Below are 142,065 nucleotides of genomic sequence, written 5' to 3'. Positions count from 1 at the left end.
GGAGGCCAATCAGGGACATGGAGATGGCAGTTATCTCCAGAACCCCACCTCCCCAAGTCAGGGGTGAGGTCTTTGAGAGAGATGCTGTTGTGAGAGATGCTGCAGGTGCTTCTAGGCTTCCTGAGACCACTGATCTGGGTACCTCTCAGGGGCTTTAAAGGCCTTTAAACTAGTGACCTCGGACCTCTTCTTTCTTTGGTTCCTCTCTCCCTATTTCTCAGTCTCCCTCAATCTTCATCATTCTCTTTTTCAGATTTAGGCTGAGGATACCATCTGCCTGAGAGACCCCTCCTCTTGGAATCTTGCTCCTCAAAATGTGACTTAAGAGCCAGCAGCATCGGCATCCCTGGAAGTGTGTTACCAATGCATTCTTGGGCCTCAACTCAGACCTATCCAATCCAACTCTCCAGTTTAGCAAGATCCCCAGGTGATTTTTATCCACATTAAAGTTTGAAAGCGGCCGGGCGCGGTGGCTCATGCTTGTAATCCCAGCACTTTGGGAGGCCGAGGCGGGCGGATCACAAGGTCAGGAGATCGAGACCACGGTGAAACCCCGTCTCTACTAAAAATACAAAAAAATTAGCCGGGCGTGGTGGCGGGCACCTGTAGTCCCAGCTACTCGGAGAGGCTGAGGCAGGAGAATAGCGTGAACCCGGGAGGCGGAGCTTGCAGTGAGCTGAGATTGTGCCACTGCACTCCAGCCTGGGCGACAGAGCGAGACTCTGTCTCAAAAAAAATAAAAATAAAAAATAAAAATAAAGTTTGAAAGCAATAAAGAACCAGAAATGCCAGACCAGGGGTCCAACAGGGAAACTGAATGCCTAAGACATTCATTCATTCATTTACCCATTCAATAAATACTTAATAAGCATCTACTGGGTGCACAGAGTTGTGCTAGGCATTGGGGATAAAATGGTGAATGACTCAGATTAGGTGTGCAGACTGCAGAGGATGAGATGAATGTTTCCCACCTGGCCTGTTTCAGCCCACCTCCCAGAGTTGGGGGGAGGCTTGAGTTGGGAACAGGGGTACATTTGACTGAAGAATCTCTCAAGACCCCAAAGCTGATGAGGGATGCTTTCCTCTCCCCAACCCAAAGACAGAGAATCAGTCAGTGAGAGACAGAAGGGAAGGAACAGTGAGAGCAAGGAAGAATGCTGAACAGAAGGAACCAGGGATGATGGAAATGAGAAAAAGTGAGTTTAAGACAGTCCCCAAAAATACTTCCTGCCATTTCAGAAGTATACTCAACCATGCTCAGCTCACTGACTTCCTCTAGGCTAGCACAATGGCCCCCACCCCAACTCCCAGTCAGATTGCCTCCCATGAGAGGGGAGCACCCCCCACCCCAGGGTCTGAGAAGGGAGAAGACAGGTCACATCTGGGGGATATGCCCAAAAGGCAGAGAGATTGGTTTGAAGGACACAGGAATAGCAAGAAACACACAGGCCCAAGAGACAGTGCTGGGGGCTTCAGAGGAACATGACTGCTGTGTGGAGAATGGACTGTAGGGGGACACGCAGGGGAGACCAGTTAGGGGGCTGTCATGGTCAGCAGCAGAGGCAAGATAAACAGTGCATGGCTAGGACGGTACCAGTGGAGATTGTGAGATGATGTGTCAGTTGGGATATATTTGGGTGATAAGGCCAATAGAACTTGCATATGAATCAGGGATGGGGAAGAGAGAAAAAGAGGATACTGACTCTCAGGTTTGGGGCCTGAGCTACTTGGTAGGTTAGGGCAATAAAAGGTGATCTGTCTGTCAGCAGTGGGTCAGGCTTAAAAAAAAAAAAAAAGTGATCTGGGGAGGGGTTCTGGAAGAATGAGGCAGGGTAAGGAAAAACCTAGGGCAGAGAATGGGAAAGAGAAGAGTCCATATTGGGAAGTCATAAGAAAGGAAAGCAGAGATAGAGGAAAATGATGAGAAAATCATTCAAGAATCCTTAGTTCAAGTTTTTTGAGGGCAAAAATTGCATCTTCTGTTTCCACTGGGCACCTTAGAGTCCTCCACTGCTATTCTGCATGATTGAGTAAAATCAGGTACTCAGTAAAATCAGGTAATAGTACATCTGTGGCTTGTTGAGAAGTGATTCAAAAGGCAGGGTGGGCTGGTATAAACAGCACTCAGCTATGTTTAGGAGCCCTGGCCACCTAATGGCAGGGTGACATTAGAGAAGCTCACTGTTGGGCTGGGCACAATGGCTCATGCCTGTAATCCCAGCACTCTGGGAGGCCAAGGCAGGCAGATAACCTGGGGTCGGGAGTTCGAGACCAGCCTGACCAACATGGAGAAACCCCGTCTCTACTAAAAATACAAAATTAGCCGAGCATGGTGGTGCATGCCTGTAATCCCAGCTACTTGGGAGGCTGGGGCAGGAGAATCCCTTGAACCCGGGAGGCGGAGGTTGCGGTCCGGCGAGATCGCGCCATTGCACTTCAGCCTGGGCAACAAGAGTGAAACTCTGTCTCAAAAAAAAAAAAAAAAAAAGAAGCTCACTGTTTCTCAGTTTCCCTAGTGGCAAAGCAGTAAAGGTGAACTAACAGTTTCAGGTCCCATCTAGCTGCAGCTCTCTTTCCTTGGCTCTGGGACCACAATGCTGAGCTTCAGGAGTCCCTGTAGGTTCTTGAGCAAGCGTGGCATGAGGTGGTCAGTGTGGCTGTTGTGTGGTGTTGGGAGGGGGAATGAAGCAGTGGCCCAGAGAGTGGACTGGGACCATCTAGATATGGGCCAATCAGGGCCTGGCCACCAGGGCAGCTGGGAATGAAAAAGAATGATTAAGCCAAGAGCCCCGCACCTCTTCCCTAAATCCTCCTCCCTGAGATGTCTCAGCATTTTTTTTTTTTTTGTACCTCCACAGCTTTTTTTGTTTTTTGTGTGAGACAATCTCACTCTGTCACTCAGGCTGGTGTGCAGTGACACAATCATGGTTCACTGCAGCCTCAACCTCTCAGGCACAAGCAATCCTCCCACCTCAGCCTCCTGAGTAGCTGGGACTACAGGTGCGTGCCATTACACTCAGCTTTTTATTTTTTGTAGAGACAGGGGTCTCACTATGTTGCACAGACTGGTCTCAAAGTCCTGGGCTCAAGTGATCCTCCCACTTCAGCCTCCCAAAGTGCTGGGATTACAGGCATGAGCCACCGCGCCTGGCCACCTTCACTTTCTATCAGCTTTCACTCCTTAGGGGATCTCATCCAGTGTCACTGATTACTCCCAAATTTCTATCTCCAGTCTGGACTTCACCATTAAACTATAGACTTGTGGTCGGGCACAGTGGCTCACACCTGTAATCCCAGCACTTTGGGAGGCCAAGGTGGGCAGATCACGAGGTCAGGAGAATGAAACTATCCTGGCCAACATGGTGAAACCCCGTCTCTACTAAAAATACAAAAATTATCTGGATGTGGCAGTGCATGCCTGTAATCCCAGCTAGTCCGGAGGCTGAGGCAGGAGAATTGCTTGAACCTGGGAGGCGGAGTTTGCAGTGAGCCGAGATCGTGCCACTGCACTCCAGCCTGGCAACAGAGCTAGACTCTGTCTCAAAAAAACACACATATAATATATATATATACACATATATATTTTTAATGTGTATATATATACATGTTTATATATTATATGTGAAATTATGTTATTTACATATATACATATATATTGTGTATTATATACATATATGTATATATGTATACATATAATATATGGTAATATACAATATACACACATGTGTATTACATGTATACAAAAATAAACATATATGTGTATACATATGTATACACATATATATGTATATATGTATATATCTATACATATATTGTGTGTGTTTATCGATTTACCTGCTAGCCTCCTCTACTTGGATGCTTAACAGGCATCTCAAAGCTAACATGTCCACAACTAATACTACTCCCAAAACCAGCTCCTCCTGTGGTATCTCCCCATATCAGTTAACGGCAAATCCATTGCCCTGGTCACTCGGGCCAAAAAATCTTGGTCTTATCATCTACTCCTATTTCTTTCATACCCTCTCTCTAATCCCTTGGCTCTCCCTGCAAAATGTATCAAAAATTTGACCACTCCTCATCACCTCTGCTGCCATCTCCCTGGTCCTGGCCCTCATCCCCTCTTACCTGATACTGCAATCAGCTCCTGACTGGTCTCCCTGCTTCTGCCCTTGTTTTCTCAATCTATTCTCAACACAGCAGCAAGAATTTTCTGTAAAAAGACAAGGCAGATCATGTCACTCCCTTGCTTGAAACCCTGCAGTGACTTCCCATGTTACTCAGAGTGTGAGTTTTACTGTAACTTATTAGTTTCTACGTGATGTGGCTCCCCATCACCTCTTCGATCTCATCACTTATTCTCTTCCCTGATTTTCTCTGCTCCAGCCTTATCAGCCTCATTGCTGTTCTTCCAGCACACCAGACATGCTCACATGAGGGCTTTTGCCCTTGCCATTCTCTTAGCCGGGAAACTCTCTTCCCCGGAAATCTGCATGCCATGTAGCATCTGCTAAACGGCAGCTCCATATGTTGGGGCGCCTGAGCAGGGATAAGAAAGGGAGTGAACTGAAGAGCAAACAATGGAGTCAGGTCCCGCACAAGAAACAAAATGCCCGCCTTGCTTCCTCTGTCTTCCTCAGGTACCTGGCTTCAAAAGCTCGGGGGGTGGGGGGGGTCTCCTGCGGGGCAGGGGGTACTTGCCCCACTCTAGTGCTTCAGAAAATACCCGTCTCCATCCTAACCTCAAAAGGGCCTGAAGCCCTGAAGGAATCACATCTCTCTGGTGCTCCTGCAGATCTCCCAAAAAGGAACCACTCTCCTGACCCCGAATGTGGCGGTCCTCCCTGCTCTGCTCCTAAAGGATGTAGGGAAGAATGGGTCTCTTCCAGTCACCCACTCACCACATATGTATTCCTCCCGTCTCCCGCTGGGCCCGCCACCCGCTCCCACTCTTCTTAACCTAGCTTCCCTTCTTTTCCTCCTCGGCCCTTTCTAGCTGTTCCGAGTCTGCAGGCCTTCCCCACAGGCACACAGGTGGAGAAAGGCTGAGGACTCAGCGGAGAGCCTGGTGTAGTGGGGTGTCTGAGTCATGGGGAGACGGCAAGGTGGCTTGAAGGGAAGGGTTTGAAGGTGGAAGGATGCAGAAGGCCAGAGACAAGAACACCGGAGCAAAGACAGCCAGAAGCTGTGATGATACGGTGATACAGAGAGAAGTGGAGGCAGCATCCGCCAGAACAAGGGGTCAAAGTCAGAGGCAGAAACAGCAGTGAGAAAAGCAAAAGCTGACAGATGGCAGAAGCCACAGACAGGCAGCGCAAGGGAGAGGCAGAGACCCAGCGAGAGAGCAAACGGGAGAGGCATCGGGAGACGCGGGAGCAGCTGGAGAGGGAGGTTAGGGCGAGATGCACGCACCCCAAGAGATGGAGAGCCAGAGACCAGAGCGAGAGACAGGCACGCGGACAGACCAGAAGGCTGCAGAGAGGGCGATGGAGAAAAAAAGTGTCGAGGCGGGGAGTGGCGGGAAGCGGCCGGGAGCGGGGCGGGCTCAGCAGAGCGGGCGCGGCGCCAGGAGCGGGCTCGTAAAAGACGCGTCGAGCGGGGAAATTGCCGCCAGAATCGCTGAGCTCCACAAAACGTCGCCCGCGCGGCCCGCCGCCGAGCCCGCTCCAATCTCCAGCCTCATCGCCGCGCGGGCTGGTTATGCATTTAAATGTTATTTAATTGGATTGCGGAGGAGCTGGGGGCCAGAGCGGCCCCCGCCCCCGCCCCGCACGCTCTGCACGCCCGGGCTGCTCGCCTCTTCTGCAAATCTGTTTTCCAAGTCACAGATTGCAGCACGCCCCCTCCCAACACGCTCCCCCCACCCAGACAGCTCCCCTTCGAGTCTGGGCTTCTTCTTCTGTTCCCCCGCCCAAACAGAGCCAGAGGACACTCAGAAAGACACGACAAGCCCCCCGAAGATGCCCCAAACACAGAGGTTACACAAAAATACCAGACACACAAAGACACAACAGCAGCAAAAATGGGTCACACTCAGTTACACTAGTGTCCATCTGGAAGACTGAAAACTGCAGAGACAAAAAGGATCCCATGATCACAGGAGGACATAAATGCATGTAATACAGTGGACTCCCACTCTAAGGGAACACACTACCCTACCCCTTAAAGCAGTACTTGCAAAGCGGCGCTACCAAACACAGGAACAAAATGATGCTAACTCAGTGATTCACAGGGGACACACAGACCTTCCTTACAGCCAGGTAAGGAGCAAAACACATCCACACTCAGGCTCAGAGCAAAGCCATCACACCCCAATCACTCAGCTGTGTGGCCTTCCAGGGTTGAACGCAAACCCCTTCCTCCAAAGACATTTTGTTCTTCTCCCAAGCCACAGAAGTATCACATGAGGTTCTGAGAGGGAGCTATCAGTCAGCAGGTTTCTAAAAACTGAACAAAAAAACAACCAAAATTACAGCAGATAGGCTGGAGGGTAGATACCAGAAAGAGCTTCTGAAGAAGACAAAGTGTGAGATCCCAAGAGGAGAGGCTGGGCATTTGTGTGAGTTTGGGATTCTCTCAGTCAACTGTTGACAGGAGACCCTTTTTTGCTGCCTGAATGAGGTGTGTTAGCACCATCCAGGTAGATGGAAGGACAGAATGACCTGCAAAAACATGTCCTCCACATACTCCTAACCAGCAGACAGGAAATTGCTGGCCTGAAAAGATCAGGGTCAAGCTGCTTCAATTAATGAAAATGGAAATGGCAACCTGGCTTGGCACAGGCCACCATGAAGGACGGTTCTGGGCTCTCAGCCATCCCTCCTGCAAGCCAGGACTAGAGACAGACATCAGGCTGAGGGTCCTTGAATGAGATGTAGGGGCAGAAGAATGGACAAGAAGATGTACAGGAAAATTCTTTTGCAGGTGTTTTGTTTGTTCTGTTTTGTACTTGAGAGAGTGAGGGCCAAAATAAGGAGGGAGAGAAAAAAAGAAAGTTTCCCCAAACACATTATAATTCAACCTTGACTGGTAAGCATGGGATCGAGCCAGGCTGGCATTAAGGTCTCTGAAGAAGAAAGCAATTCATCTTCCCCCAAAGTAATTTATTTCTGTATCACCTGATGGTCATAGCTGGGAAGTTTATCCATGTGTCTAACCTCAATGTCTCATGCTCCAGTTGAAGTTCTTTATTTCTTTGGGGCACTAGGGAAGAAGAGGAAACAGCTGCCCTATATCCGCCTGAACAAGAATATTCAGAGTCAAGACTTAGTCTGGGATAGGCGGCAATCTCTATTCCCTTCTTCCATTCCATCACTAGCTTCTCTACCCCAGCTGTGGCCAGGCTGCATTTCCAGTCTTTTTTGATCTGCTACCTGGACATTGCCTACCACCATCTGCTGCAGTTTTCCATCCCCAAAGTTAACAGATGTGTTCTGAAAGGAAGCTCCACTTCTCATCTTCCATAGGGCCACACCCAACCCTTGGCTCTTGCCTAATTCCTGGCCTCTGAGCCCCTCCCCTCATCCTGTTTCCTAGCCCCTTGCAGTTAGGGCTGAGAAATTCCTGGATATATCTGACACAATGGTCCCATTTTGCAAATATGCACTCCATGGAGGTGGTAAGGTTTAGCAAGTGATGAGATAAGAAATCTCCAGTTACCGCCCTCTCTCACAGGCACACACACCTCCTCCCCAGACTCTGAGGGCTAATCACTTCCTCATTCAGTGTGCCCAGAGCACTGTGTTTATAACTTGTTCACAACATGCTTTCAGCTTGATTTATACTATAATTATATGCCTGTATCTCCCAGCACTAGACAGTGAACAACGTGAGGGCAAAGAATCATCTAATTCACCTCTGTCACTCCCTACAGTGCCTAGCACAAGGAATGACACACACACAGCAGACATCAATAAATGATTATTGAATTGAAAAAAGGAAAGTGAGACCACACAGTGGCCAAATTCAAGACCCAATTTTCCTTTAAGCTATCCTGTATCAGTAAGGGAGAAAAAAAAAAGAGAAAGATAAAAGGCCGGGGCCAGGCACAGTGGCTCACGCCTGTAATCCCAGCACTTTGGGAGGCCAAGGCAGGCAGATCACTTGAGGTCGGGAGTTCAAGACTGGCCTGACCAACATGAAAAAACCCCATCTCTACTAAAAATACAAAATTAGCCAGGCATGTTGGCACATGCCTGTAATCCCAGCTACTCAGGAGGCTGAGGCAGGAGAATCGCTTGAACCCGGGAGGCAGAAGTTGTGGGGAGCCAAGATCACAGCATTGCACTCCAACCTGGGCAACAAGAGCGAAACTCCGTCTAAAACAAAAAGGCTGGGCATGGTGCCTCATGCCTGTAATCCCAGCACTTTAGGAGGCTAAGGTGGGAGGATTGCTTGAGTTCAGGAGATAGAGACCAGCCTGGGCAACATAGTGAAACCCCGTCTCTACAAAAAATTAGCCAGGTGTGGTGATGCATGCCTATAGTCTCCCAGCTACTCGGGAGGCTAAGGTGGGAGGACACCTGAGCCCAGGAAGTCAAGGCTGCAGTGAGCCATGATCATGCCACTGCACTCCAGCCTGGGAAAGAGAAGAAGATTCTGTCCCCACCCCCCCCCCCCGGGCGCGGTGGCTCATGTCTGTAATCCCAGCACTTTGGGAGGCCGAGATGGGCGGATCACAAGGTCAGGAGATCAAGACCATCCTGGCTAACACGGTGAAACCCCGTCTCTACTAAAAATACAAAAAAATTAGCTGGGCGTGGTGGCACAGGCCTGTAGTCCCAGCTACTCAGGAGGCTGAGGCAGGAGAATGGCGTGAACCCGGGAGGCGGAGCTTGCAGTGAGCAGAGATCGTGCCACTGCACTCCAGCCTGGGCGACAGAGCAAGACTCCGTGTCAAAAAAATAAAAACTAAAAAAAAAAACAAAAAACAGGTAAGAAAATTCTCTTTCTTCACCAACACAATCTACCCCCCAGAAGCTCAGAAGCATCCCCACCCCAAGCACACCCTTGGTCTCTACCAAGTTGAGTTTGTGTGTTTTGGGGTGGGACCTCCATCATTCCTCTGAATCAGAACTTGAAACACTATCACTAGGCAAAAAGAACAAACTAGAGAAACTAGTGTTTCTGGATGGCACATGGGTAGCTTTCCCAGACCAGATTCATGCATTACTTCCATGTCTGCTCTGAATACCTACTTTGTGCCAGGTGTGGGATTATATACTGGGGAAAGAAAAAGGAGACCCTGGCCTTTGCCTTCAAGACACTCGGGACACTCCTGCCTGAACCTTGGCTGCATATTGGTAGCATGGAGAGATTCTGTTGAAGACAGATAGCAGGATGCCCCTCGCACCTCACAAATCAAAAAATATTGAAGTGGAGCTGAGACACTTGTTTTTTTAAACCTCCACCGGTTAATTTGGATTCATTGGCAGGGTTGTAAGCCACTGATCTCTAGATCAGTGCTGCCCAACACAAATTTCTGTGATAATGGAAATGTTCAATTTCTGTGTCATCCAATCAGTAGTCACTAGCCATGTGTGTCTATTGAGCACTTGAAATACGAACTGAAGAACTGAGTTTTTTTCCTTAATCACTTTGAACTAAAACAGCCACACATGGCTAGTGGCTACTGTATTGGTCTACAAAAGTCTAGGTGACACCAAATTATTTCAGTTTGGCTTTAGAATAATTCTCACAATGCTGTTTTGTAGCAGCTAAAGAAAGGCTCCATTCTCTTCCACTCAGGAAAAAAAAAAAAAAAAAAACAATGAACTTCCTTTCCCTAAGGACACTCTCGTTTGCACTGAAGAAACTGCTCTAGAATGAATTGAAGGGTAAAAGCCAGTCTGGTGAGACTAAGTCTGATCAGCTACCTAAGCCCCTAGACCAGCTTCCAATCCTCCAGACTGGAAAAAACGCACTCCTAAGTACCCTATTTTGTTTACGGTTGACATTGGTTGGGGACAAAAAAAGCAGTGACATGACTTTGTGTGCCTGTTATAGTCTGAATTATGCCCCCCCCCCCCACCGATTTGTATGTTGAAGCCCCAATATGACTATATTTGGATATAGGGCCTTTAAAGAGGCACCTAAGGTTAAATTGGGTAATAAGGGGGGACCTAATCCAGTACGACTGGTGTCCTTCTAAGAAGAGAAACACCAGGGAGGTACATGCTCAGAAAAGGCTATGGGAGGACACAGCAAGAAGGCAGCTATCTGCAAGCTAAGGAGAGGCCTCAGGAAAGATCAAACCATCTTGATCCTGGACTTAACGGGCTCCAGAACTGTGAGAAAAGAAATTTCTGTTGTTTCAAGCCACCCAGTCTGTGGTAGTTTTGTTATGGCAGCCCTAGCAGCGTAATACAGTGTCCTCAGGAAAAGGCAGGCCCAGGACCTTAATCAACCTCTCCGACAAGATGCACCCCAGGAATTGAAAGCAACAGCCCCACTAGGACCCAGACCCAGCAGCGACTCTGCCATACCCAGGCCTTCAAGTCATTCTGGTCACTACTGTTCAAGTGCCTCTGTGTACTACCCAATCCTATCCCACTATCTCATCACCTAGAGACCCCAACTCTAGGCTTTCAACCAGACCTGCTATGCCCCTAGATGTCCTCCCTATAGACTCATCCCCTCCCTTCCCATCCCTTTCCCCACTGCACCCACACTGCCTCCTACATGGTTTACCCCTTCATCTCCTTCTATGGGTTTCTACCTACTGTTGGGTATTTTCAGTGTGTGTGTTCTGTGCATCTCACTTCCCCCACTACACTTTAAATTCTCAAAGATTATTCTAGCATTCAAGGCCCTTCACAAGCTAGCTTCAATCTACTTCTTCATCTTTTTCTCCAAACTGGGCCAAGCCAACAGGAATCTACTTGTGTGTTGGTAAATATTAAGTGTCAACTTGATTAATGGATGCAAAGTACTGTTTCTGGGTGTTTCTGGGTATTGGCAGAAGAGATTAACATTTGAGTTAGTAGACTGGGAGTGGAAGACCCACCCACAGGAAAACCCACCCAGAATGTGGGTGGGTACCATCCAATTGGCTGCTGGGGCGGCTAGAAAAAGCAGGCAGAAAAAGGTGAAAGAAGCTGACTTGCTGAGTCTTTCAGCCCTCATCTTTCTCCCATGCTGGATGCTTCCTGCCCTCACACATTAGACTCTTAAGTTCTTTAGCTTTTGGACTCCTGGACTTACACCAGTAGTTTGCCAGGGGCTCTTGGGCCTTAGGCCACAGACAGAAGGCTGCCCTGTCAGCTTCCCTACTTTTGAGGATTTGGGACTTGGACTGAGCCACTACTGGCTTCCTTGCTCCTCAGCTTGCAGACGGCCTATTGTGGGACTTCACCCTGTGATCATGTGAGTCAATTATCCTTAATAAACTCCTTTTCATATATACATGTATCATTAGTTCTATCTCTCTAGACCCTAATACAACTTGCCACCCCTTGAACATAACAATGCTGTTCTCTAAGTTATCCACAACTTTCCCAGTCTTAAGACCACCTGAAATGCCACCTCCTCCAGAGAGCTTTCCTTGACTGTCTCAGCTAAATATATAATGAAATGATGGCTTCTATCTCTGTGCAGTTATTCCACAGTACCTAATCCAGTGCTCTGCAACATGGCGCACTCACTACGTAGCACTGACAGCAAAAAGAGAAGGAAAGGAGTCTATGGCATGTGGAGGTTCAATACTGTAATGCAATTCTGATGCTAACTACAGGGAGTTAGTGCATACCCTATGGGTTTAAGGGCATACTCCCCAAAAAGACTGCTCTCACTTCAGATGTCAGTTGCAAGCTCGAGGATCCCCAGACCACCTGCACTTCTGACCAACTGGCTATAAATTCAGGAGTCTCCACAACCCCCCGCCGCCCACCCTGAGGTTGGAGAATTTCCTAGAATGACTCACGGAACTCAGGAAAACTCTATACTTATGATTATAGTTCTATTACAAAAGATACAAATCAGAACCAGCCAAATGAAGACAAATATATGGTAGGGTCCAGGAGTGTCCCAGGCACAGATGTGTGCCCTCTGCTCATAGAAACAGGTTACCATTGCACATCCCTCAGCACATCCATGTGTTCACCAGCCAGGAAGCTGACAAAAACCTCAGTGTCTGAAGTTTTTATATATAGAGTTTTACCATAGATATAATTGGTTAAAATCATGGGCATGTGGCTGAACTCAATCTCTAGCCCCTCTCCCTTCCCTGGGGATCAAGCTGGTATCATCCAGCTCAAAGTCCCAGCCCTGTAACTATATGGTTGGTCATTCTGGCATGGTCACCCTCCATCCTCAGTCGAATCTTACCACAGACTCAGGTGTGGTCTGAGATCAAATTCAATATAAAATTAGGTGCAGCCTAAGGTCAAATCTCAACATAAATTCAGGTGTAGTGTCAGGGACCCACCACGAAAAACAAAGATACTCCTATTACTTGGGAAATTCCAAGGATTTAGAGTCTCCTTCTCAGGAACTGAAGACAAAGGCCAAATTCTTTATTATACAATGAAGTAGGGGAGGATTTATACGAAAAATCTTACTAATTTTGGAAGCTGGAAATGACCTGTGTCCCAGCAGATAGGAAGTAGATCATGTGTTCCTCATTAAGGTGTTCTCAAGACCTGCTCTGCTCCCAACTTGGTTCACTTTCCCAGCCCTTACCAAAGGGGCACCCAGTCAACCATTCAGCAGACACAAAAAATGAGTTGGATACCAGGTTCCTATCTGCCCATCACCTGTTTCTCAGTGTCCAGAGTATCATATAAGACCCCTAACAGACACTTAACAGAGACCCTGCAGGTTTGGTAAGGTAATTAGAGATCTGCTACATCCTGCCAGGCAGCAGCACTTTGGGAGGCCAAGGCAGGTGGATTACTTGAAGTCAGGAGTTTGAGACCAGCCTGGCCAACACGGCGAAACCCTGTCTTTACTAAAAATACAAAAATTAGCCAGGCGTGGTGGCACATGCCTGTAATTCCAGCTACTCAGAAGGCTGAGGCAGGAGAATCACTTGAACCCGGAAGGCAGATGTTGCAGTGAGCTGAGATCACGCCACTGCACTCCAGCCTGGGCAACAGAATGAGACTCCATCTCAAAAAAAAAAAGAGAGATCTACTATATCCTTCCCCCAGCTACCCAAGAGAACCCCTGGCCAACAATGAAGAGGGAAGGGGGGGAATCTAAGTGACTACCTTCCACCTCTAGCATGCAAGAGGGGGAAAAAAGTAACAAGACAAAAGGCTTTAGGAGCTTTTAATGCTTAGAGTGAAAAAAATCACAGGCTAGGTTTTTCATAGTCATTGATCCATCTCTGAGAAGGCAAGAATTTTCCCTTCACCCTGGCCGCAGGTGGAAGGCCAGACTCTCCCCTAGCAAGGTATCCAGAATGGAGAGGGGCTACCCTTGTAGTGCAGGGCTGTGAATCCTCAACCCAGAGGCAAGAAAACAAGAAGACTATGTGATGAGCACCCACATGCCAAGGCCATGCAAGGCACTTTCGAGTATTATCTCAGTTAATCCTCACACCAACCCCATAAGGTAGGCATCCCCATTTTACAGATGAGGAGCCTGAGGCTTAGAGAGGTTTATTAATATGCCAATCAAAAAGTTCCAAGTCTCAAAGCTGGGATGAAAAGCCAGGTCTTCTGACTTTCACTCTGCCATACTGGATTTTTCCTCTGATCCAGCTGCAGCCTCCCATAAGTTCACTCTTAATTTCATGTCCCATGCTTTGTCTTGGTCCCTGTGAGGAAAGGGGTCGGCTAAAGGCAGCTGTTCTATAAGGATGGGTAGGTATCCTGGCAAGATATTTCCTCTGAAATAGTAAACGTGACCTTAGAAGTTACTGTCTAGGGCACTCTCAGCTGAATAAAGTCTCCCAAGGAAACACTGGGGTAGAGCAGTCTGCAACTGCAAAAGCACACCTTCTGTGGATTCCCTACAAAGTGAGATCCCCTGAAAGGGGCAATGTTCAAAGGTAAAGAAAGCAGGAATCAGGAGGGCAAACAGGAGTAGTGTCAAAACTGCCATGGCAGGTTGGAAGACAGTTCAACAGATCAAAGAATACGTTTCCCAGCGACCAGGGAGCACAGAAGGACCTTTTGCTCCAGTCCAGGAGATGTGTTGTCATCTGCTTGGCCAAGAATGACTTCGAGGTCTTGAATGTGTCCCATGCAAGGCCCCAAGGGCACTCATTTCAACAGCAGTGGCAGCAGCCCCAGCTCATTCAATCTTTCCTTGGCCACTGCCTCCCAGCCCTTGTTGGCCTGTGGGTTACGGGGAGAGGGATGCAGGAGCCCTTCCACCTGGACCTCTGGCATCAGGCCTGCCAGAGCCCGTCGTGCCCGCTGCTCTGCCAGTCGCCCAACTCCTACCACCAGCCGCACCCCCAGCAGCTGCACCTGCCGGCAGAGGGCTGCATCACAGATCCCAAGAAGCTGTTCTCGCTGCTTGGCAGGCAGCTCAGCAGGGGTGAGGTTGCGCCCGCTGGGAGCCAGGAAAAGCAGAGGGCATAGATTGTGGACAAAACAGTGATGGAAGAAGACCTCAGGCTGTCCACAGAGGTTCCGGAAAAAGCCCCAGAATCGGGCACCACTCACTTCTGACTGTGGGCACTCCAGTCCTAGCACTGGTCGTTTAGGATGCTCTTGGGGAGGGGTCAGCACAGGCCCCACAATGCCCAACCAGTCCCGGACCATGCTTACTTCCCCAAAGGGCACCTGTGAGGAAGGAGAGAGACATGAAAGGCTTCAAACTGGACACCTGAGGCCCGGGCTCTGGACCAAATGACTTCTTTATACCTTCCATGAGGATCCAGCCTGCACCCCCCACCCCCACCTTCACCCAAAGGCCTGAGACAAGGATTCTTGGCCCTATGGTTTGAGCCTGTCCATCTTTTTCCAGTTCTTCATTGTGAACTGTGGTCCAGAAGAATCTGTTTGTCTCTAGCCCAACTAGCCTTTGGGACCAAGTACAGGGACTACATTGAGATATCTAGCCCTATACAGGTTAGTACTGGGGACAGACAGATGGTCTGAGACAGAAAGGCAGCCAGGGTTAAAGGAGGCACAAGGACGGGCTGACCACTGCTCTCTGGGTGCCCTCTCAGCCCCAAGCCTCAGGCTGTCATTTCCATCGATCATCATTGATCACCTTTCATCACCCAGTTGGGGTCAATAAAAGCGATTGAGCCTTCTGCCCTGAAGCCTCTTCCCCTCCCCCACCTGCCAAGCACCCCCACTGAGGGGCAGTCACTCATCCAGAGCCCTGAAAGAAAAGCGGGCAGGCACTGGAGCCAGGCTCCGTTGTGAACCTCGCCTTAGCTAGGAAACAGAACCCAGGTTCCCAGAACGCCCTGCATCTCTTACATACCCACCCCTGTCAACCAGTCTCTTCTTTTTTTTTTTTTTTTTTGAGATGGAGTCTCGCTCTGTCGCCCAGGCTGGAGTGCAGTGGCGCAATCTCGGCTCACTGCAAGCTCCGCCTCCCGGGTTCATGCCATTCTCCTGCCTCAGCCTCTCCGAGTAGCTGGGACTACAGGCGCCTGCCACCACGCCCGGCTAATTTTTTGTATTTTTAGTAGAGACGGGGTTTCACCATAGTCTCAATCTCCTGAACTCGTGATCCTCGGCCTCCCAAAGTGCTGGGATTACAAGCGTGAGCCACCGCGCCCGGCCAACCAGTCTCTTCTGAAGACCCAGCAGTCCTAGTCCCTCTTCTGACCCCAACCACACTCCAGGGACAGGGGAGATCCAGTAAAGTAAGGATGGGGCTGGCGGAAGGAAGGGCTCTCAGAGGCAATTAGTGGCCAGCTCACAGGGAAAACGAAACTACCATTAATGTGCTTGGTTAATTACAGGCAGAGACGCTGGGAGAGGGCCCCAGACCACAGCAGCCAGTATGTGTGTTGAGAGAGAATGGGGCGGGGGGACCTACACATGTCTACAGCCATGCACATGCTCCTTCTCCACAGCACACCCAGCCAAGCATCCACCTAGAACCCCCCACTCCACCCACTGGGGAAGCCGAACCCTTTACCCCAGTCTGGGCCATGCCAAAAGGTCCAGGATTCATGCCCAGGAAGAGCACTTCCTTGGGGCCCTGGCAGTAGCGAGTCACGTAGTTGCGATGTGGCTCCCATGCATACTCCACGGGATTGTAGATGATGCCCACAGGCTCTGAAAACTGCAGCTGGCTCAGCTCAGCATTGAGCCGAAGCTCCTCCTCCAGGAAGCTCTCAGCCAAGCTTCCAGGGCAGGGCTGGGGCTCCATCAGGGCACCTACAGGTTCATGGATGGACCCCAGCAGGAAAGCCTGGGGCATATGGCCATGCCGCTGTCACCTAGGAAAAGAGATGGAGAGAAGCCCCATCATCCCTCAGCCACAGAGTAGGAGGGATCCATGCTTGCCAGGGCCCCCACTACCATTTCCTGGGCTCAGAAGGGATCCTAAGAGACCATGTCAGTCATCTACCAACCACCAAGTAGGACTGAACTCATCTCAATTCTTGGTAATGAAGGGCCCTTTCCCTCCCCACTTCCAGTATCTGTCCTCTTCACAAGGCACCTGGTGAGGATAAGCCATAGCCACCAAACATCTCCCACTCCAAATCTCCTTTCCATCAGGCATAGGTCACTAGTTCCTGGGCTATGCTGAGCACATAGTAGGTTTTCAATAAACATTTACTGGTGGCATCCTTTCAGAACCTTTAAGGTCATCCTAAAAAAGAAAAGCCCAGCCAGAAGGGACTGTGTTCTGGAAAGCGCAGTGCTGAAGAATGAAATGCAAGTGCACAGCCACAGCTCAGAGACCTGGGAAGGCTAATTACAATAGCTTCCAGGTGGTGAGCGACTACTCTGCACCAGGTACACCTCATTGATCCTCACAACAATCCCATGAGGTGGGTATTACTGCTCCCCTGTTATAAGTGAGGACACTGAGGCTTAGCAAGATTAAGCAACTTGCCCAAGGTCTTACAGTTAGTAAGTAATAAAGCTGGATTTGATTGAGCCCAATCTCTCTGGCTCAAGACTATGCTTTAACCACCCACGCCATCTTGCCTTAGATGGTTTGATCAGCCACCCTGCTAATTCTACAACCCCCTAACCCCAGCCTAGCTTCTTTCCCATACTCAGGAATACCGAGTAGGATGATTACAGACTCCTCATAGAATCTTACAAGCTACACAATCATGGCCAGAGCCTCAGGTTTCCGCCTTCAAATACAAAGAATAATAATATCCACTTAATAATGTTGACATAAGGAAGGCCAGGCACGGTGGCTCATGCCTGTAATCCCAGCACTTTGGGAGGCCAAGGCCGGTGAGTCACCTTAGGTCAGGAGTTCAAAACCAGCCTGGCCAACATGGCGAAACCCCGTCTCTACTAAAAATTACAAAAATTAGCTGGGCATGCTGGGCGCGGTGGCTCAAGCCTGTAATCCCAGCACTTTAGGAGGCTGAGGTGGGCAGATCACCTGAGGTCGGGAGTTCGAAACAGCCTGACTAAAATGGAGAAACCCCACCTCTACTAAAAATACAATTAGTCAGGCATGGTGGTGCGCGCCTGTAATCCCAGCTACTCTGGAGGCTAAGGCAGAATCATTTGAACCCAAAAGGTGGAGGTTGCGATGAGCCGAGATCGTGCCATTGCACTCCAGCCTGGGCAACAACAGTGAAACTGTCTCAAAAAAAAAAAAAAAAAAATTAGCTGGGCGTTGTGGTGGGCGCCTGTAATCCCAGCTACTCGGGAGGCTGCGGCAGAGAGAACTGCTTGAACCCGGGAGGCTGAGGTTGCAGTGAGCCAAGATCACGCCACTGCACTCAAGCCTGGGCAAAAGAGCAAGACTCCGTCTCAAAAAAAAAAAAAAAAAAAAAAATTGCCAGGCGCAGCAGCTCATGCCTGTAATCCCAGTACTTTGGGAGGCTGAGGCAGGTGGATCACAAGGTCAGGAGTTCAAGATCAACCTGGCCAACATGGTGAAACCCCGTCTCAACTAAAAATACAAAAATTAGCTGGGCATGGTGGCACGTGCCTGTAATTCCAGCTAGTCGGGAGGCTGAGGCAGGAGAATTGCTTGAACCAGGACCTGGGAGGCAGAGGTTGCAGTGAGCCGAGATCGTGCCACTGCACTCCAGCCCGGGCTACAGAGGGAGACTCTGTCTCAAAACAAACAAACAGACGTAAGGATGGAATGAGATGTTATGTTTAGGTGAAGGGAGAAAAGGAAGACATGGGAGAGGAAGAAGAAAGGGAAGAGAGAAGGGAGGTGGGAGGAAGGAGAAGGGAGGGGGCAGGGGTGGAAGGAGAGGAACATGACAGCAAGCTTTGTAAACTGCAAAGGCCATTGCTTCACTCCACTCCCATTCAAACCCAGTGTTCCAACCTGACCATTCTACTCACATTTTCAAAATGCCTTTCCTACCTCAACTCCCAAAACCTTGCACAAACCATTTCTGCAGTCCAACCAAATACACTCCTGAAGTCAACCAGGACATCATCCAGCAGTCATCCAGTCAACTAGGACTGTGATTCCCCAAACTGTCCACATATCCAAATCACTCCCATCCCTCAAAATGCAGCTCAAACCATCCCTTTAATAAAGTCTTCCCTCCTCAGAACACTGCAGTATTTGCCATAGTGTCCCAACCCCACCCCCAACACAAGTAGGTCCCGTGTGAGGCCTGGGAATCTGTGCTTTTGGTTGTTTTTTTTTTTGTTTTTTTGAGACAGAGTCTCGCTCTGTTGTCCAGACTGAAGTGCAGTGGTGCGATCTCAGCTCACCACAACCTCTGCCTCCCGGGTTCAAGTGATTCTCCCACCTCAGCCTCCTGGGTACTGAGATTACAGGTGCGCACCACCATGCCCAGCTAATTTTCGTATTTTTAGTAGAGACAGGGTTTCACCATGTTGGTCAGGCTGGTCTCGAACTCCTGACCTCATGATCTGCCCGCCTCAGCCTCCCAAAGTGCTGGAATTACAAACGTGAGCTACCGTGCTCAGCCTGAGAATCTGTATTTTAAACAAGCTTCCCAGGGTGATTCTGATGGTTGGTGAAGGCTGAGAACCACTGTGTGTCACCATGGTTACCGTCGTCTTAATGAATTCCTTTTGCCTCCCCAGCTAAACTTGCGCAGATCAAGAGCCAGGCCTTGTTCAATCTCCCTCCATAAGCCCAAGGTCCTGGCCCTTATTAGGTACTCAACAAACACCTGCTCAGCAATGTCCATCTTCTTTTTCACTTTTGTTTAAAACTACCTCCTGTGCTGGGCGCAGTGGCTCATGCCTGTAATCCCAGCACTTTGGGAGGCCAAGGCAGAAGAATTGCTTGAGGCCAGGAGTTCAAGACCAGCCTGGCTGACATAATGAGACCCCATCTCTAAAAAATAAAAATAAAATTAACACCTTTTACCAAGGAGGCACTCCTGATAGATCCTTCTCCACTTCTATATCCTGAGTTCACTCAAGGCTCAGCTGCCCACTTTGCACTCTGCTTGTTTTCCAGGCTCCGGGTCTGTGGCCATCATATGTGCACCTCCCATGTGACAAGGACCATTGTCATTCCTTCCTCTCAACTTTCTGCCTGGGTCAGGAGTGACCTTTTCTCCAAGATGAGAACTCAAGGTTGACACAACAGCTTGATAAACCTATTTTCTCACCCTAGCCTAGGGGAAGTGGGAGAGAAAAAAAATCAGAGGCCCAACTTACAGGGTCCTTCCCTGACTAATCTCAGTAGTCTTTAACTGATCTGTTGTCCAGGTGGCTACCCAGGACAAACTGGGCTCATACAAAAGCTGAGAAGGGTGCTGTGGAGAACGCCAGTGTTTCAGGGGACCTTGCTTTGCATCTCCCCATGCAACACCAACATTAGCAGATTGGCTGCTCCAGCTCTAGAATCTCGAGAAGTCTTGAGCCTACCTTTGACATTTAGACACCTGTGTTGCAAACAGCAAGGCTGGGAAAAAGAGTGGCAAGACACTACTTGCATTGTTCCATAACTTCAAAGCCTGATCTCATAGCAAGAGCCACAGGCTGGAAGTCAATTGATTTGAATTCTACTCCTGTTTCATCTCTAAGAAGGTTCTCTTGAGCAACTCATTTAACTCTCTTCTCTATGAAAATCAAATACTCCATCCAACCTACCACCTGTTAACTCATTTATTTTTTTCAATACTTATAAGTCTCTTACATGACAGGCACTGCAGCAGTCTCTTGGTGAGGAAGAAATCCAGAAAGAGTAAAATGTAGGCCAGGCTTTCCGTAAGGTCATAATCTGCTGTGAGGGCAAATAAACAACTAACTGTAATACAGTGTGATGTGAGCTTTAATACCCGGAACAAAACACTAAGAGAACCCAAAGGAGGAACTTATAAGTTCTACCGAAATTCGCCCCAAGAGCCAGAGGCTTAAGAAATGTAGATATTTTATAAAATACGGTGTCATACCACATTAAGCACAAAGGCAGCGGAGTTGGACCCAGCGATAAGGCTGACCATCAAGAGCCGACTTCAGACTGATGTCAGACTTCTCTGACATCAAATCCAGGAAGTGAGGAAGGAATCGAAGACACATATGCACTCCCCTGTCCCTTGGAGGCACTCTGGGAGTCCAAGGGACAATAATAAATATCCTTAAGTTAAATAATAATAATAATGCATAGGCCGGGCGCGGTGGCTCATGCCCATAATCCGAGCACTTTGGGAGGCCGAGGTAGGCAGATCACGAGGTCAGGAGTTCGAGACTAGCCTGACCAACATGGTGAAACCCAGTCTCTACTAAAAATACAAAAATTAGCCGGGCATGGTGGCGCGCGCCTGTAATCCCACCTACTCGGGAGGCTGAGGCAGGAGAATCGCTTGAACCCGGGAGGCGGAGGTTGCAGTGAGCTGAGATCGCGCCATTGCACTCCAGCCTGAAGACAGAGCAAAATTCCGTCTCGGAAAAATAAATAAATAAACAATAATAATAATAATGCATAAACTCAAAAAGACCATTTCATCTGGTTCCAAAGGGGCCGACTACTAAGGCACCATACAAAACCTCCGGGGGCGCCCGCTGGCTCCGGCCGACTGGAAAGCCTTGATCCTGCAGACCTCCCAGGCGGTTTCACAGGCTGGGCTCTCCCTGCACTGAGTCTAACCCCACACGGAGGGAGGGACCCCAAAACACAGAAATTCTAACTACTCTCTGGGCTCAGCCCCGACGACCCTGGGAGCCCTCAACTTGCCCCCACAGTCCCGGGTTCCCAGCCTCCTACTTCCTCACCTGGTCCAGCTCCCCATCCCGTTTCCGGTTCCTTTCCCCCGCCCAAACCCAACCCCCGGCGCTAAGGACAGTGGGAGTCGTAGTCTACATTGTTTAGGGAAGGAGATTGGCGTACCCGCAGCCACATCCGCCGGAAATGCTCCAATCCCGGAAGGCGCGCTACATTAGCCCTAAATATCGCTGGGAATTGTAGTTTAATCTTTCCATCAGCGTTAAATCAGGAAGTCTTGAGAAGTGAAAGGCCAGAGCCTGTAAGTACCTAGAAAATCCTGGGTTCTATCCCTAAAGGGCATCGCCCTTCCAAAAGTTCATTCACTGTTTTCGCAAAGGGATTGCAAATCAGGAAGCTTCAACCATCCCCAATCCCTCACCCACCTGAGGGTATTAACAATAGCTAAAGACCATTTCTAGGCCCCCTGCCACCCTGGGTATAAGAGACCTCTCCTTTGCAGCCTGCCATTACTATATAGAACATCCACGAAGACATTTCTGGTAGCTCCTAACAACTCTTTAGCAAGGAGCATCCCCCATTACTGTCCAAGCCCATCTCCAGAGTGTCACCATTTTGACTTCTTTCTCTGCCTTGCTATCTGCCCAACCCTATAACCTCAGTATTAGTCAAGAGTTTTCCAGAGAAACAGAACTAACAGGATATCTATCTATATGACGAGATTTATCCCAAGAATTGGCTCAGAGGATTGTGGAGGCCAAGAAGTCCCACAGTCTCCTGCTCTGCTGTCTATACACTGGAGAACCAGGAAAACAGGTGGTATAATTCAGGAAAGTCCAAAGCAGGGGAGGGGGCTCACTGCTAAGTCCCAGAGCCTGAAGGATGAAGAACCAGGAACTCCAATGATGTCCAAAGGCAGGTAAAATAGATGTCCCAGCTCATGAAGAAAGAGAATTTGCCTCCTCCACCCTTTTGTTCTACTAGCCCCCAAGGGATTGGATGGTTCCCACCCATATTAATGAGGGTGATCTTCTTAACTCAGTTTACCAGTGCAAATGCGAATCTCTTCCAGAAACACTCCACAGACATATCCAGAAATAATGTTTTACCGGCTATCTGGGTGTCCCTTAGACCACTCAAGTAGACACATAAAGTTAGCTATCACTCTTCCATCCAAATCTTCTCCCTCAAATACTTTGTCCAAGAAGGCTTCCCTGATCAATCCTCATCCCATGGCTGCACCTAACAGTCCATTCCCCCACCATTCCCTCATCCCAATATCTATGTCCAAATCTGTCCTATTCCTAGTTTTGTTCTTGTGCTCTATCTGGGTCTGGTTCTGTGTCCTGACTCTAAAGCTTTCATTAGACTGGGAACCCCCTAAGGTTAGTTATCTTCTATATTCCTCCCACCCCACAATCTCTACACACCTTAGCACAGCCAAGGCTCTAATCACAGAAGCAAGGTATCCCTGTGAGTGGTAGAGAAGGAGACCTATAAACCCCAGAACAGGAAGAAGTGAGAGAAAAATGATGCTACTCCCTTCCCAGGACTTGTCTGATCTCCTATCAACAAAAACTTAATGGATGCAGTAGGAGCTTCAGGGAGCTGTGAGCAGTGACCTGCTGACATCAAGGATGAGAAACTACCCTGACCCTTGCAAGACTTTGGAAATGGAATTAATCGTCCACCTCATGAAGCCCATAATTTCCTGAGCTTTAATTTTTACCAGATCCTCTCCCTCTCTGTGTCTCTCTCTGCCTATCTTATTTTCCCCTCTCTACTTATGTAAATTTATCTCTATTTCTAGTCTCTTGTGTAGCTTTCTCTCTGTATCTGCATGTCTCTGTCTCCCTCTGTGAACATCTCCCTGTTTCTGCTTCTTACCCTAGAATGACTGGAATAAGAGAATCTGAGCTTCTAGAACAAGTTCCCCCATCTCTGTGTATCTATGTATTTCTGTGTTTCTGACCAAAATTAAGGTGAGGGGACCTCATTGTGGTGTCATCTCTTTGCTTAAAAATTCCAGGATTTCCACCATCCCTTGGACAACCCTCCTGCCCACCCCTGACCCCTCTGTCACTTGCTTGCCCAGCACTTCTGTTCTAGTTTGTCATCTTGGCAGCCCCTCCACATTCAAAGTCAGCTTCTGGCAGAACAGCAATGAGTGAAATGAGTAACAGGCAAGCAGAGATCCCCCAGGACTTCCACCTCCCCACCCCTGATTTCAATTTCCTAGAAGACTTGAATAACTGTTTCTGTCCCTATAAGCCCATCCACCCCAGGGAACCCAGAGACAGGAAGTCCAGATATAAGGATAAACTGAGGCTTAGGCAGCCCACAGTGAGTCCCTACAGCTAATGCCAGAGGGACCTGGGGCCTTCTCTGTCTCTAGTCCATGCTGTTCCTCCCCACCCAGTGAGTCACTCCCAGGAAAGATGGAGGTGAGGCGCTCTCCTGAAGTAGGGGTGCTTAGAAACAGAGACCCTGAGGCTTTCAAGAGATAGAGCCCAAGAGATGAAACATGGGCTTAGGTGCAGCCCTCCCAACCAGTCTCTTCCATTTATTAGTCTTCATGTCTTCTGGGAAGTCTTCAGGAGGCTGCTGACTGATTTACGGGTAGAGCCTTGTAGGGCAGGAACAGAAGATGACCCAGGTTATCGCCTGGGTAAAAGCCTAGAGAGTTGAGTCACCGGGCCTGGGGCAGGGCTCCAGGCATACCCACCAGCCAGCTCCTCTGTCCTGAGCCCGGGAGGGAAGGGGTTAACCGGCTCACTTGTTTTCCTTTGGTTTCCTCGAGCTGCTGGAGCTGTGTTGGGCCATGAGCGCCATCTATCGGCCTCTTCGGGTCCTAGCTCCGACTCTGCTCACTTGGGCTTCTAGGAGGATCTTTCAGCCTTTCCCTTGCCTCGCCGCTTCTCACGGGGAAGGGCCTCCCACTGCAGAAAACAAAGATCGGGAATTGGAGAAGGTGAAGGCCATGTTTCCCCCTTCCTAGATACCAAGTGTCACCCTGCTCAGTTCCCACTCACTGTTTCTGACCTGGGGAGCCCCAAAGGGGGTTCTGGTGTTTAACTTTCAGTGTAGCCACCTTCCCCACTTCCACTACACTGGGCCCTGTCTCGATTAGCCCAACAAACATCAAAAGAGCATAGGACAGTGAAGGCAGCATAGCAGAGGCCTCAGGACTGTGGGCTCTGGAATCAGACTGCTGCATTTGAATCCAAGCTCTGCCACTTACTCATGGTGACCTTGGGCATGCTACTTAATTTCTCTGTGCCTCAGTTATCTTAGTTGTAAAATGGGATAATCATTGTAAGCTCTATCTTCTTTTGTGATGTTTAAATGACTTAATTACATTAAGTGCTTATTAGAGAATTTGGGCTCCACAAAGGGTAGTTATTGCTGTTGCTCTGCCAGGGTCTCAGGCAGATGCTAGTCTGAGTACCCAAGACCCAGTCCATGAAGCCCTATCAGACACACAAGCATGGAAGACAAGACTGGGGAGCTCATCCTGTAGATTTCCCAAAGACGGTGACCTGCATGCAGGGTTAGGTTTGGAGTTGGAGGTTCAGGATTGCAAGGAAAGTAACTCTTCAGGTCTCCAAGGTCAGCAGGAGTTGAGATAAGGAAGTCACAGCAAGAAAGAACCTGAAGTAAAGATGTAGGAAGGAAATGCATTAAGGAAGAAGCATTAACAGGCCCTTTAAAGGGCCCTGATTTGGGGAAGGGAAAAGGGCTCCTTGATGTGTGAGTTAAGCAAGGGCCACTGCATCCCAAGGACATGTCCTTGGCACAGGTGCAAAAGTCTCCAGACTTGATCAGATTCCCCATGCTTCCCCATTTCATCTGTGGGGACTTAACACTCCATGTCTTTTCCTCAGCCTAGTGAGGAGGGGCACTTACAAGGAGAGAAAGCTATCTGCAGGGCCCACAACCAGAGGAGCTAGGCTGTGAGTTCATCCATTTGTGTCTTTTTTTTTTTTTTTTTTTGAGACAGGGTCTCACTCTGGAATGCAGTGGCGTGATCATGGCTCACTGCACTCCTAGGCTCAAGCAATCCTCCCGCCTCAGCCTCTCCAGTAGCTGGGACTACAGGTGCACACCACCACACCCAGCTAATTTAAAAATTTTATTTGTAGAGACAGGGTCTTGAACTGCTGGGCTCAAGTGATCTTCCCACCTCGGCCTCCCAAAATGTTGGGATTACAGGTGTAAGCCACCGCACCTGCCTGATTTGTTTCTCAACAGGTTCAGCCATCTTGCTGTCTCTGTATCTTCTATATCTCCGCCTTCATCTACCTTACAAGGAAATGGGATTATTTTCCAAGGGGTGAGAATAAGGTGACAAAGTGACACCCTCTCAGTTAAGACAGAAATGCAGAGACAGTGGGGTCCCTGGCTCAGCCTCGCTACCCTGTTACGCACACCTCAGCCCCAAGGCAGCACAACCTAGCTTTATGGATTGTGCCCACTTAACTGGAGGCAGATGACAGCGTCTAGGTCTCCTCAACTCTGGTGTCCTTCATCTCCTGGGGCCTGGACGCCTGGATCCTCAAGAGAGGAGCAGGAATAGGCTGGATGGGCTGATTTGCATCACTTACTTGGGAAGCAATTATCGGAGGAGCTGTCAGCTCAGTGCAGCTCTCTCCTCACTAATCGGATTTCACCAGAGCCCGGGGCTTGGGGGGGCTGAGTAATTTGGCTTGATGCAGTGGTGGGAGATGTCGGGGCCAGGAGCCCGGACAATCTGTCTGAGTGGTGTTGGAGTTGTCCAGAGCAATTATCCTGAGGGACCACACAAACATCAGACAGACAGACAGCCGAGGGAATGGGACTGATCCCCAAGTCCTTTAGCAGGAAGGATGGAAGTGAGACTTGGAGAATAGGAGGAGCATCTCCCACAGGTTGAGCCAAATTAAGCAACTAGAAGAGGAGTCAAGATGAGTCTGAGAGAGTGGCCATGGCACCAAGAGGGAGGATGACCCAAGAATCCTAGCTTCCAGCCTACTCAACACCAAGGCCCAGCCCTACCTTGCCCTGCACTCCCAGGGAACCAGTCACAGAGCAGGAACTTGAACCTAGGGTGATTCTTCTGAGCCCTGCTCCTTCCCCCGCAATGTTCCCAAAAGACAATTTCCTTGCCTCTGGCCCTGGCTCTGTCATTTGCCTTCTCTTGCTCCTGCAGCCCTCTTGAACCTGTCCTTTCTTTCCCACCCATACTGCCCCTCTCATCTCTCTGATGATCCTTCTCTGTCTCTGTCCTCCATTCCACATCTTTCAGAATAGTGGTAAGGGTGATAACAACAATAACTAACTGTTACTGAGTGCTTTGTCTACGCCAGACACCACCCTGAGTGCTTTATGTGGATTGTTTCTTTTACTCCTCTCAGCAACACTTTGAGGGACATACTCTTTTTTTTTTCTTTTCTTTTCTGAGACAGAGTTTTGCTCTGTTGCCCAGGCTGGAGTGCAGTGGCGCAATGTCGGCTCACTGCAACCTCTGCCTCCCAGGTTCAAGGGATGCTCCTGCCTCAGCCTCCTGAGTAGCTGGGATTACAGGCACCTGCCACCACGCCCGGCTAATTTTTCTATTTTTAGAAGAGACAGGGTTTCACTGTTTTGGCCAGGCTGGTCTTGAACTCCTGACCTCAGGTGATCCACCTGCCTCAGCCTCCCAAAGTGCTGGGATTACAGGCGTAAGTAAGCCACCGTGCCCAGCCTTTTTTTTTTTTTTTTTTTTTTTTGAGACAAAGTCTCACTGTGTTGCCCAGGCTGGAGGGAAGTGGCACAATCTTAGCTCAATGCAACCTTCACCTCCCAGACTCAAGCAATCCTCCCACCTCAGCCGCCCAAGTAGCTGGGACTACAGATGTGCACCACCACACCCTGCTAATTTTTAAACTTTTCTGTAGAGACGGGGGTCTCACTATATTGCCCAGGCTGGTCCCGAACTCCTGAGCTCAAGTGATCCTCCCACCTCAGCTTCCCAAAGTGCTGAAATTACAGGCATGAGCCACCATGTCCAGCTCAAGGATGCTCTGATAGTAGGTTGAAAAGGGCACTGAACTTTCAAGGAAATTTGGAGCTGGGAGTCTGCCACTTGCCAGCAGTGTGACCTTAGGAAGCTCATGACCTCTGTGAACCCTGGGCTAATCATTTTGTTCTTCACCTGGAAGAGAGGATGACAATGCCTACTTCACAGGACACATGATGCATCCTCGTCTTATCTGCTCTGAGTCTATCAGATAAGCTGTGGGGATATGTCTGTTCTCTCCATCTTTCTACCTTACTGTTGAGCCTCTGCCTCTTTGACCCCCATTAGTTCAGGCATGTAGCCCAGGAGTCCTACCACTCAGCTCCCTCATTGTCACTCACTGTCACTCAAGCATGTTGATTTTCCTGATGTTTCACCCTTTTCCAAGAAGTCCAGAGGACCAGCCCACGTTGGCCCCACCACTCCCTTAACAAGCGAGATTTGAATTCTCCCTCTGAAAATATGAATAATAAAGAAACAAGGCACTGGGCCTAGAACTGAATGCAAATTGGCCCCAGTGCTCAATCCAAGAAAAAGAATGCTTGAGCTGTGGACCCAGAGAAATCCTATGCTCGTTTGCATGTCATTTGCATTATATTTACATGTGATCAATTTCATGTTCAAATGCACAATCCTCCCTCCCCAGTTTTCCTCCCCTAGAATCCTCTCAGCCTCTGCCCCCATCATTCCCCACAGCCCCTGACCCTCCTCTCCTAGCCCCTGCCACAACCTTCCTCATCCTTCTTTTTCTTCCTGCCAGAGTCCCCAGCCCCTGGCTCCCCCCTTCTACAGGCAAGGACCCACTTGCTCAACATCCAGAATAGCATCCTGGGGTCTCATCCCTTAGTTCAGGAGGGACATCCCTGCCTGCCCCCTCCCACCCTGAGCTGAGCAGGCGCAGCAGACAGCAAGCGCGCCTCTCAGCAAATCCCAGCCCCATTCAGCCTGGTGATTAATGGTGCTGCCCTCCCCATGAACCTGCCTTTAATACTGAGGAAGTTATGAAACCGCTATACATCAGCAGCTCCGGCCCCACTGCCCCCGCCCGCCTCCTCCTCCTCTCTACCCCCCACCCTCCAGCTCCCTCTTCAAAATCTCATTTGGGCTCCTGCCTCCTGGGCCCACCTCTCCTCTGGCCTTTGCTGGGGGGAGGAGGGTGTCTGTCCCTGCTGCCATCCCTGGTAAGGACCACATCTCATTTTCCCTTCCTCTCCCCCCCTGCTCCGCACTCTCTCCCTCCCCCCCACCCACGGCTGCATCTCCGGACCCATTTAGAATTGCTGACATTTTATCTGCATTACATACATCACTCCGTCCCCAGCAGCCATCTCTCATGGATTGTCGGGGGGCGAGGGCGGGGTGGTCCTCAGCTTGGGGAGGTGACAGGGAAACAGGGTGGAGGTGCGGAGATAGACAGCACTTCCTCCACACCCTGTTTCCCTCAGTGCCCAATCCCCAGCCACCTGAGAGGCTGTGCAGGTGGGAGCCTAGGATAGCTGATGGCAAGTGTTGTACCCTAGCCTCCTCCTGCCAGTCACTGCATCTCATAACATCAAAAGCCTTTTTCTCAGACCACACAGACTAAGGAAGGTCATGTTGCGTATCTTCCTGCCATGGGACTCCTCCTCAGGAGATTATGAAAGGGGTTGTTTAACCTCTTAGCAGGCCTTCTCTAATATTTTCCACACTGCCCTTTTAGGAAGCCACTCTGAATGTCTAACCACTGTGCTCTATGCTGCAGCCACTATTGCCTTCTTGCTTTGTCCTTAGAAGGTTGAAGAGCAATATTGTTCCTCAAATGCATTAAACCCTTTGTTAGGATGCCTGAGCAACCATAAATACAGTCACTTTTCCACACTCCTGAGGCTCATAAACATGATAGGGGGCAGAAAGTAGGGCCACCTTAGAGAGGAGGAAATTGAGACCCAAAATCAGGAGAAGGAAAAGCAAGAACCTGTCCAAGATCAGGAGGCAAGGACACAGGGGCCCCATGATCCCAGTGGGCAGTTTGCTCTCCATAGAGAGTGGACAGGCAGAGGGCAATGACAGACGGAGAAGTCTGGACCAACAGATAGACAGCAGAGGGGAAAGAAAGGGGGAACCAGGAGGGAGACAGGCAAACAAAGAGACAAACAAAGAACTAGACAGACAAAGGGACCGTCAGCCAGGGACAGGCAGACAGGCAAGAGAAAGCCGACAGAGGTGCTGGTACAGCATGTCCCAGGCTGGACACATGAGAAGGGCTCTCTCCGTCTGTCTCTGTCACTCAGGGTCTCTGCTGGAATGTGTCTCTCAGGGTCTCGGGCGCTTTTTGCTCACTGGGTTTGCATCTATCCACTTCCCTGGAAATCTCTGTTTTTCTCGGGCCTCTCAACAGACTGTCCCTTACCTTCTGGTCTCCCCTGTCTGAGACCCCATCCCAGTCACTCCCTCTGTCTCAGGTCATCTTTCTGACCTGCTCTTCACTCTCCCTGTTACAGAAATTCAGACACTTCCTGCGGGCTTTGGGAAGCTTCCACAGGAACCGAGCCAGTCCTCCCGGAATGAACGGGAGGGGCGAGGGCTCTAGCAGGGGAGGGGTGGGGGAGGAATAGTTCTTGGGCCTGGAGAAGGGAAAGAGCTGATAGGCCTGTGTCCCCCAAATCAAACAGGCTTAGCCAGTAAGGCAAGAAAAGCCCAGGCAGGGAAGGTAAAGGGTACAGGACCCTCTGTCATGTGGCTCAAACCCACACAAAACAGGCCTCAGGCAGTGGGTGCACCTGCTGTTTGCATCTCATTTGCATGTTTCTGGCTCCCAGTTCAGTCTGGTCCCAAAAGGCTTGGGGGCAGGGAGGGGATCATGCACCAGAGTCCATGACTCTCATGTATCTCCTGACAGCACAAGGCGTGTTCCTGTCCTCTCCTACCTTAGAGCCAGCCTCAACCCCAAAAGCCAGCTGGACACACCATCCTCCAGACATGCCCTGTACTGTCCTGTCTCCAACTTTTGTCACGGTCCCCACAGTCTTCCCCACTCCTCTCAATTTCGCTCAATATTAGCCATCTTTTTTTTTTTTTTTTTGAGACTGAGTTCTACTCTTGTCACCCAGGGTGGAGTGCAATGGTACGATCTCGGCTCACTGCAACCTCTGCCTCCTGGTTTCAAGCAATTCTCTGCCTCAACCTCCCGAGTAGCTAGGATTACAGGCACCCACCACCACGCCCCGCTAATTTTTTGTATTTTTAGTAGAGACGGGGTTTCACCATCTTGGCCAGGCTGATCTTGAACTCCTGACCTCGTGATCTGCTTGTCTCGGCCTCCCAAAGTGCTGGGATTACAGGCGTGAGCCACCGTGCCTGGCCTAGCCATCTTTTTCTTTTTTCTTTTTTTTTTTTTTGTTTTTTTTTGTTGTTGTTGTTTGAGATGTAATCTTGCTCTGTCGCCCAGGCTGGAGTGCAGTGACGCGATCTCGGCTCACTGCAAGCTCCGCCTCCCGAGTTCACGCCATTCTCCTGTCTCAGCCTCCCAAGTAGCTGGGACTACAGGCGCCCGCCACCACACCTGGCTAATTTTTTTTTTTTTTTTTGTATTTTTAGTACAGACGAGTTTTCACTGTGTTAGCCAGGATGGTCTGGATCTCCTGACCTCGTGATCTGCCCACCTCGGCCTCCCAAAGTGCTGGGATTTCAGGCATGAGCCACTGCACCCGGCCGCAGCCTAGCCATCTTTTAAAGCCAGATACCAAGTCCTCCACTTCCGTGAAGGCTTCTCTGATCACACAAACCCCAAGTGATCATAATCCTACAGCTCTCAATGCTGAAAGGCACCTAAAGAAACCAGGTCTGTCTTACCCATCTTCAGGAGATAAGGCTTCACCATCTCCATTTTATAGATGAGGCAACCGAGGCCCAGGATCAGTTAATGTAGGTTTCCCAGAGCAGAATAGCCAGCAAGTAGGGAAGAGATGAGGGCCCAGGGAACACCTCTCCACACCCCCAGCTCCCACTGCCCCTTGTCATTCATTTAGCAGGGAGCAATGCCCTGTTCTGCACCACTCTGCATGGCTAGTGAGCTGACCATTGGGCATCGTTGCTCCCCTTCTGGGTTGGGATTTCAGTCTCCCATGACTCCCTAGGCTTCAGCCATACAGAACTACTGCCGGTTCCCTAAATTCTCCTTGCCCTTTCTTAGTAACATGTCTTTGCCTGTGGTAATCCCTCTGACAGGACTGCCTTTTTCTCCACCCACTGCTGAACCTGGCAAACTCCAGATCATCCCTCAAAACCCATCTCAACTATCACCTCCTCTGTGAAGCTTTTTCTGATGTTCTTCTTCAGATCCCAGCAACATATTCAAATGTCTGAGGCAGCACTTGTCACACTGCTGCTGACAGCGCAGCCTCCCTCCCTAGCCACAAGTCCTTCAAGGGCAGGGACCACCATGTGCTATTCAGCTCTCTCCCCAGGATACACACAAATACAGGCACACATTTAATTGAACCGGATTCTATTACCAACTTCCTTCCCATCCCAGGCCCACAGAACAGAAGCATCAGCCTAGTGGGGAGGTCAGAAAGAAAGACTAAGAAGAAAACACCTCAGGAGATGATCAGGGGTACAGCACATGCATTACTTAGTGCTCTTGATCATCTCTTTCACCTAACTTAATGCTTAGTAAAGGAAGGAAGGGGCTGGGTGCGGTGGCTCACGCCTATAATCCCAGCACTTTGGGAGGCCAAGGCGGGCGGATCATGAGGTCAGGATATCGAGACCATCCTGGCTAACATGGTGAAACCCCGTCTCTACTAAAAATACAAAAAGTTAGCTGGGCGTGGTGGCAGGCTCCTGTAGTCCCAGCTACTCAGGAGGCTGAGGCAGGAGAATGGCGTGAACCCGGGAGGTGGAGCTTGCAGTAAGCGGAGACCGCGTCACTGTACTCCAGCCTGGGCGACAGAGTGAGACTCCGTCTCATAAAAAAAAAAAGAAGGAAGGAAGAAGGAAGAGAGGAAAGTAAAGGAACAGAGGAAATAGGAAATAGAACTGAAGGGGAAAGGGGAAGAAAGAAGGAAGGGAGAATTAAAAAAAAAAAGTAAGAAAAGAGGTGGATGCAGGGTAGAAAGAAGAGCCAGAGAAGGGCCTTGTGGGAAGAGGGAGTGGAGGAAACAGGAGGAGCCAGGGGAGCGGGAGGCCAAACTTTTGACTCTGGAGCATGTCCAGCAGAGATCCTGGCCTTGAGCCTTAGTATCATTCCTGCCACCATGTTCCAGTCTGGGAAATGGACACATCTCCCCTTCTCCAGGAACAAAGGAGTCTGGGGCAGGGAGCACCTGCTGTGCTGTGCTCCGCCTCCAGAGGCCCTTTCACATCCGCCATCTCCATCTCCCGAAGCTCACCACAGCCCTGGGAAGTAGGAGTTCTTATTCCACCCTTCCCTTCTGATGCAGGGACTGAGACAGAGCGGTCCGCCATGGGGCTCCAGCAGGTAGAGTCTGACTCCAAAGGCCTGCTCTTCCCTTGACCCCAGGGTCCCCTCAGCATTGAAGTCAGATGGGAAAAAGAGGCAGATGACATTTCATGTCCCACTTGGAAAGTCAAGGTGCAGGCCGGGCGCGGTGGCTCACGCCTGTAATCCCAGCACTTTGGGAGGCCGAGGCGGGCGGATCACGAGGTCAGAAGATCGAGACCATCCTGGCTAACACGGTGAAACCCCGTCTCTACTAAAAATACAAAAAATTAGCCGGGCGAGGTGGCGGGCGCCTGTAGTCCCAGCTACGGGGCTACGGGGGAGGCTGAGGCAGGAGAATGGCGTGAACCCCGGGGGGCGGAGCCTACAGTGAGCCGCGATCACGCCACGGTACTCCAGCCTGGGCGACAGCGAGATTCTGTCTCAAAAAAAAAAAAAAAAAAAAAGAAAGTCAAGGTGCAGAAAACAGAGGGGACCAGACTCCTTCATATCCTGCGCAGCGTCATCTCCTGCCGCAAGAAGCACCCCACCTGCCGTAAGAAGCACCCCACCCGCATGACTCAGTCTTTGCCCTGTAGGTTGATGATAACCTAAGAATCTGAAGACCACACAGGGGCTTCCCTCTGCCTTGGGTCACCAGCCAAGGGAGGGAGTGGCTCAGGTGTTTTCCTTTCCACCCCTTTGTAAGCCCCCACGCTGATCTCCTCCCCATCCCAGAAGCCCAAGGAGCCAGCAATATCTGTGGTTCCCTGAGATTCGGAGAGACACACTAGCAAATAACTGTACCTAGGCCCCACTCCCCACCTCCAGGGATGTATAGCTTCGGGGTGTGGAGCACAGAGGACTTTTCCCAGAGCCTCACCCCAGATGAACAGCCAACTTCCCTTTGTTCAGCCTTCCTCAGATACTCAAACCCAGCAGCCCATGGCCTTCTCTGTCAGGAAGTCCTTCCTGATGTCTAACTTACGTCTTTCCTGCTGCTGTCTATCCAGCCCTTAGTAGTGACAGGAGAGCAGTCTGAACTCTAATGGTCAGGGAATGGGGACAAGAACAAGTACTTCCCTTCAAGCCTTGGGTAGGGGAGTAGTAATGCAAAGAAAGAAGAGTAGCTCACTCAGCCTCATCTCTTCCTGTCTGTAGCAGTAGAAATGGAGGGTAGACAACTGGAAGGACTTCCTAGCCGAGCGAAGGGAGGTACTTCTGGAATAGGATTATAAAGTGCAAAGGCTGCGCCCTTTCTGGTGGCCTCCCAGCCTGGCAGAGACCCTTCAGTGGCAGCTTCAGAAGGATAACCGGCACTTCCAGAAAAGCTCAGGGTGCTGGGATTGCTGGGAACCCTTGCAGCTCCAGCAAAAAGAAAAACCTGGTCCTGGAGCCCCCTTGTGGCCACGCAGAGGCAGGACAGGCAGTTCCACCTTCCACCACCACACCCGTGCTTAGAGCTGGGGCCAAGGGTTACTGATGCAGAGGACAGGGAACCCAGGGCCCCACCTTCTGTGAGAGGCCAAATCGGCAGCCCCAGCCCCGAGGGCAACTGATCAGGAAGGAGTAGGGCCCAGAAGGAGCACTGGAAGAGGACACAGGCTAACCCCATTCTGTTCCGATTCTGCCACTCTCCAGCTAGTGACCCTGGGCACACCTCCCCGCAGAGCCTCAGTGACCTCATTCATTAAAAGGAAGAAAAAGCCGGGCACGGTGGCTCACACCTGTAATCCCAGCACTTTGGGAGGCCGAGGCAGGCTGATCACGAGGTCAGGAGATCGAGACCATCCTGGCTAACATGGTGAAACCCCGTCTCTACTAAAAATACAAAAATTAGCTGGGCGTGGTGGCACGTGCCTGTCCCAGCTACTCAGGAGGCTGAGGCAGGAGAATTGCTTGAACCAGGGAGGCGGAGGTTGCAGTGAGCCGAGATCGTGCCACCGCACTCCAGCCTAGGCAACAGAGCGAGACTCCATCTCAAAAAAAAAAAAAAAAAAAAAAAAAAGGAAGTAAAACTCCCCCTGGCCCACCATTTTACCTTAAAGAAGTGTGGAAAGAACCAAATGCAATGATAATGTTCTATACGTGAACTTGAATCATTTTTAAAACTCCTCTTCAGGCCAGGCGCCATCATGCCTGTAATCCCAGCACTTTAGGAGGCCAAGGCGGGCAGATCACTTGAGGTCAGGAATTTGAGACCAGCCTGGCAAACATGGTGAAACCTTGTCTACTAAAAATACAAAAATTAGCCATGTGTACTGGTGCACACCTGTAATCCCAGCTACTTAGGAGGTTGAGGCAGGAGAATTGCCTGAACCCAGGAGGCGGAGGTTGCAGTGAGCCAAGACCACGCCACTACACTCCAGCCTGGGCAATAGAGCGAGACCCTGTCTCAAAAAACAAACAAACAAACAAACACCCTTCTTGAAATATATGGGAAGAGTTGGGCACAGTGGCTCGCACCTATAATCTCAGCATTTTGGGAGACTGAAGCTGGAAGATCACTTGAGGCCGGGAGTTCGATAAAGGCTAAGCGCAGTGGCTAACTTCTGTAATCCCAACACTTTGGGAGGCCAGGGTGGGAGGATCGCTTGAGCCCAAGAGTTCAAGACCAGCTTGGGCAACAACATGAGACCTCATCTCTACAAAAAAAAAAAAAAAAAAGCTAGGCATGGCGGGTGCACTTGTGGTCCCAGCTACGTGGGAGGCCAAGGCAGAAGGATCACTTGAGTCTAGGAGGTCGAGGCTGCAGTGAATCATAATCAAGCCACTACACTCCAGTCTGATTGACAGAGCAAGACCCTGTCTCAAAAAATAAAATTAAAATAAAAACAAAGGTGTGGGCCGGGCGCGGTGGCCCACGCCTGTAATCTCAGCACTTTGGGAGGCCGAGACGGGCAGATCATGAGGTCAGGAGATCAAACCATCCTGGCCAACACGGTGAAACCCTGTCTCTACTAAAAATACAAAAAATTAGCAGGCGTGGTGGTGGGTGCCTGTAGTCCCAGCTACTCGGGAGGCTGAGGCAGGAGAATGGTGTGAACCCGGGAGGTGGAGCTTGCAGTGTGAGCCAAGATCGCACCACCGCACTCCAGCCTGGGCGACAGAGCGAGACGCCGTCTCAGAAAAAGAAAACAAAAAACAAAGGTGTGGAGAGAGGGGTCAGGAAATGACCCACTACAGAATAATTCTGGACCTGCAATGGAGGGTGCAGATGGGACTGATGGGTTCTGCCCATCTTGAAACCCAGAGCTCCTGGAGGGAGGCAGACTAGGAGCCCTTAGAAGGAAGAGCCAAAGGGTCCCCAACACAGCCCTTCAACCCTCCACCAGTGCCTACTTTCAGAAGGGTAGGCCTGGTTGGTAAGGGCCCATTTAGCCAGATAGTGGACAGCAGAGCTGGCCTGGGGCCTGAGGGCATTCAGTGCAACATCGGGGAAGCCTCAGGTGTCGGCGTGCCTACCTCATAGTGTCAGTGGCTCTCCCAAGCTTGTGCACTCACCAACTCATCCCACCTACCAGCTGATCCCAGGGCCAGAGGCAGGATAAAGACCAGAGGGGCCTTCTGGAGCTCTGGGGCAAGGGCTGAGGCAAAAGCACACTGAGACCCCCAGGCATGCCTTCACCCCATGCACAGCCACACACACGGCTGGCTCCACAGATGGACCTGGCACACCCTCATATCTCCCACACACAGACCCTCCAAGCATCCCATCCTGAGAAGATGAGGGACGGTTGGAGTGGATGGTGAGGCCACAGGGCCCAGAGCAGGGACAATGGGCAAGGCCAGGATAGGAGGGTGCCCCAACCCATCCTTCAGCATCAGTGTGGCCCTGAGGGGCCCATGACCTCTGACCCCCTGGCAGCATTCATGAAGAGGTCAGGGGTTGGGCACAAAGTCACCCTAGCAGGGGTTTGTGGGCATGAGAAAAGGGGGACTAGGAAGGAGAAGAGGATTATAAGCCTGGAGAGAGACCAGTCTTTCCCCTTGGATCCACACCCTTATTCAGAACTACTCACTTTGGCTTTTGGAGGTTTTTCCAGGCATCTAGCCTCAATCCTTCCTGCTGGAATTGGAGAGGATTTCTCTCTGGGAATTCATTACTCTGGCTTTTTACCTCTGTTATAAACCAAACAAAGAATTCTGAAGAGGAAGGAAGGGCAAAAACTGGTGATAGATTAGAAGAAGGGAGCAGGAGGCCAGGGTAACCAGGAACAGCAGTGACATTCAGAGGCAATGTCTGCAGCGCTCTCTCCTCCCCACCTACGAGGGGAGACCAGGGAATATGGACTCTCCTTGGAGAAGAAACTTGGGACAGATGACAGGGAGGACTTCTCAGAAAATAGTTGATAAGCACCTTATCTGGAGATTAGAGGGAGAGAGAAGAGAGGAAGAGGTAGGTAAGAGAGCAGGAGATGGAAAAAGAAAGTGTCTTATCCATCAAGAGAAGAGAAACCAATGCAGAGAAAGTGGAGAAAAAGGCTATAGACCTGCAGTGGTGGGGATCTAAGATTTTAAAAGCTTAGCATTGGCTGGGCGCGGTCGGTGGCTCACACCTGTAATCCCAGCACTTTGGGAGGCCGAGGTGGGTGGATCACCTGAAGTCAGGAGTTCGAGACCAGCCTGGCCAACATGGGGAATCCCTGTCTCTACTAAAAATACAAAAATTGCAGGCACCTGCAATCCCAGCTACTCAGCAGGCTGAGGCAGGAGAATTGCTTGAACCCAGGAGGCAGAGGTTGCAGTGAGCGGAGATCACACCATTGTACTCCAGGCTAGGTGACAAGTGCAAAACTCCGTCTCAAAAAATAAAAATAAATAAATAAATGAAAATAAAAAATAAATAAATAAAAAGCTCAGGTTGTTCCACTTACCTTTCTGGGCTTCAGTTTCCTTCCCACGATGGGGATAGTAAGTGCCTGTCTGGGGTCTAAATGAACGCCACTTAGTGCCTAGCACTATAAAAACTCAAGCACAGTGGCTTCCCCCGAACTGCAGCCTGACAGAGCAGGAAGGGCCCTGGGTTTCCCCTTAGCCTTCAGGAGGGGTTGTAGGAGGTCCTCCAGCCTTCTGCCTCCACTACCCATCACCTGGCTGCCCACTAGAATCAGGCAGGGCTTAGGGGAACAAATGCTAGGTCCTGACCTCAGAGCACTTAGATCAGAGGGGTCGAGGAATCAGAATTGTAATGCTCCCAGGTGCTTCTAAGTCATCTCCTGAGAATTCCTGGCTTAGCCTCATGCTGTCATATTTCAAAGTAGAGAAACGAGACCAGGAGAGGCAGAGAGAGCAACCTGCCCAGCTCACCATATACAGACCGGACCCCCCATGTGCAGGCGGGTGTTAGTTAGAGAGGGCAGGGAGGCATCTCACTCCTCCTCCATGCCTCCTCAGCTCCTGACTCCAGAAAAGGTCTGTCTGGCCTTTCCTGTCTGTCTGGTGCTGCTGGGACCTCCTCCCACTCTCTGGCCCATGGACAGAGCCCTCCTCTTTCAGTCACTGAGACCTGAGGTGGGCTCAAGCTCTGATGGCCATCAGAGCACCTCACACATAGGCAGTGCTCAGTAGGCATTTGTGGGATGAACAACTATCGGGTCTCCACCCAGGGGGCAGGAACTTTCCTAGAGTACCCAGGAAAAGGCCAGGAAGAGAGCTGCTTGCTCCTATATTCTCCAGTCTGAGTCCCAGCTGAGAGCTGGGATACCTTCATTCCCTCAGCCACCTGAGTCCCACCCGGGGCCAGGAGAGCCGCAGGACCCAGCTCTGCACGCCTGCTCTGTGGAGTGGTTGCCCTGGTAAGCGACTTGACGAGCAGCTCATTCTCCAGGTAAATGTGAGGCCAGCAGACCTCCCAGAAGGACAGACAGTATCATTGGCATGAAAAGACCAAGGGTTGTGAACACTCCACCGCACTCCCAGCTGAAGGCCAAGAGAGAGATTAATCTGAATGCTGCCACTGAATGCAGGGGGGAGGTTCTAGAGGCCCCCATCCAGTCTGGCTCCTGCAGAAGGTCCATCCCCACAGCCTGGATGAGACCCACTTTCCTGTTCTAGGACCTCTCAATAGGGAGATCCCTTCTGTCAGCCTCTGGGTGTTGTCTGCCCTAAAGGTCTCCTGCTGAAGAAAGCCAGGCTCAGGTCATGAGAAGGTCAGATTGAGCTGGAGAAAGGGAGAGTGGAGCTGGCCATGCAACTGGTCAATGACCATTCAAAATCACACCCGTGACTCTGAGTCCTGGAGGGCTGGGAACACAGTCAACCAGAGAACAGAGATGAGATGAAATGCCAGGGCTGGGAGAGTAGAGACAGCAAGAAGCAGAGGAGGTGGGGAAGAAGGAGGGAGAACCCCAGACAAACAGGATGAGGCCAACAAAAGGAGTGCAGCCTACTCCCAGGTGCCTCAGTGGTGGTGGCACACCCCTGTAATCCCAGCTACTCGGGAGGCTGAGGCAGGAGAATCACTTGAACCCGGGAGGCGGAGGTTGCAGTGAGCTGAGGTCATGCCACTGCACTCCAGCCTGGGTGCCAAGAACGAGACTCCATCTCAAAAAAAAAGAAGAAAAAAGGGGGAAAGGAAAAAGGAAATGCAGCATCTCAGGCCCTGCCCCCAGACCTACTGAGTCAGAATCTGCATTTTGACAAATCCTAAAGTGATGTAAAGTTTGAGAGCACCAGACCAGTGGATGACTACGTGCGTGGGTTTAACATAGAGCCCTGCAGAGCTCCGATAGAGGCCTGGCCCTTCTGCTTACCAGCTGAGCTTCTGTTCATTCGTCTGCAAAGTGGAGATAAAACATATGTCACAGGGTTATTGTGAGCAGCCAAGATCAAATGAGAAGTGCTGGGCACATGCTGAGCATTCCACAAGCAGCCAGAGGTGGTTACTGGGGGTATGGCTAGCACCATCGCATGGGATCCATCCTGCTTAGTACTCGTCGCTGGATTGGGACGGCCTGGTTGCCTGCTGGCTGTGCAGTCTTGGACAAGGTCCTCGACCTTTCTGTGCCTCAATTTCCTCATGGGTACAGTGAGAATAGCTAGCGTGCCTCCCTTGAAAGATTGATGCGGGATTAAGTAATTAAATGATCTGATGCATGGCAATGACTAGTCTACAAAGGTTGGCCACAACAGTAAACACAGCAGCTTTCACTATCATTACAAGAGCCCCAATCTCCAGACACCTAGATTCTAGGGAAGGAAGTGAATATCCTTCATTCAGCTGGTCAGTTGGGCCATGAGGAAGAGGCTGGTGCAGAGACAGGGAAGCCAGAGAAGGGGAGGACAAGGGCTCTTCCAAGAGTTAGCCCCAGCAGTGGAGGCGGGCGGAAGCAGGCACTTGTTCTGAGACCTGGGTTTCTGTGTGGTACAGCAGACACACCCACTTCTCATCAACTCACAGACGCACACCAGTAAGAGTGGTGCAGTAAGCGTCTGAAAGCTCGGCCACAAGCTCACCGCGCAAGCCTGAACAAGCACGTTGCCCTCCCTGGGCTCGGTCTCCCCAGCTGAAGATAAGGGGATTGGCCCATTAGACAATCTCTGAGTCGTTTGGGGCCACAGGACGTTGATTTGGTGGTCCTGGTACATTCTAAAACACACAACTGCCCTTGTACGTGTCACAACGTGGGTAACAAGGCAAGACACCCCTTCCCCACCTCATCCTCACACACGGAAGCGCAGGAGCAGGAGCGAGGCATCTGGGAATTAACCCAGACACACAACCACTGGGCCCTTCCGCTCGCCCTCCTCGGCCTTCAGCAGGGCCAGGTGAGCGCACACCCCTTCCTGGAGGTCACAGTCCGGGCATCTGCTTCCCCCTGCTGGCCAGAGAAGGGATGGCAGCCCTTTAGGGTGAAACCCCTAAAAATTATCTGCAAAGCTAGACTTGGGAGCCTGGCCTGGTGGGAGGTGGGATGTCCAGCATTCATCCTGTCCTCAGAGTCGCACCACCAGCCGCCTCCTGGACCCAAGTGAAGGTTGTGAGAAGGAATAAGTAGAGGAAAGCCCACCAGCTGATCCAGATCTCTCTGCAGGGAAGAGAAACCAGAATAAACAGACACACAGATATGTATTACATTAACAGACAATTAGATCGTATTTAATATGACTTAGGCACTGTCCTAAGTACTTTACAGATCTTACCTCATCTAGCCTCTGAGATAGGTGCCACATTATTCCCATTTTACAGATGAGGGGGAATAAGGCAGAGGAGCCCCAAAGTTACACAGCCAACAGATTCAAGTGGGTGCTGTGCCACCTCCCAGAGAGGAAGGGGCCAAGAGAGACCAAGCAGGGGTGGAGACACTTAGACACAGCTACAGAAACATGGCAGAAGTCTCTAGAAGAGAGGAGGAAGATGGGGGGAGAAGTGGGAGCAAAGGAGGTGGGGAAAGGGGAAAAGAGAGGGCAGCAGGATGGCTGGGAAGAGGGAGGGAAGGGAGGTGGGCTCCCTTTTGACCCCAGGCCCCAAAGATGCTATCAGGCCAGACCCACCGGAAAATCCTTCCTTGATCCCTCCACATTCCAGCTCTGCTGGGCTGGTTTTACAGCCCCATGGTGCAGCCGGACACTGTTTATGGCAGCCCCATTCTCTGCCCCTTGTCTCCAGGCCCCAAAGGCATCTGGCCAGGCTGGGGGAGGCTTGTGGAGGCAGGGGTCCCCCGCCCAGCTTCCCAGCCCCTCCTTTGAACCCTGCTGGGTGCCAGAAGGAGGGGGCTGCCTGGGCACCACAGGGGCCCCTTCCAGGCTCCTTACGTCGAGTCTAGGAGGGAGGGGACCGACTCCCCCAGGCATGGGCCACCTCGAAAGGACCACTGAATCCCACCTCTGCCAGTTCCTGGCTGTGTGATCTTGGGCACATGATTTAGCATGATTTGACCTTCCTTAGCCTCAGTTTACTCTTCTGTAAAATGGACATAATAGTTCCTCATGGTTATTTTGAGAATTTGACATATATATATATATAATTTTTTTTTCAGACGGAGTCTCGCTTTTTTGCCCAGGCTGGAGTGCAGTGGCCCAATCTTGGCTCACAGCAACCTCCGCCTGCTGGGTTCAAGTGATTCTCCTGCCTCAGCCTCCCGAGTAGCTGGGATACAGGCGCGCACTACCACGCCCAGATAATTTTTGTATTTTTAGGGGTTTCACCATCTTGGCCAGGCTGGTCTCGAACACCTGATCTTGTGATCCACCTGCCTTGGCCTCCCAAAGTGCTGGGATTACAGGCATGAGCCACCGTGCCCGGCCGAGAATTTGACATATTATATATAAAGTGTCTGCCTCAAATTGTAGCTGATATTGTGCCAGGTGCGGTGGCTCACGCCTGTAATCACAGCACTTTGGGAGACCAAGGCAGGAGGATCACCTGAGGTCAGGAGTTCAAGACCAGCCTGGCCAACATGGTGAAACCTCATCTCTACAAAAATACAAAAATTAGCCAGGGGTGTTGGTGGGCGCCTGTAGTCCCAGCTGCTCAGGAGGCTGAGGCAGAAGAACTGCTTGATCCTGGGAGGCGGAGGTTGCAGTGAGCCAAGATCGCACCACTGCACTCCAGCCCAGGCAACAGAGCAAGACTCCATTTCAAACAAACAAACAAACAAAAAAAAAACGTAGCTGATATTATTAGCTATTACAGAGTTTGTAAATAAGGCAAAAAACTAGAGATTCCCACCCCACTTAATGGTCCTAGAAATTTTTCGCTAATTCTGCTCCCAAGGCAGTCCCTAGGCTGCAAGTGTCCTCTGTCCCACCTCTCAATAGGGTGGTCCCACCCCAGGCCTCTCCACCTCCCCACCCTTCTGCCTGGTTTTGTGTGTGTGTTGCCCTCTGCTGGCAATGGGAAGAACTGCACATTCTTCTCCCCTCTGCAGCCCGGAAAGCTGAGGCTTTGGACGGAGTGGAGAAGAGGTACCACTGTGAAATCCATAAAAGAACCGTAGACAATAGGCCCCAGAAAGGTTTTGGAGTAGGAGTCAGAAACTAGAGTGCCTGTGTTTTGTGTGTGTGTGTTTTGTTGTTGTTGTTGTTGTTGTTGTTGTTTTGGAGACGGAGTTTCACTCTGTCGCTCAGACTGGTGTGCAGCGGTGCGATCTCGGCTCACTGCAACCTCCGCCTCCCAGGTTCAAGCGATTCTCCTGCCTCAGACTCCCGAGTAGCTTGGATTACAGGTGCGCGCCACCACGCCCAGCTAATTACTGTATTTTTAGTAGAGACAGGGTTTTGCAATGTTGGCCAGCCTAGTCTCGAACTCCTGACCTCAAGTGATCTGCTGGCATCGGCCTGCCAAAGTGCCGGAATTGATTACAGGAGTGAGCCACTGCGCCTGGCCATAGAATGCCTGTGTTCTAAGGAAAGGATGAATGGAAGAGGAGAGATGAAGGGAAGATCCTAAGAAGGGCTTAGCAGGGATGCAGGGCAGGGTTAGCTCAGGGGAAAGGAGCAGGAGAAAATAGAAGATACCTCCTTTCCAGAGGTGTCCTAGCCTGATAAATACTGGGGAGGGGGAGGACGTGGAGATGGAGGAATATCTGGGATGCCTCTAGAGACATACAGAAAGGAGGGCCAGGCCGGGCGCGGTGGCTCACGCCTGCAATCCCAGCACTTTGGGAGGCTGAGGTGGGTGGATCACGAGGTCAGGAGATCGAGACCATCTTGGCTAATATGGTGAAACCCCGTCTCTACTAAAAAAATACAAAAAATTAGCCAGGCGTGGTGGCGGGCACCTGTAATCCCAGCTACTCAGGAGGCTGAGGCAGGAGAATGGCCTGAACCTGGGAGGCAGAGCTTGCAGTGAGCCGAGATCGTGCCACTGCCCTCCAGCCTGGGCGACAGTGTGAGATTCTGTCTCAAAAAAAAAAAAAAGAAAGAAAGAAAAAGAAAAAGAAAGGACAACCACCAGGGATGGGAGGAAGATGCCCTCCACACATGCACTGAGGGCGAGAAGAGGTTAATTGAGTCTGTCTGCAGGCAAGATAAGGCTCCGACAGAGCTGGAGCTAGTTCCCTGGAGTGTCTTCTAGATAATGCTCAGAACCTGGCTGAAGATGAACAACTCCCAGGGAGACTCTAGAGGGAAGAGCAAGAAATCTCAGCCACTCTCACTCCACCCTCCCTACGCCCCCATCCCTTACAGAGGGAGGTGGAAGTCAGAGAGGAAGAACTTGTGAGCGCTGCTGCGCTACCCTAAGGTGCTGAGAATCCACAGCTCTTTCCATCCTCCGTTCTTCCCTCCCCAGTGCCCATCAGGTGCTTACTCAGAGGGGGTGCTGGGTGATTTCATAAGAGGTTAAGTCGATCTCAAGGGACTTTGGATGCTAGCCCTTTCCCCAGAGCCATTAGCAACAAGTCCCTGAGTGACGTCAAGGGCCGCCAGGCTATGGTCTCCTCTTTCAGCACCCACAGACCCTCCATGAGGTCTGCTCTTCCCGCTCCACTCATTTTCCCACCAACCGCTCCCTCCCCATACCACCACCCTCCCCAACCACCAACAATTCCAAACAAGAGGCTGGGTTCCAGGCCCCATGTTTATCTCATGGCAGGCTCTGTCATGTCAGGAGCTGCCCCTGAGTCTGACCCCCTGCCCTGCCCCCAAAGTTCTGCTGAGAGGATACACTGAACAGAGATGCCCAGTGGACAGGCCTGCAAGGACTGGGGCCTGAGGAGCACGGAGGTTCCATATTCTCACAGCAGCCTGAGCCCCAAACAGGTGGGACCGGCCATGTGAGGGCCTTTTCCCTGGCCAGTTTCTGCAAGGGCTTCTCAGGACCCAGGGGCCACCTCCAGTTCCTCCCTGTTCCTAGGTATCTTTCTATTTCTCCACAGCCTCAATTTGACTGGTCATTTGATGTAAGACCCAGGAGATGGAGTTGTCATGGCCACCCCTCAGCCCCCTCCTTAGCCCAACCATATCCTGGAGCTGCAGGACCCAGGTTCTCAGACCCAGGCCTTCCCCTTCCCCTGTGCCCTCTCAGAGTGGGGTCCTGGGGAGGAGCCTGCAAAGGGGGCACCAAGAGGAGGCATAAACAAACAGTGCATGGGAGAGGAACTGGAGATACAAAATAAAACTGACCTCAAGCAGGTCATAAACAAAGCAGGACCCACCGTAAATAAAGGGTGAAATTTACCATAAACAGAAAGTAAAAGGGACTATGAGCAGAGGGCCTCAGGGGGGTGAAAAGCATGATCAGTGCCCCCTCCCCAAGTGAGCAGTGGAAGGAAGGGGATCTGGGAGCACCTGGCCCAGGGAAAAGGAGGTCTGGGGAAAGGGGCACCTTGAGAGGCAGGAGTTTACTGTTATCCAAAGGGATAACACACAGGGATATGAGTTGATGGGATCTCCAAACAGCAGGAGGCATGGAGGTCAGACTTGCAGAATGATTTCCTGGTGTCGAGGATGACACAATAACCTGCCATCACTTCACCAACTCTTTTTATCCTCACTCCCCTCCTTCCAACCCTACAGGGCAGTGGACAGAGTCTTGGGAAATAGCTCAAGGAGAAAGATTCCGAAGCTGGAGCCCACTCCAAGTCTCAGGAAAGAGAAGGTCCTGAGTAGGATGGGGAGTGTGGAAAAGAAGGCCCGGAAGGGAATACCACCTATCCCAGCAAGACAAAAACATAAAGTCAATTCAAAGGTAAAGAGCCCATTCTACTTTTCCTCCTTCCCTCTTCCCCTTATTTCCTGTCTCACCTTGCACTTCCTCCTGTCTCTGTTCTCAGCCTCCTCTATTTTTCCTTGCTTCAGGTGGCATCTATACCTCCCAAAACATCAGGTTCAAAGACAAAATTTTTAGTGAATCCCAGCATTGCTCTCTTACATCAAATGACCAGTCAAATTGAGGCCATGGGGACGTCTGGCACATTTAGGAATTGCTTCTGTCTCAGTCTCACCCTGGTTAATTCACACTCACACACATTGACACACACACACTCACACACGCTCACACATATTCAGGCACTCACACACACTCTCACACACTCGCACATTCACACACTCACATACACTCACACCACACACTCGCACACACGTTCACACACACACCACACACACTCACACTCACACACACACCACACACACACTCGCACACACACTCACACTCACAAGAGCACGTGCTCTTCACTTTCCTTTCATCTCCATGTACATGTCTCTGCCTCCACGTTCTCCATCCTTCTGAACTCTGGAAGTCAAGAGGGGAAGGATGAAATTGCTGTCTGCCTTTGCAAAAGGATCCAGGTAGATCCCATTCTGTTCCTAATCTCTAAGCATGGGTGTGAGGGTGAGGGGAGAGATGGAGCCCATAAATCCTCCGAAATCTTCCTATGACCAAGAGAAGGTCCATACATTGCCAGACCTTAAAACCATAACTGGCTCCACCACTGTCGTCCCCCACCCCCAACCACATAATTACTATTCATAGTGCACAACTGGGTGATTAATGACCTGATTAATAATTACTCAGGCTAATAAAATAATTAATTAATTTGGCAAGCCATTATTTATCTGTTCATCCTCAGCCTGAAACTCTACAACTAGGAGTTTAGGAATCTCCCCTCCAGGCTCTTTCAGAAATATGATCATTAGTGTGGGCTGGGAAGGGTGGGGGATGAAATTCTCCATCCTGAGACCCTCCCAAGGTAGGAAAGGGCCCGAGGGCTTTCTGAGAATGCAGACTGGAAAGAATGAAACAAAAATGACCAGGCAACCTCAAGCCCAGGAAAGGAGCTGACCAGGGAGGCCAGGGACATTGGGGTAGGGGAGCATAACAGGGAGCTTGAGGGGGTGCATCTGGTTTGGGGAATTCTTAGATGTATTCTCTCCAGCAAATGATCGATGACACCATTTTCAACAAATGATCTTTATCTCGCCTCTTGTCTCCCAAATTTATGATTTTGCCCCCAAGCCCCAGGCTAGACAAGCAAGGACTAGGTAAATTCTGGGGTGGGGAAGCTGACTTGGAGTGGGGTCCAAGAATCAGTGCGGAATCTTTGGGACTCTGCAGAGGGGAGAAGCCTCCCCTACCATCGGTTTCTGAGCTCTTAAGAAATAAACCTCTGGATCAGACTTAAATTTAGGTCCCCAGGACCCAGAGGCTCTGGAGTACCTGCCCCCTAGCTGGGAAGGGAGCAAATAGCAAGGAGAAAGACAGGATGGCTGATCTCCTGGGAAGTGAGGAGAGAAGCAGAGGCTCACCCTAGGAATGATGGAATGAGAAAACTGGCTTGTCTAGTCAGTTTTTGAACAGGCAGAGGCATCTCTGCCATGTTCTAGGCCCAGAGGCAGACATGAGACACCACTTCTCCCAATCTGGGGCTGAGGCACCAGTGGGTCCTTGGCCAAGCAGCTCTAGATTGGATTCCCAGTATGTACCAGGATGGATAAGAATCAGACTTGGACCTAGCGATGCTCAAGTTCTAGGGGAGCGGGGGGGAACCGATTTGTGAATAGATAATGCCCCAGGATAAATGCCATAAAAAGGAGGTGGGTACAAAGTCCATGGGGAAACAGAAATATGCTTCCTGGGGATGTTAGAGAAAAGAATGCCCAGCAAGGGGATATTTGAACTAGGCCTTGAGGAATGAGTAGAAATTTACCAAATAAAGACCAAAATCCAGGATGTGATTAGCTGAGCACAGTGGAGCACGTATGTAGTCCCAGCTACTAGGAAGGCTGAGGCAGGAGGATGGCTTGAGACCCAGAGGCTGAGCCTGCAGTGAGCTGAAATCGCACCACTGCACTCCAGCCTGAGTGACAGATCAAGACCCTGTCAAAAAAAGAAAGAGAAAGAAAGAAAGAAAGAAGAAAGAAAGAAAGAAAGAAAGAAAGAAAGAAAGAAAGAAAGAAAGAAAGAAAGAAAGAAAGAAAGAAAGAAAGAAAGAAAGAAAGAAAGAAAGAAAGAAAGAAAGGAAAAAGAAAGAGCAGGATGTGTTTGGAGAATTTCGAGTAGGCAAAGAGGTGATCTGATGAGATCAGAGGCTTAGATTTGGCAAAACATAAAAGATGGAGATGGGCTAAGAAGGAGTCTGGACCTTTCCTCCTAGGGAATGGGGATCTACTGGAGAGTAAAGTAAAAGAGTGACCTACACTGATTTGTGTTTTTTGTTATTGCTTTTGTTTTGTTTTGTTTTGTTTGAGACGGAGTCTGGCTCTGTCACCCAGGCTAGAGTGCAATGGCGCCATCTCGGCTCACTGCAACCTCCACCTCTCGGGTTCAAGCGATTCTCCGGCCTCAGCCTCCCGAGTAGCTGGGATTACAGGGGCACGCCACCACACCCAGCTAATTTTTGTATTTTTAGTAGAGACGGGGTTTTGCCATGTTGACAGGCTGGTCTCGTATTCCTGACCTCAAGTGATCCACCCACTTCGGCCTCCCAGAGTGCTGGGATTACAGGCGTGAGCCACCGCGCCTGGCCAATTTGTGTTTTAGAAAGATAATTTTGGTAAGTAGAGAGGAGAGACAGTAGGCAGGGGGTCCAATGAGAAGGCTGGAACATGCCCAAGCTAAGACATCCTGAAGGACTGACAGGCTGGGCAGTGGCCAGGGAGCTGGGAGCAGGCAGGTTGAATTTTAAACCTCCATAATCTGGATATAAAGATTCCCTAAGCGTGACGCTGCTGGGTATTCTTCTCATCACCCTCCCCCGTCGAGCGTGAGTGTGGAGCTGGGCAGGAAACCTGGTACTTGGATTCACCTTTTGAGGGATGGAGAGGAGCTCCCTTCTCCACAAGGAGTTTAAGGGTGGAGGAGTTAGAGCCAGGCTTGGCTGGGAGTTCTGGCGTCCAGGATGCACGAGGCTTCAGCAGGAGAGGCCACGCCTCAGCAGGAGAGGCGTGGCCAAGAGCCCCTGAATTAGCAGAACCCCGCCCATTTTGTGGCCACAGAAGACAGGCAGCGCGATAGTGTCCTTGTTGGCCAGCAGAGGGCGCAATGGGAGGCGGGCCGCACCCAAAGAGGGCTATAGCGCTGTGCCCGAGCCAGCCTGGGCGCCCTCTGCCGGGCAGCCCCGACTCGGGGCTCCCACAGCGGGGTCTTCTGTCCCGTGTTTCCGCGCCAGGGTCCAGGCCCACTGGCCTGTACCCAGAATCCTCCAGGGAACTGGGATCCCGCCCTGGAGAATCGGATCCTGGGTCTAGGATAGCCAGTTCTGGGGACCACCCCTCGCATTCTTGGGTTCCCTCTCTGGCATCTAACAGCTAGCTCTCCCTAGCTGGCCCCCCTGCCTACCGTCTCCAGCTTTTGCTTGATTGCCTCCAGAGACGCGGACCTAGCCCCTCCAAGAGATTCAACCTGTGTGAATGTGGGTGTACCCACCCCTGTGCACACGGGTGTCTGCATGGCTTGGACTCCCACAGCCTGCCTTTGCATAAAACAAAATGCTTTCCCTTTCGTTATTTCAGGCACATAGTCCTTTAAATAGCCTAAGAAGGCCGGGCACGGTGGCTCACGCCTGTGATCCCACCATTTTGGGAGCCCGGTGCCGGTAGATTACCTGAGGTCAGGAGTTTGAGACCAGCCTGGCCAACATGGTGAAACCCCTGTCTCTACTAAAAATACAAAAATTGGCTGGGCGTGGTGGCACGCACCTGTAATCCCAGTTACTTGGGAGGCTGAGGCAGGAGGATCGCTTGAACCTGGGAGGCAGAGGTTGCAGTGAGCCGAGACCGTGCCATTGCACTCCAACCTGGACGACAAGAGCAAAACTGTCTCAAAAAAAAAAAAAAAAAAAAAAAAGCCTAAGAAGTGAGCAAGACAGAATTACCCATTTCACGGATCAGGACATGGGCTTCAAACCGAGGTCACACAGCTAGGACAGTGCATGATTTAAAACCAGGCCTCCACCCAAAACTTTATTTGGTGTCCCTACTATGTGCTAATCAAGGTGTGGTTCCTGCTCATCCAGGTCACCCAGAGAAACAAAGTAGAAGAGCCATAGGATTTCTGACCAGGCTGGCGAGAGCAGGGCAAGCTTCCCAGAGGAGCCTTTTCTAGGGTTGCAGGGAGGACATTTCAGGAGCGGCCCTGAATGCGCCAAAGCTAGGGGATGGGACTGGCGAGTTGCCACGGGAGCCCACGTGAGGGTTTTCGAGGAGGTCTGCGCCACCCGGGTGCAGCCCGAGGCTACGGTTCATCCAAACACACCTCGCCCCATCCGGCTGGGGAAGGACTTCCTGCAAGCCCTGGGTGGGGGTGTGTGGCGGGACCACCCAGGTGTCCGTCCAGGTGGGCAGTGAGCGTGAGAGCACCTGGTCAGGAACCTCCCACCTCTCGGGCCCTGCAGCCGCTTCCGTGGGGGAAGGGCAGCCGACTTCACCTAAGCTTCCACCTACTGCGTCTAACCCTTAACTGCATCTCCCGCCCCCATCACCCCTGACGGGTTCCCATTATGAGGGTTTCAGATAACTCACCTCCCACCCCGGGAACGACGTCATCACCCCTTCACCCTCTGCCACCACATCTGACTACAACGGGGAAGTCCTTCCTGGTGTCTGACCGCCCTTCCTCCTGCTGCAGCTTCAGCTAAACCTAACAAGTTCTGCCCTCACAGGAGAAAGGGGTTGCCTTAACTTTCCTTCTCTGAGCTAAACAATCCAAATCTCCAGCCCCTTTTCCATGCTCACATCTCATTTTCCCGTTCTAACAAGGCTTCCCTTTAGGGGCCTGGATCTTCCGTTTTTCCCGCCTTCCGACGTCAGATCAATCCACGACAGCTTTCTGATTGGCTAACCCCTCCCTTCTAATTGCCCCTGTCACTTCAGGACCTCCCCTGCTGTATCAATATGTAAGTCCCACAGATGGCCTCAGTTTCCCTGGTAGGGAGTTGAGTCGCCTCTTGGCACCCTCTTGCTTTGGGAGGAGGGGTGTCCTGCTCAACTCACCCGAGTCATCTCTTCCCTCCCCAAGCTTCTGAACAGGACACTGCCACATTGTCATTCATCTGAGAAGCATTTATTGAGCTCCTACTATATGGCTGGCGGGGAATTCTTGTCTCAGCTCACAGCCCTCCGGTTGCTCCATAGGCTTAGGGGAAGGAGCAGGAGATCCTGAAATACCAATCTCCAGTCTGGAGCGTGGGGTAAGAAAATTGAAGTCGTCTGCGACTGAGTGAAGCCACCGAGGAGGGTCGAGGAGGTGGGACGCCTGCAGGTCTCTGCGCTCGGAAACCGCGGAGAGGAAGCATCGCTAGGCGCCCCACCCTCACAGCGCCCAAACCTAACGCCGGATTTCCCATTCTTAGCGCAAGGAAGACCCCTTGTGGCCATTGTGGGAAGAGTCAGCAAGGCAAAAAAAAAAAAAAGCGGGAAAAAAAAAGCCAGAGCCGGGAGATGACAGCCCCAGTCCAGATTCCCTTCCAGTTCTTGCCTAGGGTGGGGACTTATTCTCTGGTCGTTGGGTGGGGGAGAGGGGGTGGGAGTTGATGCCCGGGCCCCACTCCCACACCCTCAGAACCTAACATTTGAGCCTTTGGGAATAGAGTCTTCTCACTAAACCACCCGGAAAAATAAAACAGAAACAATAGCAAGTGTGACCATGGTTAGACTTCTGTAGGGACTTCTCAAGAAGCGGATGGGAGGCAGAAGGACGGGTCACAATAAAGGGATGAAAGAAATCAGGTCTTCGGACGACCCCTTCCCTGGCTAGGGGAGGGGTAATTCTGGGAGACCGGGGCGGGTGTGGGATCATCTTCCCACCCTGCGGCTCCTTCCCGCTCGCAGTGAAGGAAGGACGCTCTGACCAGAGGGTCAGGTATTCTGGGTGTCAGGGTCCTTCCCCCTGCACCCATCTTACGCAGGGTGGGGCTGAGGGCGTGGGGGCATAAGTCATTGAGGACATGGAGGGAACCCACGCTCGTCCCGATAGATTGTCACGGTCCTGAGGCGGGACGGTCAGGACAGGGAAGATGTATTTCTTCCCCCTGCGTCCCCTCCCGCACCGCGTCTGAACTCCTCTGGGAGCGAAGAACAGTAACAATGCTGCGCCCCTGCCCCCACCTTTTGACTCCGCTCGCAACCTAGCCCAGGTCGGGCAGCGCGGATTTGCATACATTTGCATACCCAGCTGCGCACAGCTGCATTCGGCTTTGGGCCATAAATTCGTGGCTGGCGGCTCCGGGCGAGCAGGCCCCACGCGGGGCAGGCGTTCTCCCTGAGCGCCTCCGCCGCGGCTGTTCACGCCCCGGGTATTGGCGCGTTCTCACGCCTCCCTGAGTAACCGCTGGATCAGTCCTGCCCCGACCTGGCTCTCGGCTCTCGTCAACTTCTGGGCATGTCTGTCTCGCACTGGCGCAGGCCAAGCCTGCAATCTCAGATTCTGATTCCTCCATTTCTCTTGGACTCGACTTGGTCAATGTCTCCTGAATGCGCTCATCTTTACCTGACGCCTTGGACCAGGGGCTTCTGGTGGGATTTTCCTGCCAGGACTGGTGCATAGCCTCCTAGGTGGTAGTCCTGCCTCTGGGGTTACCTTGCTAAAAAAATTGGTCTAATGGAGGTCAACAGCTAAAAACTCTGGACTTCCAGGCTTGCGGAATAAAGCTTATATTGTTCACCCTTGCCAAAGAAAGCCCCTCACATTCTGTCAGCATCCCCCTTCTCTAGCCTTATCTTCTTTTTTTTTTTTTTTTTTTTTTTGAGACGGAGTCTCGCTCTGTCACCCAGGCTGGAGTGCAGTGGCACAATCTCGGCTCACTGCAAGCTCCGCCTCCCGGGTTCACGCCATTCTCCTGCCTCAGCCTCTCCGAGTAGCTGGGACTACAGGCGCCCGCCACCGCGCCCGGCTAATTTTTTGTATTTTTTTTAGTAGAGACGGGGTTTCACCGTGGTCTCGATCTCCTGACCTCGTGATCCGCCTGCCTCGGCCTCCCAAAGTGCTGGGATTACAAGCGTGAGCCACCGCGCCCGGCTAGCCTTATCTTCTGCATCATGGCTAGACTCAGGCACACAACAGCCAGCGCTTCGGTTACACAAAACTGCTCTGAGGGTCCCTAAGCTCCTCATGTGCCCTCTCACTCTGCCTGGACTTACCTGCACCTTGCTTCCACCTGGACTACTCTTCTGCCCTCTTGTCTGTTTGACAGACACATTCGTTGAAAATCAGTGCTCAGACGTTCTTTCCTTTGGAAAGACCTCCGAGATTCCTCTCACCCCTGGCAATTGATAATGACATCTATTAGCACTTACTGCAAAAACATTTGGTCAGTTGCACTTGCCAAATTGTGAGCTCTCACTTAAGACAGAGAACATGTCTGTTCTTTGCTGTATCCCACTTCTGGGCACAAAGTCTGAAGACCAGGAGATACTCAAATACTGAATAAATGAGTGAGGCCTTGATTATTTCAGGCACACAGATACCCAGGGCTCTGGTGGTCCCAAGCAGCCTTTACATGACATCTGCGATCCCATGGGAGAGCCCCTCCTCTTGGTACTTTTTGGGTCCTTCTTACGCATCTTGGCCCAAGATTGTGAGGGATGAGAAACCAGGGGGATTATGAGTGGAGAGCTGATGCCGTAAAAAAGCACTGGACTCCGAGAGCCAAGAGGCTGAGGTTCAAACTCTGGCACTGCATGATCTTGGAGAAGTAACTGCCTCCTTCGAAGGCTGTTTCCTCACCTTAAAATGGGAATAATAGTGACTACTTAATAGGGACTTTGTAATGATGGAGTGAGAATAGTACATAAAATGCTTACTACATGTCTTGAGAGTCCAGACAGGTGACATGAGTTTCCATCTCACTCCCTTGCCCCCGGGAAGGAGAGCAGCTCCACTAACAATCCAGGCCAAGAGGCTTAAGGAATTTTACCAGTATGCATTCTGCAAGAAAGTATGAGACAGCGGCTGGGCGCGGTGGCTCACGCCTGTAATCCCAGCACTTTGAGAGGCCGAGGCAGCGGATCATGAGGTCAGGAGATCGAGACCATCCTGGCTAACACGGTGAAACCCCGTCTCTACTAAAAATACAAAAAAAAAAAAAAAAAAAATTAGCCGGGCGTTGTGGCGGGCGCCTGTAGTCCCAGCTATTCAGGAGGCTGAGGCAGGAGAATGGCGTGAATCCGGGAGGCGGAGCTTGCAGTGAGCCGAGATCGTGCCACTGCACTCCAGCCTGGGTGACAGAGCAAGACAAAGAAAAGAAACGAAACGAAACGAAAAGAGAAGGCCGGGCGCGGTGGCTCACGCCTGGAATCCTAGCACTTTGGGAGGCCGAGGCGGGCGGATCACAAGGTCAGGAAATTGAGACCATCCTGGCTAACATGGTGAAACCCTGTCTTTACTAAAAATACAAAAAAATTAGCCGGGCGCGGTGGCAGGCCCCTGTAGTCTCAGCTACTCGGGAGGCGGAGGCAGGAGAATGGCATGAATCCGCGAGGCGGAGCTTGCAGTGAGCCGAGATCTGTCACTCCAGCCTGGGTGACAGAGCGAGACTCCGTCTCAAAAAAAAAAATAAATAAAAGAGAGAGAAAGAAAAAGTATGAGACAGCAAGAATTCATCCTGTAGGATGGGGTTCATACCGGTTCTTCTGCTGAGCATAGTTCTCAGTGCTATTCCCACAGTGGCTACCAGGGGGCAGCACAAACCCCCCCAAATCACCTCAGGCTGCCTAAAGGGGCTAGAAGTAAGGACCCTTCTGGACTTCCCTCTGAGTATTGAGCCCTAGTCTGAACATGCCTCCCCTGTCCCCACCGTCTTCTCCCAGACAGGTCTTGGTGTGCAAACCACGCCTCCCCCAGTGCTTCCTGTCTTCTCTGGTTTTGTGTTCCCTTGGTCAATTTATAACAAATGTCCAGCAGGGCGCGGTGGCTCACGCCTGTAATCCCAGCACTTTGGGAGACCGAGGCGGACGGATCGCTTGAGGTCAGGAGTTTGAGACCAGTCTGGCCAACATGGTGAAACCCTGTCTCTACTACAAATACAAAAATTAACCCAGCACGTCTGTAATCCCAGCTACTCAGGAGGCTGAGGTAGGAGACTCTCTTGAACCCAGGAGGTGGGGAGGTTGCAGTGAGCCAAGACAGCACCACTCCATCTCAAAAGGAAAGGGAAAAAAATGTCCAGGCCTCCTAACTGTCCAGACTGCCGTTACTTATGGTCAATTATGCCCTAAGTGTGCATTCCAGGGTTGGGAGGGGCACAGTCAAAGCTTCTGAGAACAGAACACAGTCGGGGGTGCTCAGGAAGACAGACCTGAGTTCCAGGCCTAGGGACAACTGTGACGTTTTGGGCTACTCAGAGCCTTCTCCTGGGCTCAATTTCTCTCAGAATTGTAAGATATACATGCATTCATTGCATGGAAAGCTCCACTTTGCTCTCTGTTTGATCCATTATTGTTCCCTCTCACTCCACCCAGGCTTCACCCTATCCCTGCGCAGGCCAGAGCCTCCCTCATACTAGCCCTATTTCTGGTCTTCTTAACTCCTCGAACTAATGACAAAGATCTATCACTCTTAACCCTAACTCCCCCTTGGCTACATGTACCAAGTCCTACCACACCAGAGATACAGTCAGGACCCAGCATCACATCACTCATGGGTGTGTCCAACACTGAGGGAACTGATATTAATATAAGGCTCCCACTCCCACCATGCCTCTTTTCTGAGTGAAACAACAGAAAACTCAATTACCTTATAGGAGGCTGGTGTGTGTGTGACATCCAAGATGCTGGGCACTTTTGGAATCCCCAGCCTTCTCACTTCCCATCCTACAAACAGGAGGGCTTGCGGAATTTCCCTGCTGAGACTCTGATCTCACCTTTCGTTCGTGCTGTGGTACCCAGGAGATGCCTGGACACACTCACGTGGCTCTCCCTCACATAGTGCCTTTTCTCTCACTGCCTACCATACCTCACATCATTCCTGCCCTTTTACTGCCTTTTATTTTCCTCTCCTTTTATGCACCCACACTTTCTACTTACATTTCCTCTCCCCTTTTTCCTCTGGGGCTTGGTTTCTTCCCATCCTTCTCACCCTCTAGAAATCCTGTCCTCTTTCCATCCCAAATGCTTTCCTCTATAACTACCACCACCAGCAACAGCTCTCCATCACCCCTCTCTGTGCTTCCCCTCCCAGGCCTGAGGCACCACAAGGGCATACGTGATTTATGAGCCACCTTTTGGAGATTCTAAACTTAGAAACCAAAAACTTCTGGTGCTTCAAGGGGCATACTGTGCAGTCTTACTGCTGTGATCAGACTCACTGGTAAGGATATCTAGACCAAGACAGTCTCATGGAGAAAGCAGGAAGGCAGAAGGGAAGACTATGGAGCTGGGGCTGGGACTGGCCAGAAAGTCTGGGCGGTGAAGTCTTACTAACCATTATTAGTGTTTTTGGTGAGTTTCACACTGTGGGTGATGATGGAGACAAGTCCAAGTAGGAGGTAAGAGGGCGGGGATTCCATGGTGCCTCTCTAAATGTCACATCATGTCTTTTTTGGTGGGGTAGGGGACAGACACTTAGGCTGGAGTGCAGTGGTATGATCTGGGTCACTGCAGCCTCAACCTCTTGAGCTCAAGTGACCCTCTCATCTCAGCCTCCCAAGTAGGTAGGACTATAGGTGTGCACCACAACGACCAGCAAATTTTTAATTTTTTGTAAAGATGTCTTGCTAGTTGCCCAGGCTGGTCTCAAACTCCTGGCCTCAAGCAATCTTCCCCAGCCTCGCAAAGTGCTGATATTATAGGGATGAGCCACCATACCTGGCCTCATGTCATTCTTTAAATAATTTTTACTTTCTTGTTCACTGTTCATCCCTCAGAAAGTCTATAATGACCATTTCCCAGCACAAACTATGTTTTAGACTATGAGCTCTGGAAGGCAGGGATGACATGTAACTCCATTAAAAGCTCTTTGCATATTATCCTCTGGGAACAGATGTTTAATAAAGGTTCTTTTTTTGTTGGTGTAAATGATGAGATGGTGTGGTCAATGGAGTTAATAATAGCGACCATGAAGGAAGTGTGATCATGATCAAGTTAATGATGAGAACAGTAAGGGCACTGATCAGTGGTGACAATGACAGCATTGGTGAAAATGAAGCAAGTGGGAACCATGACTTGACCACTGATTCATCCCACAATTATTTAATAAGCATCTGCTATGTGCTACACACTCAGCCAGGAATTGAAGATCCAGAGATGAAGTAGAAATGGACTCTGTCCACAGGAATTCACAGTTTATAATACAGACGAGGCATAAGAAGTTGTGAAAGCACCAAAGAAAGAATAAGTAATTTTACTTGGAGGAACCCATGAAGGCATCAGGGAGGAAGAAACCAAAATATGCAGAGTGGATTGTGGGGGCAGAGGCATTGAAATACAAGAGACCAGCTTGTTGGGGCTTGGAGCATAGTTCTGTGAAATGCTGGGAGGGATAAGGAGAATAGAAGTGGAGGAAAATGCAGTAAAGGCAGGCCTGGGGCAGACTTTGAAGGGTCTGCATTTGAGGAGTTTCCAGGATTCTCAGGAGGAGGTAGCAAAGGGCAAATGGAGACAGAGAGAACAGCCATACAGTCAAGGCCCAGAGATACCGGTATGGGGGGTCATAAGTCCATAAGTAATGGTTGAAATAATGAAAGTATAGAAGCTGTTTTAGAAGATGGGAACAAACTGGGGTAAGAACAACAGCTGAGGCTGGGCACGGTGGCTCATGCCTGTAATCCCAGCACTTTGGGAGGCCGAGGCGGGGGGAGCACGAGATCGTGAGATCGAGACCATCCTGGCTAACACGGTGAAACCCTGTCTCTACTAAAAATACAAAAAATTAGCGGGGCGTGGTGGCGGGTGCCTGTAGTCTCAGCTACTCAGGAGGCTGAGGCAGGAGAATGGCTTGAACCCAGGAGGCGGAGCTTGCAGTGAGCCAAGATTGCGCCACTGCACTCCAGCCTGGGCGACAGAGTGAGACTCCGTCTCAAAAAAAAAAAAAAAAAAAAAAACTGAGAATGGAACACTGGAACCACTACTGTTTCAAAGGTATGAGACTAACATGAAGTGGCCAGGGGGCCCTCCAGACCATGGATCCTGGTAGAATCCATACACAGTACATTGATACTTTTTTTTTTTTTAAGAGACAAGGTCTTACTCTGTTGCCCAAGCTGGAGTGCACTGGTATGAACAACACTTACTGCAGTCCCAACCTCCCCGGTTCAAGCGATAATCCCACCTCAGCTCTCCGAGTAGCTCGGACTGCAGGCGTGCACCACTATATTCAGCTAATTTTTGTGTTATTTGTAGAGATGGGGGTACCACTTTGATGCCCAAGGTGGTCTCGAACTCCTGGGCTCAAACGATCCTCATGCCTCGGCCTCCCAAAGTGTTGGGATTATTACAGGCGTGAGCCACCACGCCCAGCCCAGAACTGTTTTTTATTTTAAGTGAAAAACAGTACAAACTAGGGACGGGCACAGTGGCTCATGTCTGTAATCCCAACACTGGTCCAGGCAGGAGGATCTCTTGAGCACAGGAGTTCCAGGCCAGCCTGGGCAACATAGGGAGGCCCCATCTCTTTTTTTTTTTTTTTTTTTTTTGAGACAGAGTCTCACTCTGTCCCCCAGGCTGGAGTGCAGTGGCATGATCTTGGCTCACTGCAAGCTCTGTCTCCCAGGTTCACGCCATTCTCCTGCCTCAGCCTCCCTAGTAGCTGGGACTATAGGTGCCCACCACCACGCCCAACTAGTTTTTTATATTTTTAGTAGAGTGGGGTTTCACCGTGTTAGCCAGGGTGGTCTCGATCTCCCGACCTTGTGATCCGCTCGCCTTGGCCTCCCAAAGTGCTGGGATTGCAGGCGTCCCAGCCAGGGAGGCCCCATCTCTTAGGAAAAAAAAAAAAGCAGGGCATGGTGGCATGAATCTGTAGTCCCAGCTACTTGGGAGGGAGGCTTAGCCCAGGATGTGGAAAGATCACTTGAGTCTGGGAGGTCGAGGCTGCAGTGAGCTGTGATCATGCCACTGCACTCCAGCCTGAGAGAGAGTGAGACCCTATCTCAGAAAATAATAATACAAAATGGTACCCACACTATGTAAAAACGGGATTTTGTTTCATATGGACGAAAATCTGGTCAAGCAAACAAATGTAAAAATATGTCATATTAACATCATAGGATTATAGTTTTCCCAGTGTCTACTTTTGTCAATTTTTTTGCTATGATTACAATAAGATAAAATACTTTATGAAAAATGAAATAATTATCCCGTATTTGAGCTGAGTCGCCTTAGGAAACTGATACCCAGAGAGGGGAATTAATTTAGCCAATATTACTCAACCTGTGAATAACAAAGCCAGACTTAAATTCTTACCTAAGGATTTTGCCCAGTGCCTGGGCTGTTCTGAGCTGGTATATTGGTTAATTCGGAAGTGATGCCAGCTGTGAGCTTACTGTTTCCTAGCTTCTCTCAATCCACACATAACTGCGATTCTCTTTGTGCCCTCAGACTTCCAACCTGCTTGTTGCTTTTCCAATAGCATGGGGTCTGTACAGCTATTCTGGTACAGGCCTAAGAGTAGCTTTTCATTTGCCTCCATTAATGATTTCTTTCTTTTGGAAGTCCACAAAGCACCTTCCAAAGCCCCTTCCAAGTGCCTTTCAATCACATTCATAAATGATTTGGGGATTATCTACTGCCTTGAATTATTTAGGCCATTGCTTCCCCTCCATTAAAGTGACTCAACTTGGACTCAGTGAAATTTAAGATATTCAAATGAGGACAAAAATGTATTCAGAGAGTTATATTCAAATGAATACAGCCTTCCAACTCATATACACACAGACCTGCCATTTCCTTGTGGAGTAAAGGGGGCTGTCTGCCCCATCTCTTTTTTGAAGATAGCAACAGTTATTCAACTGAGATCTCTAATGAGGATTGGGGAATCCTTACCTGCAGCTACCTGCACTGCCATCCCCTCAACTTCCCTCTTTTATACACATCCCCTTCTCATTCCCTTCCTGGGACCGCCTAAAGCAGGCTTGGGAATTAAGAAAGCATTGGGATTCCAGACCCTCCAACTCCTCATACTAGGATAAAAATTGAAGTCATTCAGGATGCAGAAATAATCCAAGTATTTCTCAGATTTTCAGGAAGGTGATACAGTCCAGAGCAAAGATTATTCTAACTCAGAACACATGAGAGTGGATGCTAAATTGCCTCATTGCCCAGAGCTCTTCAGAAGTGAAGTTCTAGCTATCTGTTTGAGTGAAGAAGATACTGCCTGGAGGCAGAGGATACACAGCCTCAGAGGGCCTCACTTGCCCTTTCATGAGCTTCTACATTCCTAGCATCTGTGTTGTGGTGCGTACATGTCCCTGAACAACATCTATTTCTCCAACTCCTTCATCTCCACTCTTTTTTTTGGAGACAGGATCTTGCTTTTGTCGCCCAGGCCAAGGGCAGTGGCGCCATCATAGATAAGTGTAACCTCGAACTCCTGGACTCAAGCAATCCTCCTGCCTCAGCTTCCCAAAGTGCTGGGATTACAGGCTTGAGCCACCATCCTTGGCTATCCTTTTTCATTTTATTCCAGAGTCTCCTAGTTTTTCGCAGGGACAACCTTGTGCCTCTCTTCCACCTCCTCTATCCAAGCTTATAAGTTGGGTCTCCAACCACTCCTCTTCTCTGTTTTAAGTGTAAGAAGTATGGGGAGAAGTAAAGGGTGGGGATGAGAGATCCAATCTCTGAGCCCAGGCACTGTTCCTCACCTCCCTCTACAGGCAGGCTGGGCCTGTCTTTTGCGGGGTTGGGCAGAGGGTGGTGGGGTTGGTGGGAAGAGGAATCAGGGAAATGGTTTCTACCTGCCCCATGATCCTTTAGGCTGATGAATGAGACAATAGAAGATCCCCAAAGAAGGTTTTCATTCCCATGCTAAATAAGGCAGCAAAAATTTCAGACAGAAATAAGGACCCAACTGGTTTAGTGGGACACTGGAGACCAGTAATTTCTAGTCTTGCTGCAACAACCAGATGGCTCCAATCATGTCAAGGAGGGTTACAAAATTCTCAAAAGTGATCATCTTTAAATTTTTAACAGAAATATACCACACAGATAACTGACTGTGTTCTCTCTCACAAATATGTAATCACACCCACACACAAAAAATAAGAATTGGAACTATTTTTCAAGATAATGAATCCCTGTTTTAGACATCATTGCTGAGAGAATCAGGAGTGTTGGGGATGGAGAGATGCTCCAGTTCTCAGGAAGAGAAAGATGGTAGTCTCCCCGCTTCCCCACATTTCCAAAGGAAATGAGGAAAAACCATCTATACTTTTCTTTCCATCTTAAACCTTTCCCTCACTCTCCCTTATTAGCTCTGTACTCTCTGACACATGAAAATAAAAAACAGGGGCCGGGCGCGGTGGCTCACACCTGTAATCCCAGCACTTTGGGAGTCCGAGGTGGGCGGATCACCAGAGATCAGGAGTTCGAGACGTCTGGCCAACATGGCGAAACCCTGTCTCTACTAAAAATACAAAAACTAGTTGGGCGTAGTAGTGGGCACCTGTAATCCCAGCTATTCGGGAAGCTGAGGTAGGAAAACCACTTGAACCCAGGAGGCGGAAGGTGTAGTGAGCCGATATCGCCCATTGCACTCCAGCCTGGGCAACAAGAGCAAGACTCCACATCAAAAAAAAAAAAAAAAAAAAAAAGGGAGAGGAAAATGGGAAGAACTGAGAAGACGATAAAAAGGAAAATACAGTAACCAGAAAGGACAATGAACAGTGAAAAGGTCAGGGAGAGGGAAATTAAAAGGGCAGAAAAAACACAGAGGGAGGAAGCATCCTGTGACCTGCTCCAGAAGCAAGATATGTGGCTGCACCACATCCTTGAGCAGCAGGGAGCCCCAGCCCTGCTCTCTCCTGGAGCATTGTGGCAGCCCCATCCTCTCTATCTCCCAGCTCCATGCGCACACAGGACTAGAAGGGTAAGGTAGGAATAGAGCAAGGAGGTATGTGACAGAGGACAGGCCCAGGCGTCTAGGAGCTGGGCTGTCCTGGCTCCTACCAGGAATAGCTGAAATGTATACAGAAGCAGAGGATTATAGTGTGGAGTGGAGTGGGGAGAAGCAAAGGGCAAACAGGCTGCATAAGTAAGTGCTGCATGGAAACAGTCTGAAGGAATGGCCCCTCTCATTCCTTCCTACACAGCAAAGGCAAGGACCCTAGTTTACCTGCCCTCCTACCTCATCCCCATCTCCGCCCCCTATCCCTACCCCCACCCTTGCTGCAGAAGTAGAAGCAGAATTTCTTTTTGTTCTTTTTTTTTGAGACAGAGTTTCGCTCTTGTTGCCCAGGCTGGAGTGCAGTGGTGCGATCTCGGCTCACCGCAATCTCTGCCTCCCGGGTTCAAGCAATTCTCCTGCCTCAGCCTCCCTAGTAGCTAATTTTGTAAGAATTTCATAAGCTGCAGCAGCTGTGGTCAATACCCCAACTTCCCACCAGCTTCCTTCTCCAGAAGACAGCAGCAGCAGAAAGAGGAATTAAAAGGAAAGGGTACAATAATAACCCTAAACCTTTTCATCTCAGCAGCCCCCAAATATATCAGCAAGCTCGATTCTCAGCATCTCTTCTTCCCTCCTTGGCTCATAACTAAATGATCAAACAACACTTTGCTGAGAGGAGGCATGAGGCTGTTGAGCCAGCATCACCTCTCCCAGAGTGGGAAGGGGCATTACATTATACACATAAACAGAAGCACCTGTTTCCAGAGGCAGCATGGGGGAGAAAGAGCTCATAAAGAGTCCCAGATTGTTATAAGAAAGATAATAATTTGATGGGGTTAAAATTAAATGTCCAAATTGAGATTGCTTATGGAATTTAAAGGGGATGTTGAGAACATGGAGTGGAGAGACTAGAAAAGGAAGAAAAGAAGACAAAGAGAAAAATACACACAATATAGTAGACAAACGGGAGAAACCATAAAAAATACAGCCTCACAAATAAACGCAGAAGCTAAGAGAGAGGAGGGAGCCAGCACCTGGAAAGCAAGATGTTACAGCTGTGGAGGGGGAGGGGAAAGTAGGAGAGCAACAGGGAAGAGGAAAAAAGGCCAAGTAGCCAAAGAGCTGAGAATCAGACCCTTCCCTTCATCTGTCTTCATCTTCTCTGTGACTTTAAGCAGGTGAATTCTTGGGGTATTCTCACAGGGGCTGCTGCCTCATCTTGGCCTGAACAACAGAACCCCCCCAATGCCTGTGTGGCATGCCCACACGCACCAGTTGGTCCCCAGCTTTCACCTTGTCTTCCTGTCCCCCAACACAGACGCACAAGTCACTCTCAAGGCTTGGGGAGCACCCTGGTGTCCACAGGATATAATGGGCTCTCCTCTGCACACACTCACGTTCAGCAGCCCTCAGTACTGGGGCTTTCAGCCCCAGCTCACACTTACTTCCAAAGAGCAGAGGCTGAGGGCTGCTGACTCTTAACAGAGCAATTTAGAACTGTGTGCTCAGGCCAGGCGCTGTGGCTAACACCTGTAATCCCAACACTTTGGGAGGCCGAGGTGGGCAGATCACTTGAGGTTAGGAGTTCAAGACCAGCCTTGTCAACATGGGGAAACCCTGTCTCTACTAAAAAAAAAAAAAAAAAAAAAAATTAGGCTGGGCACGGTGGCTCACGCCTGTAATCCTAGCTACTCAGGAGGCTGAGGCAGGAGAATCACTTGAACCTGGGAGGCGGAGGTTGCAGTGAGTCAAGATCATGCCATTGCACTTCAGCCTAGGCAACAAGAGCAAGACTGTCTCAAACAAAACAAAACAAAAATTAGCCAGGCGTGGTGGTGGGTGCCTATAGTCCCAGCTACTCGGGAGGTTGAGGCAGGAGAATCGCTTGAACCTGGGAGGCAGAGGTTGCAGTGAGCCAAGATGACACCACTGCACTCCAGCCTGGGCAACACAGCGAGACTGTTTCAAAACAAACAAACAAACAAAAAAAAACATAAAACTGTGTGCTCAGTGATCCAATGAAGGGGATTCCCACACAGTGATCCTCCATTTTCCCCAGGCTGCCAGTGCTGCACTGGTTTCACAAGCTCTGAAGCTCTTTAATGAAGACAAAAGGAGAGGCAAAATTGCCCAGTTCCTGACTTCTCCAGCACACTGAGGCAAGATTTCTGGGAGGAGAGCTATGAGCAATGATGAGGTCATCTGAATGAGTGCCATGCAGGCACAGCCCCTCACTGAAGGGAAACAAAGACCAAGATATAGTTGTTTAAGAATATGAGCGTGGGTGTCAAAACCCTGGAGTTGTGCTTTCCAGTGGGCCTGAGACAGAGACAAAGTGACACGATGTTTAGAGAGCAAGAAAGAGATCGAAAGGGAAGAGGGCAAGCAGTCTCAGGCTTCCGTGGTAGGAAATAAATAATGTCCAGAAGGGACTGGCTCTGAAGTGGACCAAATGGCTCTCCTGTCCCATGTTTATGAGGTCATGGACCATTAAGCCAGCCAACCTACAGATGTCTTCATAAGACTTTACGAGATTAGACTGGGGAGACCCTATAACTCAGCAAGAAAGGAAAACAAGAGGGGAGAATTGCAGATAAGAGATGGTAGAAACAAGTGCTCTGCTCCAGAGGCCTCACGTATCAGTGGGAGGATGTCTGGGTTTGGGGACCCCTTCATCTTCCTCACTTCTCTCTTGAGTTTCTATCTCCATTAGATTCAGGGCTATATCAGGCTTATATTATTCAATAATTTCTTGATTATCCACATACTTTTCTCCTCCTAACTTCCAACTGACCTCACACCATGTTCCTGACCTGCAAGCCTTCCGTCCTCAGAGAAATTTCTTTCGTATTTTTTTTTTTTTTTTTTTTTTGAGACAGAGTCTTGCTCTGTCACCCAGGCTGGAGTGCAGTGGCGCGATCTCGACTCACTGCAAGCTCCGCCTCCCGGGTTCACGCCATTCTCCTGTCTCAGCCTCTCCGAGTAGCTGGGACTACAGGCACCCGCCACCACGCCCAGCTAATTTTTTTCTATTTTTAGTAGAGACAGGGTTTCACCGTGGTCTCGATTTCCTGACCTCGTGATCCGCCCGCCTCGGCCTCCCAAAGTGCTGGGATTACAAGCATGAGCCACCGCGCCCGGCCAGTTTCTTTGGTATTTGTGAAGCAAATCAGAAAGATAAAATACAAAGTTTACAAATTCACTTATTTTCAAACCTGATTTAGATTGTATTTGCTTGATGTGGTATTCCATAAATTCTAATAGCCATGAGATGACTCTTCTAGGGATCCCTAGGTTGCTGAAGGCTAATATTTATTATCTGAACCATTAGGAGCAGAGAAGAGCACGGAAACCAGGAAAGGTACACACTGAACCAGTTAAGGAAATAAGAGTAGGAAACAGGATAAGCATTATCCTATTTCCTCAGGCTTGCGCCAACCTGTGGTTATTTTAGAAAGTCAGACACCAGTAATCCTTAGAAAAGAAGCCCATGTTCTCCAAGTCTTGTTGCTCTTTCAGAAATTGAGCTGACACTCCAAGGGCCCAAATTAAAGAAGGGGCGTAAGACCCAGATCTTTAAACCACCACTCAGAATCCATATTTGAAAAGCAACCATTTATTAGAACCAATACAAGAGTATGAAAAGGGGGAAAAGAGGAGGGTAGAAGAGGGGGAGAGAATGAGGTCTGCATCAGATGTCAGTTATGGAAACACATAAATGCTTACTTTTTAAACATTTACATTTAAAAGGTGAACATATATATAGACCACTTATACATTTAAAAAAAAAATCTAAAGCAGACATGTTTGGCTGAAATAAAATCAAGAAACACAACCAAAACTCCCCATAAACCTAAAAGTCCATGGAGAATTCAATTTCTCGTTTCCATTCAGAAATCTGGCTACAAAGTGATTTGTTTGCTACTTGGGACAGTACAGAGTGCTGAAAGAAACCCAGCTCTTGAGTCTCTTAGATCCCATCCTGTAGGAAGTGGTGGGAAAGCCAGCGGACCATGGGCAAGTCAACTCCTGGCTACTTGACAGGGAGTCAGACTGTGCTCTCTCCATTCCCCAAGACTCCACAGAACCATCTGGTACTGCTAGTGCTGGGTGAACAGTGAGAGCAGAGTCCACAAACACAGAGAACCAGAATGTGACTGCAAGGAGCCAGGACCTTGTGCTTTTTCATGGATTACAAATCTAGGGCCAAGGAGAGGGAAAGCAGAAAGAGCCCTATTGGGAAGAGGAGCTGGCTGTGCCCCTAAACTGAGATGGAAAGAGTAAGGCTCTTGAGCCCACACCTGGGCAAGTAGAAATAGTGTCCAAAGTTTTCTCAAACCAGAGGGAGAAAAGGTCAAGGTTAGGTTCAGACTGCAGACACTAAGAGATGACAGATGTTGAATACAGTGAATCGGATGAAGCTTTAAGGATCAATGCCCAATTCTGAATGTTATACACATTTCTAGGAAAAATAATTCCAATGTAGCTTTTTTTGGGGGGGGGGGTGGGTAGAAATAAGGTGATCACATTTATTCAATCAGCTGGTCCCTATGAGGAAGGAGAGGCCCGGGTACAGATACCACAAAGGGGTACAGTGACCCAGCTGTCCTGGGACTGGTTGGGGAGTGGTAAGCAATGACATAAATCAAAACCATTGAGGGTTGCTTTGATCCTGAGACAGTCTGAGTCTGCTTCAAACCCATGGGGAATGGAACTTTAATCCCCAACCTGCAGAGAGAAATAAGCAGTAGCATCCCTGCCTCACGATTCCCTAATGCAATGCTCTTGAATCTGAAATGGCCTCCCTCTGTGAATGCAAGACACAGAAAATCCCAAGTGCCTTCCCCAACAACATCCTAAATAAGTCTGGACTAGTAAGATTCCAACATTCATGAAAACACTGTCAACATCTGAACTAGCAGCTTTGATGAGGGGTGGGGGGCAGAAAATTTGCCGAGTCACTAAGTAGTTCCAGTCTTGGAGACAGCTCAGTGAGGACCAAAGCCTGTGTGTCAGGCTTAAACTCCAGCTCAAGTCATCCTCCACAGAGGACCCTGAAGTATTCTATTAACTTGGATTTACAATGCCTCACAACAACACCCCTGTGAGGTAGGTCAGTATTATTAACCCCATTTGACAGATGGGGAACTGAGGCATTGAAAGAAGTGACTTGCCCAAGGTCAACCATTATCAATCAGTTGAGGAGGTGGGCACACAGAGCCAGCATCCACTCAATTCTTGTTCCATTTCCCAGAGCATTTTACTTCTCAGAGTATACTTGGGAGCAGAGGGAAATTGGCAGAATACACCTCATTCCGCAAACTAGATTAATTCAATAACTGAAGGGTATTAACTGAGGGCCTATTATTTATCTAGTATAATGTAAGGAATCTTGGAAAAATGAACTGCTTCTGAAAGTCATGTTATAGATGTTTTGAAAATAAAATTACATCTTTAACATTAAGGACATGAATTCTTTTGTAAAGAAATATTCACTTTATCTTAAGAGGTGAAGGACTAAGTCACACTGATTTCTCAAAGTTTTATATTGAGTAACCTGAATTCCTAAAATCCAGAAAGCAAGATCACATTCCAACAGAAACAATGAATAAGAACCTTTTCCCCAGTGGTGGTTCTTGGTAGCGCTCTTATAAAGCTGCAAGGTTGGGGGCGTGGGAATCCTAGCACCACAAAACACCCTCTTACTACATCACATCCCTCCCCACAATACCCAGAGGGCTGCATTTTTCCAACCTTTCTGCCTCAGCTCAACTTCAAGAGTTTCAGCATCTTCAAAAACACCTCAAGGGTAAACATACAAATGGTGACCCCTGCTTTTCTATTCAGGGAGAGGGGATGAAAATATTCTCTGTAACTAATCATATAGACTCTTGAATTCTTTCCTCCTGCCAGAGACGTAACTCTTTAAAAAAAAAAAAGGTAGAAGAAAAAAGTTATGTATTTTCTCCCCCTTTGGATTTACTTTGGATTCTGGTAGAAACCATTATGTCTCTTATCCTAAACTGAGGAGGTGAGGGGTGAGGGTGATACCAGACAGACACCAAACCCACCACCAGCCCTGGTTTGGAATCCAATCCTAAAGCTACCGGAAACCAGAAAACACTGACTTGAGCCTTAAGAGTGTTGTGACATTAAACTGTCTTTTCAGGTGTTCTCAAAGAATTTCTAGGCAGAAAGCCTCTCCTTTCTTCCATACCTCTTCACAGCAGCCAGTGTAGCAAGTCCCCACATACAACAGAAACTCAAAAGATGATTTATCAACACATACAGTAAAATGTTCACTAGGGGCCGGGTGTGGTGGCTCATGCTTGTAACCCCAGCACTTTGGGAGGCTGAGGCAGGTAGATCATTTGAGCCTAGGAGTTGGAGACCAGCCTGGGCAACACAGGGAGACTCTGTCTCTACAAAGAATTTTTTAAATAATAAAATTAGCCAGGCACCGTGGTGTGCGCCTGTAGTCCCAGCTACTTGGGAGGCTGAGGCAGGAGGATCATTTGAGCCCAGGAGATTGAGGCTGCAGTGAGCTGTAATAAAGATACTGCAGCCGGGCGCTGGCTCACGCCTGCAATCCCAGCACTTTGAGTGGCCAAGGCGGGTGGATCACAAGGTCAGGAGTTCAAGACCAGCATGGCCAAGATGGTGAACCCCATCTCTACTAAAAATACAAAAATAAGCCGGGCATGGCAGCAGGCGCCTATAATCCCAGCTGCTCGGGAGGCTGAGGCAGAGAACTGCTTGAACCCGGGAGGCGGAGGTTGCAATGAGCCAAGATCACGCCACTGCACTCCAGCCTGGGCAAAAGAGCAAGACTCTATCTCAAAAAAAAAAAAAAAAAAAAAAAAAAAGGTTCAATATGGATACTCTAGGTACAGGAACCATTCCAAGACCTAAATAGATTTTTTTTTTTTTCTCTCACTGATAGCTGATCACATTAAACAGGTACAGGTGCTAAGAAACTTTAAGACTGATCTTTTGGCAATGACAGTTTAGGTTAACTCTGGAATTCCTAAAAATAAAAAGAAATCCCTTAAAAAAGGTTGACAAACTGGCCACTTGGCCTTGAATCGACTGTCAGGGTCACACCTGCCAATGCCAGGGGACATCACAAAAAAATAGAGAATGGCAAGATAAAAAGTTCACTGCATTCAGTTTGGCCCAATTTCTTGATAATAGTTTCCTATTAGATTTTCTGATTAATACTGCTGGCTCTTACCTAGGCTGTGATAATTAGGTTTTGATCTATTGTGACATTAATGATCACAATCAGTTGACTTTGAAATTGTCTTAATTAATGGCTCTTTCCTTGTCAGCTTTTGCCTCCAGTGCAGGATTCATTCCCTTCCCCACTGCCTTGTTTTAACTCCTTCTCTTACTGACCTCAGAAACAAATAGCATTGGAGGATCACTTTCTTCCCATAAAACAAGACTTTAAACTATTTTAAAACATTTCTCTTGACAGAGAAGCAATATGAGATGATGTTAGATGAAATGAAGATCAGAATGAAAAGGCAAGAGAACAGGCTGTCAATGAATAGGAAAAATTCCATCTTAGAAAACAACCAAAGTCAAGCACAATGTTAAAGTGACAACAAGTTGAAGTAACTCTAAAAAGACAAGATGAGGTAGATTAAAATCCAAGAAAGTCAGCACAAGCAAAAAGAAACCAGAATTGTTTTTATGAAACTATCTAAAAAACTTCACACTTTAACTTTCCAGAACAGTTACTCTTAATTCCTGGGAATTTTGACTTCCAAAGTTAGTCAACTCTCAATTATCCAGGCAGAAATAAATATCTTTTTCTTGTGGTCACCCATGGGTCAGAATCGACAACATCCTTACGCTCAGACTGTTTCTTAATCCAGCTAGGCTTCGATGATTAAATCTGAGACTCAGATTTAATATACAAGGTATAGTATTTCTGGCAAAGGTTTCCACATAAATGATACAATTCTCTGCTTAGAAATCACCCTCTCGGCCCGGCACGGTGGCTCACGCCTGTAATCCCAGCACTCTGGGAGGCCGAGGTGGGTGGATCAGGAGGTCAGGAGATCGAGACCATCTTGGCTAACATGGTGAAACCCCGTCTCTACTAAAAATAAAAAAATTAGCCGGGCGTGGTGGCAGGTGCCTGTAGTCCCAGCTCCTCAGGAGGCTGAGGCAGGAGAATGGCGTGAACCCAGGAGGCGGAGCTTGCAGTGAGCCGAGATTGCGCCACTGCACTCCAGCCTGGGCGACAGAGCTAAACTCCGTCTCAAAAAAAAAAAAAAAAAAATCACCCTCTCTTCACTATTGAATAAAACTGCACTGCTCAGAGTAGGTGCTCAGGTATTAACAGATGTGCTCCAAGCCTTCTCTTTAGAAAATCTCTTGTCATTGGAAAGCATGTCCCTGTTTTAGGCTTAAAGGCAGTAAGTCTCATGTTCATTTCTCCAAAAGGGATGAGAAATTGAAAAAGGTGTGAGCAACTCTGGTAAAGTGTCCATAAGGAATATGTTGTTATAGAACCCACAATAATGTAACACAACTGAATCTGCAACATAGTTAATGCTTTCCACAAGCAAAGATTAACTCTACCACTACTTTGGCCAAGAATCTAAACCAGGGATGAAAATGAGGAGTTCTCGGCCGGGCGCCGTGGCTCACGCTTGTAATCCCAGCACTTTGGGAGGCCGAGGCGGGTGGATCACGAGGTCAGGATATCGAGACCATGGTGAAACCCCGTCTCTACTAAAAATACAAAAAATTAGCCGGGCGTGGTGGCAGGCGCCTGTAGTCCCAGCTACTCGGAGAGGCTGAGGCAGGAGAATGGCGTGAACCCGGAAGGCGGAGCTTGCAGTGAGCCGAGATTGAGCCACTGCACTCCAGCCTGGGTGAAAAAGTGAGACTCCGTCTCAAAAAAAAAAAATGAGGAGTTCTCAATCCCAACTCACCTGTTTTCTCTTTCAGTAATAACAGCATTTCCAACCCTCCAGCTATATTTATTTCCTGGAATATGTTCTTGTGTTCTATGGCCAGCTGGCTCAGTTCACCCAATGTTATAGGTCTTTTCCACATATAAGCCAAAATTAATGTCAACTTCTTACTCCAGGGCTACAAACTATACAACATCAGCCAGTCTGTCTCTGCCCCCAAGTCAGAAATGTGTATTGGTTTATAGCATTTATTATACCAAACTATTTTTTTTTTAACAGAAACAGTTTGTAAGCACTTAAACTATTAATGGTCAGTTCATCACACAACAGTATGAAAGTTATTTGAGGGCAGGGATGGCCTCTTTCTGAACTTTGTATCTTCAGGCCAAAAAAATGTCTGTTGAATGAAACCAATGTTGATGTACAGCAATGTGGCTGGAATTTAGAAAGCTTAATAAAAATTGGGTGAGAGGGGCATCTAATTCAGAACATGTTTTTGGGTGTAAGGCTAGCATCATCTACTTTTGAAAACATAATTTTTATGATTAGTAGGTAAAGGAGGCATGAAACTGCAATACTCTGGCTCCGGACCTTTCCTCTCTGCCTTGCCACAGGTATGCTTGGTGGTCTGATTACAAACGTATGGATCTCAACACTATAATTTTTATTCTAAAATCTCAACCAAAAGGATGGGATCATGGGTGCAAAGTGGGTTTTTCCTTTAAATTGTGAGAAACCATTTCCACATTTCAGATCTAATGGGGTTCTCATGACATTGCAAAGCAGTATTTTATGCCCTCAAAATTGAACCTTAAGGTAGAGACAATTGCTCCCCAGGCCAAACACAGATCCCTCCAACCCCTCACTGTACCTTAGGAAAGCTGGGGTAAACTACAGATTCAATAAAATCTCAATATGAAAATCCCAAAAACCTTCCCCAATGCCCTGTGGTTTGGCCTGAACATAGGGAAAATGGACTGCAGGGTGGCTACAGAACAGGAACGAAGAGTTAAGAATAACAAATACCTAAGTTACGGGGACAGGACCAATCCTTCATTAATGACACAAAGTAGAATGCACAAAGTAGTATGTGGTATGGCTGGGGGACAGTCAAGGACCATCTAGACTTTTAAGTGTTAGAAGCACCACAGGTCCAAATGCTCCGCAGAGTGGACCAAAACTGGATTTTGTCCATGGCTACACTGTTCTCCACTATTCTGTCTATAATGAGAATATATCAATAGCAGGAAAACTGCTTTCACACATAGCAAACTGCGAAGAAAAACAAGGATAACCTCAGACCACTTTTACTTGCTGTAAGTGGGAGAAAGAAACAAACAAAAAACCCCAGCAAATAATGGATTTTTCATGAACAGAAAAGCAAATATAAATGCAGTTGATAAACTAGAAAGCAATCATCAACTAATTGCAGAGTATAAAGAAAAGATACCCAAAAATCCTTCTCAAAATAGCACCCCAGTGGATGGTAGTCCAGCTTTCCAGCAACCATGGCCTACATCAAATGAAGAAGACTTCGATTTTGATACCAACAATGTCCCCAAACCAAACTTAACAAAGCTAATGAATGCTTCTCAGCAATTCAGGAAAAATTTAGAAACAAATATAGCATTGTGAGCAAAAAACAGAAGCTTGTTTTGGGGACAGGAATTCCGAGAGTCTGAGTGAAGATGTGGTTGGAAGCCTTCTCAAACATGCAAGTCCAGGGCTTTTCTCATTCTGCCTTCCCATCACCTGACCCTCTTCTGAAACCACCCCTCAAGTCTTTAGCAAAGTCAGGTATTACAGAGGACAGAGCAACAAAGAGGGCAACTGGAATTTAAAAAAATTGTATTATGAAAGTGCTCCAGGAGAGCAAACAAATAATGATAATTTTATTTTTGTGCACAAAAATTAATAGAGGTGGCCAGGCACGGTGGCTCACACCTGTAATCCCAGCACTTTGGGAGGCCAAGGTGGGCAGATCACGAGGTCAAGAAATTGAGACCATCCTGGCAAACATGGTAAAACCCCATCTCTACCAAAAATACAAAAATTAGCTGGGCATGGTGACGCACACCTGTAGTCCCAGCTACTCCAGAGGCTGAGGCAGGAGGATCGCTTGAACCCAGGAGGTGGAGGGTGCAGTAAGCCAAGATTGTGCCACTGCACTCCAGCCTGGTGACAGAGCGAGACTCCGTCTAAAAAAAATAAATAAATAATAGAGGTGAATGTCTGCATTAGGATCAAGACAAGAGGAAGACAGACAATCACCTTGGAATTCTGAGACTACCTCCAAGAGTCATCCACGGAAGGATGTCAGTCAGCCATTTAACGAGGGCTACAGATCAAAAAGGAAAAAATACAGTCAGTGGACAAGTAGAAGAGTCTCCTGAGAAATATCCTTATTTGAAGAGGCAGCAGGAGTTGATAGAAAACATAACTAAAACAGTAGAAGACACTGTTAAATTTGAATCTGGATCCTACATAGCGTCTCCTCTGGGATCTACTGAGGAGTGAAATCTAAATTAAGATTTAGCTTAGAAAGCATGAAGATAGTATGTTCCAATTTTAAATAAAAATTATATTGTCTGAAAGACAATACAATTTTAGTACTGGGGGAAAAAAAACTAGATTGTTATATAAAGAAGAAAACATCATGGTTCTCTCCAGGTTTAAAATGGGTGTTCCCATGCAGGCTGATTTTCCTGGCATTTGATCTTAACTTGAAAGCCATCTGCCCAGCCCAGCGATCAAAGAGCTGCTAAGCTGTCCTTGGTAGACTCTACTGGGCAAAGCTGTGCTATAACTAACTCTGAAGAAAGGGAGATCTCTTAACGTTGATTACTGAAAGGATTAGAAAGATGTTGTGAAAGAGGACTAAACACAAGAAAAATAAATTTTTAGCATTTGAGACCTAGGTGTTTAAGGGTGCTTAGCTCTTAACTATTAACTCTTCTGAAGGGAGAAAGCTCCATGAAACAGGTTTCTGTTTGAGGCTGTAATTCTTCTAGGGCAAGAACATCTACTCAACACTAACAAATGCTGGAAGCAGGCATCTGATTTCCTTTGTGCTAAGGGCTGAAATCAATACTGGCCTCTGGCTCCCTACATTCCTATAGCACCAGCTGCAGGTAGGCAGGAAGAGAACAAAAGTTGTTTTGGTGGCACTCAATACAATAAACCGAAGACAAAAAAAGACAGAGTAAAGTCTATTAAAGAGATGATAAGTAGTAGATGATACAGGGGTTATTTCAGTAAAAGAATATCAGATTTGGCCGGGCACGGTGGCTCACGCCTGTAATCCTAGCACTTTGGGAGGCCAAGGTGGGCGGATCATGAGGTCAGGAGATGGAGACCATCCTGGCTAACACGGTGAAACCCCGTTTCTACTAAAAGTACAAAAAATGAGCCGGGCATGGTGGCGGGCGCCTGTAGTCCCAGCTACTCGGGAGGCTAAGGCAGGAGAATGGCCTGAACCTGGGAGGCAGAGCTTGCAGTCAGCTGAGATTGCGCCACTGTACTCCAGCTTGGGCTACAGAGCAAGACTCCATCTCAAAAAAAAAAAAAAAAAATCAGATTTTTATGAATGTCTTAAATATTACCTATAACCACAGCAGCCACGTGCCCCAGGTTTCTCAGAACCAATCTCAGTACCAAATATTGTCATGTTCTTTGTCCACATACTAGGTTTTTGGTTTTAAAAATATGGTCACTGCAGTTTACATGCCCACTGCTACTGGGAGGCATACACTGGGCCACTTGGATAGGCTGTCATTTTCTGCAAATCAAGTGACCCAAATCACCTCCTCAGGAGCTCTGGCCTATTTTTGTCCTATTCTTGTCTTAACTGATATCCTTGGCTACATTTATGATAAATCTGTTTCCTGACCATTCTTTCCTTCTTTTAGATACCGATCAGATTAAGTACAAGCAATTGTCAATTATCCAGCACTTGATCTAGGCCTTTAATTCCTTCAGAGAGAGAAAGAATATAGAGATAAAACTCCCACCCACTTGAGGTATGGTTTATGAGCTCTTGCCCAATCACATTACCATTCAGAAGGATTTTCCTGGCTGACTTAAACCAAAAGCTTCATTGTTCCAGTCTGTCATGTCACTGCAGCAACAGCTGTCACCTCAATTATGCAGTATAATTTTTGACATAATTTATATAAGCACACAGAATTCAATCAGCAGCTGAGCAGGGAAGCAATGTTAACAAATGCTATGAATGGGTATATGATTTGCATATTATGTGGCTCATCTGTGGACTGGAGCAATCCATCCATTCCCCTCATTACTGTGAATAATCTAGAAATGGTAGATGCTCCTGGCCAGACAGCTGTATGTTTTAAAAATCAAAAGCAACAAGAAAAGCAGCCTCATGGCTAGTGCGCTCTAGAATTAAGGCTATATTAAGCATTTATTCTTATTTCCTCAGCTTTGGGGCTGGGACAAGGATCCTCAAAACCCTGCTATTTCCTTACTTTTAATGGTGATTCTCTAGCCCTCCTCAACTACAAAAAGAAAAGGATAAAGTAGGGCATTTCTTGGGCGACAAAGGCAGAAGGATATGATCAGACAAATTTCTCAATATAATAGCAACGCAAGAAGAAGCCAAAACGAAGTATTTTGCTGAGTAAGGAGAAAAGGTGGTGTCAACATGCTAATGCCAGGGCCTGTCACTTTCCAAGGTGACAGTCTTTCAGGAACATGCCTTTATTTTTATTTATATTTTTTAGAAACAGGGGGTCTCACTACATTGCCCAGGCTGGTCTCAAACTTCTGGCTTCAAGCAATTCTCCTGCCTCAGCCTCCCAAAGTGCTGAGATTACAGGCGGTAGCCACTGTGCCTGGCCATGAAAATTCATTTTAAAAAATAAGATACAACTATAAGTTTGAGGGTAGAAAAAGGGAAGAGCATTAATATTTTGGGGACTCTTGATGGTAAATCCAGGAGCCAAGAATGCAGGAGACATAACTGCTATGAACACTTAAAATTGGTATTGTGGCCAACAGCTCACCTCTTAAACTTCCCCATCGAAAATAATGGCATGGAAAGGAAACTCGGGTCCACTGAGAAGTGAGGGTCAGGTTTGAAGCCTCTTTGGTAACAGGAATGCTTTGGGAGGCCACAAAAGTTGGCAGGGTTGGAGGGTGCCTAGCACCTTGGCACAAGCAAGCACCAGGCAATCACTCACACCTACATAAATATACAGTCTAAATATGAGGAATGGAAAGAAATCATACATACATACCATATGTGATAATAAAGACAATTGTACCCTACCCCATCATCCTCATGTACTATAGCTAAAAATCTCCACAGTTAATAATCTTGTCATTTTATCACAAATTGATATCACTTTACAGAAGCAGAAGTAGGGAGTGCTAAAAGCGATACCAAAAGTCCTGGGGCAAAAAGAGTGTCTTGACAAATTTCAGTGTAAAATTTCAAATCTTCCAAAGGATGGAGTAATTCTGGGAGGATGAGTGAGGATGAACAACAGAAGGTGGCCCAGAAGACCACACCAGAAACCCTGTATTCTCCTGGGTAGAGCTGAACAAGGTTGGGAAAGCCCCAACAGGTAGGCAGTTGCTATTAGCTTTTTAACAGATGGGCAACATCCTTTCCATCTCAACATGTCAGAACAAAGGCCAGCTAGTCAGCAACATGTTCTAAGAACCAAAGCAAGAAACCAAAATTCAACATCATTGTAACAAAATCCCCCAATCTAAAAAGCGACCAACCCTGAAAAGATCAAGACTCTAAGGTGATTAAAAAGTTAAAACTCATCTTGAGGTCACAGGGGAGCAGAAGGAAGAGATCAGGGCAAAGGAAAAAAAAAAATTGTGGGTATTACACTCTATGTAAATGCCTGGTCTTCACAGAAAGACACATCATTAATCAGACCATCAGTTATGTTACAAGAGAACCAATACCAACATTTCTCCTGTGGAGCACAGTGATAAGCACATTTTTTATGGATGTGTTTAGGATAGAAAGGGGTGGGTAGAAAGGAGAGGAGGCAGGGAGGTGAATGTATTATGTACAAAGAGAAATGACAGAGACCATCCCCTCCTTTAGCTCTTTGCTGTTTCTTTCTCTTTGTTTTCCGCATCCTCAGGATATGCATGCCATGTCAGTCTCTCTTCATAAAATGCTATCACAATTTGTGGACATTTCACATTAGCTTCTTTTGCAAGAACCAGGTCAGCTTCATCTGTGTCTTTCCTGGAGAGAAAGAATATGAGACTTAAAAGGAGAGGAAGAGTGAAAGAATCTGTCCAGACTTACGTTTATCTCATTGTATGGATTTAGTTGACTTGATTTCCTCCTCACCTTGGTTTCAAGGTGAAAAGGATCCTTTATTTTCAAGAAGAAATTTAAGTAAATGGATTAATAGCTAATATATTATACAGAAACAGATGTCTGTAGCTAGAATTCAGATGTAAACCATGGTAGGCTTAGGTTAAAAAGATGAATAATAAGTAATATTAATCTGCTTCCAAAATTTTTATTTGTGAATATGAGCATGTGAGTGAACCCAATCAAACCTACATTCAGGGGCTGGGCACGGTGGCTCAGACCTGTAATCCCAGCACTTTGGGAGGCCGAGGCGGGTGGATCACGAGGTCAGGAGATCGAGACCATCCTGGCTCACACAGTGAAACCCTGACTCTACTAAAAGTACAAAAAATTAGCCGAGTGTGATGGCGGGAGCCTGTAGTCCCAGCTACTCGGGAGGCTGAGGCAGGAGAATGGCGTGAACCCGGGAGGCAGAGCTTGCAGTGAGCTGAGATAGCGCCGCTGCACTCCAGCTGAGCAACAGTGCAAGACTCCGTCTCAAAAAAAAAAAAAAAAACCCCACATTCAGCTCTATTGATTATGCACAAGTCAATTATACATAGGTTGGTCAATCCAGTTTCCAGATCATCTAAGTGAAGGGGTCTTAACCCTCCTCATTTTGTGTCCGTTTAAATAGTCATTACCCCTCTGGCCAGAACTGTGGATTGGAACAACAAGCAAATAAAAATTTAGCTACAAATTTCAATTTCAATTATCTCAGTTACACAACCTCTACTACCAAGTATAACAAAAAAAATCTAGCCACATGGTTCCTTAAGCATGATTCCAAATCAATTAAAAAAAATTAAAATTATCCTGAGAAGCTCAGGCACAGCAGCTCATGCCTGTAATCCTAACACTTTGGGAGGCTGAGGCAGGTGGATCGCTTGAGCCCAGGAGTTCGAGACCAGCCTGGGCAACATGGCAAAACCCATCTCTACAAAAAATACAAAAATCAGCTAGGCATGGTGGTACATACTTGTGGTCCCAGCTACTTGGGAGGCTGAGGTGGGAGGATCACTTGGGCTTGGGAGGTGGAGTTTGCAGTGAGCTGAGATTGAACCACTGCACTCCAGCCTGGGCAACAGAGTGAGACCCTGTCTCAAAATAAATACATAATAAAAAACAAAATAACATTATCCTGAGATGTGGACAAGAAAAATTACCACCTTATTGGAGGAGATACTCAAATTTGGACTATGGTGGGAAAAGCCAATTAATGTTAATGTAAATTTTAAGTAACCATATATGGCTGAGTAGGAAAAAGCAGTCCAGCCCAGGCACAGTGCCTCATACCTATAATCCCAGCACTTTGGGAGGCCAAGGTGAGAGAAGCACTTGAGCCCGGGGCAACATAGGAAGACCTGATCTCTTCAAAAAAATTTAAAAAAATTAGCAGGCCATGGTGGCATGCACCTGTAGTCCCAGCTACTCAGGAGACTGAGGTAGGAGGATAACTTGAGCTCAGGAGGTCAAGGCTGCAGTGAGCTGTGATCACGCCACTGCACTCCAGCCTGGGTGACAGGGCGAGACACTGTCTAAAATAAAATTTTTAAAAGCAGTCCAGCCTTGACGTGGTGGCTCACATCTGTAATCCCAGCACTTTGGGAAGCTGAGGTAGGTGGATTGCTTGAGCTCAGGAGTTCGAGACCAGCCTGGCCAACATGATGAAACCCTGTCTCTACTAAAAATATAAAAATTACCCAGGTGTGGTGGCACATGCCTATAATCCCAGCTACTTAGGTGACTGAGGGATGAGAACTGCTTGAACCTGGGAGGCGAAGGTTGCAGTAAGCCGAGATGGTACCACTGCACTCCAGCCTGGGTGATAAAGCAAGACTCTGTCTCAAAAAACAAAACAAAACAAGCAGTCCATATAGCTCCTCACTTCTGACAGAATATGGCAATTCTTCAAATACAGGTTTCTGGGTAATTTACCAGCAGTACTCTCATCAGATAAAATGTTAAGCCTTTTGATTATACAACCTTTCTTTTTTTTTTTGAGACAGAGTCTCGCTCTGTTGCCCAAGCTAGAGTGCAGTGACACGATCTCGGCTCACTGCAAGCTCCACCTCCCGGGTTCAAGCCATTCTCCTGCCTCAGCCTCCCGAGTAGCTGGGACTACAGGCGCCTGCCACCAAGCCCGGCTAATTTTTTTTTTGTATTTTTAGTAGAGACAGGGTTTCACCTTGTTAGCCAGGATGGTCTCGATCTCCCAACCTTGTGATCCGCCCATCTTGGTGTCTCGGCCTCGGAAAGTGCTGGGATTACAGACGTGAGCCACCGCACCCGGCCTTGATTATACAACTTTTAAGGTAACATGTTTCTTTAGTGGCACTGCAACACAAACCCTCTATGTATCACAAATTCAGAATACTTGGAAACAGAGAGGTAGTGAGGACCACACCATAAATCACCCTGTCTTTAAGAGATCAAATTAGGGCTGGGCGCAGTGGCTCATGCCTGTAATCCCAGCATTTTGGGAGGCCAAGGCAGACAGATTGCTTGAGGTCAGGAGTTTGAGACCAGCCTGACCAACATGGCAAAACCCCATCTCTACTAAAAATACAAAAATTAGCCAGGCATGGTAGTAGGCACCTGTAATCCCAGCTACTTGGGAGGCTGAGGCAGGAGAATCGCTTGAACCCGGGAGGCGAAGATTGCAGTGAGCCAAGATCGTGCCACTGCACTCCAGGTGAAAGAGACTCTGTCTCAAAAAAAAAAAAAAAAAAATCAAATTGAGAAGAACTACTTCCTTTTCATCTAAGAGCCGTCCTCTCTCTGCTGGATGAAATAACTTGTGCTTTGGCCAGTATTAGCTTTAATGCTTTTTGTTGAGATTATTTTTCTCTTTTAGACATTATTCAGAAGGTTTGGCCCTCAGTGATGGCAGAAAGCCTCATTTGATTCCTAGCCCAGGGTCACAGGCCCATGGTCTTACAGTAGGTAATTCAGAACTGTGTAAACAAATGGTTAAGTCATGTTTATATATATATATATATAGATATATATATTTTTTTTTTTTTTTTTTTTTTTTTTTTTTAGAGATGGAGTCTTGCTCTGTCACTCAGGCAGGAGTGCAGTGGCTCGATCTCAGCTCACTGCAACCTCTGCCTCCCAGGTTTAAGCGATTATCCTTCCTCAGCCTCTTAAGTAGCTGGACTACAGGCATGCGCCACCACGCCCAGCTAATTTTTGTATTTTTAGTAGAGATGGGAGTTCGCCATGTTAACCAGGCTAGCCTCAAACTCCTGACTCCAAGCAATCTGCCTGCCTTGGCCACCCAAAGTGTTGGGATTATAGGTGTGAGCCACTGCACCCGACCTTTATATATTTTCTACCTCAAATTTATCTTTTTTTCTGATATGTAGTACTATAATTTGGCTTAATAGCAATCCATTCTGAAGCATAATTCCCATTTAACACCAATAATTGGTATCAGTTAAGGATCTCTGACATTCCAGGAGTTCAAGACCAGCCTGGCCAACACAGCAAAACCCCGTTCTACTAAAAATACAAAAATGGGCCAGGCGCAGTGGCTCATGCCTGTAATCCCAGTACTTTGGGAGGCCGAGGCAGGCGGATTACCTGAGGTCGGGAGTTCGAGACCAGCCTGACCAACATAGAGAAACCCTGTCTCTACTAAAAATATAAAATTAGCCAGGTATGTTGGCACATGCCTGTAATCCCAGCTACTTGGGAGGCTGAGGCAGGAGTATCACTTGAACCTGGAGGCGGAGGTTGCGGTAAGCCGAGATTGTACCATTGCACTCCAGCCTGGGCAACAAGAGACTTTGTCTCAAAAAAAAAAATAAATAAATAAATAAATAAATAATAAAAATACAAAAATTAGCCAGGCATGGTGGTGGGCACCTGTAATCCCAGCTACTTGGGAGGCTGAGACAGGAGAATCACTTGAACCCAGGAGGCGGAGGTTGCAGTGAGCTGAGTGAGATCGCGCCACTGTACTCCAGCATGGGCAACAAACGGCAAAACACTGTCTCAAAAAAAAAAAAAAAAAACAAGATCTCTGACATTCACGGTTTGGGAATATGCCGTCTTGCCATCCTATCTTCCACACAAATTCAAGTCACTGGCGAAGAAACACAACTGTAAAGTGAAGCCAAATCTCTCTCACCATTTCATTAGGAACATTAAATCACCACAGGAATCTGTTGCCCCAATGATCTTTTCTGGTTCCAGTCCTCTCTCAAAGCCCCGAGCGATATCATTGCTCTGCTATAAATAGAAGATAAAGAAAGGTTACAGCTTGTGAAAAGAGTAAAGAAACTCCCTGCTTCTAGGTTCAACAAAACATAACCTAAGTTAATAGCTCCTGATATCATTTCTTTCACAAATTCAGAAAAATTTTTAGAACTTAATACTAAGTACTGACAGTGACAATGAAGTGACAGTGATGCCAAGAGATATTTTTGTAAGATGTGATGATCTTTCCTGGAATTCCTCCAGAAGATTGGTGGTGAACCCTAAAAGTCTCTAATGTCCTATAAGATACTCCGGAGTCAGAGGCACGGTGGCTCACGCCTGTAATCTCAGCACTTTGGGAGGCTGAGGCAGGCAGATCACAAGCTCAGGAGTTCAAGACCAGCCTGGCCAACACCTCTGGTTGGTTTCACCCCATCCCTACTAAAAATACAAAAAATTAGCCAGGCGTGGTGGCAGGTGCCTGTAACCCCAGCTACTCGGGAGGCTGAGGCAGGCGAATTCTTTGAACTTGGGATGTGGAGGTTGCAGTGAGCCGAGACCGCACCACTGCATTCCAGCCTGGGCAACACAGCAAGAGTCCGTCTCAAAAAAAAAAAAAAAGAAAAGAAAAGGAAAGAAAAGAAAGACACTCTGGAGTCAACATCTAAGAATTCCTCTAATCCCACTCACTTGGAATCTCCTTAATATTGTAAATAAACTTCTGAAATGATAGAGAATACCATGTTTACCCTAACTGTATCTTTTCATTTTACAAACTTCAAATATACTACCTCTCTCTCAATCTTTATTTTTTTAGACTTTTAGTTTACCTTAACACTAAACAGGCCGGGCGCGGTGGCTCACGCTTGTAATCCCAGCACTTTGGGAGGCCGAGGCGGGCGGATCACGAGGTCAGGAGATCGAGACCACTGAGAAACCCCGTCTCTACTAAAAATACAAAAAAATTAGCCGGGCGTGGTGGCGGGCGCCTGTAGTCCCAGCTACTCGGGAGGCTGAGGCAGGAGAATGGCGTGAACCCGGGATGTGGAGTTTGCAGTGAGCCGAGATCGCGCCACTGCACTCCAGCCTGGGTGACAGAGCGAGACTCGACCACAGACAAACCCCGTAAAAAAAAAAAAAAAAAAAAAAACACTAAACAATACTTTTGACACATTTCACAGTCACCTGTATTTATGGAAGAATAGAGGTAAGAATTATGTAAGGCCAATACTATTAAATAGCAAAATCTCAGAGATCACAAACACCAATACCTATATGCTTGGTTAGAGAGAAGGCCCTGGTCAATGCCTATCCCCTCTGGATGTAGATGATTGTTAGCATTAGAAGGCAGAACTGGACTGTGACTGAAAACAAAAACAAACAAACAAAAAAGAAAACAAAAACAAAAAACTGGCCTGGTGCAGTGACTCATGCCTGTAATCCCAGCACTTTGGGAGGCTGACATAGGATTGCTTGAGACAAGGAATTGGAGACCAGCATGGGCAACTGTCTCTGCAAATTAGCTGGGCACAGTGGTGCACACCTGAAGTGTGCTACTCCGACTCAGGAGGCTGAGGTGGGAGGATCCCTTGGGCCCAGGAGTTCAAGGCTGCAGTGAGCTATGATCATGCCACTGTGCTCCATGGTGGGCAACACAGTGAGAACCTGTCTCTCTTTTTTTTTTTTTTGAGACAGAGTCTCGCTCTGTCGCCCAGGCTGGAGTGCAGTGGCGCAATCTCGGCTCACTGCAAGCTCCGCCTCCCGGGTTCACGCCATTCTCCTGCCTCAGCCTCTCCGAGTAGCTGGGACTACAGGCGCCCGCCACCACGCCCGGCTAAATTTTGGATTTTTAGTAGAGACGGGGTTTCACCATGGTCTCGATCTCCTGACCTCGTGATCCGCCCGCCTCGGCCTCCCAAAGTGCTGGGATTACAAGCGTGAGCCACCGCGCCCGGCCTGAGAACCTGTCTCTTAAGAAAGAAAAAATTTGATAATTCATGAGATGAGTATTGAAACTTGGTCTAAATGCAGTAATACAATCTAGACAAGGAGCATAGGTTCAAATCCATGTGTAGTAACACTGAAGAGAGCCAAAAAGCAAAATTTTATACAAGCCAGGTAATTTTTTTTTTTTAGACAGTCTCCCTTTGTTGCCTAGGTTAAAGTGCAGTGGCGCAATCTCAGCTCACTGCAACCTCCACCTTCCAGGTTCAAGTGATTCTCCTGCCTCAGTTTCCCGAGTAGCTGGGATTATAGGTGCCTGCCACCACCCCTGGCTAATTTTTTTTTTTTTTTTTTTGGAGACGGAGTCTGGATCTGTTGCCCAGGCTAGAGCACAGTGCCACAATCTCAGCTCACTGCAACCTCTGCCTCCTAGATTCAAGCGATTCTCCTGCCTCAGCCTCCTGAGTAGTTGGGATTACAGGTGCATGCCACTGCACCTGGCTAATTTTTCCATTTTTAGTAGAGACAGGGGTCTCACCATGTTGGCCAGGCTGGTCTCAAACTCCTAGCCTCAGGTGATCCGCCCCGCCTCGGCCTCCCAAAGTGCTGAGATTACAGGTGTGAGCCATCGCACCCGGCTACGCCTGGCTAATTTTTTGTATTTTTAGTCGAGACAGGGTTTCACCATGTTGACCACACTGGTCTTGAACTCCTGGCCTCAAGTGATCCACATGCCTCAGCCTCCCAAAGTGCTGGGATTACAGGTGTGAGCCACTGCACCCGGCCCAAACTAGGTAATTTAAAAAAACTTTATTATGGAAGATAATGCTAGCCTCTCTAGTGGCAACACACAAAAAAAGATTTAGAGATGCCCAAATGAACTAAATCTCTACTGCCTGATTTTCATAATAAAATCTCTTTGATCTTATGTTCACCTGCTTTCCTCTGAGACATACAAAGCATTTGGGGTCTGGGTGGTCCCCAAAGATACCAAAATCCACAATTGGAAGGAAATTCCACGCGTGGATCAATGAGAGATACTGACTTTTAAAAACACAGCCTCTTTTGGGGGCGCTTAAGGGGAAGAAGTTCCCAGATGTGCACACAGCTGCTCACAGCTGGAATGCTGGCGCATGGACTAAGTTGTAAATCATAACTGGCAACTGAAAACAGTTTGCTACATAGGGAGGGAAGAGGAGGCGAATGGAAGAAAAACGTTCAAGCTGCTGAAAAGGAGCCGGGGCGAAGAAAATGCTAAAATCATCATACAGGCAGTAATCTTAAATCAGGCATAATGCAAACTAACAAATTTCTTCTCCAGTGGTCTTAAGAAAGAAACGCAATCCCCTCCTATACCTTTAAAACATACAATCACCTATCTTTCCAGCTGTCTACCTGACAGCAGCCAGTACTGCTAAGAATGCTATCAGGGGCCCCAGATTAACATTATGATGTAAGGGCTATGTGGGGGTTGTTTTCAAGGTCGGCACCTTCAGAACCTGGCCTAGGAACAAAACTCTCTGCACTGGCCAGTGGCTCTAAGCCAGATTATTCAGACTGCTCCTTTTTAAAAATGACAGAGGCCAGGTGTGGTGGCTCACGCCTGTAATCACAGCACTTTGAGAGGCCGAGACAGGTGGATCACAAGGTCAGGAGATTGAGACCATTCTGGCTAACATGGTGAAACCCCATCTCTACTAAAAATACAAAAAATTAGCCAAGCATGGTGGCATGTGCCTGTAGTCCCAGCTACTAGGGAAGCTGAAGCAGGAGAATCGCTTGAACCCAGGAGGCGGAGGTTGCAGTGAGATCGTGCCACTGCACTCCAGCCTGGGCAACAGAGTGAGACTATGTCTCAAAAAAAAAAAAAAAAAAAATTCTAATTTTACTGGTCTGGGGTGCATCTTAGGCACTGGAGATTTTTTTTTTTTAACATACCCCCGCCCCCGGTGATTATAATGTGTAGCCAGGGTTGAGAACTAATGCTCTAGAAAGGTATAAATCTAATTAGAATGAAGATACATAGGGATGATTGTGGCAGCTACTCTGGAAGGCTGGAAGATTCCGAAGTAGACTTACGCTTTTATTAAATGTAAAGTGTATGATACATCCTTCACCACAAAAGGCTTCATAATCTTGAAATAATAAAAGGAGTGGAAGCTGGGGGCGGGAGGAGGTGGTAGAGTGTGCGTATTTATGCGCCCACACATAGATGAAAAAAGAGAGGCAATAACAGCGCTTATGCTACTTACTTGAGAGCTAAAGATCAGAAGGATTAAAGCAACTAAATCAAACCAAAATTTCATAAATACACTTCCCAAACTGAGGAAGATTCAAAAGACAAAAATTAATTTTGTACGCCAAGTATGTAGAAATAATAGATCAAGAGAATATAAATGCCACTGAACTGTACATTTTAAAATTGTTAATTGAGCCAGGCATAGTGGCTCACACCTGTAATCTCAACACTTTGGGAGGCCAAGGCAGGTGGATCACCTGAGTTAGGGAGTTCAAGACCAGCCTGACCAACATGGAGAAACACCCTCTCTACTAAAAATACAAAATTAGCTGGGCATGGTGGTGCATGCCTGTAATCCCAGCTGCTCTGGAAGGCTGAGGCAGGAGAATCACTTGAACCCAGGAGACGGAGGGTGCGGTGAGCCAAGATCATGCCATTGAACTCCAGCCTGGGCAACAAGAGTGAAACTCCGTCTCAAAAAATAAATAAATAAAAAATAAAAATAAAAATACAAAAATTAGCAGACTATGGTAGCACATAACTATAATCCCAACTACTCAGGAGGCTGAAACAGGAGACTCACTAGAACCCAGGAGGTGAAGGTTGCAGTAAGCCGAGATCACACCCATGCACTCCAGCCTGAGTGAAAGAGCAAGACTATCTCAAAAAATAAATAAATAAATAAAATATTTAATTATATATTATATGATTTTCACTGCAAAAAAAAAGATTATCAAGGATTGAAAGCAAATGCTATCATTGGAACAAAAGAAAGGGCTGGGCGTGGTGGCTCACGCCTGTAATCCCAACACTTTGGGAGGCCAAGGCTGGTGGATCACGAGGCGAGGTAAGGGGTTTGAGACCAGCCCGGCCAACATGGTGAAACCCCGTCTCTACTAAAGCTACAAAAAATTAGCCGGGCATGGTGGCGTGTGCCTGTAATCCCAGCTACTTGGGAGGCTGAGGCAAGAGAATCGCTTGAACACAGGAGGTGGAGGTTCCAATGAGCCAAGATCGCACTATTGCACTCAAGCCTGAGCAACAGAGCGCTATTCTGTCTCCAAAAAAAAAAAGAAAAAAGGAAGTGAAGTGGTAAACATTTCAAAGCCCCGACTGGGCATGGTGGCTCACATCTGTAATCTCAACACTTTGGGAGGCTGAGGCAGGCGGATCACGAGGTCAGGAGTTCAAGACCAGCCTGACCAACATGGCGAAATCCCGTCTCTACTAAAAATACAAAAATTATCGAGACCATCCTGGCTAACATGATAAAACCCCGTCTCTACTAAAAATAGAAAAAAATTAGCCAGGTGTGGTGGCGGGTGCCTGTAGTCCCAGCTACTCAGGAGGCTGAGGCAGGAGAATGGCGTGAACCTGGGAGGCGGAGCTTGCAGTGAGCAGAGATAGCGCCACTGCACTCCAGCCTAGGTGACAGAGTGAGACTCCATCTCAAAAAAAAAAAAAAAACATCAGCCAGGCGTGGTGGCACGTGCCTGTAATCCCAGCTACTACTGAGGCATGAGAATCGCTTGAAGCCAGGAGGCGGAGATTGCAGTGAGCTGAGATCGAGCCACTGCACTCCAGCCTGGGCAACAGAGCAAGACTCTGTCTCAAAACAAAACAAAACATTTCAAAGCCCCTTTCTATTCTTAAAAAATTCACCAATGATCCTCCTTCTCTACGATAACTAAGTCTTCTACTTATGGAGAAGGCAGAGGAGTGGCTTAACATTTTACAAAGGTTTAATTTTGCCCCCATAATACAATTCAGTGGCCACAAATTACATTTCTCACTTAGCCAGGAGAGGGAGCTGTAATCAACATACCTCCCTGGAAGCTCTTTTGTTCCACAATTTACCTTATAGGTCCATCCTTACAATAGAAATAACCAAAATATGATACTTTCATTTATTATTATTATTTTGGTGGCAAAAGAATAGTTTGTGGGGAAAAAGGGAAAGGAAGCTTACCTCTCTCTTTTTTTTAGATTTGATATCATCAGCACTGTTTGAGAAATTGGATTTCCTCTTGTTACTTTCTGACTTCTCCCTGGGTTTATTATTTTCACCCTCCTTCATCTTCTTATACTTTTTCATAAATTCAGAAATTAGCTCAGGGCAATCCAAGTTTTTCTCAGGTTCCCAAGTATTGTGCTCCCTGGGTAAGAAAAACAGGAACATTTAAAAAAAAAAAGGGGGGGGGGGTAGTAAAGAATGAGGAAAAAAATACAATGCCTTATTTTAAAGAGGACATTCAGACAAAAAGGACAGAGAAACCCTATGTTTTAAAACAGATAACAAATTTGATCCTAGATTTCTACCCAGGAAAAATGAAAAAAAAAAAAAAAAAAAAAAGCCCACACAAACAAAGACTTATTTACAATTGTTTACAGCAGCATTTTAATAGCCAAAAACAGAAAACAAATTCAAATGTTCATCAATGGATGGTGACATGGAAAAACAAAATGTGGTATATCCATACAAAGGAATATTATCCAACAACAATAAACAAAATATTAAAACATGCTACAACTTGGAAGAACCCCAAAAACATTATACTAAGTGAAAGAAATAAGACACAAGATACTACATACTGTCTAATTCCATTTACATGAAATGTCTGGGAAAGACAAATTTATAGAGACAGAAAGCAGATCAGTGGGGCACGGTGGCTCACACCTGTAATCCCAGCACTCTGGGAGGCCAACGCAGGCAGATCACTTGAGGTCAGGAGTTTGAGACCAGCCTGGCCAACACAGTGAAACCGTGTCTCTACTAAAATTACAAAAATTAGCTTGGTGTGGTGGTACACATCTGTAGTCCCAGCTACTCGGGAGGCTGAGGCAGGAGAATCGCTTGAGCCCGGGAAGGGGAGGTTGCAGTGAGCTGAGACTGCGCCACTGCACTCCTGCCTGGGAGAAAAAGCCAGACTTTGTCTCAAAAAAAAAAAAAAAAAAATAGCAGATCAGTGATTGCCTGGGGCTGAGGGAGTTGTAATTAACTACAAATGGGAATCAAGAGAATTTTGGGGGACACGAAAATGTTCTGAAACTGGATCATAGTGGTGGTTGCATAGCTCTATAAATTTACTACAAATCATTTAATTGGAGCCAGGCACAGTGGCTAACGCCTGTAATCCCAGCACTTTGAGAGGCACTCAGGAGTTCGAGACCAGCTTGGTCAATATTGCAAAACCCTGTCTCCACTAAAAATACAAAAATTAGCTGGGCTTGGTGGTGCACACCTGCAGTCCCAGCTACACAGGAGGCTAGGGCAGGAGAACTGCTTGAATCTGGGAGGCTGCGGTTGTAGTAAGCCAAGATTGCGCCATTGCATTCCAGTCTGGGCAACAGAGTGAGACTCCATCTCAAAAAATAATAATAATAATAATTTAATGGGGCTGGGCACAGTGGCTCACACCTGTAATCTCAGCACTTTGGGAGGCCAAGGTGAGCAGATCACTTGGGCCCACCAGTTCAAGACCAGCCTAAGCAATATAGCAAGACTCTGTCTCCACAGAAAATTTAAAAATTACTCAGGCATGGTGGCTTGCACCTGTAGTCCCAGCTACTTGGGAGGCTGAAATGAGAGGATCCCTTGAGCCCAGAAAGTTGAGGCTGCAGTGAACCGTGATTGCACCACTGCACTCCCACTTGGGTAACAGAGTAAGATACTGTCTCAAAAAAAAAAAATTACTGAATTGTACAATTTTTTTTTTTTTTTTTTTTTTTTTTGAGATGGAGTCTCACTCTGTCTTGCAGGCTGGAGTGCAGTGGTGTGATACTGGCTCACTGCAACCTCCGTCTCCTGGGTTCAAGCGATTCTCTGGCCTCAGCCTCCCCAGTAACTGGAATTACAGGCATGCGCCACCAATTTTTGTATTTTTAGTAGAGACGGGGTTTCACCATGTTGGCCAGGCTGGTCTCGAACTCCTGACCTCAAGTGATCCGCCTGCCTCAGCCACTCAAAGTGCTGGACTTACAGGTGTGAGCCACCGCATCCAGCCTAAATTGTACAGTTTCAATGGGTGAATTTTATGGTGTTTAAATTATACCTCGATAAAGCTATTTAAAAACCCAAATTTCAGCCAGGCACGGTGGCTCATGCATGTAATCCCAGTACTTTGGGAGGCTGAAGCAGTTGGGCATGGTGGCGCCTGCCTGTAATCCCAGCTACTCAGGAGGCTAAGGCGGGAGAATCGCTTGAACCCGGGAGGCAGGAGGTTGTGGTGAGCTGAGTTCGAGCTATTGCACTCCAGCCTGGGCAACAAAAGTGAAACTCCATCTCAAAAAAAAAAAAAAAAAACCGGGGGCGGAGGAAAGGTTTCTTTAGATGGGAATGATTTGAACACATGCCATAATAACCTGACTCAAGTAGAAAGCAGAAAGATGGAAAAATCTGAGCTATTTACTCTTGACCTAAACAACTTTCTACAAAAGGAATATAATATTGAGATAAAATTTATTTCTAAATCATTTGAGCTAATATGGGAAAGTTTCTCCTTTATATCCCTTCTCTCAGCAGAAAAAAAATTCCTCAGCCTGGCATGGTGGCTCACGTCTCTAATCCCAGCACTTCGGGAGGCAAAAGCAGGTGGATCACCTGAGGTCAGGAGTTCGAGACCAGCCTGGCCAACACGATGAAACCCCATCTCTACTAAAAATACAAAATTTAGATGGGCGTGGTGGTGGGCACCTATAATCCCATCTACTCGGGAGGCTGAGGCAGGAGAATCGTTTGAACCCGGGAAAGGGAGGTTGCAGTGAGCCAAGATCATGCCATTGCACACCAGCCTGGGCAATAAGAGTGAAACTCGTCTCAAAAAAAGAAAAGAAGTCAAGAAAAAAAATTCCTCACACAGTAACTTTCCCCAAAACCTACAGACCATATAGTTTACCATCCCAGAGGAAATTAACATACCAATATCAAAAGGTGTACCAAGACTATTACACAAGCCGAATAGACTTGGGGGTTGGGAAGAGTCTGTTGATAGGAAAGCCAGTCCTATAATGCGATTATCCCTTTTCCTAACACTTTGGTACTGCTGCTTCTACTTCAGTTTCCACCCAAAAGACAACACAGTATGATTTAAAAAGAGCCTGGGTTGGCCAGGGACAGTGATTCACACCTATAATCCCAGCACTTCAAGAGGCCAAGGCAGGCAGATCGCTTGAACCCAAGAGTGCGAGACCAGCCTGGGTAACACGGTGAGACCCTGTCTCTATTTTAAAGATAAAAAGGCAGGGCACGGTGGCTCACGCCTGTAATCTCAGCACTTTGGGAGGCTGAGGCGGGTGAATCACAAGGTCAGGAGTTCGAGACCAGCCTGGCCAACATGGTGAAACGCCAGCTCTACTAAAAATACAAAAAGTTAGCTGGGCGTGGTGGTGGGCACCTGTAATCCCAGCTACTCGGGAGGCTGAGGCAGGAGAATCGCTTGAACCCGGGAGGCGGAGGTTGCAGTGAGCCGAGATCGTGCCATTGCACTCCAGCGTGAGCAATAGTGACAGACTCTGTCTCAAAAAAAAAAAAAAGATAAAAATATGTAAAAATTTAAATTAAAAAAATAATTAAAGTTTTGGAAGAGGCAAGGGTTTTGCTATGTTAACCAGACAGGAGTGCAGTGGCTATTCACAGGCATGATCCTACGAATGCTCAAAACGGGAGTTCTGACCTGCTCTGGTTCACTCCTCCTTAGGCAACCTGGTGGTCCCTCACTCCTGGGAGGTCACTGTATTGATGCCAAACTTAATGCAGACACCTGATCGGTTTAGTGCACTACAGCCCAGAATTCCTGGACTCAAGCAATCCTCCCACTTCAACCTCCCTAGTAGCTGGGACTACAGGTACACACCACCATGCCTGGACTCTAAATGCTTTTATGAGAATCAAAGAGAGCACAAGAGGTAGAATCTGATCACTGTCTAGCACAAAGTAGGGGTTTAGTTATAGACAATGCTGATTTGTTCCAGTCTTTTATGAAATCCAGAGCATTGCCGGGCGCGGTGGCTCACGCCTGTAATCCCAGCACTTTGGGAGGCCGAGGTGGGTGGATCACGAGGTCAGGAGATCGAGACCACGGTGAAACCCCGTCTCTACTAAAAATACAAAAAATTAGCCGGGCATGGTGGCGGGCACCTGTAGTCCCAGCTATCAGAGAGGCTGAGGCAGGAGAATGGCGTGAACCCGGGAGGCGGAGCTTGCAGTGAGCCGAGATTGCGCCACTGCACTCCAGCCTGGGCGACAGAGCAAGACTTCGTCTAAAAAAAAAAAAAAAAGAAATCCAGAGCATTTCTGAAAAAGGACCAATGTTTAATTTGTCTACCCCAAACCTTATCTTTTCCCCTTTCATCTATGGTAAGGTACCAGTAGCTCAACGACAGAAAAAGAGCTTCAAGTATCTTTCAAACACCCAAATATTTCCAGTGGTGATTCAATGGGCCCAATAAACATCTTCAAAATCTTCTGGTGTTACTTTAGTTCCTATCTGTTAGTGCTCTAGAGGTCTCTCAAACTTAACAGTTCTTATCTCTAGTAGAAGCTGTGATACCACTCCTCTCTAGAAACAGAGGGCATCTTCTGATTGTTGTGCTACCCATACTTGCACTCTGGGTGCTAGAGATGCTAAGCATCCTGCAATGCATGAATGATCCCACCTACAACGCCAATAATTCTCCAGATGAGAAACCTTGATTCATGTAATGAAATAACCTCCAGTATGTTTCAAAGGTTTCTGACACATAGCCTTTATCCAAAAGTATTGGTAAACCACTGTATCTTTTAGTGTATTTAGGTCCCATATTGCAGAGCTGTGCCATCCAATATGGTAACCACTAGCCACATGTGCCTATTTGAAATGCAGCTAGTTTGAATGGAGATGCACTATAAAGTATAAAATATATCCCAGATTTTCAAGTCTTAGCACTCACACACAAAAAAATTTCATTAATAACTTTTGTACTGATTAATGCTGAAATAGTATTTTCATGTATTAGGTTAAATAAAATATTACTAAAATTAATTTCACAGCCAGGCATGGTGGCTCACGCCTGTAATCCCAGCACTTTGGGAGGCCAAGGCAGGTGGCTCACTTGAGCCTGGAAGTTCGAGACCAGCCTGAGTAACATGACAAAACCGTGCCTCTACTAAAAACAGTCACTGAGGCTGGAGTGCAGTGGCGTGATCTTGGCTCACTGCAACCTCCGCCTCCTGGGTTCAAGTGATTCTCCTACCTCAGCCTCTGGAGTAGCTGGGATTACAGGGACCCGCCACCACATCTAATTTTTTTATTTTTAGTAGACGGGGTTTTGCCATGTTGGCCAGGCTGGTCTCAAACTCCTGACCTCAGGTGATCCGCCCGCCTCAGCCTCCCAAACTGCTGAGATTAGAGTGCAAGCCACCGTGCCTGGCCTTATAAGCACTACTGTTTATCCTTATTTCACTGAGGAGATAAAATGATTAAGGAAATTAGCCAAGGCCATCCAGTTTGTATCATAAGTGGTGGAGTTAGAATGTAGACCCAGGCAATCTGACTCCCGAGTCTGTGCTCCTAACCAATTCATTATACTGCCTTTCAAAAGTAGTATCATTAGAACGTAAGCTCCATAAGCGGAGAGATTTTGTTTTCTTTACTGCTGTGTCTTCTCTTAGGAAGAGTGCAGGAGGGGGAAGAAAAAGACAAAGATGCTTGTGATTCCTAAGGAAGTAAACCAAAGGTATCTATCTCTACAGAGTCCCAACGCCTAGGGAAAAAAAGGAACTTACTCAGAAAAGCCTTTCCACTTCAGTAGATATTCCACTTGTCCCTTAACCACGCGCCTGTCTAGCACCTTCTCCACAACGTACTCCTCCTCATCCTCTGAAGAAGAACTGTCAGCTGTCCGCTTGGTTTTCTTTCCCATGTCGCACACCGTTCCACCTGAAAGACTAAGGCCACCGGGTCCCTGCCAAGGCAAAGGACAAAATGGTTAGAATCCATGTGAGGAGTTAAAAACTTTTCTTGATGGGATGAAAAGGGGATAACACTAAGTTGCCATGTGCCCTGCTCTTGAGTCTCAAATCATTCTACAGATGAGTCCTAAGAGTTTAATTTAAAAATGAATCGGTCTTCACTTCCTCAACTACAACCTTCTCTTCGGCTAAAGAGACCAAAACTATTAGAAGGCACAACTGTCTAACTCTTCTATTTCAGATTCCAAAAGACTAGTAGTGCGGTATGTTATTCCTGGCTATGTTTATAACTGTTTACAAGCCAGGAACTCAAACGGAAATGTGCAAAATCTTCAGTTAAATGAACCAAGATAAAATTAAAACCTTTTTCTCCAAGGTGAATAAGAGTCTTTATAAAAATGAAAAAAGAAAAGCCACTAAAATATGAGTTTTCTGTGCTCTGAGCATCTTGCCCAGTCTCTTACCAGAACACAAAAAAGGCTTGCTCAGGCATCTTTCACCACATTTTCAGTGACTCGGTACATTTCCCTTAAACAAATTGAGCTTGTCCCTTCAAAGCATCCATCAGCTCACAAAAGCAAGGCTGACATCTCAAACACACTAATCTTCTTTTTTAGAAAGCTAATTTGGGGATGGGAGGGAGGCAGAAAGGAGAAAAAATTTTTCAGTCCTAAAATTCAAAATTAGTCACTAGATTGTTCAGTAATTCCCAAGATGCAACTAACCCAAATAGTTAAGAAGGTACTTCTCCCTCTTAACTGAAGTTGACTCAGGGCCAAAGGAAGAGGAGGAGGAAAAAGAAGTCTGGCCCCAGACTCAGCATCAACATGAAGTCTCCTCAAAATACAGAGGAACCATTCATAGGCCCAAGGAAAGCTGAAGCAAGGAAACACAAATGGAAATTGAGTTAAGCTCAGAAATATGCACACCAGGGGGTACGCAACAGAGAATCTAGTTTTAAAAATTCCTGTGTTATTGTTCCATAATCATTTTTAAGAATTCTTCCTTAACCATGCTAAATGGTGCCTACAGTCTGGATTAGAGAGTAGCAGAAATTGTTTTCTTAGCTGAAATCCATTATTATTTTCCTGTAATCTTTAAAGATGTTTATCAGCACCCTCTAACCACCCTGACCAGAAAACCACTGGGTCAGGGAGGGCCCACTACTAATCTCAGAATGATGTTCAAGTCACATAAAAAGTGGCAATTATCAATTCACTTTAAATTAGCAAAATTTTAAAGTTATTAAAGAATATATAGTTGGAAACCATATCTCCAGAACTTACTAGCAATAGGTCTGCCCACCTAAAAAACTGCCTATACCCATTACTGCCCTATAAGACTAAGTTTTTATTAAAATACTCTATTTGGAAGAGGAGGTAGTAGCAAAATGTAGGTGCAGGGGGTTAAAATAATTTTTCCATTAATTTAGAAGAGTCCTAAGCTTCAAGAAAATATCTTATGTGGTTTATTTAAAATAAAACAGCCTCCGACCTCACCAGAGACAGGAAATGTCATATTCCAGGGAGAGTACCCCACCCCCACCCCCACTCACCTTGGAATTTCCGGGAGCTGAGCAGTTTAGGTCAGAGCGCTGGGGTTAAAACCAGCCCCATGTTAGATGCATGCAGTTAAGCATTGTGGCTATGGCCTCCCCTGCCTCACCAGGAAAAACAAGGATTTACATGTGTTCTTCATTTTGAGGGAGAGAAAAGGAAAATCTCCCTTTACACCTTCATGCAGAAGAGGAGCCCCAAAGGTATAAAATGAATGGGGGTTCCCTCCTTTACCTACCGGATCGCCCCAGTTCTTTCTTTCCCTCTGGGCTAACAGGAGGGGCCTCCCCTCCCAGGTCTGGGTCTTGGCGGGCTGGCAGCTCCCCCGCCCCCACCCAGCTGCCTGGGCGCCACTGCGCAGCTGTCCCAGTCCGTTGCCATAGCAACTGGCAGCAGTACTACACTAAGGGGGAGACGCAAATGGAAAAGTTAAAAGGCTTAACTTTCCTTTTCAGTGAAGACTGGGTGGAGAAGTTGGAAGGTACCTCTCTTGGCCTTAAGGCTAAGGCATTCAGAGCTCAAGGGAATTACTTCTTAGGTTTTAAATCCAGTATTTATGCTTATTCCTCTAACAGCACTGTGAATTAATCAATAACATTTTAAGATCATCTAACAAGATTACAGCTCAATTGAAGGGGGGAGGGGAAAGGCTCGATCCTTCTACAACACGATCAGTACAAACCACCCATCACTTAATCCAGCCCACCAGAGCACTTTGGGCAATCCCATTTTACCATCTGTCACAGAACAGTTAATTAAAATTGCTTGAGGGAAAAATAACAGGAAACAGGGGTGGAGAAGTATTTTAAAGACACTATATAACTTTCCTTCTTTGGGGGGATTACTAGAGACAAAATCCAAAGACATGAAGCACTACCAAAACAACAACCAAAAAAAAAAAAAAAAAAAAAAAACCTTTTAACTAAAATTAGAGGTGGAGGGCCAGGCGCAGTAGCTCATGCCTGTAATCCCAGAACTTTTTGGGAGGCCAGGGCGGGGGCAATCATTTGAGGTCAGGTGTTCAAGACTAGCCTGACCAACGTGGTGAAACCCCATCTCTACTAAAAATACAAAAAATTAGCCAGGCGTGGTGGCAGGCGCATATACTCCCAGCTCCTCAGGGGGCTGAGGGAGGAGAAATCGCTTGAACCCAGGAGGCAGAGGTTGCAGTGAGCCTAGATCCACCCCTGCACTACAGCCTGGGCGACAAGAGTGAGACTCTGTCTCGAAAAAATAAAACAAAATAAATTTAGGTGGAAAAAAATTCCTAAGCAGCTTAAAAAAAAAAAAAAAAGGAGAGCAGTTCTGCCACAACCTAATGGTTGATAAATTAAAACCACTTCTAGGTTGTTCTATAATGTTATAAAACAGATTTTTAAATAATTATTCATCACCTGATACATTATTAATGTACAACTCTCTGTATCAGTATGTCTAATACTTGAGAAAAGTAGTACTGGGATAAATAAAAAAGATATATATAGACTTCAAATACTATAAGTTTTCCATTCTTCTGGCTTTAAAGAACATTTTAGAGAGCTCCAAAACTCTACTCTGCTTTATAGATATGGAACTTTAAAGCCAGAAGTGGCTGCCATAGGAGAGTAAGAAAAAGGGACAATCAAAAGCAAAGAACTCAGCTGAGCCAGGCATGGTGGCTCACACCTGTAATCCCAGCACGTTGGGAAGCCGAGGCGGGTGGATTACCTGAGGTCAGGAGTTCGAGACCAGCCTGACCAACACGGTGAAACCCCATCTCTACTAAAAATACAAAAATTAGCCAGGCATAGTAGCACTCGCCTGTAATCCCAGCTACTTGGGAGGCTAAGGCAGAAGAATCGCTTGAACCTGGGAGGCAGAGGTTGCAGTGAGCTGAGACTGCGCCACTGCACTCCAGCCTGGGCAACAAGAGCGAAACCATCTCAAAAAAAAAAACCAGAACTCGAGAAGAAGCACAATGGTGACTATTATGGCTGTCAAACAGAAGAAACCATAGCGTGTAAGACCAAAGTAGAAATTTTTTTTTCTTTTTTTTTTTTTTTTGAGACGCAGTCTCGCTCTGTCACCAGGCTACAGTGCTGTGGCGTGATGTCGGCTTACTGCAACCTCCAACTCCCTGGTTCAAGAGATTCTCCTGCTTCAGCCTCCCGAGTAGCTCGGATTACAGGCATGCGCCACCACGCCCAGCTAATTTTTGTATTTTTAGTAGAGATGGGGTTTCATCGTGTTGGCCAGGATGGTCTCGATTTCCTCATCTTGTGATCCGCCCGCCTGGGCCTCCCAAAGTGCTGGGATTACAGGCATGCGCCACTGCACCTGGCCAGAAATTTTTTAATTACAAAAGATTTCCTCAGATTTGAATGGATCATCAGCAAACCTCTGATTAAAAACGGCATTTTTCAATTCTTCTTACCTTTTGTTTTAAACTTTTCATAATTAAGGGATATGAAAACAATACCAAACATTTGAATAGGATCCTGACTCTGATTAACTTGCCATGTGTTATCTTGAGTAAATAAATTTCCTATCTAACCCCGGCATCATTTAAACGGGCTAAATAAATCTGTACTACCTGCCCTACCTACCTCCTAGGGAAAAAGTGAGTTTATGTTGAAACCAAAGATCTATTAAGTCCCCCAAAGAGAACCTTCTGTAAAAATATGTCAGGGCTGAATACAACAGCAGAAGAAAATATGTGACCTTCCAAATTCCTAAGCTAGTAAACCATATCACATGCAGTAACTCCTGCAGCTCAACACGTTAGTAGATAGCAAGAAAAAGAGGAACAGTGTCTTTGTTAACTAGGCACTGGAAAATGAATAAACCTTCAGAGAACAGGGTAGGTATGTTCTCTCTCAAGGGCAAAATACTTATTCCTTAAAACTCAGACAAACTTTAAAGATGGCAGAATGAAAAGACTAATAGTAACTCTGTGAAGGAATAAGGAACAGGAAAGAATGACAGCAATACTAACATTTTGGTGAACCTTTCAGAGAAAGAAAAGTGAATTTAATGAGGAAAGAGACAAAAATATTCTGGTGTCCACCCCTCCCCACAAAACATCAGGAAATAAAGATTGAGTTCAATTCCCTCCTTTCCACCCTTAAGAACTGCCTAAAGAGCACGTGGGCTAAGGTCCTTTTCTTTTGGGGAAATGGGTTTTGTAATCACTGACAAATCGAATTGGGCCTGATGCCAGGAGTCAGAGTCCAACCATAATATTCTTTAAAGGATGGCATGCAATTGTCTTGTAAATCTCCTAGACAATCACAGATCAGAAGCTGGCAAGGATGACGACATAGTTCTGATGGAATGTGTCTTATCTTAACCTTGAAGTTACAGATCTGCTCAGGAGCAGCAGTAAGAAATGAGAAATGCACTCAGACATCGGAGGGGACATAATTCTCTCTTAGACAGTGCGACCCAGAGTATTAGGGTCAAATGAAACACAAAGCCAGTCAAACAATTTAAGGGCTAGAGCCTGGACCAGATAAAGCATCAACACTGGTGGTTCACACTGAGCTTAGGAGGAGGGAGCTTTCCAGCATGAGAAATGAGACATGGCTGGCAGGATGATGGAGTGATTAAGGTAGAATCCCAATACCATGACAAAGGAAAAGAAAATGAGCCTCTGAACACAACCTTATACTTGTGGAAATCTCCAAGGGAAAGGGTGAGCAGCTTCTCAAATTTCTAGTCTTTCAGGCATAACAGCTCTCAGTCTTCTCTCTTAAATATACATAGGAACTATCTGGTAAAGCTACCAATAACTATAGATAGATTACAGCACCTAAGGCCCACTGAGATGAGAAAAGAGGCTGGGTGCGGTGGCTCACGCCTGTAATCCCAGCACTTTGGCAGGCCGAGGAGGGCAGATCTCCTGAGGTCAGGAGCTCCAGACCAACCTGGCCAACATGGTGAAACCCTGTCTCTACTAAAAATACAAAAATTAGCCAGGCGTGGTGGCAGGCGCCTGTTATCTCAGCTACTTGGGAGGCTGAGGCAGGAGAATCGCTTGAACCCAGAACGTGGAGGTTGCAGTGAGCCAAGATAGAGCCATTGCACTCCAGCCTGGGCAACAAGGGCAAAACTCTGTCTCAAAAAAGGAAAAAAAAACTTATCAGTCCCCAGCAATTACAGAGAGGGCATCACAAGCAAGCTAGGGCAACCCAGAAAAACAAGAGGTAGGCCAGCACAGTGGCTCTCGCCTGTAATCCTAGCACTTTGGGAGGCCAAGGCAGGTGGATCATGAGGTCAGGAGTTTGAGACGAGCCTGGCCAACATGGTGAAACCCCATCTCTACTAAAGACACAAAAAAATTAGTGAGGCGTGGTGTAATCCCAGCTACTCGGGAGGCTGAGGCAGTTACGCACCTGTAATCCCAGCTACTCAGGAGGATGAGGCAGGAGAATCGCTTAAACGGGAGGCGGAGGTTGCAGTGAGCTGAGATCGCGCCACTGCACTCCAGCCTCGGCAACGGGGCAAGACTCCATCTCAAAAAAAAAAAAAAAGAAAGAAAAAGAAAAAAAAGGCCAGGCACGGTGGCTCACAAGGTCAGGAGATCGAGACCATCCTGGCTAACATGGTGAAACCCCGTCTCTACTAAAAATACAAAAAATTAGCCAGGCGTGGGTGGCGGGCACCTGTAGTCCCAGCTACTCGGGAGGCTGAGGCAAAAGAATGGTGTGAACCCAGGAAGCGGGGCTTGCAGTGAGCCGAGATTGCACCACTGCACTCCAGCCTGGGAGACAGCGTGAGAATCCATCTCAAACAAAAAAGAGGTAATGGTTAGCCCTCGGCATTAACCATTTAATCCTAGAAGAACCCACATAGGGTCCCTGGTATCTGTCTGCTTTGTCCAGTTCAGGTTCTACTCTCATCCCTCCAGTCATTACTTTTCTGAGACAGGGACTTGTTCTGTTGTTCAGGCTGTAGTGCAGTGGCGCGGACAGTTTATTGCAGTCTCAAACTCCTGGACTCAAGCAATCCTCTCACCTCAGCCTCCTGAGCAGCTGGGACCATAGGGGCACGCCACCATGCCTGGCTACATTTTTTTATTTTTTGGTGAGATGCAGTCTCACTGTGTTGCCCAAGCTGGTCTCAAACTCCTGGGCTGAAGCAATCCTCCTGCCTTACCCCCACAAAGCAGTCACTACTTCTCAATACCAATTCTGGTGGCTTTTCTTTTATCTTGTTATAGTCATTTTATTTTCATCACCACTTATGAGCAAAAGTACACATAATTCTACATCTTTCACTAAGCTTTCTTTTTATTAAGGATGAAAGCCAGCCGGGCACAGTGGCTCACGCCTGTAATCCCAGCACTTTGGGAGGCCAAGGTGGGTAGATCACCTGAGGTGAGGAGTTTGAGACCAGGCTGGCCAACATGGCAAAACCCCGTCTCTACTAAAAATACAAAAATTAGCCAGGTGTGGTGGCAGGTGCCTGTAATACCAGCTACTGGGGAGGTTGAGGTAGGAGAATCGCTTGAATCTGGGAGGTAGAGGTTGCGGTGAGCCAAGATTGCGCCACTGCACTCTAGCCTAGGAGACAAGAGTGAAACTGTCTCAAAAAAAAAAAAAAGAAAAGAAAGAAAGCCAATTGGTAAGCTGCCTCACTGAACTACCCACTCAATTATTTAAAGATGGTAATCAAACCAAATGTCAAGATGCATAATCAATGAGCTCTCCATTGTAGAGTTTCAACATAAATTCTGTAAGCCCCCTAACTAGGCAAAATCCTTTAGGAAGTAAGCCAGGGTTAAAGAGCAGAGGAGAGTGTATATGCAGAGCTCCCTATCACATGGATTAATTAAATATGCCATTGATGAGTGGTTGCAGTTGGCCCAGACTTGCGAAAGTCCCACTTCTCCTTAAGGCCCTTAGGTGAAGATTAAATTGTCAGCTACAGCACTGTCTTCAAGGCATCCTCTGTATAGCCTTATTGCAGCAAATAAAACAGATGAAGATAAACCAAACTTACAGAAACATTTTAATCTGCTCTATGTTCTTTGCTCTTTATGGAGCTTGAAGTACTGATGGTTTTAGGTATGTAACAGAAACAGCATAAAATTAAAATACCCTCTATAAAGACGTTTTCTTGCAGTGGATTTATGATTTCCAAAGTATTAGCCATGTGGCATTTTAACAAAAACACAGCATAGAGATGCACATTACAGCTGTCCTGGCTGTCTCAGGTTTTGTTAAATGGGCTGATAACTATCACTCCACCTCCACCAAAAGCCCATGAGCACCCAATTCAAGAGGAGTTAAAAGCTTTTTAAATGTCTATTTAAGAGACTAGATTAGGAAAGAGTTGAAGAGAAAGATTAACTATGGTCGTTAACACCCCTATCATTAACAAGCCACATATAGACAACACAAACTTTATTAATAGAAGAGAGCATGGAGGCAAGAAATGTTCTCCCATTGGCTAGCATAGCTCTAGTTTATGATCCTTTAAAAATCAGGCCAAGAGGCTGGGCACAACGGCTCACAGCTGTAATCCCACCACTTTGGGAGGCTGAGGCAGGCAGATCACTTGGCATCAGGAGTTCAAGACCAGCGTGGCCAACATGGTGAAACCCCATCTTTACTAAAAATACAAAAGGTAAGGCGGTCCACATCTATAATCCCAGCTACTCAGGAGGCTTAGGCAGGAGAAGCGCTTGAACCTGGGAGGTGGAGGTTGCAGTGAGCGGAGACGGTGCCACTGCACTCCAGCCTGGGCAACAGAGGCAGACTCTGTCTTAAAAAAAAAAAAAAAAAAAAAATCAGGGGAAACCTCCTGCTGCAGTGAGCAAGCGAGTAAAGGGCCTTTTGTTCTTTTAGATAAAAACGGCTGCGTGCGGTGGCTCACCCTGTAATCCCAGCACTTTGGGAGGCAGATCACCTGAGGTTAGGAGTTCAAGACTAGCCTGGCCAACATGGCGAAACCATGTCTACTAAAAATACAAAAATTAGCCGGGCATGGTGGTGGGCATCTGTAATCCCAGCTACTCAGGAGGCTGAGGCAGGAGAATTGCTGGAACCTGGGAAGCAGAGGTTGCAGTGAGCTAAGATCCCGCCACTGCACTCCAGCCTGGGCGACAGAGCGAGACTTCATCTCAAAAAAAAAAAAAAAAAAAAAAAAATATATATATATATAAAATAAACATATACTTGGCTGGGTGCCATGGCTTACACCTATAATCCCAACAATTTGGGAGGTTGAGGCAGGAGGACAGCTTGGGCCCAGAGTTCAAGACCAGCATGAACAAACATAGTGAGACCTCCCCAATATTTAAAATAATAATTGTATATATACACATTCTAAATGACGATAAAGGCTGCCCTATAAATTCCATTTGGTTGTATGTCCCCCAAGCTCTGATTAGTAATATATTACAAATGAATGTGGGCTACAAGACTCAATTTTCAGAATTGCTTGAAGGTATCAGTCTGGTAAACTGGTGTATTTAGCAGTAACACAAAAATTCTTGCTTGATATCTCATCATTTTATATTGGATTTTCTTTTTTTTTTCACCCTCTTATTAAAATCCACTCAATTTCTTCTCTCAACTATCAGTTTTCAGAAACACACATTCTATTTCATAGAATAAGATGTTGCCCTATTAAAAAAAAACTATCAGTTTTCTTTAAATTTAGTTAGGGTACACCTAAACCCACCACTGGGCAAGAGGTTAAATATCCAATTGTTTCAAGATTTATGAGAAAGCAGAATTTGGCACCACCATGGGAAAACGCCTTCCAGATGGTGTTTTCCAACAACTTTATCCTTGGAAATGTACTGAACTCATCTCAAAGCACCACACTCTCAGGTGGGTGTTAATCTCACATCCACTCCTCTTAAGTGTAATGAAACATGAATTTGGAGACCTCGTCACCTTTCACAAAGAACCTGGCAATTCCATCCTAAGTAAACCTTGAGAAAAATGGGTAACAGCAACATTTGAGTAGATTATCATGAATCTTAGATTTATACATACATACCACTCTGGCAGATCATGTTCACAAAATATGGAAGGATTAAAAGAATACTGGAAATGCTCGTCCCCAAATAAAATTATGGTCATAAAGCATTTTCCAAACATCAGCCATAAAATTAAGACTCAGTCCTTACCATGGCATCATCTAGCTTGCAGATTTTAGACATCAGTAGCTTAAGGGTTACAAAGCCTCCTTCAGGTCATTTCAACAAATCATCCATTTTAATGAAGAGCCTGTGTTAAGTCAGGCAATTTTTCTTTTTTTTCTTTTTTTTGAGACGGAGTCTAGCTCTATCGCCCAGGCTAGAGTGCAGTGGCATGATCTCGGCTCACTGCGAGCTGCACGTCCCGGGTTCACGCCATTCTCCTGCCTCAGCCTCCCGAGTAGCTGGAAATACAGGCGCCCACCACCACGCCCGGCTAATTTTCTTTGTGTATTTTTGGTAGAGACGGGGTTTCACCGTGTTAGCCAGGATGGTCTTGATCTCCTGACCTCGTGTTGTGATCCACCCACCTTGGCCTCCCAAAGTGCTGGGATTACAGGCGTGAGCTACAGCGCACAGCTGACAATTTATGTTTTCTTAGCATCAGTTTAAAGAAGACATTTGGCTGGGCATGGTAGTTCACGCCTATAATCCCAGCACTTTGGGAGGCGGAGGCAGGCGGATCACTAGAAGCCAGGAGTTCGAGACCAGCCTGGCCAACATGGCGAAACCCTATCTCTACTAAAAATACAAAAATTAGTCAGGCGTGGTGGTGGGCGCCTGTAATCCCAGCTACTCAGGAGGCTGAGGCAGGAGAATCACGTGAACCCGGGAGACGGAGGTTACAGTGAACCAAGATTGCGCCATTGCACTCCAGACTGGGCAACAGAGCGAGACTTCATCTCGAACAAACAACAAAAAAAATACAAGGGTATCCTTGGCAGATCCTGGGCCATGTATTATGATCCTGACCAATTTCTCTCTGTGGGAATTTAAAAGCTGTAAAAAAATACATAATGAGTGATGACAGGAGAAACAAACCCACACCAGAAGCTATCGAACCTTGCAGGTCTTTTCAAGTGTCTCTATTGACATTTAAGTTGAGTTACTATGCCACAATATCATAAAAGTGTGCTCTACACTTCAGCTATATTGATAGTTAAATGCAAAGAAAGGCTTCAGATAAATGGCTAAAGGGATGGACAATCTCAGACCACTCAGCTCTTCAAGTGAGTGTTTTGATGTGTTACATGAGATTTTTCTGACTCCCTTTTTGTCCAGTTTCCAACTACATTCCCAATTCAAATCCTATGCCAAAGACATGATTAATATAGTAATTCTGATCTTTGTTCTAAAATTGGTTGATTATGGGATACTCCTTGAGGGCCTAAAAAGTGTCAAGCATTGCATGAGCACAGTCTATTCCAGTTTTCAATTTTAAGGCAAGGATTTTTGAAGTTTCTCCTTGGTCAAGTTAGCACCTTCTCCAAAGGTTGTTATAGAAAAGGTAAAAGGTAACTTGTCAATAGTGGAAAGATCAGGACAGGAATAAGTACATGTGGGTCCTAACCCAACTAGATCATTAAAAGGTCAAATTGGACAACTTCATTGACTCTCATGGGTGTTAGTTATTAGCCCTACTTAAACATCTGTTGTGGGAAAAACAAGAAAATACTTGAAAAATATAAAGCAAACAGAAGTTAAATGATAGTAGATGAAGTTAAAAATAACTGTTTTGGGCCAGGCACAGTGGCTCACGCCTGTAATCCCAGCACTTTGGGAGGCTGAGGTGGGTGCATCACGAGGTCAGGAGAAAGAGACCATCCTAGCTAACACGGTGAAAGCCTGTCTCTACTTAAAGTACAAAACATCAGCCAGGCGTGGTGGCACGTGCCTGTAGTCCCAGCTACTCAGGACGCTGAGGCAGGAGAATCGCTTGAACCCCCCAGGAGGCGGAGGTTGCAGTGAGTCGAGATTGCACCGCTGCACTCCAGCCTGGGTGACAGAGCAAGGTTCCATCTCAAAATAAATAAATAACTGTTTTAAGCATTCCTGCTTCTGTTTTCTGGAAGAGTTTGTTGTATAAAATTGGTATTTCTTCCTAAAAGGTTTGGTAAAATTCTTCAGTGAAGCCATCTGGGCTCAGAGTTTTCTTTCTCTTTTGAGACAGAGATTGCTCTGTTGCCCAGGCTGGAGTGCGGTGGTGCAATCTCAGCTCACTGCACCCTATGCCTCTGGGATTCCAGCGATTCTCCTGCCTCAGCCTCCTGAGTAGCTGGGACTACAGGAGCACACCACCATGACTGGCTAATTTTTGTATTTTTAGTAGAGACGGGGCTTCACCATGCTAGCCAGGCTGGTCTTGAACTCACGACCTCGTGATCCGCCCACCTCAGCCTCCCAGACTGCTGGGATTACAGGCATGAGCCATCGTGCTTGACCTGGGCCTAGCGCTTTCTTTGTGGGATTATTTCTATCTAAAAATTCCTTTTCCTTAATAGAGATAGGGCTAGTAAGGTTCTGACGTTTTCTTCTTTTTGCCTGTAGAGAGGTCTCATTATGTTTCCTGGGCTGGTCTTGAACTCTTGGCCTCCCAAAATGTTGAGATTACATGTGTAAGCCTCCATGCCCACCCAAGGTTCTGTATTTAAGTGAGTTTTGATAGTTTGTCTTCAAGGAAGTTACTAACTTCAACTAAGACATTGAATGTATTCATATCGTTTTTCAAAATATTCCCTTATTATCTGTAGGATCAGTAGTGATATTCCTTAGTTCCTAATATTGTTAATTAGCATTTTTTCCTGATTTATCAATTTTATTGATCTTTTCAAAGAACTTTCCGTTTTTTTCTATTCTCTATTGTTCTATATCCCATTAATTGCTGCTTTTATCATTACTATTTTCTTCTGTTTATTTTGGATTTAATTTGTTCTTTTTCTAGGTTCATAGGGCTAAACCTGTCAGTGACCTGCTTTTGTTGTTAAAGTACTTAATGCTATAAATTTCCCTTTAAGCACTGCCTCAACTGCATCCCACAATTTTGTTTTGTTTTGTTTTTGAGATAGGGTCTCTCTCACCCAGGCTCAAATGCAGTAGCAGGATCACAGCTCACTGCAGCCTTGATCTCCCAGGCTCCAGTAAGTGTCCCACCTCAGCCTCCCAACTAGCTGGGACTACTGGAGAACCACCACCCCTGGATACTTTTTTATTTTTTCTAGAGACTAGGTCTCACTATGTTGCCCAGGCTGGTCTTGAACTCCTGGGCTCAAGTGATCCTCTCGCCTCAGCTTCTCAAAGTGTTGGGTTTACAGGAATCAGTCACACCACCCAGCCTCATCCTAAAAGTTTTGATATATCATCTTTTCATTTTCATTCAGTTCCAAGTATTAGTTTTCTTTGCAATTTCCTCTTTGTAGGTGGGTTACTTTGAAGTGTGTTGTGTAATTTCAAAATATTTAGGGATTTTTCTTGATGTTTTTGTTACTGATTTTTTACTTAATTGCACTATGATCAGGAAATAAACATACCTTGGCCAAGCACAGTGGCTCATGCCTGTAATCCCAGCACTTTGGGAGGCTGAGATGAGAGGATCACTTGAGCCCAGGGGTCTGAAACCAATCTGGGCAACATAACGAGACCCTGTCTCTACAAAAAAGGAAAAAAGGATGGGTGGCTGAGCATGGTGGCACATGCCAGTGGTTCCAGCTTTTCAGAAGGCTGAGGCAGGAGATCACTTGAGCCCAGGAGTTTCAGGCTGCAGTGAGTTGACTGTGTCACTGCACTCCAGCTTGGGTGACAGAACAAGACCCTGTTTAAATTTAAAAAAAAAAAAAAAAAAAAAAAACCTTTATGATTGAATCCTTTTGAATTTGAGACTTATTGACCCAGAAGATAAACTGTCTGTGTAAACGTTCCATGTGCACTTGAAAAGCACATGTATTCTGTTGTTGCTTGTACTACTCTATAAATGTCACTTATATCAGGTTGTTGGTAGTGTTGTTCAGGTCTTCTGTTTCCTTACTGATTTTATCTACCTGTTTTATCAATTACTGAGAGGCACTGAAATTTCCAAATATAATTGCAGATGTCTGTTATTTCCTTTTTTTTTTTTTTTTTTTTTTTTTGAGACGGAGTCTTGCTCTGTCACCCAGGCTGGATCATGGCCGACTCGGTCACTTGCAACTCACTCCTGCCTCGGCCTCCCAAGTAGCTGGGATTACAGGCACACGCCACCATGCCCAGATAATTTTTGTATTTTTAGTAGACAGGGTTTCACCATGTTGGCCAGGCTGGTCTGGAACTCCTGACCTCAGGTAATCCACCCACCTCAGCCTCCCAAAGTGCTGGGATTACAGGCATGAGCCACCGCACCTGGCTTGTTACTTCATTTCTGTTTTCCTTTGTGTATGTTGAAGCTTTATTATTAGCTTTTAGGACATTTAGGACTGTTATGTCCTCTTGATGGATTTATTCATTTATTATATAACCTGGTGTTTGTTATTTGCCCTATCTCATAAGTCTACTATGGAAAAATATTAGGAAAATACTTTGGAAAATATATAGGAAACAGAAGGAAAAATGTTTGATAATCAAGGAAGTTAAAAAAATTTTAATGAATTTTCTTTATTATCTGTAAGTCTTATCTATGCTTGTCTCTACTTATATAAATGAGGTTTGCTATGTTTTATCAGATCTTAGGCATCATTTATTGTGGTGAAACACTGAACAAATTAGCAGTACATTACCCGCCACAACTCCCTGTGAGGTGAGTTGTACAGATTTAGGGATGAGAAACAAGGCACAAAGAGTTCAAGGATTTGTCTTAAAAACAAAACTTAAGATTTCCCAGCCTGTTAGTTGACCTCTTCAGTACAGGGCATTTTATTCTGACATAATTATATTTTATTCTGACATAATTATGCCCTCTGGCTCAGATATGAACTTGCTTTATTCTAAGAAACATAGATTACTATCAGAAAAATACTTGAATCCAATTTGGGTCCTCCTCTCCACAGAAGAAATAAATAATGAGTGTGTTATAAAACCTGATCTTGAAACAATCCTTTCAAGTACACCATCTCAAGCTCATGGCTTTATCTAGTGTCCTTCCTAGCAATGAAACAGGATGGAACAGGCATTCAGTGAGTCTGAAGGGTAAGACTGCAAGTGAAAATTTTTACTCTATGACCTAGTTTCAGGTAGAAAAAAATCTGTCAGTGTTTAATTTTGATGAAGTACTACTACTGGAAAGAAAATCCAGGCTACACAGTCTATAGTCTCACTAGAAACATAGTGAAAATGTTCCAGCTAGTCTATAACATCCCTTGTAGAAAGTCTTTTCTTCAGAAAGGTTTAAGCACACAGCTAACAAATACAGGTTAGTTATCCTGTGTTAATATCCCAAGGACTTGACAGTCAGCCAACAGCTCAGTCTTCCATCCTTCAAGTCCCAGGCAAGAACAGGACTACCCTCACCCAAAATGTTGTAATTTGTAATGTTTTGATTCACATTTTAAATTATTGACTTAAAAAACAAACTCCAAGATGACTTAGGAATCACTTCATAAAGTCTTAGGTCTAGAAGTCTTGTTAACGATCACTTATCCAACTCCTTCCCTGTAAGATGAAGAAACTAAGGACTAAAGAGGGCAAATGGCTCACCCATGGTTACACCACTAGATAACAGCAGAGGCAGGACAAGAACCCAGGTTTCTAAGCCTTTTTTCACTTGCCTCCGTTTCTTTAAAAATAACCTTTTCTTTTCTGAATTAGCTCAAATCTATTTGGGTAGAGGTTAGGGAACTAATGTGTAGTGGTCTGAATGATGGCCCTCCCCCAAAGAAATTCATATCTTAATCCCTTGAACCTATAAATGTTATTTTATATAGCAAAAGATGTGATTAAAAGATGAATCTGGGCCGGGTGCGGTGGCTCACGCCTGTAATCCCAGCACTTTGGGAGGCCGAGGCGGGTGGATCACGAGGTCAGGAGATCGAGACCACGGTGAAACCCCGTCTCTACTAAAAAAAATACAAAAAATTAGCCGGGCGTGGTGGCGGGCGCCTGTAGTCCCAGCTACTCTGGAGGCTGAGGCAGGAGAATGGCGTGAACCCGGGAGGCGGAGCTTGCAGTGAGCCGAGATCGCGCCACTGCACTCCAGCCTGGGCGACACAGCAAGACTCTGTCTCAAAAAAAAAAAAAAAAAAAAGATGAATCTGGCCGGGTGCTGTGACTTATGCCTGTAATCCCAGCATTTTGGGAGGCTGAGGCAGGCGGATCACCTGAGGCCAGGGGTTTGAGACCAGCCTGGCAAAATGGTGAAATCCTGTCTCTATTAAAAATACATAAATTAGCTGGGCACGGTGGCAGGTGCCTGTAATCCCGGCTACTCAGGAGGCTGAAGCAGGAGAATAGCTTGAACCTGGGAGGCGGAGGTTGCAGTGAGCCAAGATCACACCAATGCACTCCAGACTGGGTGATAAAGCAAGACTCTGTCTCAAAATAAAATAAACATGAATCTACGTTTTTTTTTTCAGGGACCTGCCACTTTAGGAATAAAATGTATTTTAAATCTGCTCTCTCAGGTTGAATTAAAAGATGGGATTGGAGAAATTTATCCTGGTTCATCCAAGTGGTTTCTTAATTGCAATCATATGTATCCTTATAACACACAAGTAGAGGGAGAGTTCTGATGCAAGTACTCAAAAGAGAAGACAATGTGAAAACAGAGCAGAGAGATATGCCAAAGAATGCTGACCATAATCAGAAGCTAAAAGAGGCAAAGAACAGTCTCTCTCCTAGAGCCTCCAGAGGGGCCTCAATATCTTGATTGCAGACTTCTGGGCTCCAAAATTGTGAGAAGAATAAATTCCTCGTTTTAAACCACCAAGTCTGTGGTAATTTGTTATCGCAGCCACAGGAAACTAATATACATGGGGAATAAAATTTTAAAAATCATAAAGTGGACATATATAAAACATTACTGATCCAAAAAGAATTGTGTTTCAGATAACCCAAAGAATGTCTAAAACCTTTAATCCCTCATTTCAAAGGGTAAATTGAGGCAACTGCAGGATACAATTTGCTCCAAAGAAATTGGCACATCTGAGAAGAGAAACTCAGAAAGATCTAATATTTACATAGCTGCTAACAAGAACAGTGTAGGTTTTTCTGCAAACATGCTAGTTGGTAGAGCTCCTGGACAGACTAAACATAGGCAGCAGTTGTCACAGTGGGTGTTCTTCCAGCACAAGTGTAAAGCTGTCATCAGAAATGAATATGTGGCTTCGAGTGGCTTACAGAAATCCAACAAATCTGCATCTTGGACTCTGGACAAGCGAACTCTTCTCAGGATGACCTGGACTCCTTCCTATTAGTACAATGATCAGTTAAAATCATTCTCTATAAGCAAGGAAGAAAAATAAAAGTTTATGTCAGGAGAAAAAGATGATTGCCCAGAGTCCAAGTTCACGAATAGCAGATATGTAAACATCCATACTGAGTCAAGTGGTATCTTATGTTGTAATTTATTACTTTTAAAATCAATATCCGTAACACAGCTTTAGGCCCAGTTTCATGTAAGGTGAATGGAAATAAAAATAATCCAAGTAAAAGGACAAAATAAAGACTAGAAATGGGCCGGGCGCGGTGGCTCACGCTTGTAATCCCAGCACTTTGGGAGGCCGAGGCGGGCGGATCACGAGGTCAGGAGATCGAGACTACGGTGAAACCCCGTCTCTACTAAAAATACAAAAAATTAGCCGGGCGCGGTGGCGGGCGCCTGTAGTCCCAGCTACTCGGAGAGGCTGAGGCAGGAGAATGGCGTGAACCCGGGAGGCGGAGCTTGCAGTGAGCCGAGATTGCGCCACTGCACTCTAGCCTGGGCGACAGAGCGAGACTCCGTCTCAAAAAAAAAAAAAAAAAAAAAAAGACTAGAAATGCTTTACCAGGACAGTTATTAATTAAATGGGCTATACCAATAAGATATGGAAATCATGCTATGTGGTTAAAGACCTCAACAGAGCCAGGCACAGTGGCTCATGCCTGTAATCCAAACACTTTGGGAGGCCGAGGCGGTTGGATCATGAGTAGATTGAGACCATCCTGGCTAACACAGTGAAACCCTGTCTCTACTAAAAATACAAAAAAAAAAGCCAGGCATGGTGGCACACACCTGTAGTCCCAGCTACTCAGGAGGCTGAGGCAGGAGGATCACTTGAACCCGAGAGGCAGAGGTTGCAGTGAACTGAGATCACGCCACTGCACTCCAGCCTGGGTGACAGAGCGCGACTCTGTCTCAAAAACAAACAAATCTCAATAGAAGCAAAAAACGACTTGGTCTTCTTCAAAAATCTTGTACCCTGATACCAAACCGTTCTCTTTTCTAGAGTGTTGTTAAGGGCTCTGAGAATCTCCAGAATTTCCCTAGCCATATACAAATCCAGCCGCTTCAAATGTAGACTCTCTTTCTTTCCCCAACTATCATCCTGCTTACCGACTACCCAAATTGAAGCTTTCCACTTATTAGTTTTCAGACCCAACAGTGAAAAAATATATTCCCCTTTAGTAAACACCCCTTTTAGATTTGGTTGCAATAGAGGTATGTCTCTAAGTTGTTTTTTTTTTTCTTTTGAGACAGTCTCGCTCTGTCACCCAGGCTGGAGTGCAGTGGTGCAATCTCGGCTCACTGTAACCTCCGCCTCCCAGGCTCAGCAATTCTCCTGCCTCAGCCTCCAGAGTAGCTGGGGCTACAGGCACGTGCCACCACGCCTGGCTAATTTTTTGTATTTTTAGGAGGGATGGGGTTTCACCGTGTTAGCCAGGATGGTCTCAATCTCCTAAACTCATGATCCGCCCACCTCGGCCTCCCAAAGTGCTGGGATTACAGGCATGAGCCACTGCACCCAGCCAGTATGTCTCAAAGTCCTAAGCACAAGCGTTATAACTTCTGTAATTGGAGGCCCAACACGTATCACATTGGAAGTTAGGATTTCTAACTCTGTGATAGTACCACAATTTCAATGAAAAATTACCCAGTAAAATTCTACCACCAGAGAGAAAAGTTCATCATATCTATTAACTATCACATTGGAGGCTGGGCACAGTGGCTCACGCCTGTAATCCCAGCACTTTGGGAGGCCAAGGCAGGCGGATCACCTAAGGTCAGGAGTTCGAGGCCAGCCTGACCAACATGGAGAAACCCCGTCTCTACTAAAAATTAGCCGGGTGTATGCCTGTAATCCCAGCTACTCAGGAGGCTGGAGCAGGAGAATTGCTTGAACCCGGGAGGCGGAAGTTGAGGTGAGCCAAGATCGTGTCACCGCACTCCAGACTGGGCAACAAGAGCAAGACTCCATCCCCCCCCCAAAAAAAACAAAATCTATCACATTGGGAGAGATTTTGCAATATTTTTATTGTTTTCCCTCTTTAAGCATCGTGAGACTTCACAATAAAACAAGCAGTTTTCACTTGCACGCCACAGTAAACTAGAAAGTCTCGGTTTGGCTCCTATAATCTTTCAAAGTAAAATACATGAGTAAAAACACCAAATAACGGGTCACTGCTAAACCTGTTTACATAGATACTCCTTGACTTATGACGGGGTTATGTCCTGATAAACCCATCACAGATTGAAAATATGAAAAATCGAAAATTCATTTCCTACACCTAATCTACTGAACATCATAGCTTAGCCTAGCCTACCTTAAATGTGTTCAGAATACTTACATTAGCCTACTGTTGGACAAAATCACCTAACACAAAGCCTATTTTATAATAAAGTGTTGAATATCTCATGTAATTGGTTGATTACTGTACCGAAAGTGAAAAACAGAATGGCTATGTGGATACTTGAAATATGCTTTCTACTGAATGCAAATTGCTTTCCACACCATTGTAAAGGTGAAAAATCTTAAGTCGAAATATCACAAGTAAGGGACCATCTGTACAAGGGGCTGGGGCTGGAGATGGAAGGAACTGACTCAGAAAGTAAAGGTGGCATGACTTGGTGACCTATTGTTCAGATCAGCAGTCTTTTTCCCCCCAAAACCCTGGGTCTATAAACAGCTGTGAAATCAGTTCAGTGGAAACTGACTGCTAAGATTCTTAAGACAATGAAACAGTATACTGCAGACAAAAGAATATCAGAGTACTCTGCACATTTGTTTAGTGAAATCTGTTTCAATGTGTACAGGATTAGTGTAAAATATATTTCTTATTGAGGTCAAAAAAGTTTTGAGACATGGATCCAAAAGAATCCCAGGAAAGAGGCTAGCTAGAATCAAGTGAAAAAGAAGGATGTGAGGCAAAGTCTACCTTCTTCAAAAACATATTTGCCGTTATTTTAGGAAGCCAAACAAGGACAAGATGCAATCAATCGTATGTGTAAGTTTAAGCTGCAGAAAGTGGTAAAAACTTTTTTTTTTCTGAGACAAGGTCTCACTCTGTCGCCCAGACTGGGGTGCAGCGGCATGATCTTGGCTCACTGCAAACTCTGCCTCCTGGGTTCAAGCGATTATCCCGTCTCGGCCTCCTGAGTAGCTGGGATTACAGGTGCCCACCGCCATGACTGGCTAATTATTGTGGGTTTTTTTTGTTTTGTTTTTATTGTTTTGAGATGGAGTCTTGCTCTGTCGCCCAGGCTGGAGTGCAGTGGCGCAATCTCAGCTCACTGCAACCTCTGCTTCCTGGGTTCAAGCAATTCTCCTGTCTCTGCCTCCCCAGTAGCTGGAATTACAGGCACCCACCACACCTGGCTAATTTTTTGTATTTTTGGTAGAGACAGGGTTTCACGATGTTGGCCAGGCCGGTCTCAAACTCCTGACCTGAAGTGATCCACCCGCCTTGGCCTCCCAAAGTGCTGGGACTACAGACATGAGCCACCATGCCCGGCCCAATTTTTGTTTTTTAGTAGAGACGGGTTTCACCATGTTGGCCATGCTGGTCTCAAAACTCCTGGCCTCAAGTGACCCGCCCACCTCGGCCTCCCAAAGTGCTGGGATTACAGACATGAGCCACCGGCGCCAGACCAAGTGGTAAAAATTTTAATAAAAATGTCCTTTTATTAAATGGAACAATGATCAATTCTGTATCTAAGGAGATAAACATCAGGATTTAGTGATCCATTTACCAAAGGCCACTCCCTAAACATTTCAACCATCTTCTCTCACCTTTACCTATTTTCCAATTGGTAAAATAACGGATTTTGAAAAAATAATAAACTCTAGCGTTCTATTTTTATTTTTTTAGCAATGGGATCTTGTTGTGCTGCCCAGACTGGAGTGCAGTGGCTATTCACAGGCATAATCATCTCACACTGCAGCCTTGACATCCTGAACTCAAGCCTCCTACCTCAGCCTCAGCTTCCAGAGTAGCTGGGACTACAGGAACACAAAACTGTGCCCTGCATACTCCAGTATTTTAAATGAATGGTTTTCAACTCAGGGAGATTTTATCCCCCATCCCTACCTCCCCAGACATTTGGCAATGTCTGGAAACAATCTGTCACAAATAGGGATGTGGCAAGAGATGCGATGTTACTGGCATACAGTGGGTAGAGGCCAGGAATGTTGCTAAATATTTTACTATGCACAGGACACCCCGAGCACCCTCAACAAAGAATTATCTGCCTCAAAATATCAAGTGCTAACGCTGAGAAACCTTGCTGTAGGTCAAGACTGTATTCCTTTCAAACCTAAATAAATCCAGGACAGATACCCTTAACCAGTATCACTTTAGTTCTCAGAAGCTCAGCAACTCCATTACTAGCATACTACAAATAGGCTTAAAGCCAGGTATAAATTATAGGTTTGTCCTTTTGCTAGTGCCAGAGAACATGGAAATCTCTCCTCTGTTCATAAACTGCTGTTAAAACCGTCTGTCTTTGGTATAAAGTCGGAAAGGTCTCTAATTGTAAGTGTACTTCATAGGTAGTTGATTTTCAGTATTTAAATATTTTCCCTTCATCCTGAATAAATTATTGAATAAAGCAGTAAGACTCTGATACAGCCAATGTTATCAAAATTTATTTATTTCTCCAAAAGATCCTGGAATAAGCAGAGTGGGCATTACCAAAAGGAGATAGACTGCATGTAAAACACACTTCGAAGGAAATCTAATTAAAAGGCAAGGAATAATCCAGGTGAGAGATGAATCTTCTGTCCCCAGAACCCTAAATATTACCCTCTTTAAGTGTTTCTTTTTTATTCCAAAGTCAGATATCCTCAAAGGAACAGCAAAAAGAGGGACTTTAGGATATCTTTAATGGTGTAAAGAAAAGAAATATATGAAAGTTCCTGGGAGAAAGAGACTAAAATAAAAGCACTGGGCACATGGATTACATAAAACAGAATAGGGGTGGTAAGTTTGTGATTATGACTAGAAACACAAAACAATCGACTTCATTTTTTATTTAATTTTAATCACAAATTATTAACCTTGCAAAGTTTTAAACATTAAAGATCCAACCTGCCTCGATCCTACGGTGTCCCTAGGATTGACACACTTTGGTGTGTAGCTTTCCAAAACTTTTCTATGGACCTACAAACATATTTGGCAGTAGCAATATGCACTATCAGGAAGGAGATATTTCTCGAACGCCTTTCCATGACAGTACATAGAGATTTCTCCTATTCGTTCTAATATTTTAAGTCTTCCTAAAGAAGCGACTTTTGAAAGTATTATTTAAAACAAAAACAAAAACAAAAAAACTCCCGTTCCCCACACCTCAAGTGGTGAGGAGGCGGGGGAAAAAATGCTCAAGTCGATTTGGGAGCAAACTTGCGCTTTCAAGGAGGTTTATGGGACTGAGGCCTAAAGGCTTCGTTAGAGAAGTCATCGTGGATAAAACATCCACCCTCACACGCCATTACAGGCACCGACTCCCCTTCCTCACAACCCCAAATCGAAGACCTCCCTCTTTGGAGAGCCGATTGGACGACTGGTCCCAGCGCTTTCCTTAGGCTGTCCGTCTACTGGCTCCAGATTCGTTCCATCCGTTTAACCGCCCGATCCCGCATTCCCCATTGGAGTCAAACCGCTGCCTCCTGGAGAAGCCCAACCTACCGCGCGCTTCCTGCTCACTGGCTCAGTGAGACGCTGCTCAGAAGGGGAAAACCCGTCTCCCACATTCCGATGGCCCAAGGGCCGATCAGTCGGCAGCTCAAGGCAGACCCAATTGGCCTATACACAAGCCAGTCAAAGTCTTCGGCTGCACAGCTCCAAAGAACCTACGGGGATTAAAACATCCCGCCCCCTGTTCTTCTATTGGTTGGCCCGACCCACCGCTGCCCCTTCACTATCACCCCACCCCGCGGTCCATTCATTTCACACAATAACGGGCCCAAATGGAGTCAGTTCAAGACCTACTATGGGTAGATAAGACTGTCTGCCACTTACCCGGGATTGAGAGTGATCACTCACGCTAACGTCTGCCCTGTTCCTGTATGGTGAGGCCGCACCACAAGCCACCACCGCCGCCGCCTTCTGCGCAACGCCAACCGCCCGCCAAAACGGATCCTTCCCTGCGCCTGCGCAACCAATCCTGGGACCGGACCTTTTTTTCTCCGCCCACTACGCATGCGCAAAGCTAGGACCAACTCCCGCCAACACGCAGGCGCCGTGGATTCACTGCCTAGTCCTGCCCGCCATTTCACGTGTTCTCAGTGGCAGGTGGAACTTCTTAATGCGCCTGCGCAAAACTCGCCATTTTACTACACGTGCGGTCAACAAGCGTTCATTGCAAAAAAATTGTGACCTGGCTGCTTGTTGAATACATAGCGTTAATCATGCTTTGCCAAGCGACTTGACTGTAATATTTGCGCGTGGAAGATTAAAAAGGCGTTAAACACCCAAGGTAGATTCAAATATGAATGATTGGTCGGTTGGCCAATCAAGCTGGTTAACAATAACATTACTCGGGAACCAATGGACTCCAAAGGGTGGAGACGGCGTAGAACGACCGAAGGAATGACGTTACACAGCAATGTGGCACCAGAGGCCAATAGCAGGGGAAGCGATTTCAAGTATCCAATCAGAGCTGATCCAGGGCGGAGTCTACCAATGCCGAAAGAGAGGAGGCGGGGTAAAAAAGAGAGGGCGAAGGTAGGCTGGCAGATACGTTCGTCAGCTTGCTCCTTTCTGTCCGTGGACGCCGCCGAAGAAGCATCGTTAAAGTCTGTCTTCACCCTGCCGTCATGTCTAAGTCAGAGGTGAGTTAGGCGCGCTTTCCAACTTGAATTTTTTCCCCTACCTTTCCTGAATCGGTAAGATGCTGCTTGGTTTCGTTCCTTGCACCAGCCCATTCTACAGTTCCTTCGGTCGCTGCCACGGCCTACCCCTCCCAAAGTTCAAGTCGCCATTTTGTCCTCTTGATCGCCATGAGGCCGCTCTCCGCCAACCATGAGTTACCACGCGGGACTGGTTACTCGTAGCAAAATTCTTAGGCACACAGGATCTTTGTCTTTTTTTAAACCTTGCCTTGGTGAACGAGTTTTCTGAAGAGCGATTAGTCCCATTATGGAGATGCGTCCCTACCGCCCAAGCCTTTGTTGCGCCTGCGTCGGAAAGCGACTAGGGACTCATGCGCTTGCGATTTCCCAGCACTCCCAACCCCCAGCATAGAGCCACCCTTGATAGGGAGAAGCACGTGTCTTGTTGCGACCTGAACGAACAATAAGTGCTAGGTACCCAGTTGGTGTCTAGTTTTTCTTTTCCTCGATGGAAATTGTTTCATGTTGTAGCCCATTTAACACTTCCCCCTCCCCCCACTCTAGTCTCCTAAAGAGCCCGAACAGCTGAGGAAGCTCTTCATTGGAGGGTTGAGCTTTGAAACAACCGATGAGAGCCTGAGGAGCCATTTTGAGCAATGGGGAACGCTCACGGACTGTGTGGTAAGATTTGGAAGGGACAAAGCAGTAAAACAGCCGATTTCCTTGGGTTATCTTGGTGCAGTCCTCTCTGAATGCTTATGAAAGTTGTTAATAGCATTATAGTTAGAGCTTTGTTGACAAAGGAACGTCCTGCTTTGATTTTAAAAGCTACCTCTTAAATCTAGGGTAGTGGGAAACTGGACTGCTTTTTATAAAAGGCTGGTATAAAGTTTCCTATTGGCCTATTCAAAGTTAAAATGACGAAAGCTTCTGCGGTCAGACTTTGTGTTACATAAATTAACACTGTTCTCAGGTAATGAGAGATCCAAACACCAAGCGCTCCAGGGGCTTTGGGTTTGTCACATATGCCACTGTGGAGGAAGTGGATGCAGCTATGAATGCAAGGCCACACAAGGTGGATGGAAGAGTTGTGGAACCAAAGAGAGCTGTCTCGAGAGAAGTGAGTGGGGTTTTTTGTTGTTGTTGTTGTTTTCTTAAACTCATTTGGATATGTTCCGCTATGGACTTAAGATTCGGGAGTTTTCTAAACTTATCAAAATTTTTGATTTGAGTATAGGCTTTGCTAATCTAAACCTATGGTTTTTCTCCTGTTAGGATTCTCAAAGACCAGGTGCCCACTTAACTGTGAAAAAGATATTTGTTGGTGGCATTAAAGAAGACACTGAAGAACATCACCTAAGAGATTATTTTGAACAGTATGGAAAAATTGAAGTGATTGAAATCATGACTGACCGAGGCAGTGGCAAGAAAAGGGGCTTTGCCTTTGTAACCTTTGACGACCATGACTCCGTGGATAAGATTGTCAGTAAGTATCAGATAGTGGCATTTAGTAAGGGTTCCACAATCCATGTGGCATTCTAAACCCTGATACCATGTTGTATCTGGTTTTTTTTTAGTTCAGAAATACCATACTGTGAATGGCCACAACTGTGAAGTTAGAAAAGCCCTGTCAAAGCAAGAGATGGCTAGTGCTTCATCCAGCCAAAGAGGTATGCTTGTTGCTTAATTAAACCTTAAAGGTAACTTTGAGTTACTCCAGTATGAATGATTTAATGCTTAAACTTCATCTTTTAAGGTCGAAGTGGTTCTGGAAACTTCGGTGGTGGTCGTGGCGGTGGTTTCGGTGGGAATGACAACTTTGGTCGTGGAGGAAACTTCAGTGGTCGTGGTATGTATGGTTTATCTACATGTAGCTCTGACTTCTCACCATCTTTGCTATGAAGATTTTACAGCACAGGAAGTGCATTCAGAATGTCACTTTAAGTGCAAGTCATACTTAAAACTTGAAACTATTTCTTACAGGTGGCTTTGGTGGCAGCCGTGGTGGTGGTGGATATGGTGGCAGTGGGGATGGCTATAATGGATTTGGTAATGATGGTAAGTTTTTTAGGAATAAGTAGAGAAAAATTCCCGGCAACCTGGATCTTTAGAATAGGTTAGTAGAGACTAAAATTCTGGTGCATGACAAACTCAACTTTGCCCGTAACACGCATGCTGTGAGCAGGCCTTCAGCCGTTACACTTGCACAAGTTTTCATTGTCAAATACTTTTGTCTTATTGAGAAGAATTGTATTCTTGTAGGTGGTTATGGAGGAGGCGGCCCTGGTTACTCTGGAGGAAGCAGAGGCTATGGAAGTGGTGGACAGGGTTATGGAAACCAGGGCAGTGGCTATGGCGGGAGTGGCAGCTATGACAGCTATAACAACGGAGGCGGAGGCGGCTTTGGCGGTGGTAGTGGTAGGTATCCAGTGATCCAAGTACTTGGTGTGACAGCTAGATTAGCCTTTTAGAGCTTGGGTTCTGGTGCTGTTAAAGCATTGTGTGGTACACTGCATGATATATTAAAAACAAATGGGCTTGCTATGCTACCTCCTCCTAGCTTTAAGCTGGGGCCGCCTCACTCCCAATTAGTAGAGATAAGTGGATAGTGTTGTCTTTGAGTTAGATTAGTATCATAGAAGGATTTAGTATCTTAACTCCTTTGGGACCTTAGGCGCTTAGTTGATGTATCCAAGATACTTCTGCTTGCCGTGGCCCTGGATCCATGAAGGCCTTCAAGGCTGAAGGGTATGCTTGTGCCACTATGAAAATCTATTTTATGTCATGGTGAGTTAGGCCAGTTTTCTTTGTATTACTGGATTATTCAACTGAATGCCTTTTCCCAGAGAATGAAATGCAAAGATTGGAGTCACCATAGTTTGGGAGAAAGGAAGGCTGATAACTCAACCTTATTTTATTCTGACCGCTAAACAGAATTGGAAACTAACATCATCCTCAGGTAACAGATAAAGGCCCTCTTTCCCATTCATAGGAAGCAATTTTGGAGGTGGTGGAAGCTACAATGATTTTGGCAATTACAACAATCAGTCTTCAAATTTTGGACCCATGAAGGGAGGAAATTTTGGAGGCAGAAGCTCTGGCCCCTATGGCGGTGGAGGCCAATACTTTGCAAAACCACGAAACCAAGGTATGGTATCTATGTAATTTTGGATAATGTCAAAAGAGTGTCTGCAGCTACTGCTGGGAAGAAAGCCTTTTAACTGCTATGTCTGGGCAGCAAAACGTTTATAGTTTAGAACCTTCAGAAAGTGATAATTTGATTACAAATTAGAAAAATCATGGGACCTCTTTACCACCTCCCTTGTAGTAGGGGCCATTTTTAAATGGCCAGACACTTGAATTTAACTTTTATTATCTCAAATATGAAAACATTATTACTGTTGGCACTTCGAAACTTTAAAAGAAAAATTGTACTCTTCAGGTGGCTATGGCGGTTCCAGCAGCAGCAGTAGCTATGGCAGTGGCAGAAGATTTTAATTAGGTAAGTAAGCACCTTTTTGTGTGTTGACATAATTTTTTTAATTGCTGATGAACCCAATAACCCTAATGTAGCTGAGCAGTGCAACATAGTTAACATTATAATTGCAGTAATTGTGGATATAAAGTTAATATTCAGATCAGCAAAATTTGTGGGAAACAAACTTGATATTGGATTGTAGCCTTGAGTCTTAATATGTTTAGATTAACAACTTTATTCCATATTGTTCAACAGGAAACAAAGCTTAGCAGGAGAGGAGAGCCAGAGAAGTGACAGGGAAGCTACAGGTTACAACAGATTTGTGAACTCAGCCAAGCACAGTGGTGGCAGGGCCTAGCTGCTACAAAGAAGACATGTTTTAGACAAATACTCATGTGTATGGGCAAAAAACTCGAGGACTGTATTTGTGACTAATTGTATAACAGGTTATTTTAGTTTCTGTTCTGTGGAAAGTGTAAAGCATTCCAACAAAGGGTTTTAATGTAGATTTTTTTTTTTTTTTTTTTGCACCCATGCTGTTGATTGCTAAATGTAATAGTCTGATCGTGACGCTGAATAAATGTCTTTTTTTTTAATGTGCTGTGTAAAGTTAGTCTACTCTGAAGCCATCTTGGTAAATTTCCCCAACAGTGTGAAGTTAGAATTCCTTCAGGGTGATGCCAGGTTCTATTTGGAATTTATATACAACCTGCTTGGGTGGAGAAGCCATTGTCTTCGGAAACCTTGGTGTAGTTGAACTGATAGTTACTGTTGTGACCTGAAGTTCACCATTAAGAGGGATTACCCAAGCAAAATCATGGAATTATTGGTTATAAAAGTGATTGTTGGCACATCCTATGCAATATATCTAAATTGAATAATGGTACCAGATAAAATTATAGATGGGAATGAAGCTTGTGTATCATCCATTATCATGTGTAATCAATAAACGATTTAATTCTCTTGAATGAAATGACAACTGTATGGATTTGGGACTGGCAGAGATTTGGACTTTTCCCTACCCACTCCCCCTGATGATAATGTTGAATGCTTCTATGAACACAATTCAGGTTCAAAGCTCTGCCAGGGAATAGAAACTAGCTGCTGGCTAATGCCACTCCATAAATCCACAGATTTGAAGTGTCTGGGAGGCCTTTTAAAAATAACCAATATCAGAAAGCATTTTAATGAACGTAAAGATAGGCTTACATTAAAGGAAAACTGCAGTTTGACTGGGTTCTGGTTGGGTGGGCCTTCAGAGGAGGTTCTGTCAGTTAACTATACTAATAAATTTGGAGATTGAAACCATACCAATAGAAACTAAATTTTTTTACATAATTTCATGTTAACTGCAGTTTCCCTTTATGGCACAAGGTCACACAACCTACCTAAAATGTTAATTGTATAGAAAATGATTTCTAAACCTTTAACAGTTAATATCCAATAATGTGTTATTTGTACATAGATTCTTTTGAGCCTTACCTTTGGTGCTCTCAATTTCAGTGCTATTGTACGTAGTAGCATAGAGATTTGTCTATCAATAGGACTGTATATTCCATCCCATGGGTGTGTTGGAAGTTTGGGGAGGAGGGTGGTGGGAGGTGGGTGGGAGGTGGTGGTGGGTGGGAAAGCATGGGTGATAGTTCCATGATACTGGCTGAGTTTGCAATAGCAGGTGGAACCCTAACTATTGAGGGAGTTTGCAGATACCTCAGGATTCGTGACAATGCCTTTAAAGATCCAGGAGAGATGTTCAGCTACTAGGAACTGCTAGCAAGTATAGCGCGAATGGCTCCGAGCTCAGACACTCTACAGCTGAGAGTAGACACTTGTGGTATGTGGAGTACAGATAAGCCAGGGGCAGGCCACGGCACGCTCCATGAAAGCTAGGAGGGAGTGAAATTTCAGTGATCATCGCAAGGAAGGAGGCAGACAAGAGTAAGGCACACCTGACTCTTAGGACTAGCAGTCAGAACCAGGAAGAAAGGTTTTATTGCTATGCGGGTAGGTAAGAACAGATTTTACTTACATCCATATAGTTACTTAAAGTCCAGTTTTCTGTTAAACATTTTTCTTAATATATTGAGCCAAAACTAGTCCAGTTAAGCTGAACTTGGTTTTTCTGGAGATGAATTGTTTTAAATTGACACCCTATTGGTGGCTCCCAGTTGAAGGAAATGAGCACATTATTTGTACTGTGAATATAAATTTTTGCCCTTTTATTTATCTTCCTTTGACCCATTTCCTTAAAATAATGGCTCAAAGTAATAGACTCTTCCCCAAATGGTGGGGGGATGGGTGGGTTATTAATGGGAGGTATGGGGGGTTTAGCTCGAGATGGGACTTGGTCTTAGAAGAGAGCTAGTTCTAAAGGTTGTTTACTTTTCTAGGGAGGAGTCTGCTACTAGTCTTATCAGCTCTTAAAAACAGAAACTCATCTGTCCAAGTTCGTGGCAGAAAGGTAAGTTTTTACAAATTAGCGCTCAGCAAAAGAATACCCTGCGTTCCCAAAGTAAAAAGGGAGAATAACAAGCTGTACCCCAAACCAAAACATTTCGTAATCTCATCCAATTGCAAAAAGTTATTAGCCAACCAGGTATTCCCAGTAGTGACAGTGGATATAATTGTGTAGTCATTCACCTCTGCTTATATAAATACTTTATAACCTCTTTTGCCTTTTGCAGGAACGTCCTTGTGAAGACCTTTATCTGAGCCACTGTACTTCATTATCACTGCCATGCAGTTCACATGAGCTGTTCTGCAGCTCAAATTCCATTTTGTGAATGGGTTTTTTTTTTTTTTTAATAAACTGTATTTAACTTAGTTCTGCTTGTTTTGTCCTCCTTTGTGATATCTATGGTTAATAACGTTGAAATTCAGGTTAGAGAGGATATGGTTGATTCTAATGTGAATTTCTATATTTAGATTCATCTCATTCAGCTTCATGGTTTAATGAAAATAGAAACGGGTTCTCACTGCAGGAGTAATTCTTGGCTCACTATAAGTAAACTTTACTATTGATCCAATTGAGCATGTCATTTTTCTAGCTCCCCTGGCAAGGGAAAATCAAGTTGTAGCACTGCCATTGAGCTCAGTAGGTCTCTAATGGGACTTAACGCGCACCATCTGTTGCAGAAGGACATAATGGATTTCATCTTTGGCAAACAAGTTGGGTTTATTGGCCAGCTGTCTCATACTTCAGTAGAATTCTCAAGCCAGGAGTAAGAAAGTGAACTGAATGGGAGGCAAGACTTAGCCTCTCAAAGATAGCCTAAAAATGTAAGGGCTATTTTGGAAGCAATAATTGTACCCTCTAGCAGATGCTTAGGTTATTGTGTGTGTGTGTTTGAGACGAAGTGTCCCTCTCACCCAGAGCGGAGTGCAGTGACACTCCGCTCACTGCAACCTCTGCCTCCCGGGTTCAAGCAATTCTGCCTCAACCTCCCGTGTAGGTGGGACTAGAGGTGCCTGGCTAATTGTATTTTTAGTAGAGACAGCGTTTCACCGTGTTGCCCAGGCTGGTCTTGAACTCCTGGCCTTAGGTGACCCGCCCACCTCAGCCTCTCAAAGTGCTGGGATTAGAGAGGTGTGAGCCACCGTGCCTGGCCACTAAAATTTTTCTGTTATGTTCAAGGAAAGTTTATCCAGCCTCAGTTTTAAGCCTAACAAAAGTGGAGGTAGGATTCTTGGGAAATTTTTGCCTCTTAACACCCATGCTGTTTTGAAATAACTGTGGGACTAAGTTCCATCAGCCTTTTGATACTTGGGGGAAGTGATGTCAGGGGTCTCAGTTTGTGACTTGGCATTTGCTAGAGTTTTTTATTGTAGACAATCACATTTCCTTGAAGGGAAAGGACAACTCCTAAGGATAGTTTCCTAAAAGCATTCCTATTGAAGAGAAACATTGTTTTATTCCATGTACTTTGCTGTATATTATAATATTGTGAAAAGTAAATTCCATTATTTTCTAAATGAGGAAATAGGCTCAAGGTAAAATTCTGTCCCAAGTTCCTGCAACCACTGGATCATATAACCCAGACTGCTCTGTTTTCAAACTATGTTCCACCATGTTTAGGTGAGCACACTGAACGTGTGTGTGTGTGTGTGTATAAGACCTCACTAGTGATTTTCATGAGAGCAGGGGGATCTGACGTCTCTTAGGTAAACTAATTAAATTTCTGAACAGCTAGCCCAAGCCCCTACCCTTTGCAGCTTGAAATGTGGAAACAAGATGGCTGGGCGCGATGGCTCATGCTTGTAATCCCAACACTGGGAGGCTGAGGCGGGTGGATCACGATGTTAGGAGTGCGAGACCAGCCTGGCCAACATAGTGAAACCCCATGTCTACTAAAAATACAAAAATTGGCCAGGCGCGGTGGCTCATGCCTGTAATCCTAACACTGGGAGGCCAAGGTGGGCGGGTTGACAGCCTGGGCAACACGGTGAAACCCCGTCTCTACTAAAAAATACAAAAAAATTAGCCGGGCGTGGCAGTGGGCGCCTGTAGTCCCACCTACTCAGGAGGCTGAGACAGAAGAGTTGCTTGAACCCGGGAGTCAGAGGTTGCAGTCAGCTGAGGTCGCGCTACTGCACTCCAGCCTGGGTGACAGAGTGAGACTCTGTCCCCTCGCCCAAAAAAAAAATACAAAAATTAGCGGGATGTGGTGGCGCACACCTATAATCCCAGCTACTCTGGAGGCTGAAGCAGGAGAATCACTTGAACCCAGTAGGCAGAGGTTGCAGTGAGCCGAGATCGTGCCACTACACTCTTAGCCTGGGCAACGGAGCAAGACTCCATCTCAAAAAGGAAAAGAAATGTGGAAACATTGCCAAGCACAGTAGCTCAACACCTGTAATCCCAGCACTCTGGGAGGCCTAGGCGGGAGGGTCACTTGAGGTCAGGAGTTTGAAACCAGCCTGGCCCACATGGTGAAAACCCGTCTCTACTAAAAATGCAAAAATTAGCTGGACATGGTGGCAGGTGCCTGTAATCCCAGCTAGTTGGGAGGCTGAGGCAGGAGAATCACTTGAACCTGGGAAGTGGAGGTTGCAGTGAGCCAAGATCCTGCTGCTGCACTCCAGCCTGGGCGACAGAGCGAGAGACGCTGTCTCAAAAAAAAAAAAAAAAAAATGTGGAAACACTGGATGCCTCATGCCTGTAATCCTAGCACTTTGGAAGGCCAAGGTGTGCAGATTGCTTGAGCCCAGGAGTTCGAGACCTGCCTGACCAACATGGTGAAACCCATCTCTACTAAAAATACAAATATTAGCCAGGCATGGTGGCATGCGCTTTTAGTCCTAGCTACTCAGGAGGCTGAGGTGGGAAGATTGATTGAGCCTGGGAGGTTGAGGTTACAGTGGGCTGAGATCAGTCCACTGCCCTCAAGCCTGGGCGACAGACTCCATCTCAAAAAAAAAAAAAGGAAGCACTTCAAGTTGTTTTTGTTCCCTAAACTTAGGCTAGAGACCACATTCCATATCTCCCTAATCACTGTGCTGCTTTTAGGTCTCAGTATCTGTGGTGTCCATTTTCGTCTGAGACGGTCTCGCTGTGTCGCCCAGGCTGGAGTACAGTAGCATGATCTTGGCTCACTGTAGCCTCGAACTCCCAGGCTCAAGCAATTCTCTCACCTCAGCTTCCAACATAGCTGGGACCACAGGCATATGCCACTGTACCCACCCACTAATTTTTTTTTTGTAGAGACAGGGTCTCCCTATGTTGTCCAGGCTGGTCTCAAGCTCCTGGGCTCAAGCAGTCCTCCCACCTCAGCCTGTGGTGTCTAGATCAGAACTTGGATATAAGGTTTTAATGTTGGAATGGAGCTAGTAAAATTGAATAAAAAGTAAACATAAAATATTCTGAAAAGGTAAGCTGTGTAATTCAGTGACTGGGAATATTGAAGACCATACAACTCCAAGCAAGGAGATTGGGTCGTATCAGGGAGGTTTGACTGGACTTTAACTGATATGGCTAAGGAATCTGAAACTTAGTGAATTATATTCTGTTTCAAGAAGAAGCAAAATAGACTAATAAAAAATATCTAGGCTGCGCACGGTGGCTCACGCCTGTAATCCCAACACTTTAGGAGGCCGAGGCAGGCAGATCATTTGAGGTCAGGAGTTCGAAACTAGCCTGGCCAACATGGTGAAACCCATCTCTACTAAAAATACAAACAATAGCCAGGCGTGGTGGCAGGTGCCTGTAAACCCAGCTACTCCGGAGGCTGAGGCAGAGAAGGTGGAGGTTGAGGTTGCAATGAGCTGAGATCGCGCCACTGCACTCTAGCCTGTCTCAAAAAAAAAAAAAAAAAAAAAAGCCAGGGGCAGTGGCTCAAGCCTGTAATCCCAGCACTTTGGGAGGCTGAGGCAGGCAGATCACCTGAGGTCGGGAGTTCAAAACCAGCTTGACCAACATGGAGAAACCCCATCTCTACTAAAAATGCAAAATTAGCTGGGCATGGTAGTGGATGCCTGTAATCCCAGCTACTTGGGAGACTGAGGCAGGAGAATCGCTTGAACCCGGGAGGCAGAGGTTGTGATGAGCTAAGATCATGCCATTGCACTCCAGCATGGGTAACAAGAGCGAAACTCCGTCTCAAAGAAAACAAACAAAAAAGATCCAGGCGCCCGCCAACACGCCCGGCTAATTTTTTTTGTATTTTTAGTAGGGACGGGGTTTCACCGTGTTAGCCAGGATGGTCTCGATCTCCTGACCTCGTGATCAGCCCGCCTCGGCCTCCCAAAGTGCTGGGATTACAAGCTTGAGCCAACAAGAAAGATCTTTAAGGATCTAGAAAAGGAGGGCCCCAAAACAAGAATTGGGTAGTGTTGGCCGGGCATGGTGGCTCACTCCTGTAATCTCGGCACTTTAGGAGGCTGAGGCGGATGGATCACCTGAGGTCGGGAGTTCAAGACCAGCCTGACCAACATGGAGAAACCCCCGTCTCTACTAAAAATACGAAATTAGATGGGCATGGTGGCACATGTCTGTAATCTCAGCTACTCCAGAGGCTGAGGCAGGAGAGTCGCTTGAACCCAGGAGGTGGAGGTCGTGGTGAGCCAAGATCGTGCCATTGCACTCCAGCCTGGGCAACAAGAGCAAAACTCTTTCAAAAAAAAGAAAAAAGAAAAAAAAAAGATCTGGGTAGTGTTTGTCTAACATAACCAGAGAAAACGTTTCACAGGAATGAATATTTTACTCCACTGTGGAGCAGGTTTTACCAAAGCTTGGGTGTGAAATCTTCTGAACTTTTGATGTATAAATTCCAGCCAAGAACAGCCCATTCAGTCTTCTGAGAGAACTCTGGCACATTAGGAGGACCCAGGCTGAGAGGTAAGCAGGAGGGGAAGAAAAAAAGAAAGGCCTGTGGTCATTCTGGGCTTTTTTGTGCTGGGAGAATTGAGAGAAAAGAGACGTAAACAGGAACATTTGCACACGGTGTCTAGCTAGTTTGGGCAGCTCTCCAAGCTGTACAGATAGGGCACCACCAGGGAGTGTGGGGTTCTTCAGATCATCCATGGCCCCTCACTCTGAAAAGGAGGTGAAGGTGGTAGATCCCCATACTGCTCAAGCCCAAATTTATTTTATTTTATTTTATTTTTAATTTTTTTTTTTTTTTTTTGAGAAGGAGTCTCGCTCTGTTACCCAGGCTGGAGTGCAGTGGCGCAATCTCGGCTCACTGCAAGCTCCGCCTCCCGGGTTCACGCCATTCTCCTGCCTCAGCCTCTCCGAGTAGCTGGGACAACAGGCGCCCGCCACCACGCCCGGCTAATTTTTTTGTATTTTCAGTAGAGACAGGGTTTCACCTTGGTCTCGATCTCCTGACCTCGTGATCCACCCGCCTCGGCCTCCCAAAGTGCTGGGATTACAAGCGTGAGCCACCGCGCCCGGCCTGTTTATTTATTTATTTATTTTTGCAGATGGAGTCTTGCTCTGTCACCCAGGCTAGAGTGCAATGGCACAATCTTGGCTCACTGCAACCTCTGCCTCCCGGATTCCAGTGATTCTCCCGCCTCAGCCTCCTGAGGAGCTGGGATTACAGGCGTGCGCCACCGCGCCCGGCTAATTTTTGTACTTTTAGTAGAGATGGGGTTTCACCATTTTGGCCAGGCTGGTCTCGAACTCCTGACCTTGTGATCCGCCCACCTCGGCCTCCCAAAGTGCTGGGATTACAGGTGTGAGCCACCATGGTCGGCCTCAAGCCCAAATTTTATGGTACCTCTCATACAGAGCTCTGGGGAGAATGAAATGAACTTTGTAAGATTCAAACAGATAGTTATCTCAGCTTCCACCCTCCCTCAAGAAGGAAGACACAGTGAAAGGCCATTTCTGTAGCGCACTTTATAGACCAAAGCTTAGACGTGGTGGAGGCTGAAGACCTGAGGAGCTGAGTCAGGGAAGACAGATTCCAGCCCTCCCTCAAGGCAAGCCTTTTTGAACACACCTTGGAACTTCCAAACACCTGTTGCCATTGTCATCCTCTTCTGGTCTAGAGAACTCAGCTGCTTCTGGGTCTCAGGGTTGGGGAGTACCTTTATCAGAAGGGAATGAAGGAAATCCCATCACCAGTTCCACCCCTCTGGGCCAGCTCAGTCTGTGGCCTCCATCTTGGTCCCCCGGGGCACCAGGAAGATGGTCCCATCGGCAGCCTGTTGCAGGACGTACTCTTCAGGAGAATAGCTGTTGCCTGATTCATCCCGAAGGTGCTGGAAAATGTCACGGTACAGCTCTGTCAGCTGTTGGCGCATGACCTCCAGGGTCCGGTCTGCCTCCCCGCGGGCCCTGAGAAGCCGCTCCCGTTCATTGTTCAGCCGCTGCAGCTCCCGCTCCAGCTGCACAATGGTTTCCAGCTTCCTCTTGCGGCAGTTCTGGGCTGCCACCTTGTTTTTGCCCCGTCGTCGGATGTCCCGGACTAGCGCCAGCTGGCTCTCTGTCAGCGGGTACCTCGCCAATAGCTCATTAAAGTCATCTACCGGCAAGTTGACAATCTTGTCCGTAGGAAAAGGAATCTTCATGGCCAAGGCCCGACGTTCATCCCGACTCCCTGCCTCCCCCCGTGCAGCGGGCTTAGCCCGCACAGGGCCTGAGGAGGGCTCTAAGGCCAAGGGAGTCTCAGCAGCTGGCAAGGTATAGTTGGAGTGGGCCAAGGAGTTGGGCATGAGTGAGTAGGGGTACTCCACTGGGTACATCTCTACATACTCGCTGCGCCGCCGACCAGCCTCTGTCCCCTCCAGCTCGAGAGATTCAGCATCGCTATAGTTGAGGGATAATCCTGAGTCGGATTCTGGGTCTTCTTGGGGCTTAGGTGGCCCCGCTGGCAGCCCAATGTCCAGGAGGGCTAAGGGGTCTTGGAGCGGCTCACTGAGCAGGCCTGAGAGGCTCAGTGGCTTGGAGACTGGTATGGCCATGTTGCCATAGGAGTATGGGGGATCTGGGACATGGGATGTGGATGCTGGGAGCTCATAAGGTGGTGGAGGAAGTGGGAAGCCAGCATCTGGGTGGATTGAGCAGGGGCAGTAAGTTGTGGGTGGTGGAGGTCCAAGGTATGGAGCTGGGGCTTGGGGCTCAAACGATGGCTCACTTGGAGCATTTAGACCCTGCAAGGAAAGACACAAAGAGATTTGGAGATAGACTAAGGAAGAGAAACCAACACTCTCTCAGGACCAAGCTGGATTCTTCTGAAAGACCCAGTGAGGTAGTAACAAGGAAACAAAGTTGCCGCAAATCACTGGAAGCTTCCTGCGAAGTTATGATACAGTTGTTGCAAGAAAAATGCAGCTTAAAGCCAGGAGCGGTGTCTCACACCTACAATCCCAACACTATGGGAGGCCAAGGCGGCAGATCACCTGAGGTCAGGAGTTTGAGACCAGCCTGGACAACATGGTGAAACCCCATCTGAAACCCCATCTCTGCTAAAAATACAAAAATTAGCCGGGCATGGTGATGAACGCCTGTAATCCCAGCTACTTGGGAGGCTGAGGCAGGAGAACTGCTTGAACCCCGGAGGCGGAGGTTGAAGTGAGCCAAGATAGTGCCACTATCCAGCCTGGGCGACAGAGAAAGACTCCCTCTCAAAAAAAGAAAAAACGAAAAATGCAGCTTTAGCAAGAATGGAAGTCACTGAGGTTGGACTGCAGAAAAGACTGCCTAACATTGGAACAATTATGAACTCTCCTTGGAGAAGCTCTTACTGGGTTGAAATGGCTCATGTTCGGCCAGGCGTGGTGGCTCAGGCCTGTAATTCCAGCACTTTGGGAGGCCAAGGCGGGCGGATCACAAGATCAGATCGAGAACATCCTGGCTAACACGGTGAAACCCCGTGTCTATTAAAAATACAAAAAATTAGCTGGGGTGGTGGCAAGCGCCTGTAGTCCCAGCTACTTGGGAGGCTGAGGCAGGAGAATGATGTGAACCCCGGAGGCAGAGCTTGCAGTGAACCAAGATTGAGCCACTGCACTCCAGCCTGGGCGCCAGAGCGAGACACCATCTCAAAAAAAAAAAAAAAAAAAAGAAATGGCTCATGTTCCTTTATTTCCTTCAGGAAGTCAAAGCCTTTTTATCCAAGATGACCCCTCAGAACCCTTTCCTGCTGCAGTTATCTAGGGTCAAAGGGTCAAGTTCAGATCCTGGCCATGCCCCGGATGCCCAGCAGAGGGAGCTGCTGTGTGGGAAGAGGGCCTAGGGCAGATCCTGAGTGTGCTAAGCATGGTAGCAGGGCAGTAAAAGGGGGGGTGCTGGGGGTTAAGAAGCACCTTGGGGAGCCAGCACAAGCTCTGCCTTCTCCTCTTCAGTCCCTCTGTCCCTGCCCAGGTGCAGCGAGGAGTAGAGAACATGCTAGAAACAAGGCCCCCAACCCACATCGGGGAGCCACCCTGCTCCAGCCCAGCTGGGGACAAAGGCATCATTGTTAAGCCAACAGACACCCCTTTGTCCAAGTAGCAGGAGGAGAGGACCCTGGCATAGTCCGACTCCCCTTGCTGAGGCCCCTGAACTACTGCTCTGCTACCTGGGGTAAATGGGCCCAGTTGCCAAGGGCAGGCGGAGGTAATGAGGGAAGAAGATGGCAAGATCAGAGAGGCAGGTCAGAAGAGAAGAAGGTGAGCAAGGGAGGGAGAGCAGGAGGTGGGGCAGAGAGATATGTGAGTCAAGTGGCTGCTGAGAGAGCCTGCACTCCCAATCAGATCATTCCCTCCCCACCACTGCTCCTCCACTCCTCCTCCTCAACGTTCTTCAGTGTCTTCTATCCAGATCTTTCCCAGCCCTTCCTTTCCCAGGGCCTGGAGCATTACCAGCCCTGAGTCCTGCTTGCTCCCGCCCTCTGCCTCAGTCCAGGCCAACTCCCTGCTTCTTTTTTCCCCGACACACCGCCTCCCCTGCCCTATCCCCCCCCCACTCACCTGCAGCTCAGTGATGGACATGATCTCCTGCCAAGTCAGTTCCATCTCTCCTAGCTCTGAAGTGGACAGCTGTATCACCCTGTTCCTGCTCTGCTGGGGAGGACAGGGGGACATCCTACTGGGCCAGAGTCTGGTCCAGGTTCCCGGAAAGCCCAGATGGCTCTAGAAACCTGTGTCAAAGGAAAAGACGTGTTAGAGCTACACCTGCTAGGGTCAGCAAGTTTGCACTACCTCCTTGGAGGGGCTCCCTCCAGCTTCCCCTGAGCGAAGGAGAAACTGCCTCCTCCCCATCCTCACTCATGCTGGATTCATCAACCAATCCTTAAGATGGAAAGTCTTTTCCTGTGGTGTGATCTCCACCTCGCCGACTATGGCCACAGTCAGTTCCCTTGGTAGCACAGGAGGTCTTTACCTTTTTTCCAGGCAAAATGCCCACTCTTTTCCCTACTACTTTTTACTCCCCCAAACTGTTTTCCTGGCTAAAGGCAGAGTCAGATCTTCTGTTTTTCTGTTTTGCTGTGTTTTGTTTTCCATTTTCTAGGGCAACATCAGGGGTCACCCTGCTTTCCTCCTCTGTCCTCAGTTGTACGTTCTCAGCCTTTTCTTTCCAAGATGATGACAGTATATGCTTGAGGATCCCCAAGAGCATGTTGTGGAAAGAGGCAAGCAGACAGCTCCTCCCCCTCTCCAAGATATGGCCCAGGCCTGGTGGCTGATAGCAGCTCTGCCCTCTCCTATCCTGGCCCTGGGCTCCCCTGCCTGGGCCAGATAAGAGGTTTATCAGCTGCAGGCGGCAGAGGCACAGAAGGAATGGGCTCTGGAGACACTGGACCTCTGTCCTGTGTCCTCACAGGGTCATTTGGGCCATACCTTAACCCATACAACCAGAAGTCTTTCCTCTTCTGAGGTAATTTAACAACCTTAGTAAAGACTTAGTAAGCACTTGTTAAGAACTGTGCTGGTGTTGCAAGCTTAGTTTATAAGATTGGTTTGCACCGGGCGCGGTGGCTCAGGCCTGTAATTCCAGCACTTTGGGAGGCCAAGGCAGGTGGATCACCTGAGGTCAGGAGTTCGAGACCAGCCTGGCCAACATGGAAACCCTGTCTCTACTAAAAATACAAAAGTTAGCTGGGGATGGTGGGGTGGCACATGTCTGTAGTCCCAGCTACTCGGGAAGCTGAGGTAGGAGAATCACTTGAACCCAGGAGGTGAAGGCTGCAGTGAGCCGAGATCGCGCCATTGCACTCCAGCCTGGGTGACAGAGTTAGACTATGTCTCAAAAAAAAAAAAAAAAAAAAAGGACTGGTTTTCACAAAGATTCTAAAGGTACATCAGAAACTGAGACTGAAGCTGATAAATAATAGCAGGATGAGGTCTAGAACCTGACTGTACTTGACTATAATGTCTTCTAGGCACCTTCCCCTAGATACTTTGGAGTATCTTCATACTCCAAACCTCTATTGGAAGTCTACATTCATCAGTTCTTTCTGTGGAGTGTCAGTCTCTCTTTCTCCTTCTCGGTAATGTATCTTTAGAGCCTTGAATATACACTGCCCTCCAGTCCCTTTTCTTTTGACCTGGCTTCTAGTTGCAGCTCTGCCACAAAGCAGCAGCATAATGTTGGGCAAGCCATCTCACTTCTCTGGTCCTCCGTTTCCTCATTTGTAAAACCAGGGAGCTGGACAAATTGACCTTGGAGGTCCCTTTCTGCTTGGATAGCTTAGAATTCTCAGCAAACCCTCACCCATGCCTTTATCTTCTTCTCTGTCAGTCCGTCTCCTCATGCTACCTCCCTATTCCCTGAAACCCACCTTCCTTGCATCTGTTTTCCCTGCTGTCAGCAAGAGATTCCAAGTAGATTTGGCAAGGTCTTCCTGATCTCTACGGTCAGACATTGTGTGTATGCGCATGCACACAGACATACCGTGCCATATTAGTAAAGGGAAGCAGGCTAGGATGAGGGAAACATGGGAGAGGGGAAGCACTTTGGGAGGCCAAGGTGGGAGGATCGCTTGAGCCCAGGAGTTTGAGATCAGCCTGAGAAACGTGGTGAAAACCCATCTCCACTAAAAATGCAGAAATTAGCTAGGCATAGTGGCACACGTCTGTGGTCCCAGCTACTCAGGAGGCTGAGGTGGGAGGATCACTTGAACCTGAAAGGTCAAGGCTGCAGTGAGCCATGATTGTGCCACCGCACTCGAGCCTGGGTGACAGAGCAAGACCCTGTCTCAAAAAAAAAAAAAAAAAAAAAAAAAGGCCAGGTGTAGTGGCTCACACCTGTAATCCTAGCACTTTGGGAGGCTGAGACAGGTGGATCACCTGAGGTCAGGAGTTCAAAACCAGCCTGGCCATCATGGTGAAACCCCCATCTCTACTAAAAATACAAATATTAGCCAGGCATGGTGGTGGGCACCTGTAATCCCAGCTACTCAGGAGGCTGAGGCAGGGAGAATTGCTTGAACCCAGGAGGCGGAGGTTGTAGTGAGCTAAGATCGCACCACTGCACTCCAGCCTGGGCGACAGAGTGAGACTCTGTCTCAAAAAGAAAAGAAAAGAAAAAGAAGGACAGAGGATAGGATTGTATGACCTCAAATTGCATGACCTTAGACCACTCACCACAAGGATGGCCCACCACAGCAATTTAATACGGAATCTTCTCTTCGACTTACCACAAAATTAGTAGGAACTACAAATGATCCTTTTGAAAGAGTATCTCCCCTAGCCCTTGCCTCCAACCCCTTGTTTTACTGCCATTCCCAGAGATGTGAGTTGGTGTAGGCAACTCTGCCAGTGGGCAGAGTGGGTGGGGTGTTTATGTCTGTCCAGGATGCCATTTCAACACCGGAACCCCACCCTCCTCCACCCAGGTTCTGGCGGAAATTGCCCAAAGGCAAAGTGAATGGAGAAGGGGTTTAGGGGGCAGAGACAATGACTCTTGCTTCATAGTTCTTTACTCACCCCAACCCCCCCATTTATCTCTCCTTTTATCTTCTTGGATCTGACTCTAAGGTGCAGTACAAAGATCCTGCCCTAGGAGGCAGGAGACCTGGGTTCTCTGGCACTTAAGATGCATGACCTTGCCAGGCACGGTGGCTCACGCCTGCAATCCCAGAACTTTGGGAGGCCAAGGTGGGAGGATTACCTGAGGTCGGGAGTTCAAGACCAGCCTGACCAACATGGAGAAACCTTGTCTCTACTACAAATACAAAATTAGCTGGGCACGGTGGCGCATGCCTGTAATCCCAGCTACTTGGGAGGATGAGGCGGGAGAATCGCTTGAACCCGGGAGGTAGAGGTTCTGGTGAGCCAAGATCATGCTATTGCACTCCAGCCTGGGCAACAAGAGTGAAACTCCACATAAAAAAAAAAAAAGATACATGACCTTGGGCAAACTGCTTCTCATTCAGTCCCTTCCATTAAATGGAGACAGGACTAGGAACCTAATTGCTGTTAAAGGCCGTAGGTTGCATCTAGCTCAGGGAGTCACAAACTTCGTTGTGTGCCACATTCACCTGGGCTACATGTAAAAACACAGATTCCTAAAAGCCACTTCAAATCTACTGAATTGAATTCATAAACCCAGGAATCAGCATTTTAAAAGTCTCAGTGGCTAGGTGTGGTGGCTCACACCTGTAATCCCAGCACTTTGGGAGGCCGAGGTGGGTGGATCACCTGAGGTCAGGAATTTGAGACTAGCCTGGCCAACATGGCAAAACCCCATCTCTACTAAAAATACAAAAATTATCCAGGTCCGGTGGCACACACCTGTAATCCCAGCTACTCAGGAGGTTGAGGCATGAGAATTGCTTGAACCCGGGAGGTAGAGGTTGCGGTGAGCTGAGATCATGCCACTACACTCCAGCCTGGGCAACAGAGTAAGACTGTGTCTCAAAAAAAAAAAGAAGGGGAGAAGGGGAGGCAGGAGTTTGGGGGAGAGAGAGTTGAGGAGAACCTCTGGATCCATTCCAACCAGCTCTTGGGTGCAGTAGCAAGTTTGTACCAGGTGGCAGGTGGAGCAGGACGCTTTTCCCTAGACGCTCAAGGATGGGTGGTGTTCTATACACCAGGCATAGGGTCCCTCTGGGTCTCCAGAGCCTACCTTTCAGAGGACAGCAGAGCCGGCAGGCAGTGGGATAGATCAGGGAGATAGAATTGGATCAAATAGAACACCACAGAGGGTATAGAAACTGGGGAGATACTGGGAAAGTGAAGTGGGCTTCCCTGTGTTCCCTTTCTTTTACAATAAGAAGTTCCCACTTTACAGTTTAGCTTTTGCATTTTGAGGTCACACAACCATCTTACTCCCACTGGGTTGTCTGTTCCTTCTCTTACTCCCAACATTATGGATTAGGTAGAAATGGGGTTGTCACCAGGGACTAAAGTCCATCCTCCTTACTCTTATCCTGGTGGTCCTACCCAGAAAGATTTTTATCATAATCCCTAAGTACTCACAGAATGATGTGGAGCTTCATGATTAGGAATACAGAGTGAGGACCATTTGGAGAGGGATGATGGAGAGAGGAATACATTTGCCTTAGCTGCTGCCCCAGGGCTCTTAACTTCCTTAACAAGGGGGAACGATGAGAGGGGGCTTGCCTCAGGATCCCTTTTCTGAGGCTTATTTGACCACCTCACCTCTCCAGGTGTCAATAGGTACAGTGAAAGGATGAGGAGGGATGTGTAAAACTTGGGGTATTGGTTAATCGGTAAGCAACATATTTAGAAAGATTAGGAAGAACTCCCAAAGAGAGAGAGACACACAGAGATGAGAGAGAATGAAGGGGAAAAAAAGGAGAGAGAGAGATTTGAGTATAGTGAGCTCAGTGCCCTAGGGACATGCATGACTCAAACAAATGTGTGAGAACAAAGAAGAGGAGGATGAGTTTCTGCTATGCTGTCACTTCATCCCTGGACCCCAAACTCCAGTCCTTTGGTACCGATGTCTAGGGCATCCCAGCCCCAGCAGTTCTGATACCTCCTCTCTTCTCTTCCACTGCTTCCCAAGCCCCTATTTCCCAAGCAGCCAAGAGTTCCAGTTAGAAGCAACTATGCTGGGGTTGGGATGTCTTCCTTCTCCCTCCAGGTCCATCTGATCTCTACTGCCCCTGGGCACAGAGAAGAGAAAGGGCAAAGGAGGCGAGAACCCAGAGGCAAGCTCCCATCCAACCCCCCCACCTTGCAACACTTCTCAGAGGTTCAGATACCCAGTGTTTCCAATTCCTCAGCTTTCCCTAAATCTTCTCAGCTGCCTAGACAGGGCAGAGTAATGGAATGGAGTTGGGGAAAGGGTAGTCTATTGGTTCCCCCAGGGTAGCCCACCAGTTGAAGGATTCCTCCTGGCTACTCCCCAGCCCCTCAGCGGTGCCTTGCCTCCGGAGACCACTCTCTGGTCCCCATTCACAGCCTCCACCCCAAGGATCCCAGAACACCCAAGAAACCACTTAGGTCTCATCCTAGAGGAGTTCCCAAATATGTCAGATTCCTAAACCAGGGGCAATCTAGAAAGTCTGAGGTCTCCTAGGATACCGAAAGTTGGTTATTTTCCCCCCTCACCTCCTTCATCCCCCAGCCTGCCCCTCGGATCCCACTGGAATCCGCCCCCCCACACACCCTGCCTTTCAGGCACCTGTGGTGGAGTCACAGCAGGGTGAGGAGAGAGATGAGGCTCCCGGTGTTGTCTCTGGGGAGGCTGAGCCTGAGCTGACACTGCTGGAAGAGGATTCCGGCTACCTTTGAGAATCTGCGAGGACCGCGCCCCGCCCCCGGGCCATTGCTGAGCGCTGAGTGTGGAAGCTCAGGCTGAGCGGAGCACAGGAGCCCCAAGCAGGCGCACCAGCGTCTGAAGCCCTCGGCCTGAGTTCTCAGTCCTTCCTCCAACCCTCCCCTTTCCCCGTGGCTCTCCTCTCCTCCTGCCCCTTTCGGCCAAGAGAGGAAACTTGAGCCCGATGTGGTTTCTGCCCACACCCCGCCCCCACCTTGCTCCTGGCCCGCGGGGGCACACATGGCTCCAAGCCTCTCCCAGCCCTCCTTTTCAGCCCAGGAGTCCAGCCAGGTCTGCGTTTCTCCCATGCGTTTGATGAATTCCAACTTGATGGTCCACTCGAATGTGACCTTTAAACTTTATACAGGTTGTCGTCGCCTTGTGTCCTCACGGCTCTCCTAGGGACAGGGAAACTGAGTCATATCAAGGTGGAAGGCAGCTGAAGGTAAGGACCAGGTGTCTAGCTTCCCAGCTGTCTAGGCAGTTGGACGTTTAGGGTATAGCCTTCATTTACGGAAAACCTGGGCTCTGGGAACAAGGGCAGGGGAACTATTTGGAGGAGGAGGGGCAACTGGCTGCTTTGATGTGTCCTTTCACCTGTAGCCTTCTCCCCTCCCCCCTCAGCCTCAGATGTCCCAGGACAAAGGCCTCTTTCTTGGCCAGGTTTTTGTCAGTGTGTGAGGGGAGTTAGGTGGGGGGCCGCCCAGCAGGGAGATTATTCACCTCCCGTAAAGGGGACCCCAGCTGTCCTTTGTCCTCCTTTCTCCCAGGCAAAGCACCCCAGCCACATGGCACCCAACTCTGTTAGACCAGTAAGTACCCTTATTCATCTTTTTTTTTTTTTTTTTCCCCAGACAGCGGCTCACTCTGTCTCCCAGGCTGGAGTGCAGTGGTATGAACACGTTTCACTACAGTCTCAAACTCCCAGGCTTAAGCAATCCTCCCACTGCAGCCTCCCAAGTAGTTGGTTCTATAGGTCAGTGCCACCATGCCCAGCTAATTTTTTTTTTTTTTTTTTGTAGAAGTGGTGTCTCACTATATTGCCTTGGCTGGTGTTGAATTCTTGGGCTCAAGCAATCCTCCCCACTTGGCCTCCCAAAGTGCTTGGATTACAGGCATGAGCCACCTCACCCAGCCCACTTATTCATCTTTTTGCCTCCAAGCTACACAACCAAAGCCCCAGGTCAAACATCTTTCTCCAGAGACTATGAGAAAAGAGCCTTTCTTCCTCCTAATTTGTAATGGCTTTCAACTCTGTATGTCTAGCTTCAATCCTGACATCTGCGGCTTACATTTTTTCTTCTTACAATGTTCAAGTTAAATTAGAAACATCTGAAGACTGGGGAAGCAGATAGGTGCCACTCTGGAGTAGGACTGGCATTCAACCAGCATGCTCTGATGGGATTGTGTTTGCTGTTAAAATAATGAAAATGTTCTGTCCTAGTTGATAAAAGGCAGCTGCTGTGAGCCCTCTAAGTGTCCCCCATGACTCCACCAATAGCCTAGTTCTCCTCTAAGATCCCCAACAACCCAGCAACACAACCATGGAAGTAAAGAGGCAATGCTGGTACCATAAGGAGCCTCCTGTGCTGCCTGCTTGTGCTGGAATTGGCCAATGCCCATGCCAAACCTATGGTTAAATGCTTTGAATTCCATCCCTTTTCCGGTAGATCATGACTGCACATGCATGATCAAGGTAAGACAGGAGGCAATCCAATGACTTCATTTCATGTTACATGTGGGTTCAGAATCTCTTCAGACTTGGGCATGAATCTGGGTCACATATGTAGGCTCTCAGATATAATTCTCTCACTTGCATACTTATTTGGGCCACTCAGAGGGGATGAAGAGTGGTAACAGTCACACTTGTGGCTGACTATATAATGATATCAGGTTACAGATAGTCAACAAACATTTATTGAATAAGAATTATCGGTTCAGGATACCGGTGTTGCATAGACAATTATGGATAACACAAGGCTCATCATTCATTCATTCAACAAATATTTATTGAGTGTATACTATGTTTTACATCCCAGGAACACAAAGATGAGCGAGACAGTCTGTATCTTCAGTCAAGTCTAGTCAGGGAATTACATTAATAAGGTGTATATAATAAAATAGGCCGGGCACAGTGGCTCATGCCTGTAATCCCAACACTTTGGGAGGCCGAGGCTGGCAGATCACCTGAGGTCGGGAGTTCGAGACCAGTCTGACCAACATGGTGAAACCCTCTCTCTACTAAAAATGCAAAAATTAGCCAGGCGTGGTGGCATGTGCCTGTAATTCCAGCTACTCAGGAGGCTAAGGCAGGAGAGTCGTTTGAACCCAGGAGGTAGAGGTTGCAGTGAGCTGAGATCGCGCCACTGCACTCCAACCTGGGCGACAGAGCGAGACTCTATCTAAAAAAAAAAAAATAAATTTGAATTAAAAAAATAAAGGTGTATATACAGTGCTGTGGAGAAGAAGAGGAAATAAATTCTGCCTAGTGAAATTCAAGGAAGGCTTTACAGAGGAGGTGACAATTAAGTTAGGCTGTGGAGAAAAACTAGGAATTTCCCAGGCAGAGAAGGGGAAAAGAGTATTCCAAGCAAAGATGTGAAGGCGTGGAGGCATAAAATACAGAGCAATACTTTGGGTTTACTAGGTTGGGGTATGGGATGGGAAGTAGGAGAAGATAAGCCTGGAAAATTTGACAGGGGCTAAATTATACAATGTCTTGAGAGTCAATCTAGGGAGAGTGTACTTTATCCTATAAACAACAGGGATTCATAGAAGTGTTTGAGGTCATCTACTACTTATTTGAGGGGACAGACATAGTCAAGTAGGGTGTTCTAAGTGAAGAGACAGCCTTCCTTCAATAAGGTGACTGGCTAGGTGGAGATGTCTCTCCCATCTCACCCTCACTACTCTCCTACAGAAAAAGAGGACTTCACTGTGGTTCTCGGGCTGTGTTCTGCCTCCAGAACACCCTTTACAGCCCTCAAAGGAAGGGATGGTTCCTTTAGCCCCTTCCTCTCAGATTCCTGAAATCCAGACCAATCACCCTTTTACCTTAAGTCTCCTTTGTTTGATTTACAAATTGCGAAACATTAGGAGCCAGCCTGAATGGGTTGGATAGTGCCTAAGACTGGTAAAGCAGGGATGTCTAAGGTTTTCCTGTTCTCAAGATTCTCCCACTTCATCAAAGGTAGCAGAGACAGAATACGACACAGAGAAAACCATGGCCGCGTATCTTTACTATTTTATCATTCTCCACGTATGCTGCTAACCCACCCCCTAAAAGACTGACTTCTTGTCACACCTGGTCAACCCACCCCTACCCTCGCCCTCATAATGTGTGTGTACACCACCAGCAGCAGCAGGTCAAGCCACAAGCAATGTTGCCAAACAGCCCACTGAGTTATGCAACCGGCTTCCCGAGAAGGGCGGGGTGGGTAGAGGTGGAACCAGGGGAGGGCCATGGGTCCCAGAGGGAGCTGGCTGCCTTGCCTGCTTGCCTGCTGGTCTGACCGCAGTGGCCCCAGAGGGTGGGGGCAGGGCTGGCCCTTTATCAGTGCCCTGCAGGGTTGCACCCAACACCCCCTGGCTTCCTCTCTCAACAGACGGAAAGGGGAGGCAGCCACAGGGGGCAAGGGGAGGGCTGGGCGTTATCCTAGGCAGCAGAGCTGGGCGGTTACCCCAATGGTTGGGGGAGGTGGTAGAGGGGTCTGGGACCAAGGAATAGTGAGGCCCCTCTTAGCGGGGGGCCCTGGTATACACCGAGGCTCAGATGGTGGACTAGATTTCCTGAAGCATCTAACTCATTGTTCCTTGTGTTCCAGTTTGGGTAAGGATAGGATTAAAAAAAGTCTTTGAGGAGGTTTCTTTCCTCAGATAAGAATTTTTAGACGATTGACTCAGGAGTTAAGGGGAGACTGAACCCCATTCGCAGGACAAAAGGGTTTGGGGCTTTCAAGGGAGTTGGATACGGCTGAGGTTCCCAGACCCTGGCATCTAAGAGTTATGCCCTTTAGCAGAGCCTAGTACTAACACCAAAATGGATGAAGTCTGATAGATAAACCTAGTATAGTCCCAGAAGAAATAATCCCTGGGGCTTAATTCTACTTTATTTTATTATTGTTGTTGTTATTATTATTATTATTATTTTGAAATGGAATCTCACTCTGTCACCCAGGCTGAAATGCACTGGCTCGATCTCGGCTCACTGCAGCCTCCGCCTCCCGGTTTCAAGCGATTCTCCTGCCTCAGCTTCCCAAGTAGCTGGGATTACAGGCACCTGCCACCACGCCCAGCTAATTTTTGCATTTTTAGTAGAGATGGGGTTTCACCATCTTGGCCTGGGGCTTAATTCTAAATCTAGAAAGAGAAGTAGTTTCACGGTGCATAATAGATCTTGAGTCTTAACACGTGGGCTTGAGGCTGGGCACGGTGGCTCACACCTCTAATCCCAGCACTTTGGGAGGCTGAGGCAGA

At 47.3% G+C, this 142,065-nt stretch overlaps 4 protein-coding genes across 17 annotated transcripts; 1 reads left to right on the top strand and 3 right to left on the bottom strand.

Moving 5' to 3' along the window:
- Positions 1-13,251: 13,251 nt before the first annotated feature.
- SMUG1 (single-strand-selective monofunctional uracil-DNA glycosylase 1) lies at positions 13,252-21,327 on the bottom strand. 10 transcript variants are annotated; one of them, XM_058426240.1, is made up of 5 exons: positions 20,200-20,288; positions 19,630-19,675; positions 19,416-19,574; positions 16,051-16,354; positions 13,252-14,732 (listed from the first exon to the last, which is right to left on the bottom strand). In XM_058426240.1, exons 4-5 carry the CDS (start codon positions 16,333-16,335, stop codon positions 14,205-14,207), a joined length of 813 nt encoding a protein of 270 aa, XP_058282223.1. In that variant the 5' UTR covers positions 16,336-16,354; positions 19,416-19,574; positions 19,630-19,675; positions 20,200-20,288; the 3' UTR covers positions 13,252-14,204. The 10 variants fall into 10 exon arrangements, with proteins under 10 accessions (XP_058282223.1, XP_032029407.1, XP_058282222.1 ...); XM_032173516.3 differs by lacking the exons at positions 19,416-19,574; positions 19,630-19,675; positions 20,200-20,288 and adding exons at positions 20,456-20,610; positions 21,276-21,302; XM_058426239.1 differs by lacking the exons at positions 19,416-19,574; positions 19,630-19,675 and adding an exon at positions 20,456-20,510 and having other exon boundaries at positions 20,200-20,286.
- Positions 21,328-65,199: 43,872 nt separating this feature from the next.
- CBX5 (chromobox 5) lies at positions 65,200-116,417 on the bottom strand. 4 transcript variants are annotated; one of them, XM_032173510.2, is made up of 5 exons: positions 116,142-116,417; positions 93,033-93,211; positions 87,240-87,426; positions 81,020-81,120; positions 65,200-76,767 (listed from the first exon to the last, which is right to left on the bottom strand). In XM_032173510.2, exons 2-5 carry the CDS (start codon positions 93,167-93,169, stop codon positions 76,617-76,619), a joined length of 576 nt encoding a protein of 191 aa, XP_032029401.1. In that variant the 5' UTR covers positions 93,170-93,211; positions 116,142-116,417; the 3' UTR covers positions 65,200-76,616. The 4 variants fall into 4 exon arrangements, with proteins under 4 accessions (XP_032029401.1, XP_032029402.1, XP_058282269.1 ...); XM_032173511.2 differs by lacking the exon at positions 116,142-116,417 and adding an exon at positions 95,013-95,125; XM_058426286.1 differs by lacking the exon at positions 116,142-116,417 and adding an exon at positions 93,944-93,961.
- A 426-nt stretch (positions 116,418-116,843) lies between these two features.
- Positions 116,844-122,025, top strand: HNRNPA1 (heterogeneous nuclear ribonucleoprotein A1). The gene is made up of 11 exons (XM_032173508.2): positions 116,844-116,953; positions 117,518-117,634; positions 117,927-118,073; positions 118,229-118,439; positions 118,531-118,623; positions 118,710-118,802; positions 118,937-119,011; positions 119,216-119,371; positions 119,946-120,101; positions 120,396-120,455; positions 120,687-122,025. Exons 1-10 carry the CDS (start codon positions 116,939-116,941, stop codon positions 120,449-120,451), a joined length of 1,119 nt encoding a protein of 372 aa, XP_032029399.1. The 5' UTR covers positions 116,844-116,938; the 3' UTR covers positions 120,452-120,455; positions 120,687-122,025.
- A 6,732-nt stretch (positions 122,026-128,757) lies between these two features.
- On the bottom strand, positions 128,758-137,669 carry NFE2 (nuclear factor, erythroid 2). 2 transcript variants are annotated; one of them, XM_032173506.2, is made up of 4 exons: positions 137,455-137,669; positions 136,804-136,933; positions 131,829-131,998; positions 128,758-130,028 (listed from the first exon to the last, which is right to left on the bottom strand). In XM_032173506.2, the coding sequence occupies exons 3-4, from the start codon at positions 131,940-131,942 to the stop codon at positions 129,021-129,023; spliced, it is 1,122 nt and encodes a 373-aa protein (XP_032029397.1). In that variant the 5' UTR covers positions 131,943-131,998; positions 136,804-136,933; positions 137,455-137,669; the 3' UTR covers positions 128,758-129,020. The 2 variants fall into 2 exon arrangements, with proteins under 2 accessions (XP_032029397.1, XP_058282863.1); XM_058426880.1 differs by lacking the exons at positions 131,829-131,998; positions 136,804-136,933; positions 137,455-137,669 and adding an exon at positions 131,184-131,272.
- Positions 137,670-142,065: the final 4,396 nt, after the last annotated feature.

This window comes from Hylobates moloch, unplaced genomic scaffold, assembly GCF_009828535.3.
Source record: "Hylobates moloch isolate HMO894 unplaced genomic scaffold, HMol_V3 SCAFFOLD_13, whole genome shotgun sequence".
Taxonomy (NCBI): Eukaryota; Metazoa; Chordata; class Mammalia; order Primates; family Hylobatidae; genus Hylobates; species Hylobates moloch.
This window is presented reverse-complemented; position numbering and strand designations above follow the sequence as displayed.

Bases quoted from the DNA above. Each gene is read 5' to 3' on its own strand.
- SMUG1 (XM_032173516.3), bottom strand. From the start codon at position 16,335: ATGCCCCAGGCTTTCCTGCTGGGGTCCATCCATGAACCTGTAGGTGCC. The intron at 14,733-16,050 runs GTAAAGGGTTCG...CCTTCCTCACAG, and splicing joins TTGGCATGGCCCAGACTGGG to GTGCCCTTTGGGGAAGTAAG.
- CBX5 (XM_032173510.2), bottom strand. From the start codon at position 93,169: ATGGGAAAGAAAACCAAGCGGACAGCTGACAGTTCTTCTTCAGAGGAT. The intron at 87,427-93,032 runs GTAAGTTCCTTT...TTTCTTACCCAG, and splicing joins AAGTGGAAAGGCTTTTCTGA to GGAGCACAATACTTGGGAAC. The intron at 81,121-87,239 runs GTAAGCTTCCTT...TTCTATTTATAG, and splicing joins AATCTAAAAAAAAGAGAGAG to CAGAGCAATGATATCGCTCG.
- HNRNPA1 (XM_032173508.2), top strand. The intron at 118,440-118,530 runs GTAAGTATCAGA...GTTTTTTTTTAG, and splicing joins CTCCGTGGATAAGATTGTCA to TTCAGAAATACCATACTGTG. The intron at 119,372-119,945 runs GTAGGTATCCAG...TCCCATTCATAG, and splicing joins CGGCTTTGGCGGTGGTAGTG to GAAGCAATTTTGGAGGTGGT.
- NFE2 (XM_032173506.2), bottom strand. From the start codon at position 131,942: ATGTCCCCCTGTCCTCCCCAGCAGAGCAGGAACAGGGTGATACAGCTG. The intron at 130,029-131,828 runs GTGAGTGGGGGG...CTTTCCTTGCAG, and splicing joins TGTCCATCACTGAGCTGCAG to GGTCTAAATGCTCCAAGTGA.